The 131,385-nt window shown below is 40.9% G+C and overlaps 12 protein-coding genes and 1 long non-coding RNA gene across 14 annotated transcripts; 6 read left to right on the top strand and 7 right to left on the bottom strand.

Annotated features, from left to right (window-relative positions):
- Nucleotides 1–158: 158 nt before the first annotated feature.
- LOC311001923 (uncharacterized protein) lies at nucleotides 159–5,802 on the top strand (the record flags this gene model as incomplete). Its single annotated transcript, XM_083993101.1, has 3 exons — nucleotides 159–234; nucleotides 2,039–5,415; nucleotides 5,545–5,802. 3 exons carry the CDS (start codon nucleotides 159–161, stop codon nucleotides 5,800–5,802), a joined length of 3,711 nt encoding a protein of 1,236 aa, XP_083849227.1.
- A 5,397-nt stretch (nucleotides 5,803–11,199) lies between these two features.
- Nucleotides 11,200–21,577, top strand: slc7a7 (solute carrier family 7 member 7). Its single transcript, XM_083992315.1, has 9 exons — nucleotides 11,200–11,818; nucleotides 16,118–16,243; nucleotides 16,386–16,530; nucleotides 18,742–18,865; nucleotides 19,517–19,620; nucleotides 19,716–19,812; nucleotides 19,932–20,081; nucleotides 20,195–20,378; nucleotides 21,055–21,577. Exons 1-9 carry the CDS (start codon nucleotides 11,326–11,328, stop codon nucleotides 21,129–21,131), a joined length of 1,500 nt encoding a protein of 499 aa, XP_083848441.1. The 5' UTR covers nucleotides 11,200–11,325; the 3' UTR covers nucleotides 21,132–21,577.
- Nucleotides 21,578–21,867: 290 nt separating this feature from the next.
- Nucleotides 21,868–27,652, bottom strand: oxa1l (OXA1L mitochondrial inner membrane protein). The gene is made up of 11 exons (XM_083992313.1): nucleotides 27,527–27,652; nucleotides 26,422–26,559; nucleotides 25,864–25,956; nucleotides 25,476–25,773; nucleotides 24,455–24,598; nucleotides 24,279–24,364; nucleotides 23,550–23,714; nucleotides 23,294–23,398; nucleotides 23,015–23,177; nucleotides 22,831–22,911; nucleotides 21,868–22,179 (listed from the first exon to the last, which is right to left on the bottom strand). Exons 1-11 carry the CDS (start codon nucleotides 27,635–27,637, stop codon nucleotides 22,058–22,060), a joined length of 1,506 nt encoding a protein of 501 aa, XP_083848439.1. The 5' UTR covers nucleotides 27,638–27,652; the 3' UTR covers nucleotides 21,868–22,057.
- Nucleotides 27,653–29,785: 2,133 nt separating this feature from the next.
- Nucleotides 29,786–39,909, bottom strand: LOC311001922 (uncharacterized protein; the record flags this gene model as incomplete). The annotated part of the gene is made up of 20 exons (XM_083993100.1): nucleotides 39,744–39,909; nucleotides 39,551–39,656; nucleotides 39,345–39,466; nucleotides 38,878–38,948; nucleotides 38,663–38,788; nucleotides 38,407–38,502; nucleotides 38,187–38,318; nucleotides 37,978–38,106; nucleotides 37,832–37,869; nucleotides 37,280–37,317; nucleotides 36,500–37,177; nucleotides 34,215–34,320; nucleotides 33,975–34,090; nucleotides 33,097–33,167; nucleotides 32,883–33,008; nucleotides 32,320–32,328; nucleotides 32,103–32,231; nucleotides 31,974–32,011; nucleotides 31,711–31,751; nucleotides 29,786–29,859 (listed from the first exon to the last, which is right to left on the bottom strand). The coding sequence occupies exons 1-20, from the start codon at nucleotides 39,820–39,822 to the stop codon at nucleotides 29,786–29,788; spliced, it is 2,325 nt and encodes a 774-aa protein (XP_083849226.1). The 5' UTR covers nucleotides 39,823–39,909.
- A 1,986-nt stretch (nucleotides 39,910–41,895) lies between these two features.
- Nucleotides 41,896–45,225, bottom strand: LOC311001921 (ubiquitin carboxyl-terminal hydrolase 48; the record flags this gene model as incomplete). The annotated part of the gene is made up of 9 exons (XM_083993099.1): nucleotides 45,127–45,225; nucleotides 44,935–45,043; nucleotides 44,715–44,836; nucleotides 44,310–44,380; nucleotides 44,096–44,221; nucleotides 43,150–43,245; nucleotides 42,921–43,052; nucleotides 42,702–42,830; nucleotides 41,896–41,976 (listed from the first exon to the last, which is right to left on the bottom strand). Exons 1-9 carry the CDS (start codon nucleotides 45,179–45,181, stop codon nucleotides 41,896–41,898), a joined length of 921 nt encoding a protein of 306 aa, XP_083849225.1. The 5' UTR covers nucleotides 45,182–45,225.
- A 901-nt stretch (nucleotides 45,226–46,126) lies between these two features.
- On the bottom strand, nucleotides 46,127–46,847 carry LOC311001284 (ubiquitin-ribosomal protein eL40 fusion protein). Its single transcript, XM_083992330.1, has 2 exons — nucleotides 46,671–46,847; nucleotides 46,127–46,299 (listed from the first exon to the last, which is right to left on the bottom strand). Exons 1-2 carry the CDS (start codon nucleotides 46,813–46,815, stop codon nucleotides 46,166–46,168), a joined length of 279 nt encoding a protein of 92 aa, XP_083848456.1. The 5' UTR covers nucleotides 46,816–46,847; the 3' UTR covers nucleotides 46,127–46,165.
- Nucleotides 46,848–47,538: 691 nt separating this feature from the next.
- On the top strand, nucleotides 47,539–49,929 carry LOC311001275 (E3 ubiquitin-protein ligase RNF19B-like). Its single transcript, XM_083992321.1, has 4 exons — nucleotides 47,539–47,719; nucleotides 47,918–48,018; nucleotides 48,576–48,749; nucleotides 49,231–49,929. Exons 1-4 carry the CDS (start codon nucleotides 47,629–47,631, stop codon nucleotides 49,684–49,686), a joined length of 822 nt encoding a protein of 273 aa, XP_083848447.1. The 5' UTR covers nucleotides 47,539–47,628; the 3' UTR covers nucleotides 49,687–49,929.
- A 4,521-nt stretch (nucleotides 49,930–54,450) lies between these two features.
- On the top strand, nucleotides 54,451–56,417 carry LOC311001273 (uncharacterized protein; the record flags this gene model as incomplete). The annotated part of the gene is made up of 4 exons (XM_083992318.1): nucleotides 54,451–54,652; nucleotides 54,746–54,846; nucleotides 55,653–55,802; nucleotides 55,885–56,417. 4 exons carry the CDS (start codon nucleotides 54,451–54,453, stop codon nucleotides 56,350–56,352), a joined length of 921 nt encoding a protein of 306 aa, XP_083848444.1. The 3' UTR covers nucleotides 56,353–56,417.
- Nucleotides 56,418–59,510: 3,093 nt separating this feature from the next.
- Nucleotides 59,511–61,535, top strand: LOC311001272 (uncharacterized protein). Its single transcript, XM_083992317.1, has 4 exons — nucleotides 59,511–59,853; nucleotides 59,949–60,049; nucleotides 60,736–60,891; nucleotides 60,974–61,535. The coding sequence occupies exons 1-4, from the start codon at nucleotides 59,649–59,651 to the stop codon at nucleotides 61,421–61,423; spliced, it is 912 nt and encodes a 303-aa protein (XP_083848443.1). The 5' UTR covers nucleotides 59,511–59,648; the 3' UTR covers nucleotides 61,424–61,535.
- Nucleotides 61,536–65,286: 3,751 nt separating this feature from the next.
- On the bottom strand, nucleotides 65,287–67,662 carry LOC311001285. Its single transcript, XR_014596153.1, has 3 exons — nucleotides 67,450–67,662; nucleotides 66,910–67,276; nucleotides 65,287–65,323 (listed from the first exon to the last, which is right to left on the bottom strand). It is a non-coding gene; the product is annotated as an uncharacterized lncRNA (long non-coding RNA).
- Nucleotides 67,663–90,744: 23,082 nt separating this feature from the next.
- LOC311001920 (uncharacterized protein) lies at nucleotides 90,745–98,707 on the bottom strand. Its single transcript, XM_083993098.1, has 12 exons — nucleotides 98,553–98,707; nucleotides 98,236–98,369; nucleotides 98,055–98,151; nucleotides 97,717–97,832; nucleotides 97,551–97,621; nucleotides 97,324–97,449; nucleotides 97,126–97,221; nucleotides 96,901–97,029; nucleotides 96,687–96,815; nucleotides 96,545–96,582; nucleotides 95,701–95,735; nucleotides 90,745–91,469 (listed from the first exon to the last, which is right to left on the bottom strand). Exons 2-12 carry the CDS (start codon nucleotides 98,291–98,293, stop codon nucleotides 90,832–90,834), a joined length of 1,533 nt encoding a protein of 510 aa, XP_083849224.1. The 5' UTR covers nucleotides 98,294–98,369; nucleotides 98,553–98,707; the 3' UTR covers nucleotides 90,745–90,831.
- A 217-nt stretch (nucleotides 98,708–98,924) lies between these two features.
- Nucleotides 98,925–102,296, top strand: LOC311001274 (E3 ubiquitin-protein ligase RNF19A-like). 2 transcript variants are annotated; one of them, XM_083992319.1, is made up of 5 exons: nucleotides 98,925–99,035; nucleotides 100,767–100,891; nucleotides 101,077–101,177; nucleotides 101,387–101,557; nucleotides 101,639–102,296. In XM_083992319.1, the coding sequence occupies exons 2-5, from the start codon at nucleotides 100,795–100,797 to the stop codon at nucleotides 102,092–102,094; spliced, it is 825 nt and encodes a 274-aa protein (XP_083848445.1). In that variant the 5' UTR covers nucleotides 98,925–99,035; nucleotides 100,767–100,794; the 3' UTR covers nucleotides 102,095–102,296. The 2 variants fall into 2 exon arrangements, with proteins under 2 accessions (XP_083848445.1, XP_083848446.1); XM_083992320.1 differs by having other exon boundaries at nucleotides 99,019–99,035; nucleotides 100,772–100,891.
- Nucleotides 102,297–105,710: 3,414 nt separating this feature from the next.
- LOC311001919 (uncharacterized protein) lies at nucleotides 105,711–106,975 on the bottom strand (the record flags this gene model as incomplete). The annotated part of the gene is made up of 4 exons (XM_083993097.1): nucleotides 105,711–106,166; nucleotides 106,284–106,439; nucleotides 106,559–106,659; nucleotides 106,849–106,975. 4 exons carry the CDS (start codon nucleotides 106,973–106,975, stop codon nucleotides 105,711–105,713), a joined length of 840 nt encoding a protein of 279 aa, XP_083849223.1.
- Between the last annotated feature and the right edge of the window lie 24,410 nt (nucleotides 106,976–131,385).

Genomic DNA, 131,385 nt, shown 5'->3' with positions numbered 1-131,385 from the left:
TTTTCTTTTTTAAAAATCCTAACACTTTTTCGGAAGCTGCGCGACTTTTGAACTTTGGATGCTTGGATGCTTTCTGGAGCGCGTCAAAGTGCGCAAAAACGTGCCTAGCGCCATTCAACCGACGGATGCCCCCCTCTCTGTCTGAGTCGCCGTGAATCATGTCACGCCGGAAGCAGAAGCGACCCCAGCATCTCGTTAACTCGGATCCGGGTGGCCCAAAGCTGCTATCTCACGGTAAGGAAACATCTTTTACGAGCGTGCATGTGTGTTTTATTCTTTGTCTTGTCTTTTTTCTGTAGAGAAACACTGGATGTCCTACACATACGCACAACCTACTTGTGCTCATCACTGCATGTGTAATTCTCTTTCAAACTAAAAAAAAAACTTATAAAAGTAAATGTTTTGGTGTAGATTTGCATGTTTTCGCCGTGGCTTTCCCTTTCTTTAACTATAAATTTAGCCTTTGTATGCATGGCCACATTCCAGCAAATACACCTGATTGAACAGATTTAAAAGTTTAAGATCTCTTAAGTTTGTCAACTGCAGACACCCCTCCTGCTTCTTCATTCACTGTAATGGGCCCCACTAAATGGAGGCCTCAGGCACTTTGGTCGGGGCCAATAAACTTGTCCCTGTGAAGTGAATAGAGGAGGATTAACTAACATACATCTGTGGCCATTTTCATGTGCTGGGCGTCCTCTAGGAAGCCAACAGGCTGCTCAGCGCTGACTGCTGGAGGTCTTTGATTAGTATAGAGCACTCTCTTATTTGTTAGCAATAAGGTGCATGGGTGTGAAGGGGGTGGGGGGTAGGGGGGGAGGAGGAGGAGGGGGGAGGGAAGCCACTGTTTTTGGTAAAGATTAATCTTCCACCCTTCTATTCTCTTCTTCTTCTGCTCTTCGTCCATGCTTTTCTTCCTTATGCACACCCTCTCCCCCCCCCACTACCATTTTCCACCTTCTCAATACTACCCTCCCCTTTTCTTTCTCCCTCTTTCTCCCCAGCCCTATTGACTGTATACTCCTACACAGTTGGGGGGGAGGTGGGATGGGGTGTTGGGGTTCAGATGGATGAGAAAGGAAAAAAAAAAAAATTCAGAGGGGATAGAGAGATTGTTCTCGCACTTGTACTGTGTGGCATTGGGACATAAAGCTTCTTAATGTGTGTGCATCTGCAGGTAAACTTCCACAAATGAAAGTCGAGTTGTTGTTCTGTTTTTTAAATTAGTTTATTTATAAGTTTTCCCCCGCAGGTTCAGGTTTATTTATAAGTCAGATGGGAGGAATTTCACAGAGATACAGTCTTTCATTCCATCACTATATCTCTCCAGGAGGGAATAGTTAGTTTGTCTCTCCATTGTTGTTACCCTCCCCCCTTCTTTTTCTCTTTACTCTTTCTCACTCTGTGCTCAAGATCCTGAAAGAATTTGACCCCCGAGCGGCAGAGGTCAGATTAGTTGACCAATCAGAGTGTCTGGACAGTGCCCAGAACCCTTAGCATGGCCTGACCCTTGACCTCCACTGTGACGTAAGGGGGGAAGGGTGAATAGGGAGATGAAAGACGTAACTGCTGCGGGGAGGGGGTGGGTTAAGAGGGGTTATGGGTTGTCTTGGTGATGCCCATTGTCCTCTAAAATGTGTTGCCATAGCAGCAAGGTGGTCTGTGAGCTTTTTTGTGTGCGCAAGATGTTTGAGAAGTTCTGCCGCGGAGAGCACAGATTGAGACAAGACATCACAAAGACTCATAGACTGCCGAGTTTTCCTCCACTTGTTTATTTGCTTGTTCAAGGCCATTTCCTCACAGGCATTTCTTTTGAAGACGAAACTCGATCTTTTTGGGGGCTGCACACAAATTTGAAAACTAAATTTGTAAGCAGTAAACCGTAAACAGGGAAATAAACAAACTCTGTAAGTCGAGCAGAAAGTTTTAATGGATTTACATACCTGGGATATTGGTGATGTTGCATAATTGCGCCACAGGTTGTGAAGTTTTTCTTTTTTTTTTTTAATGTTGTTATTGTTTTTCTGTGGATCCTCAGATGATCACCTGGGAATGAAGTCACCGTCCACGTCTCTCGGCTCTGAAGTGACGTCATCGGGGTCCTCGTCCTCGTCCCCCACCTCTCTCCAAGACTGCCAGCCGCCTCTGGCCCCTCGCCCATCCCCCGGTGGGCTCCACGCGCCCTCCTTACCCAGCGAGAGCTCGCCTCCTCCCCACTGGCCCAGCCACATCGCCCCCTTCACCACCTCCCTCCCCAACACCCACTCCTCCCTCTCCCCGGACTTCCCTCACCCGTCGCTGTCTTCCCAAACCCACTCGCCCCCCCCTCTGGGTCAGACCTCCGGCTCCCACAGCCTGTCCCACCAAGGGAACTCGCACTCCACCATGACCTCCCCGCCGATGGGGAGCTCGGCCACCACCACTACCTCCACCTCCTCCTCTTCCTCCTCCATGTCTTCTCAGTGCGTGCCGCCGCACCGGGACAGCTCCAGCCCGGGGCAGCAGCAGTCCTCCAGCTCCCCGGGGGTGGGGCAGCAGGGGCAGATCCAGGTGCCTCCGACCCTGGCGGTTCTCCTGGAGGAGCTGAGGGTTTTGCAGCAGAGGCAAATCCACCAGATGCAGATAACGGAGGAGATCTGCAGGCACGTGCTCAGGCTCGGGGGCGCTGTTTTTGGCCAAGATAACGATGCACAGGCCAACGGCGGAGACGGGAACCAGAAGTCGTCGTCGAGAGCTGCATCTTCATCCCCGACGCACCCCTCTACCGCCACTCCGGTGACCACGGCTTCGTCGCTTTTGGCCGGACTTCCGTCTTCCCTCTTCCCCCAACCAGCCGTCTCCAAATCAAGCTCTTCACACGTTAATGGCAACAGAGCTTCATCCTCCTCTACCTCCTCCTCATTATCTTCATCTTCCCCCTCCATCTCATCCACCCTCAGCTCCTCTGTCGCCTCCCTTCACCCTCTGTCTCTGTCGCTGGGCCTCCCTCCGCGCTACCTCCACGAGAAATCCTCCAACACCTCCTCCTTCGGCCACAGCAACGGCGTCAGCTTCGCCGCTCCTCCCCTCCCCGCCATCAGCCACTCCAACCAGGACCTCCAGGCCGGCTCCTCCCTCGCCTCCACCTCCTCGTCGGGACGCCCTCAGCACGTTTGCCGTTTTTGCGGGAAGGTGTTGAGCAGCGATTCGTCGCTCCAGATCCACCTGAGGTCGCACACGGGCGAAAGGCCCTACCAGTGTCCGGTCTGCCTGAGCCGCTTCACCACCAGAGGGAACCTCAAAGCTCATTTCCTGCGACACAGGGAGCAAAACCCGGAGCTGTCCCTGTCCCTGCTGCCCCCGGCGCTGTCCGAGCAAATGCCCGCCCCCGGCCCCATCCAGAGAAGGCGAAAGCGGCGGGCCGACGACGATGAGCCGTTCAACGCAGTAAAAGGAAGCATCCCTGGAATGACCGAGAACATGGCTTTAGGGTTCCTGTCCGGCGCGTCCGGTCGGCCCTCGCCTTCCTCTCTACCTCTGCCGCCTTCCGTTGACATGGCGCTGCTGTCCACGGCCCACTCGCTGCTGCAGCTGAACAGAGCCTCCGCCGCGGCCGCCGCCAGCGCGTCGGGCACCACGCTGCCTTCTTCTTCGTCGTCCTCGTCTTCCTCCGCTTCCATGGGAAGCCAGTTCAAGGGAGCGAAGCAGCAGCGCTTTGATGAAAACACGCCTCCCCACTCCGCCCTCCACTCCACCTCGCCGTACTCCCAGCTGGCCCACCTCCCCAAGATCCTCTTCCCCGGAGGAACCTCCCCTCACCACCTTGCACTTCTGCGGCCCCCGGGCCACCCATCCACCTCCCACCTCACTTCCCCTCACCAGCTGCCCTTCCCGTTCCCGCCTTTCCCTAAACCGTCAACCTCCTCTCCCTCCTCGTCCTCCTCCGCCACCCCCACCCAGACCTCGGACACCTCCAAGTTGCAGCGGCTGGTTCAGAAGCTTGAAAAACACGGCGGTTCCTCCTCCTCCTCTTCTGGCTCATCCTCGCAAACATCTGCTGAAGTCAACGGGGACTTGCACGGCCACGACCTGACCACCACCTCCAGTGCCTATCGCAGGGAAATGCTGGCCGCGCTCGGCCTGAGCCCGAGCACCAACGCCGCAGGACTGTTAACCAGCCAGGGAGTCTCAGGTTCGGGCACCACGACCACCACGACCGCCTCTTCCCTGCCCGCTGGCCAGGCTGCTAACCAGTGCGGCGTCTGCTTCCGTGTGCTCAGCTGCCCCCGGGCGTTGCGTTTGCACCAGGCCACGCATCTGGGGGAGCGTCCGTTCCCCTGTAAGCTGTGCGGCCGTTCTTTCTCCACAAAGGGAAGCCTCAGGGCTCACCTGGCCACTCACCGCGCAAGACCGCCAAACGCCCGTGCCTTGAACTCCTGCCCGCTGTGCCCGCGCAAGTTCACCAACGCCTTGGTTCTCCAGCACCACATCCGCCTGCACCTCGGAGGACAAATCCCACCCGATGAAGACATGCCACCTGAAGAAACAGAGAGCGCCGTCTTCGATGACGGCGAGAATGACTCCCCGTCTAAAGCCCAGCAGGTCCTCCCCTTGGCCTTAACAATAGGCTCAAAGTCTCCAAATTACGTGCTCAACTCAGGGTCCACGGCGAAGCAATCTGCAGCTTCTGATGTCGCCTCTGTCAAGACGGAGGAATCTGAAGGTTCAGCACCCAGTGTCAGCCCACCCCTGACCCATAATCCCCCCTCAGCAGGAGCCGCGGACCCCCTGCGTCTGGGAGACAACGCCCAAGCCGACGGCAGCCCCGTGAACAGCTCCATGTACTCTGAGGAGGAGACCCAGGCTGACCCGGGCAGCACCAGCCCATTCAAAGCACCTATAGCCGGCTCTCATTCAGCCGCGGTGAATGGAGACGCGGAGGCAGATGACACCCCTCTCTCCCTCTGCGTCTCAAAGCCCGCGGCGGAAAACGACACGCCGCACAAAGAGGTTAATAACGAAGAAACCTGCTCCACAGATGAGCCCGCGACAAGCCCCGATTCTAACCCAAAACCCCCGAATGAAAACCCCTCACCTGCGCTCACCCCTCCCGCCAGCCCCAAAGCGAACCCAGCAGCAGCAGCAGAGGAGGAGAAGGAGGAGGAAGCGGCCTGTGGCAGCGCGTCGCAACAGGGGCCGCAGGAGACAGATGATGCCCAAAGTAACGGGAAGGGCGAGACCACCACGCCCAGAGAGCCTTTGCCAGCGTCGGACCCGGAGCTGGACAAAGACAGTCCAAAGGAGGACAAACCTTCAGAGGACACAGAGCTCTCCGTCCCAGCTCCACCACCACCACAGAGCCAGCTTCCCCGCCCCGACAAGCCCTACAGCTGCTCCCACTGTGGGAAGGCGTACGCCAGCCGTAGTGGACTTAAGGTGAGAGTTAACACTGAGTCATGAGTCGATGGTTTTGATATCGTAACGTGTGTTTTATCACATGCATGTTGAGGTTTTGTACTTTTTAGACTGCAGTAAATAACAGTGTGTTGTGTTTCTCATCAACAGGGACATATGAAAACTCACCCCGGAGCACTGACCAGCCCCTCCTCCTCCTCCTCCTCCTCCTCCTCCTCTTCCTCCTCCAAGGCTCAGACCAATGACAGTGACATTGCGCAGGAGGATCGCGGTTCACATTCAGCCAATAAGACCCCGGCACAGCAGGACGAGAAGCCGGCTGAGAAAGGTGACGACACAGATCCTCCACCGGTCGGTGTTGGTTCTGAGGCGGCGGCGGCGGCCGAGCCTATGGACACTACTGTGTAGAGAGTTAGTACTGTTGAACGGCTGCATTCAGTTTTTTTTAAAGGGTCCTGACAAGGGAATGTATTTTTTTTTTTTAATAGGATAAGATTTGTTTTTAGAGTTATTAATTCAAATTCATGTTTACCTTTTCTATTAAGCAGCTAGCTCTAGTTTATATCGTAGTACCAATACGAGAGACTTTTGAATGTAGTACTTTAGCTATGTATTTTTGTATTTCAAAGACCACAGTGAGGCCTTATCTTACACACTTCACAGCATTGTCATGATGAGAATTAATTGTTTTGCTGACACCTACTTCAGCACATACTGCATAATATCAAACCAGTATAAGCTGATTTAAAAAAGAAAAAAGAAGAAAGAAAGAAAAGAAATGGAGGATCCAGAATTTTACAAAGTGAACTCCATACCAAAATAGGCCAAATTAGTAATGGCCAGCGTTTGTAAATATGAGCTGCGGTTATGTTTTATGCCTTTTTATTGTAACTTTCTTCTGTCCTGTTTTTTTTTTTGTTTGTTTAATGCGATGCTGCTGAATGCATGTTTCTGATGTGCTGAGTTGCACTGTGAGTTGCACTGTGTCCTGTGTCTCTGCCAAAACATCAACTGGAGCAAACACGTGCTAGCAATGATTATAACCACAATAATGATGATGATGATGATGATGATGATGATGATGATGATGATGGCGATGATTGTGTTAGATTATCAGTACTTTTGTGAACAGTCCCGTACTTATAGCTGTAAAACTTTGCTAGCAGCAGAACGACTTTATCCATACTGATGATTGTAAATGGTTTTATTCTTGTTGTTGATCTGCGGTGTCAAACTGACAACAAGGATGAGCCCCGTCCGTTAAAACCTCCCCCACCCCTTCTTATTTGCCCCCCCTTCTCCTCCTCCTTCTCCCTCTCTCAAAGCACTTGAGAGTTTTCTGCTCCTGCAGAAATTGTCTGCACTCACTGCATTCCTGCTCACCCCCAGTTTAGTATTTGTATGCTTTGCTTTACCCTTTGTAAACCCCCCCTCCCCTCCCTTTTTTTTGTAGCAATGACAAAATACGTTCCCATGCTTCCCATGTGATGTACAAAAGATAAATAAAACAATGGCGATGTGAAGAGGAAACCTGCTTGTTGATCATCTTTTTTCTTTTTCTTTTTTTAGGGATAGAGAGGTTTTTTGTTTTGTTTTTTTTTGTCTGGGTTTGGTTTAAGCCCGTGTCTCCTGTGAATTCATTTATCTGTTTAAGTATTCTGTTTGCATGACTCCGACTCTGTGTGCGCCTGCATGTACGCTCAGTTTTCTCCTGTTTGTTCCAGCTCTCGGTGTGTCTGGATCGGGCCGTCCTTTGTCTGGGGCTGCTGGGCTCTAGCTGCTGTCTCTTAATTCTGCTCTTTCTTTTTTTTTTTTTTTTTTTTTTTGTGCCCCTCAGTGTCTTTTAATATGTTTCAGTTCAGTGTGTGTGTGTCTGTGTGTGAGTGTGTGTGTGTGAAAAGGATAATCAGAGCCTGTATGAGTGTGATTGAGGGTGCAGCTGTAGAGGCCGCCACCTCCCTCCCTCCCTCTCCCCCCTCTCTCTCTCTCTCTCTGCCTCCCCCCCTCCCCTCCCCTCTCTGTGTCATACTCTCTTTCATACGCACTCTCTTTCATTTTCTCTTTCATTTCTCTCCCTCACTCTTTCTACTCACCCCCTCACCCCTGTACCCACCCCACCTACCCCCCCTCCTCCCCCTCCTCCTCCCACCCCATGTAATGAGCTGACACACAGGAAGCTCTAATCCTCACACAATGCCACCCCTCTTCCCCCCAGAGTGACTGGGAGCGGGACAGGGGGCAACAAGGACCAACCTGGCCCAGCTGTCCCCAAAATGGCCGCCTTTAATCCCTCCAGTTTTTTAGCCTACGGGGGCTCCCGAAACCATGACAACCGGTAACCAAGGACAAGAATGGCCAGGGTTAGAAAGCGGGACAAAAGGAGTGAAAGGAGCCATGTGTGAGAAGTTTGTCCACATGCGTTCGTGAGCGACAAGAGACGTGTCTCAATCAAAAAAAACAACAACAAGAAGGACAAAAAAAAAAAAAAAAAAGTCAATTTCATAGTTTTCAATTCAGGGAAGAAGAAAAGTTGGAGACAAAAGTCCACAGGTGTGATGGTGATGGTGGTGGACTTTGATCACATGCAACACATTTGCCACTCATCAATAAGCATTAATCATCACTTTGTCAACATCTTCAATAGGAAGGACAAAAGTGTCTTTAGGTGTTAAAGGTCCTTTGTCTTTTCCATTTGGGAGACAAGGAAGTTGTTTATCATCCATCAGCCATTAATTATTGTGACTAAAGGTGATCACCGACCATTTAGGCAAACAAGGGTTGTGTACATTTAGCCTATATATTAAAGCAAAATCTGACAAACAGAAACAGTTAACAAACCCAAAACACTCAAATCCTCCTTTTAACCCTTTAACATTTAGAAGCACTATGTAATCAATCGTATAATACACAATATTGCAGTTGCAAACATATTAACAAGTAGTAAAAGTAATTTATCTTCCAGGGGGAAACTGATGGTGAGTCATCCTTTCTTCCTCCCTCTCTTCTTTCCTTCCCTTACTTCATTCGGGGTAAGTTTAAATGTAAATTTCTACATTCTGATATAAAAAAAAAACACACATCTGTGATTGTTTTAATGAGTTACTGAAACTGTCTTGTCATAAATCTGATCCCAAGTCACTCCCTTTCAAAATAGACCTATACCTCAGTTAGGCTTCCTGTTGATATTAAGTTTAAGTGAACTAAAACCAAAACTATAGCCTATCTTGTAAAAAAAAAAAAAAAAAACTCTCTACATCAGATTATATCTTTGAAATGTATATTTTCAAGAAAGCATAATAAGATCACTGTAAAAAAAGAAGAAAAAAAATCTAGTATAAAAGTTATAGACAAAGTCCTTGTCCTTCAGTGTTTCTAGTATCCACAAGAGGGAGCTGTGGTCCAGAGATTCGCTCTCCAATAATCAAGCACAAATATTTGACATCATGTATTTAACTTAAGAATGGACTTAGGCAAAAGATGTCATCTCCTCCTAATCGACATGTGAGTCCATTGACTAAAACAGGTTGTGTTTGCATGTTGATTTCTCTAAAACACCTGAGTTTTACTTTCCTTATCACAGTCCCACCGCTGTTCCTCTCTCGGGGGATTGATAACAGCTGTTTGATGTGCGCGATAATTTAATTAAAGCCCATAATTTCACTCAGAAACTCACTCACTAGACACAATGCGAGCCAATAAACACCCCCCCCCTCCCTCCCTATCTATCTCCCTCCTTCACCTCCTCCCTCCCTCCCTCCCTCTGACTCGTTTCCTTGGTAGTAAAGGCACAAGTACATAAAGCCACAAGTGCATCAGCTGAGGAGGAACAGAGCGCGCGGCCAAAACAAGAGGAAGCAGCAGCCGCGTAAAGACGCACGCGGGAGGGGGACTCGAACACGAAGATATTATTAGAGAGCGATGAGAGGGTGAACGCATCATTTCATATCACACTTTTATTTTTCTTCTGTGATCACTGAAGACGGGTTGGACACCAGAGAGGAGGACCCACGCGGAGCTGGAGGAGCAGGTGAGCCCATGCACATCTGTCCAACAGCTGCTGGTAGCTACTTTACTGCCTGGAGATGAGCCAATCGAGCTCCAGCCTGTGTATCATTTATTAACTTATAATGTCATATATCTTCTTATCAGAGTGTCTCCTAGCATTATAAACTACACCATTCAGATAAAATCTATTGTGACACAGCAGAGTGGTTTTATATAGAGGGTCACACATCATATGCACCCAGGTGAGTCCTGCTCTCCCAGTGTCATCTGTCAGGTTTAATCCAGTAACACAAAGAATATGATTTATTATTAGTGTCATTGATTGATGAGAGTGTTATTAATCCCTGGAGAGGAGTATCCAGGTCCAGAATGTAACCTTGAGTAAGTACTTTATCAGCAGCTTTCTGGACCTTGCACTCTCTTTCCAGTGGGAGCCTCGCCTCTCTCTGTCTCCGGCACGCGTTTAATCACATGCGTGGATACTCAATCTACTGTCCTTCACTTCACAGCCACTTCCTTCATGAACCCACGTGCTGCTTGCTGATCTGTTGCCGCTGCCGCTGCCTCAAGGTATTTGAACCTTTCCTTCACCCTGTCTCGCCAGCCTCCGGTCTGAATCCTCACATCTACAGTGAAGTATTATTCCTGTGTAGGTTATCTCTCCCACTTTGAGGATCCCCTCTGTTATTATGTGTTGATTTGGTGTCATCTGTTTACTATCCTGTCCTGCATGGGGTTATTTTTTTTTTTGGAATATCTGAACACCACCATTGTTTGTGTCTTATCTAAATCTGACTTCTCCTGCGCGTTGCTGCATGTGTTTATAGACTCAAGAGTTTGTACAATCTTAAACCACTGTTCTTAGTTGTTTGATCACTCTCATGTCTGACATGAGGAGCTCATAGGACAATCTGGATAATTGTCAGGTGAAAAGTCACCAGAGATTATAGTATTTTTTTTAATGCTGATGGAGGAAAACCCAAAGCAACACTTATATTTAAATTCTTACTTTTTTTTAATCTACATTTATTCTTGTTCCTTTGATGTAAATCATCCTAAAAGTTTGTATTTTTGAGGTGGACATACATTTCTATTGCCATATTTACAGTATTTGTTGAAAACCCTTTGACCCATCACTTAAAGGGATAGTTCAACATTTTGGCAAATTAGTCCAAAGCTTCCGACATCAGATTGGAGCCGGTCATGCAGAGAGGTGACTGGGTTAACTGCCTATCGTGTGTCTGTCGCATCATCAGTCTCCGTACATGCTGAGGATGATGAACTTTGGACCAGCCACACTGCTGACACTCTCAAACTCTGCATGTGTGTGTGTGTGTGTGTCTGTGTGTGTGTGTTGGTGGATCAGTGGGTAACTCTGAGTCAAAGCTTTTGTGTGTCTCTGTCAGTAATTCTTCCTCAGTTTACGGTTACTAATGAAGAACGGCCGGTTTTTTAGGCATGCGGCGCGTTTGCTCCGCTCCCCTTCTCTCTGTCAATACACTCAACCTTAAAAGGCCATTTGCCGTGCGCTCTAATGGCTCCGACCCACAAAACTGCTCTCAAATCCAACAGTGTCCACCACACTAGTGTCGTATTATCTTTGTTTTTGTTTTTTATGCACATTTGTTCCTACATAAGCACCTTATGTATGTAAATATGTTGGTTTTTTCTGACTGCATTTGGACGGAAGTGAAATAACACAAGTATTTGTTGCACATGCTTGCTGTGACAAGTCGGTGTCCATGGTTACAGCATCACTGATATGACTCTGTGTGTTGCCTCCACAGATGGCAGGATATGATCACAGATAACTGAGGGAAAACGCTGCGTTTGTGAGTGAAACCTTGCACAGAAAACACTCCCAGACTCTTTTTCTTTTTTTCTTTTTAACCTCATAAATAAACTCAAACATCCAAAGCACGAACAATGGCTTCCTACAACCCGGCCCCAACGCAAGAGGCGACCAACGGGGGCCCGCCATCCGTAAAGTCTGAGGCCTCCGGGGAGTCCATGAAGCTGAAGAAGGAGATCTCCCTCCTGAACGGGGTCTGCCTCATCGTGGGCAACATGATCGGCTCGGGCATCTTCGTCTCGCCCAAGGGCGTCCTCATCCACAGCGCCTCCTACGGCCTCTCCCTGGTGGTGTGGACCGTCGGCGGGATCTTCTCCATCTTCGGGGCCCTGTGCTACGCCGAGCTGGGGACCACCATCACCAAGTCGGGGGCCTCCTACGCCTACATCCTGGAGGCCTTCGGGGGTTTCATGGCCTTCATCCGCCTGTGGACGTCGCTGCTGATCATCGAACCCACCAGCCAGGCCGTCATAGCCATCACCTTCTCCAACTACATGGTGCAGCCCATCTTCCCCACCTGCATAGCGCCGTACCTGGCCAACCGGCTGCTGGCGGCTGCTTGTATATGTGAGTACGCATCAGATCTGTCCAGGGCCGTGGTATAGGGGAGAAAGGTGATGATAATAGAGAGCCTAAGCGGAAGCAGGAAGTAACGTCGCCATGGGACCTCAACTCGGAAAAAAGTCTCCATGTAAGTGAACGGGAGCCAAAGTTTTATTTCGTGATCCGATTGAATTGTGCCATGAGAAAAAAATATGACCTACTTGTTTAAAACATCACGTTTCATGCCGTGAAATCAGCAGTTTGTTGTAAAACGGCAACGGAAGAATGTATTTTGTGTGAAGACGCTCTACGGACTACAGATCTGGTGTCCCACAAAAAAATACGTCACCAACTGACACGGGAAAGGGCGGCATTTGGTGTGTGACGTCACCTACGCGACTTGTAGTCTTTCTGGTTACGGCTTCTTCTGAATTTTATTTTACAATAGTTTTACAACAAACTGCTGATTTCTCGGCATAAAACGAGATGTTTTAAACAGGTAGAGGACATATTTTTTTCTCATGGCACAATTCAATCGGATCACGAAATAAAACATTGACTCCCGTTCACTTACATGGAGACTTTTTCCGAGTTGAGGTCCCACGGCGACCGTTACTTCCTGCTTCCACTTAGGCTCTCTATTCTAGGGGCCCAGCGCCCAGTAGGGCCCACAAAAAAGCCCCCAGTAGTCTAATCTTTGTATGACTGAATTATTCTGCTGACTAATACTCATAGTAATGCTGCATTAGCATCAAAACAAAGTAGGCTAAATTATAATACATATGTAGTGTAAGAAAAAAAAGTGGAAAAGTCAGGGGCCCACTTTAGTATTTTTTCAGGGGCCCCAGAATTCCTAGCAACGGCCCTGGATCTGTCTCTACTGTTGTAGGCTACATGTGTGAGTGACTGAGTGACGAGTGGCTGTCACAGTCACCGGTGGTTTCACATCTTAGACGGAGCATGTGAGCTCCAGAGACTAGAGAAGTGAAAAATGGTGACACAAAAGCTTAGGTCAGCAGCTCTGCAGCTCTGACATCAGACTAAGGAGGAACTGAGCAAACCCCCCTCAAAAAAGGCAGGAAGAGTAAGGGAAAAAGTCTTTTTTACTCAATCTCTGAGTGATGACTTAGAAATCCCAGCTGTGTGTCCTTCACGTGTGGACTTTAGTCACGGCGGCAAGAAAGCGCCTCATAAATGTAGAAGTGACCTTTCTCAGTGGATGTGGCCCAAATCGCTGAGGTTACTACAACACAATGGCACACAGAGACAGAGATAGGTTGACAAACTGAATTAATCAAACCATAGTGAAATTTACACGACCGCTCGTCACCGAGGCAACTGAACACAACTTTATAGGCAGAGAAATACCAACACTAAGGCAACCAGACGCTGAGACGACAGGTCAAAGACACACACAGAGCTTATTAAGGCGGTGCGTCAAAGATAAACTCTGGTCTCTCCAAAGATAAAAAATATACAATTTGTTCACGTTTGCAATAAATATTAGTCATTCATCCACCCACGCACCTGAAAGGCAGCCGTGTGGAGCGTACACACTGAAAGACAAGCACACACACACACACACACACACACACACACACATAAAGGCCATGCTCCGATAAGCAGTGCTCAGAGGAGTGCTGATAGCTGTGAGGTAAAGTCCTCGCTGCGCTGAGACTCTGACCTGAGAGGCAGGAGGCAACGGCCAACTGACAGCTCAGCAGGAGTTAAGACAGAGTGAACGACTTCCTGTCAGAGAAGGTGTCTTCACTGGCCACTGGGAAACTGTAGCTTCGCTGTACCCCAACTTTATATGAAGATGATAGATTATAATTAGCTTTAGGTCATGCTGTTATTGTTAAAAATTAATTTTTATAGGCCTACGTCACATTTTTCTTATTTAAAGGTAACATGTCATATGCAACTATGTCAGCTTCAACAGAGGTTGGTCCTGTTTATATGGAAGCCCATTTATGCTGAGCAAAATTAAAAACATAGAAATATTTAATTAATAAAAAAAATGTTCTTAAATCATAAAATGGCAAATCATAATTATCATAGGTTTGACTTGAAATATCTCAATTAAAGCTTCTGTAAAATAACCAGATCCAATATAAAGTATTATACTTATATTATAATATACATATGAACTCAATGATGCAGTAAGTTAAAGTTTCAACATTATTTATTTATCTATTCTTATCTATATCTATATCTCACTTAGTAGCTAATTTATAATGATTTAATAATTTGGACCTAATAAGTCACACGTTTTATTTAGTATCTCCAAGATTACCATAAAAATGACAAATTAAGTTCAAATTCTCATAAAGCACTTAAAAAAATAAATACAAGTTAAAACTAAGCTGTCTCATTATTTTTGACTTAATAAGAAAAAATGTCAAAACGATAGGACGTAAGTAAATTGTTATAATGTCTTTTCTTGGTGGAAAAAGGGTGTGTGAACAACGACACATGCACAAAGCATGTTTTTCCATTTCACTTGTTTACTTCCCCGATTTGAAACTCATGAGACAGAACGAAAACCTTTAACTTTCACTAAAAGTAAAAAAAAAAAAAAAAATCAAAATGTGTATCCAACAGCAGTAAGAAAAACACAACGGTTACACAGAACTAAGCACATCACATATTTTATCTCATTTAATTATGTGTACATTAGATGTTTTATATCTTCTGACATCCAGAGTGGTTGATTTGCATTCTCACATGAGTTCACAGTTTGTGAGCGAAGTGAATGAGTTTTTAAAGATCTCCATTTCACCTCAACATCTGGACTGTATTTGTCTTGTGCTACCAGTCGTCCAGCCTCCTGAACCCAACCTCACACCTCCCACCCTTCTAGCCTTTCACTGTCAACACACCACACCTCCTCCTTCTGTGTGGCGCTGTCTCCCTCTCCATCGCTCATCTCCGTCCGAACCGTGGAGGTGTGTTGTGTTTGACCGGGCGTCCTGTTGGGAGCCGACTTGTTATGATCCCCTATCTGTCAATGGTCGGTGGAAGATGATAGTGTTGTGATCCGCCCTCCCTTTGGTCAATGCGGAGGAGGGAATTGGCGCGGTGATGCAATCCTGTTTTGGTCTGTGTGCGGCCTGTGAGTTTCACTGGAGATAAAATGTGTCCACTCAGCTGGTTTTCAGGTGAATTTGTTTAATCTGTGACTCAGGACAGACTCAAGACTCGGGAGGAAGAAAAAGGAGTTTTGTTTACTAAAAAAAAGAAGAGATAAACCACAATGATTAAAAGAAGTGGACTGTGTGGAATGACCAGACATCATGTGTCTAGTTGTTTCCACATCTATGAACGAGGAGGGGTCATGTGCTGATAAGACGCCCGGAGAAGAAGCACAAAACATTTCCCGTTTCCAAAGAACATCAAAGCAGCTCAAAGAGAAGGAGGCCGACAAATAAAGAGGAGGCTTCTCCTATCAGCTGTTGGTGAACTCCTGTTAAAGGGATAGTTCAACATTTCAGCAAATTGGCCCATTGCCATAATCCCTATAGTTTTAGGAGTAGGTTTTTAACGGCGGAGCAGAGCCGTGAGCTGCTCAGAGCTACGCTACGGAGGCTCATGGGATTTCTTGGTTTCCCTCATCAAATACACAATCCAACAACTCCGAAACGCTCTCGTGGACAAGTTGTGACCTACACATTCACCACGCTATGAGATAATAACAGAACGTTACGAGACAGAGTTGTTTTCGAGGCAAATGCAGAGAAAAAACTGCCCCCGACGGGAACGCACATCAGCGGCTTTGCATGAATTGACCTAGAAAACAACTCCTCTATTTGATGAGTTTGATGAAATCCCATTAGCCTCCGTAGCGTAGCTCTGAGCAGCTTGCGGCTCTGCTCCGCCGTTCTAAAAATAGCTTGCACCGACAATTAAAGGTAACAAACCTACTGCTATGACTATAGGGATTATGGCAATGGGCAAATTTGCAAAAATGTTGAACTATCCCTTTAAAGTCAGCCTTGTTTCCATGACTGTACCTGCCGGTGTGTGTGGCCTTATGTGTGTGTGTGTGTGTGTGTGTGTGTGTGTGTGTGTGTGTGTGTGTGTGTGTGTGTGTGTGTGTGTGTGTGTGTGAGGTTGTATGTGCTGCACTCAGCTGTTTCCTCATCTGAAAAACAACAGGCCGGTCCGCTTGAGTCAGCAGCAGCGTTTCCTTAAATCGGCCGCTCTCTCACTCGGAAACATGCTGGCACACGCCCAGTTTACAGAGCAGTGGGTCGTTTCTGTGTGTGTGTGGTTATGAGTGAGTAACACATGTGTATCTGTGTTTATGTTCCTCTCCCTCAGGTTTGCTGACCTTTGTGAACTGCGCCTATGTGAAGTGGGGCACCAGGGTCCAGGACTTCTTCACCTACGCCAAAGTCATCGCCCTTATCGCTGTCATCATCACGGGCCTGGTGAAGATCGGACAAGGTGTTTAAATGAGAACAATATTAAGAGTTAGCTGACACCTGCTGTCACTTTAAGGCTATTTATATGAGTTAAACGTACTGTAACTGAGACTTTAAGTCATTTCACCATAATTAAATAACTGTTGTTGGTGTTTGTTTTTCAGGTCACACCCAGAACTTCGATGATCTCTTCGATGGCTCGTCTCAGGACCCCGGGGACATCGCTCTGGCCCTGTACTCGGCCCTGTTCTCCTACTCTGGATGGGACACCCTCAACTTTGTCACAGAGGAGATCAAAAACCCAGAGAGGTGAGCAGGCCAGATGTTGATGCCGATACATACAGTACAGTGATGATGAATCACTTTGATGTAACATTTCTGACCTGTGCACCAGCTGAGTAGACTTAAATTGTCATTATTATAAAAAACAAAACAAAACCTGAAAGGCAGATTAGCGACTACTCATGGCAAGTAAAAACATAAGACATCCATCAATTAGGCTACTAAGATCAAAGGGATTTCAGAAATAACGCAGTGTCATAAAGTGCTGATGGGGAAACCAGGGATGGTAAACAGCATCACTTTCAGGGATTTAGAGTTATGTGATCAATATCATGTGTACCCACTCACTCCCTGACATTGCATGTGAATTTCCATGGCTGTATGAAGAGGTTTGTAGGTTTTACAGCCCCAAAAAAATGTTTTAGGTAAGAAACAAATCTTTTGAACCAAGTCCAAATTTTGATGAGTATCGATACCGTTGACGTTTGAATTAGGTAACCTGTATAAGATGAAAGAGCAGGTTCTTAGGTGAAATGTGAGTAATTTTGTCAATGTTTATTTGTTGTTTGTGTCAACCGCATCTTTCCTGGAATTTGACAGTGATTATTAGCTGCTTCTGACCTCCTGAAGGTTTCCATTCATACACTCCCTTCATTGGTATTATCAAAATATGTTCTTTAAGACAGCTTTCTAATGTTAGGATCCACACCACTGTCACTGTTCTTCATTTAGCCGTCAGTGATGAGTTCGTTCTCTTCATACTGAATCATAGGAAGATGCTTTAGTGTTGGAACATGCACAATAAACTTACATAGATGCATGTTTTGTGGTGTGGTTAAAATTTATCCCAGGTTGTGTTACAACATACCCCGGTAGTGGGGCAGATTCTAACAGTGGCACTCCTTGCATTTGACATCAACTAGTGAATTCTGTGATTTAATTTAAGAAGTTTAAGGCATTGCTATTTCTAGAGGACAAATGAGGGGACTCTGTGTCAAAATTTGAGAGCCCTACCATGAACACTCTGCAAGTTATAGGAGCTGAGACAAAAAGTGTTACAACCATCCTCGGTCTCCCCTAACTCTGAATGGGTGTGAATCAATAATCATTCAAATGATCTAAAAGTCAAGCTAAATGCTAACATCAGCATGTTAACAAGTCCACTATGACAGTGTCAGTACTCTGATATTTAGCTCATCTGACGTCAACTGTGTTCACTATCTTAGTTTAGCGCGGTGGCGTGCTAACGTCTGCTCGTTAGCACTAAAAACAAACAAACACCTTGAAGCTCCCTGTGAATCACATTAGTTTTGTATCAGGTAAGAAACTGAATCACTGGCTAATTTAAAAATAAGAACTAATGATGCTGCAACAGATCATTTCCATCTAATAGTTGTACAAATATTTTTTACTCTGGGCCAACACACTGCCACACCTTTGCAGGCGAAGCGCGGCTTCAACCACAGAGACATCCTGAAGGGTGGCACTAAACATTCTCCTGCTGGGTTTCCCAGATTCATTACTTGTCTACTCAAAGTGCTGCAGTGTCAAGTCAAAGGTTGATTGAATGAAAAAATGAATGAATGAAACTTGTGGTTAGCTCAATCATTTCTGATTCCACCACTGGAGTATTACTTTGTGTCAACATCACACACCAGCTTTTACAGATGACTTTAATCATTATATTCATCAATAAACCTCACCCCAGTTGGTGTTAAACACTTATTACAGCAGATCTCATGACCATCTCTGCAGTGTTAAGTTGCAGGATAAAGGTCGACACATTTGATCATCAGAAATCAGTCAATAAGAAAAAAAAACCCTGAGTGGTAAACAACAACGCACAGAGATGAAGAACAAACAGGGAAAATTGCTAAAGAGTTTGTTGTGACGTCTCTTTATCAAACCATGTTGCAACTTTGTGTGTAGGTGTGTGTCTGTGTCTGTGTGGGGGTGTTTGAGCCTTTTACACAACTGAGCAAATGAACAAAGACAACACATGTGATTGGATCACAAGCTCCTTTCAGGAGTTCCCAGGCAGATTAAGTGACAAACACCCCCCCACCACCTCATCCCAATCCCCATCCTGCCCTCGACCACGGGGCCGATCAGCTCTTGTCCAGCAGCAGCAGACTCCTGATGAACCACCACCACCACCACCATCGCTTCACTCCTCTGGTCTCTCACCCTCTCTCTCTCTCTCTGCTTCCCCCTGCTGCTCCTCTGTGTGAATCACAGGAACCTGCCGCTGGCCATCGCCATCTCCATGCCCATAGTGACGGTGATCTACATCCTGACCAACGTGGCGTACTACACCGTCCTCCCCATGAACACGATCCTAGACAGTGATGCCGTCGCTGTGGTAAGTGTCTAGTCTATGATCACTGATCAAACACCAGTTCAAACCAGCTCAAGAAAATGTACAAAAATATGTTGTTTAGCGGGTACAATGGATAATGAATAATGAATAATTGGTGATTATTATTCATTACATATGTGTATGTATATATGTGTATATATGCATGACATGTGTATATATATGTATATATATACAGTGGGGAAAATAAGTATTTGATCCCCTGCTGATTTTTGTCCTCATTTTACTTGATCAAATGGAAAATAATTTGTCGCATTTATTAATTCTGGTCTTTTTTTTCCTTTTCATTTTGATATTCTGTCTCTCTCCGTGTTAAAATTAATTTACCATAAAAACTATAGACCGCCCATTTCTTTATGGGGGACAAACTTTTTAAAAAATCTGCAAATTTACCCCACTGTATATATTATTATTATTATTATTTAGATAAAATGATGAGAGCTAACAAGCTGCTTCTTCTCACTCATTTTTGAATATGTCATTTATTTTATTTTTTCTGTGTTTTATTATTTTGCTTCCTCAATTTTCATTTCTATATTATGTTTTGCAAAGAATTTGTTTAGTAGCAATCTGGGAGTGTTGTACTATTTGCATAATCGGCAGGTTTTCTTCACCATTTCTGTCTTTCCTCCCCAGACCTTTGCTGACCAGGTGTTCGGTGTGATGAACTGGACCATCCCCCTCGCCGTGGCTCTGTCCTGCTTCGGAGGACTCAACGCCTCCATCCTGGCCTCCTCCAGGTGAGCCATTCGGCCTTTTCAGGATCACGTTTGAGTCACTCCATCGCTGTGTTGTCAGATCACCCTCCAACTCATTGTCCCTTGTGTCCATTAAGGCTGTTCTTCGTGGGCTCCAGAGAGGGCCACCTGCCAGACTCCCTGTGCATGCTCCATGTCCACCGCTACACCCCCATCCCCGCCCTGCTCTTCAACGTTAGTCATCCTTTTTATTTTCTTATTTGTTTTCTTAATGTCCGATTTATCAGCCAATCAGCCAATCTTTCTATTCATTCCCACTTCTCCTAGTCTGACTTTCCCGTTTGTCTCTGCAGGGCATCATGGCTCTGATATACCTGTGTGTAGAGGACGTCTTCAGACTGATTAACTACTACAGCTTCAGCTACTGGTTCTTTGTGGGTCTGTCCATCTTGGGGCAGCTGTATCTGCGCTGGAAGCAGCCGGACAGGAAGAGGCCGCTGAAGGTTAAAAACCACTTTATTACTTCACTGCAGTCACTGGTTCTGGTTTCTCAAAAGTGATTCAGCATAATCTGACATTTTCCCTCTCTCCTCTCTCGTCTCTCCTCCTCCAACAGCTCAGTCTCATCTACCCCATCATTTTCTGTCTCCTCACCGTCTTCCTGGTGGTTGTGCCGCTCTACAGCGACACCATCAACTCTCTGATCGGCATTGCCATCGCCCTGTCGGGAGTGCCCGTTTACTTCCTCTGCTGCTACACTCCGGCCAGTAAGAGGCCGCTGTGGGTACGGAAATCGATCGGTAAGAGACCTGCACCATTTTTTTTTTACATTTTTTATTCTATTAATGCCAATTGCTCCACTGCTGTTACATCACCTAAGGAAAATCCATCATCCTGCTTTAATTCTTATTCTAAGTAGCTATTTTACTCCATATAATTATTGCACATTATTTGGTATTTAAATGGTTTTCACACAGGGCCGTTGTATAGGGGAGAAGGGTGATGATAATTCTAGGGGCCCAACGCCTAGTAGGGCCCACAAAAAAACCCAGTAGTCTAATCTTTGTATGACTGAATTATTCTGCATAAGACCCTGACTAATACTCATAGTAATGCTGCATTAGCATCAAAACAAAGTAGGCTAAATAAAAAATGATAATACATACGTAGTCTACGAAAAAAATGTGCAAAATTCAGGGGGTAGGGGCCCACTTTAGTATTCTTTCAGGGGGCCCAGAATTCCTAGCAACAGCCCTGTTTTCACATAACTTGTTTTTAGGGATCTATGGGATGTGTTTTTGGGATTAGGAAATCAAATCATAAGGATAGCTAAACCTGCCTATGTACATCTAATTAGAGGCAAAGGAATCACTGTAATTACGTCTCAAATGAAATTCCAGCTGTTGCTGATAACAGCTGGATCCAGGCTGATGCATGAGTTTCCCTAACCTCTTCTCCTGTCTCCACCTCTTTCAGCTAAATCGGGTTTGTTCATTCAGAAGGTGTGCTACTCCGTCCTGACTGAAATGGATACCGACGACAAGGCAGAGTAGAGACGTTTGATTTTAACACCCTGCCGGAGACTGACGACACACACACACACACGCACACACACACACGGAGGCTCAACCTGAACTCGTCTCGGCCGGTCGCCACCTCGACGGAGGAGCATTTGAGCTTGAGCTGGACCCAGCTCTCTGACCTGTCAGTCATCATCGCCCCGGTGATAGTGTTAACGTATGATGGTGCCCGGGCGCTTGACGGCAAGATTTCACTCTTATCTGACTGTGACTTCAGAGGGGAACATTTGAATGCACTCCTGAAGAAATCTGCTCCTGTTTTTATTACAGAACAGTAGCAAATTATTTAATTAATACATGAAGACAAGCTTTGTTTGTGTGTGAAATTACATTATGTTATGTATTTCTGATCATACTGGAAAGTGGCAAATTGATGTGGTTCATTTAAGTGGAGAGGAAAACATCCTTGACACTGAAAGCACTGCTGACCATAGAAATATTACTTTTAATATTATTTGCAAAAAAGGAAAAACAAGCAGCAAAAGAGATTAGAAACTGATACTCCACATTCACTGTGGAGGGAGAAGTTCAAATAAAGTTTTATACTGTCATCTGTCAGGTGTAGTGAGGTAAAGGGCTATTTTTACACAGAGTAACTCGTGTTTTTTTCTGAAGTGTCTGATTCAAACACAATGTAACTTTGAGACAGTTGAGTTGCAAATGTATTTATAATAAAATTACTTATGGACAACGTAAAATCGCTTTTTTTCATTCTTCATGTATCGTGGTCTTAAATATAAAAACAACGTAGACACCAAAGTGGTTGTTTGGAGGCAGATTTTACATTTTTAATTAGAATAATACATACACTGTCACATCCCCTCCCCCAACCTGTCCACTCTTCCATCCATAAATATGTACATATATCATCAAACCATCAACCTATCACCCTCTAAGACTTATACAACAGTGTCCTTCCAAGGCTTTGCTTTGCCCTGAGCTGGCTTGTCCTTCGTCGATGCTGCAGCAATGGGCGGGTTCTGCTGCAGAGGATTGTGGGTAAAAGTCTGTCTCAGTGGACCTGTAAAGGAAAGTGGACAGGAACAATTAACAGAAGGAAATACACGTTTTAAATGTTTATATTTGAAATACTAGACATTTATTTTTGATGCTTTTACTAAAACATTACTTTACAGTTAATATGGGAATTGACTAATTTACCAATAACTACAATAATAATAAAATGTATGTGTTTATATAAAACTTTTACTTTTTCATGAAGTCAAATTAACATTGACAAAAAACTTTCTTTTATGTTGGGCAGCTTTACGTTGTTGTTTGGTAAGAGACATGTCTTTTCAGAGGCAGCTATTTGACCACTACATTTAATTTCCTATTTATAAGCTCACAGTCCACTGCAATACAACAGAGATTTCATCATTACCCGGTTTCTCCAAGTGTTTTTACATGACTGGCTTCGTCCACAAGGGGGAGCACCAGTTACACACTTGTACATACAGTCATCACAATGGTTGTGTTACTCTTTGTGATTTTAAACAGCAGATTTGAACATGTATTTTTCAGGGAGTCTACTTTAGAAGAGACCCATTGTTTTTTGTTTTGTTTGTTTTTAGAAATTCTTATCAAAAATCTTTTCTTCCATATTTTTCCAAAAGAAAAAAAAAAAACCTATAGCGGGATTTAAAGTTGCTGAAGTAGTGGTGGGACTGACCTTTAGCAGCGAGGTCCAGATGATTTTTGATCCTCCTCTCTCTCTCTTCCAGCTGCTGGGCCAGCTGAGCGTTCTTCCAGCCTGGAAACACACACAGAGTTACAACACGTGCAAACACCAACTGAACAACTGATCAACTGAACTAACCATCCCGATGCGTCAGGTTTATCGTAACAACACCAACCTTTCTTCATGCTTGCGATGAGGCCGTCGTTATTTGGCAGAGCGCTGTCCGGGTGTTTGATCCTCTCTGGGATATTCAGCCTGTCTCTGACATACGGGTGTCTGAGCAGAGCCACTTGTGCCAGGGAGTAGCAGTTGGAGGTCAGCCAGTAGGTGAACACGGCCTGAAGGCAGATGGAGAGGAAAAGTGTTTTTAAGATGTGTTTTCTGCTACTTTTAGTGTGGTTTCAGTGCAACGTGAGTTCAACCTGTAGAAGAAAAACAAAAACAACAGACTGACCGTGGGGAAGTTGATTGTGAGGGGGAGGATGACGAGGGGCATGATCCTGAACACAGTCTTCATGGCTCTCAGATTGGGGTTGTCAACACCAGACTCTGCGCCCAGCTGTAGGAGATGAAACAGGTTATTATTATAATTTATAACAGCAGCTAATGCAAACTCTGCCAGTCTCATCATTTAAGGCTCATGCTGACTCTTGGCATCTGATAAACGTAAACTTTGCAGACTTTTCATGCCGTTACAGTGTCCGTCTCACCTCCAGGATGAAGAACATGGTTCCAGTGACGGCGATGGGCAGAATATAAAACGGATCTGCTGCCGTCAGGTCTGGAAACCAGAACAGACCTCCCGTCTGCATGCTGGGCACCGGCAGGTACGCCATCTTCCTCAGGGCGATGAAGAAGGACACGAAGATTGGCGCCTGAAGGAACAGACAGAGAAGTGATTTGTCTTGGCGTGATCAGTAAAAGATATTAAATCTCTTTTTCCTGCAGATTTAACCCCATGAAAGGATAAAAATATAAAGACAGGTGTAGAAATTAATCTTACTTTGTTCAGTAAGAATATACTGTGCTTTAAAATGACCAGAAAACTAAACTAACTTTTAAATCACTGTAATTCTGTTTTTCAACCTTGGGGTCGGGACCCAACGTGGGGTGAAATGTCTAGTAATTGATAAAAAAATTACTGATGAAAATATTTTTTTTAACTAATTATTATTTTTTAAATTATTATTAAAAATACCACACACAATCTTAAACAACTGCATCTACACTTTCACTTTCTTGAATATAAAGAGTTCAAATAAAATGCAGCATATACAAATATCTGAGCTGGCGCATCTTGATTGACGGATTGCGGGGTCGCCAGAAATGTGTTTTGTCAAAATGGGGTCACGGGCCAAAAAAGGTTGGGAACCACTGCTGTAAATCTTACAATAGTTCAGTAAAATGTACAGGTGGATCATTAAAGGAGCTGAACTGACCTGCACCAAAGGAACCAGGAAGCCGCGGAGAGGATTCACGTCGTGCTTCTTCTGGAACAGGTTCAGGTCAGAGTAGGCTTTGGCAACTGCAACACGAAACAAACTGCACTGAAATCTTCTGTATTGTGATTGTGAAAAGGCAAATTCAGCGGTAAGAGAGAGAGATGAAAACTTACAGTCGAATTTGTTTCCGCTCTGTTTGGCCTCGTTCATCCTGTTGGTGAGCTTGGTCATCTCCGGCAGCACGTTGTTCAGCTTGGCTGCTTCTCTCTGGCCCTTCACGATGACTGGGAACACGAGCGTACGGGCCACAACCGTTCCTGTGGGAGACACAGAGTCATGGGAACAGGAAACTCAACAGACAAGCTCAAGCTTAATATCACAGTGAGATCTTTATGCCGTCCCCCCAGACTGGTGGATTTCTGACACGTAGACATGTTGACGTGTAAAAGTATGGCATTCACAAAGCAAGGAATTGAAAAGCTGTACAAGTATGTCTCAGTTTAAGAAAATGTTTAAAAAAGAAAAGATAAGCATCTACAAAAAAGAAGAAGGAGAAAGAGAAAAAGAAGGGAAAAAAGAAAAGATAGATAGACGAGTGGTGTCTACCGTTATTTTGTTTGTTTTCTTGTCATTATGTTTCATCATTAACTCATTGAGTGCCATTGACGTATATATACGTCAAATGCAGTTTTCTGCGGCTGGTAAATGGGGACACTGTTGCGCACACTGTGAGTAATTTTGGGACTTCTGGGATGTGTAGAACGAAGAAGACTGTAGATCAGAGCAAGAAGTGAAGAGGAAGGAGAAGACGAGTGCGATCGGTACAGAGGAGGCAGGAAAGGTAAACTGATCTAGATGATCAGCACCAAAATGCCAAAGCGAAAGCGGATCGCGGAGTCAGTTTCACCAGCTGCTGTAAACCGACGTGACGACGAACCGAGAGATCAACGCTGGCACATGGCACTGACCATTTTATAAAAGGGCTGGCACTCAAAGAGTTAATATTTTGAAACAGAGTATAATATTGGTGTTGAAGTAAGCCAATGTAATTGTAACAATAGAGAGGGGCAGGTACTATAGGTTTTCTTAATCCTGCTCCTTTTCATTCATGGTGAAAATGTGTACATTATGTAAATATGTGCAACCATGTGAGAATTTATACCATGAATAAAATAAATGAAATTAAATGTTTACCTATAACGATTGCCCCCCACCAGGGCAGACCCAGGTCCAGGTGCATGAACTCCAGCAGGTTCTGGATCAGTCCCACAGGCGTGTTTCCGGCCAGTCCCAGCTCCGCCAGCGTTAACTCTGTGGTGGCGGCTTGCAGGACGTCCCCCGCCATTGGTGCAACATCGGCAACCTGCTCCATGACCGGGTGCGCTAAAACAGAGGCGGGGTCGACGGGTACGAGCTCAGGGGAGGAAAGAGGAGGAGGAGGAGGAGCGGTCTCTGCTACAGATGCTACCATGGAAATGGCTTCAACTGGGATCTGAGAAGGAAAAAAATCGATTGATGAAAATTGAGGAACATGTTTGAATCTGTAGATGAGTAATTTAATATCAGACGCCCTCTCACCGACCTGTTCAGGGATCGCTTGTGTGATGATGGGGGTGGGGTCAGCAGGCAGGGAGGTGGGGGACAAGTCCAGGACCAGAGGAGCGTCAGGTGGGATCTGGAAATACCAAGATACATCAGCTACAATCAGCACATGATCAATAGCTGTCAATAAAGTGAACAATTTGACTGTTTTTGACAAAGATTCGGTGCATCAGGAAATCATGTTAAAATACTCACAAGGTTAAATGGAAAAGGTTTTAATAAAGAGACTTAACACTTAATTAAGAGACTTAACACTTAATTAATATTATTAATATTTTCTGATATGGTGTAAAATGTGTTTACCCCAATGATAACTGTATATGTTGTCATATTCAATTCACATCTAACTGTTTTAGAAATGTACAAAAAAATTAATTTCCCTCCACTTTAAAACCAGTCTTGATGTTTGAACACCCTCCCCCCAACAGGAAACAACATATCAGCTCTACAAAGAGTAAATGTGAGCCTGTTTAACACCTCAAGGTGTGAGGATGAGCTGACTGTGATGCGTCAGAGCTGCCGGTGTCAGACTAATCACCTGTGAGCTGTTGTGTCTGACCGCCACGGCGTTCACCCAGAGGAACTTGGAGCCATGGTGCCTGCGGCCCAGCAGGGTCCTGGTGGCCGAGCTGCGACACTCAAACACTGTGTGGAGGTGAGACCTCTGGACGAGCCGCTGTTTGGAAAGAGGAGGGTCAGAACATCAGTGGGTTCACGTTAACACAATAAACAACAACCTGATAACAAACACTGGGGCTGCTGGCTGTTTCTCAGTTTAATCTGATTAATGCAGAGATGTCTTTTCAATCAACAGATAATTAATCAATACACATTTTGATGATCAAATGGGAAAAAAAAAATCTGTATTCTGGCTTCAGTATAAAGACTTTTTCTGTTTAATCTCGTTGTAAATCTGAGTTTAGAAGTGCTCTCATGTTTGCTTACTTTTCTCTGCAACTACATGATTGTGTATTATTAGGTAACTTCTGTTTTTCTTCCAAAAATATCATACCACAATTCCCCTGTAATAAAAAGTACTGTTTAAAAACATATCACACCATCAATAAATGCAGATGCAGCTTCTGGACATGAAAGTTTCAATGAAGTCCAGTTTGACAAACAGTGGCCAGATGTGCACCAGATGTGAGTTAACCCTGGGATGCAGTGACCTCTAGTGGCCTTGGGAGATTTCTGCAGGACTCAGCAGCTGGGTGAAGGTTTTCACCTCTGGTTTTAACAAAAACACTGGATAATTCAGTTAGTTCAGGTTGAAAACTACAGAGGCCCTTAAACCACAGCTGAGCCCCTGCTTGCAGTGTCTTCACCGATGAGACACAAATCTGGCAACACTTCAATAATGACATTATTCAAGTCCTTGCTATTGTTAGCATTTATTTCAGAGCCTCTGGTTAAACTGTGCGTTATTCTGCTTTAAACCCTGGTGGTTTGGTTTTAATGTTACACCTCTGTCTCTTCCACAGAGGCTGTCACTGTCAAAGTCACGCAGAAGACCTGCACCATGCACCGTAACTACGCAGCGAGGATGCTAGCCGGCTAGCGACTCGACCGCAGAGTCGCTGCTCGTGTCTGTGATTAGGACGCGGGAACAACGCGGGGGACGTGGGGCAGGAAAGGTGACCTACGTGGCTCCACATGTCTGAAAGAGGAAGGCTGCCCCGGCTCGGTTTCCCAGTCTGTCGGAGGAAACATCTTGCTAGGCAGCCCGGAGTCACCCCGCTCCTGATGGCAGCCATGTTGACAGAGAAGATGATGACGTGCTACGGAAAGAGCGAGGAGTCACATCTTTTCGACTTCGCCTGTGGTGAGTGTTTGTTTTTGTTTTTTTCTTTTGAGCGGGTCAGTTTAATTTTGTTCAGCTCTAACATAATGTCTCTTTGTATTTTTCCATTCAATTCTTCAATTCTTAGATAGATACACTAAATAGCTTGCTTTAACTTTCTGTCTTTGAACAAAAACAAAACTGAAATCATTTTATTTGGTCAACAAAATTTGCTTGATGGATGTGACAGTGCTATTGGTCCTTTTGCAAGGAACATTGGTGTTATTTTAGAGAGTGACTTTAGGTTTGACAAGCAGATATCCTCCATAGTCAAGACAAGCTTCTTCCAACTAAGGCTGTGTTGGCAAAAGCAAAGGTTTATCTCCCAAGAAATGTATTTGAGAGATTTATCCACACCTTTATTACATCACGTTTAGATTATTGCAATTCATTGTTTGTTGGCCTTGACCAGAAAGCACTGCGCCGCTTGCAGGTCGTTCAAAACGCAGCTGCCCGCTTGCTGACTGGAAAGAAAAAACGTGAGCACATTACTCCAGTCCTTGCATCTTTGCACTGGCTGCCTATTAGCCTAATTTTAGGATTCAGTTTAAAATTTTATCAATTGCTTTTAAATGTATGAATGGTCTAGCACCACCTTATTTATCGGAGCTTTTACAGTTGCACACCACTGCTAGGGCACTTAGGTATTCTAACCAGCTGCTCCTGGCAGTACCCAGGTCCAGACTCTCCACTCGTGGAGACAGAGCCTTCTCAGTCGCGGCTCCTAAGCTGTGGAACAGCCTACCTCTCCATGTCTGTTGAACATTTTAAAACACTCTTAAAAACACTCCCAGCTAAGCAAGCAATCTTGGCTCTCTCCCTCTCTCTCTCTTTTATTCTTTCTTTTTAATCTAGATTTGTTTTAAAGTGACTACTATCCCTTGTGTTGTTTTTAATTATTTGTTGTTTGTTGTAGTGTTTGTGATGAACTGTGTTGTGCTTTTGCAATTGTAGCTACAGCACTTTGGTCAACTGAGGTTGTTTTAAATGTGCTTTATAAATAAACTGTGACTTGACTTGACTTGACTTGACTTGACTTGACTTGACTTTATAGCTTGCTAATTTGCTTTATCGGCCAAGTAGGCCTATTTCTGTGTTTACTAGCAGGAATAGTTTTAAGTTTTAATGTAGGCCTACATTGTCTGTCTTGTCTACATCAATATGTTGCCATGACAAAAGATAGCAAAGCAAACCAGCTAAATAACATATGTTATGTTAAGTGTCAACACCACTGAAAATCTAATGGGAGATACACAAACTAAAAAAAATATGTCATGAATCTCATCTCACACAGACAGTTATCATGGGGTTTCCCATAAGGGGCGTGGCAAAAGGCAACTCAACACTAAATAAAAAATACCAGCAAGCCACATGGATTTTCGTACAGATAATCTTGGCCTCTCTAAGACTCATGGGAACTGAGGTAGCCCTATTTTCATTTCAAACACAGTAAAGTATAGGTCTTTCAAAGTCTTCATTCTATGGTATGTCCTTTTTATTGTTTATTGTTACAGGCACGTTGTTGCACTACAGTTAACTAATAGGCTAGTGAATTTGCACCTAAGTGAAAAAAAAGAAAAGAAAATATGTATCACAATTTAAAAAACAGTAAAATGTCAATTTACAATTTATAAGACATGTGGGGGGAAAAAAAACATGAATATCATACACTGCATAAAAGTTCTTCATGCCCATCAGTATAAATGCATTATAATAAACAGTAGCTATAATAAACAATTTAGCCTATGCAAAGTACAGTAAGAAGTAATTAATTAATTAATTAATTATAGGGCGGTGTTTAGCTCTGTTGGTAGATCACCCGCCCCATGTGTTGAGGCTATAGTCTTCACTGAACCGGCGATCCCGGTTCGAATCCCGCACCAAGCGGTCCTATCCTGCGTGTGACCCCCCCGAAAAAATATATAGCCTATAAAAAAAAGAATAATTAATTATTATTAGTTTCAATGGCCTAGCTGGTCTGTCACTTCTTTTATTGTCTTTATTAGACTCTTTATGAATAAACCTGAGGCTAGTGCTAACTTTAAGGATGATGATCTACAGATTAGCTCTCGGGGTCCCAGGGCTTTGCGTCTTTAGACTTCTCAATAACATTGAAGCCAATGACGGGTCTCACTGCTGCACACGAATCATCGGCCACAAGTGTGGGGACAGTAACAGTTTCTGTTTCATCCCCCCCTTTGTAGAGTTTGAGTTCTATGTTAAACCATCCAGTTATGCTGACAGGTGTACCAGTGGCACTTACAAGGTTAATCTCCCCTGTGTTAGACAGGTCTTTAAGGGGTCTCAGAACAGTATGAGGTAGATATTTAGTTCTCCAGGTGTCATTAATGACGGTGTATTGTGCTCCAGTGTCCCACAGGGCTTCCACTGCTACGCCATCCAATGTGCACTTCACCAAGCACTTCTTCCCTCGAGGATCAATATATCTTGTCTTGCATGCTGATGTCTTACAACTGCTGTTAAGATTAGGTGTAGCCACTGAGGAGTCTTTACTGGCAGGCTGTTCTTGTTTGCGTTTGGTTTTGTCCACACGTGTCTCCATCTCAGGTGTCTTTCTGCCTTTTATTAAAATCAGAAATGCATTTAACTGAATGAACACAATAAAATAATTACCCAACACTACAACTATTATTATGAATATTTTAAACAGTAACACATGACCAAAAATTATGAAAATATATGTCACTTACTTTTCTTTTTCCGGTTAAAGAGCTGCAGCGATTTAAACAAATGTAGCAGGGATTTTGGTGTAAATTTTCCTTTTCTTTGGGCAGGATCATCATCAGTAAAGCTACTCTGCTCACCATCTTCTTGAACATCTACCCCCTCCTCTCTCTGTAGTTTATGTAGACAACATGACAACATGTCACTGCCTCCCTGTCTGTTCTTTTCATGAGCACATCTCTTTTTCTTTGCATGTTTCATTCCAGCATCAGACACATCTTTTGTTTCTCTGGTACTTGAATGACTTGTAAAGTCTGTCTCATTCTCCTCTTCTGCATTCTTGTCTCTGTGAGTCTGTTGCTCTGGTCGAGGTGAATCATTCAGCTGTGAACAGTCACTACTCCCTCCATCACCTGCCTGACTTCTCACTTTTGATGTTTCCACAGTCACAAACGCTATGGTTTTTGTCTCATTGCATCTTCGAAGACCATTAGGAGTGTCTTTAAATTTTTCCTCAATTATCTTCCCATATATTCTCCGCCCATCTTTACCCTCCAATGCAACTTCTTTCAATTCAGCTGATTCTTGTGACTGAGGATTTGTAAATGCTCCTTTTCTTTGTGCAGGATCATCGTCTGCTTTACTCTGCTCATCGTCTCCCTTCACATCCCTACTCTCCTCTCTCTGTTGTTCACAACCTTTATACAACATGTTGCTGCCTCCCTGTTTAAACCCACCATCACCCTCTGGCATGTTGTGTTTGTGATCAGCAGCACTTCCACTGCTCTGAAACCCTTCAAGGAAGAGGTCATATTTGGACCAGAGCTTTGTTGTTGCTGGTGTTTGTTGATCTGCTCCAGTCGGCTCTCGTTTATTAGTGTGAGCATCTTGATTGTTCAACTCCCTGCTTTCCTCATTCCTCCCCTGATCACTGTGCTGTCCTCTCTGCCCGACTCCATCACCATTGTCCTGATGCTCTACTGGACAGATGTGTTTAGGTGACACCTGCTGTGCTCTAGACTCAACACTGATCATGTCTTTAATTGCCGTTTTCCCATTTCTATCAATAGAAAGCATCCCTGCAGTGTCTTCACCAACTTCTACTTTCCCCTCCTCCTCCTCTCTCTCTCCTCTTGTTTCAGCATATTGCCTCTGGTTGTCATCTCTGTCACCAAGCTGGAAACCACCATTGTCATGAGCACAAGCATCTGCAGTGTGGGCTACAAAGTAGGATTCAAATTACATCAAACAAAATACAAAATACATTGATGCAACAATTCACACTACACATGTTTAACTTACTTTTCTTCTTCCTATAGAAGAGAAGATATGCACTGAAGGATCTGGTGGGAGACAAGTGAAAAGATACTTAAGTCTGGTGAACACAGTGGTGAAGTAAGTGGGAGTGTTTTTGACATAAAGATTTGCAGTTAAAGATACAGCATAGGAGTTATACAGTCTTTGAACATGCTTCTGTTATTCATCTACCCGAGGCTGGACTGAGGTTAAAACTTGATAAAGTGTTAAACTGTCTATAGTGAAGGGTGAAAAGGGCTAAAACTTACCTCTCAGTGTCTCTTCCCTGGAACGGCTGCTTTTCAAGCTGTTAATGAAAAGAATAACATAGTGACATCATATATAACTATACATCAAAGTGGCTTTGGAGCCAACAACACTGGGGTTCATGTTCTTACCAATGTGACTGTGGTATCATTGAAGTTATACCATCTCCCATCATCCTGGGACTTTACTGTTGCAGTGTAGTGTCCACCTCTCAGATCACCCCAGTGGTCCACTACTGCGTACAGCTCATACATGTGACTCTGATCAAAGAAATAATGATAGGAATCAGGGCCAGGGATGAAAATTTGAGGTGGTATGATCAAACAGCAAAATATAACGTATTTATACCTTGGGGATCTGTAAGGAGCAGGGGACATCCACGACACAGTTGTTTTTGTTTTTGATCCTGTAATAGTAGTTCATCTCAAACCTCTTCAGCAGCAGTGTCAAAACCTCTGGAGGATCTTTTAGTGCAGATTTCTGAATGAATGATGTTATGATTCTCTTCATTAAGTCGAAGTTCTGTTGTTACATTGATTTGTACATTTGTTGTGTTTTCTCTCTACTCACAGTTGCAGCATCAAATTTGCCTCCACACTCAACACAGTACATCCGGTTTTTTCCACTGAAATGTAACTCTCTGAAATACTCCTCAATGCCATCCACCTAAACAAACACACTCTGTTCAGTTGTCAGAAACAGCTTCCTCCCCTGACTTTTCTAGACCTGTGAAACTGGATTTTTGTCATCTTGAACACAAACAGTAGAGGGCAGAGCAGTAATGTTTCTGCACCACAGCAGGACAAGAAACAACTTAGTAGGATCTAATGTGGATCTATATAAATGATTTCTCTGACCTGTGCTATGAAGAAGAAAGCAGTTGTAAAGTTTGCAGGTGTTCAGGCTCTTACCACACGATAGGTCTCGCTGTTGGACTTCACCAGTTCAAGGGGAAGATGCCAAAATTTCCAATCCGTTCTTTTCTCTGTGCGACAAGTCAAGCATTTTGTCTTGTGTGTCAGCTCTCCGTGGAAGATCTGAAAACACAAAAATACAGACACTGTATAATTGTTGTTTCACATCATGTAACGTACAAATTCCCTTCAACACTGGTGACGTCTTTACCTGTGAAGCCTCATCACTGGTCAGAGCTAAAATCTTCTCAAAGTACTCAACAGCATCTTGTTGTTTATACACTAAAAAGAGCAGAAATTAGTGTTTTGTCAGAACAGTGAATACATATTCTTTTTTAATTTAAATCAAATAAAGAATAAATTGCTATACTGACTTTTGGGGTTAGGGTTAAACCTTTTTTCTCCCACAAGTTTTGTTCAATTGTCACCCAATTTGCTACCCTGCATCTTCAGACTGTACATACATTTTCAATCTTCCTAAAAAAAATGACAGTATTTTGGAGTCGTGGTTGATGAAGTTTGGCAAATATCAGAATTTTATCTCAAAAACTGAACTTTTGAAAACATTTTGAATTCCGCTCTCATGGAAACAACTACAGTCAATGTAAGAGTGCCATTTTTGAAAGAAAAAAAGAAACAGCCCGCACAACCTCGTTGTGCTCCAAATATTTTTACTGAGTGGCATTTTTAAACATCAGATTTTCTATTATGAAGCAAAACAACGTATTGTTAAAAACAAGTTACCAACATTTCTATGCTGTCAAGATGCATTATTTTTGTGTTGATAACTGAATTTTTGACATTTTGACAATTTTTTTAATCTGCCTTGACAACTGCTGCCTGGCTGGTGACTCCCTGAGTCCATTTGTGAGGCCTTCAAGTCTCAGCAAAAGTAGAATGGACATTGCAATGCCTGTGTTCTTGTTTTCTTCCTATTTTGTCCAAAATTGGCCCCGACCACTGTGCTGTGTTATAATCTGTGTTAATTTCGTGTTAGATTTGAGAATTAAAATTTGCCAACGAAAGTTGATTAATTCTTTACTGAATCTATAAATAATTGCACGCTGTTTTATGTGCAAACCTCTGTACCTCTGTCAATGTCCAGTTTCTTAGTGATCTTATAGGTGTAGGCTGTGTAATTCTGTAAGTCATCAAACAGGTCTTTCAGTTGACGGTCAATGCGTTCAGGGTCGCCACTCATGGACCTTAACAGAATTCAAACAGATGAGTCCATGAATGATGTTACCGTAAGACAAATGAATAACAAATATAATAATTATATTAAAAATAACAACATTATATGGAATAAGGTTGGACTTTGTCACTAACTTTTTCACAGCCTTTCTGAAGTCTTTGGTCATGAACAGCACCTGCAGCACACTGTTCAAGTAAGATGTTGCTCCTTGGTTCATCAAGCCATGATAGTTTATAGGAGCTACATGGATGAGAAAAGATATGTCAACTACAGAAATGTTTTAACAGCGTTAGTGGGACAGTAGGTGCGTCTTACCTGTACGGGTTAATAAAGCACTGATATACTGTCGACGGCTTTGCAAGAAATCCATCTTGATTCTGTTTTGAGGATTTTATCAGTCCACTTCCTCGCTGCAGTCAGCTGCACTGAGATTTGCAAAAAATTCAGAATAAAGCAAATGAAACCAAGAAAAATAGATAAAAGACTGGAGCCTTCCTTCACCTGTAAGAGTCACACCTTTAGTTGTCACACTAACATCTTTTGTGTTTATTGGTGACTCAGACGGAAAGTATCTTGTCACCTATTTGGGTACTTTCTTTCTCTCTCGTCCCACATTGGCTGAGATGCTGCATTCGGGGACACATGACTTACAGTAAAACTAAATATCTTTGTACAAATAGGGATTTTCGGATCTGGCTGCCAAGAAACTTCTCCAATGAGGTTTCTTTAAGACAAACTGTGACGTCCTCTCTTTGAACAGATAAACAAACAAAACAGACAACAAAGGCTTTGTTGTTATTTTAGAAATAGTTTTCACTCCTCGTTCGCGTATATGCGTTAGAGCCAGAGATATTTTTATTCCTAAGAAATGTTTCCTGGTACAAGGTGTTCTTACAAAGTCTACATGATAAGATCTGCATTAACAGGCCAAAGAGCCACAATGAGTTTGATCATAAAGTGGTGATATTGTTCATCTGTTTGTTCAAAGGTCAATTACACAACAGTTTGGTTTGATTTTAAGTAAAACACAAAATCTAAAACGTTTATTACACAAGTTAGGGGCAGTAAAGGTTTACACCTATAACCTACATGGTGAAAAAAAAACAAAAAAACACAGAGATACATGAATGCTTTTACACAATTTAAACCCATACAGTGTTAATGCAAATATTTACATTAAAAAGTAGTTTCCTCATTCAGACTGTTATCTGAAATTACACGTTACATTCAGTGACATCCATTCATTAATTAAATATCAAATTTTAGTAAAAACAAAATGAAACATTTCTTTAAAAACCATATGAAGAAACTGTAAAAGCTGATCAATCAAAGTATTTGAATACAGGTTATTTGTAAATGCAAAGAACATTATAAAGTGATCTTGTCTACTTGTGTTAACCATTTGCGGACTTTACACACATGATGGTAAAACAGTGATCTTATTCTGACTTTGAATCCTGGTTCCCCTTCTCTACGTTTTTCTTTTTTCTCCCAAAAGAAAGAAAAGACCAGGTACTTTTTTTCTTAGTCTGTGAAATATCATCTGAATCCCTTTTCTTTTTCCGGAAAAAAGAACACCCAATAGATTTCTTCTTTTTTTTCTTGTCTTCTGAATGTTCTGTCTTTCTGCTCCTGTGCTCCTGTGCTGGAGGTGACAGGCTGATATTGTCAAAACCCTCTGGCAAAGCGACTGCTCCCTCTGCTCTTGCACCAGATTTCCTTTCATTAACCCCTCCAGTGTTTCCCTGCTTCTTCGTACCGGCCTCTGACATTTTCTCCACAGTTTTTATCTCAGTGGTTCTTTCTCTTTCCTCAACTCCTCCCACTGTGCCATCCTCAGCTCTAGCTTTAGACTGAAAATCCTCTGCTCTCGTCCTCTCACCACTGTCATCTCCCTGATTCTCTGTCAGTCTTCCACTTCCTCCTGATCTCACTTGCCTAAAAGATGTGTCTGGTTTGACTTGAACATGATGTGTAGTATCTCCTGTACTGTTCTCCTCTTTGACTTGTTTCTCCAAACTGAGACTTTTATTCCTCATAACACTGACGTTCTGCTCTGATCTGTTCGATCTGACATCAGCTACATTTTTCTGATCAGAGTGTTGTCGTCCACTTTCTGACTTACTTCTCTTTAGTAGAGGCTGATCATTTCCTACCTTTCTTTCCATTTGACCCTTATCACTCTTCCTCCTCCTCCCCTCCTCTTCCTGTGATTCATGTGTTTTGTGTGACCTGCTACTGCTGCTTCTCTGTTTACATCCCTGACCATCTTTTGATGCACTGTGTTCTCCATGGTTTTCAAACTCCTGATGGTAGTGGTCAGATCTCATCATGGACTCTCCTCTTCCTGATGTTGGTCTATCAGCCCCAGTCTTTCCTCTTTTGTCATCTCTTTTATTTATTTCCATCTCCTCCTCACCTCTCTTTTTGTCCACACTAACATATGGAGAGACATGCTCTTCTCTGACTTCCTGTTTATCATCCTTGATATCGACTCCTTCATTGAACTCATCCTTTTCATCCCTCTTGGGATGTTTCGTCAAGGTTTTTCTCTCTTCGTCTGTCTGTTCACGTTCACTCTTTCCACTCTTGTCTTTATCTTCCTGCGTTACCTTTCTTTCCTCGTCTCTCTGCATGTTCACATTAATTTGTGGAAGATCTGCCTTTCCAACCTGCATGCTGACGACTTCCTGTTCAGCCCTCTGTTCATTATCTGATGCCTTGTGAGTGGCTTCTGCCTCTAGACCTTCCTGTGGTTTGTTCAGTCTAACTCTGTCTTCTCCTGGATGTCGACTGTCCTGATCCTCTCTGCTCTCAGCAGGCTGAGTTTCTGTAAATGCTCCTCTCTTTCCTGCCTGTTCAACAGCTCCTGTATCTCCTTCTTCCTCATCATCATCAGTTATTTTCCTCTCATCTATCTCACGTTTTTTAGCACGAACACCTTGATCATCCAAATCACTCATGTTCTCATGATGCTCTGTACCCATTTCAACGGTTATCTTTCTCTTTCTACTAATTTCAACATCTCGACTTTGGTCAACAACACTGTTACCAGCAGCAGGCAGCGAATCTCCCCTGATGTCTTCAGTGGAGGTATCTGCAGCGGGGGCAAGAAAGTGATACATACAATGAAACAATTAACAGAGAAATCTGAAGCTGTAATGCATGTGTAAGAAATATGGAAATACACGTCTCTTACCTTTAATCCTGTAAAAAATTAGATAAGCGCTGCAGGATCTAATGGGAGAAACGTGAAAACAAATTTATATTAATTTATATTTCAAAGGGAGGGGGGGGGGTTAAATCAGTGGTTCTCAAACCTTTTTACATCAACGACCCCTAAACTGACACAATTAAGGCCAAGGACGCCCCCTTTGGACAAAACTGTGAAACAAACACCAGAAATACATAAATATTTGTTCTGAGACTGAATAACGTTAGTCAATGTACGTTCAAATTAGGGCCAATGGTGTGAATTTTTGGAAAGATTTAGAGAAATTTCTGGAAAAAAATGCTATATTTCCTGATAAAAGTTGTTAGGGACCGCCTTGAACCCTCTCAAGGACCCCTGGGGGTCCCCAGACCCCACTTTGAGAACCACTGGTTTAAATACCCTGCCCTGTTGGATGAGGAGAGCATGTGACTGATCAGCTGATCAGGATGGACGCAGCTTTAGTTGTATGCCTGAACTAGCTTTGCAGGCTTTGCATTTATTTAGCAGAATGTACGATGAGAAAAGATGGACACTTACTTGTTAGGGTTATCTGCCTGGAACGGCTCGTGATTAGACTGTTTATAAAAATAATAACCAAACAATCACAATCACATTAGAAATAAATCATCAGATAAAGTGCAAACTAATACAACACACACATACACACAAGTTTAAGTTCTTACCAATGTGACTGTGGTATCATTGAAGTCGTACCATCTCTCATCATCCTGAGACTTTACTGTTGCAGTGTAATGTCCACTTCTCAGATCACCCCAGTGGTCCACTACTGCGTACAGCTCATACATATGACTCTGATCAAAGAAACAACAACAGGAATCAGAGATGAACTTTAAATATGATAGAAAATAGTAAAAATATGAAGTATTTATACCTCAGGGATCTGTAGGGCGAAGGGAACATCCACAACACAGTTGTTTTTGATGTAGCTCATGTAACTGTAGTCAAACTCAAACCTCTTCAGCAGCAGCGTCAAAACCTCTGGAGGATCCTTTAGTTCACATTTCTGAATGAAACACATGTTATGATTCACTTCATGAAGAGTCAATATTGTCCACAAGAAATCTGAGTGCATGTGTTTTCTCTCTACTCACAGTTGTAGCATCAGATTTGTCATCACACTCATCACAGTACATCTGGTTTTCTCCACTGAAAGATAACTCTCTGAAATACTCCTTGATGCCATCCACCTGAACAAGACAAACCCATCACTTGTATCTGACAGTTATAATTGCATCATGATCTGCATAAAACATTGAGGTACTGAGTGAGGAGAGTAGTGTTATGTATGTAGTATAATATAAATACTAATGTATCAGGAATAGACCAATGTGGTAAGCAGGTTCTTACCACATGATAGGTCTCGTTGTTGGACTTCACCAGTTCAAGAGGAAGATGCCAAAATTTCCCATCTGAGCTTATCTCTGTCTCACATGTAGAACATTTTCTCTTGTGTGTCAGCTCTCCGTGGAAGATCTGAAAACACAAACATGCAGACACTGTATAATATATTATTTTACATGTAACATACACATTCCCTTTAACACTGATGATGACGTCTTTACCTGTGAAGCCTCTTCACTGGTCAGAGCTAAAATCTTCTCAAAGTACTCAACAGCATCTCGCTGTTCATTCACTGCAAAGAGCAGAAATCAGTTGAAGAACATAAACATCAACTTTTGGTCAATTTATCTATCATGACAAACAAACAAAAAAAACATGTGAGGAAGAAAAAATTTTCTTCTTCACATCACCTTCACACACCTTTTAATAATGAACACAATCTGTGAATTATTAAAAGCTTCACCTTTTTGTCTACTTCATATGAACAGGTTAAGTGTCCAAAACATAGATTAAATCACAATAAGTTACTGTAAGATAATGATCTGCATTATTTTCACAAAAAGAGATGAATCTCTTTTTCTTTTGAGAGTTAGTTTGGTTCTTCAACATGAAGCCTCCTAAAAAGTAAACAGCAATCTTAAAAAACCAATCAAACAAACTTCAGTGTTCTATGTGCAAACCTCTGTACCTTTGTCAATGCCCAGCTTCCTGGTGATCTTATAGGTGTAGGTTTGTCGTTCCTTCAAGTCATCAAACAGGTCTTTCAGTTGACAGTCAATATGCTCAGGATCAGGGTCTCCACTCATCGGCCTTAACAGAATTAAGACAGATGGGTCCATGAGAGATGATAATGAATATTATACTAGTGGAATGAGGTTGTACTTTGTCACAAACCTCTCCACAGCCTCTCTGAAGTCTCTGGTCATGAACAGCACCTGCAGCACACTGTTCAGGTAACACGTTGCTCCTTGGTTCATCAAGCCATGATAGTTCACAGGAGCTGCAGAGAGGAGGTTTATATAAATGCATGAAAACATTAGAAACGTTTGAACACAGGTAAAGTGGCCTGACAGCAGGTGTGTCTTACCTGGAGGGGCGTCTGTCTTGCTGAAATACGGCCGACTGCTTTGCGAGTCCTTCTTAATTTCTTTCTTTTTTTGAGGCATTACTGATCCACGGAGATTTGCAGTTTGACGACAGATTAAAGAGAACAAACGAAACCAAAAGGAAACAAATTAGAAGCAGAAGAAAAACGCGACCCCACCTCACCCGTTTAGATTCACATCATCAAGACGTTCCCGCAGATCAGAGACAAACAACTTTTGCCTGTCAGATCATTGTCGAGTCACGCGAAGCGTATCGAGCCACCTTTTACAATAATAAAACTCTCTGAATACTTTCTATTTCACTCTCCTGCTGCATGGGCTGGTATGCTGCGTTCAGGGTCATATGATTAATAGGAAAAGTGAGTATCATAGGGTGCCGTGTGGTAGTCTACGGTGGGTTGAGCGGGCGCCTCATGTGCAGAGGCTGCTGTCCCGGTTCAAATCCCGAATCTGGCGGCCTTTTGCTGCATGTCGTCCCCCCTCTCTCTGCTTCCCCATTTCCTGTCTCTCTCAACAATCCAATCAATTATTAGGCAAAAAAAAGGCCCCAAAATATAGGCTACTTGAGAAGTGACTGTCATTGCGCAAATATAAGGCTTTACTTCCAGAAAGCAATGATAGATAGATAGATAGATAGATAGATAGATAGATAGATAGATAGATAGATAGATAGATAGATATAGATAAAGTTCCGTTTAGTTTCAAAGACGGCAAAAACATCATAAACAGTTTTGTTTTGCCATCATGACCTATGACCTTACACAGAAAAAGCAAGTAAGACTTCACTGATATCAGTTTATCTTATCCATATTTTGTGTATTTAAATCACCATCAGGCTCTGTGAGACAAAGGTAAATTACAGCAAAACAATTTGGTTCCATTCATAATAAAAATAAAACATCTATAGTGTTAGACATTAGACAGTAAAGGTTTACACATGTAGGGATGAACTTGTAAACAACACAGAGACTTATGGGCCTTTAATAAGAGTTACAGGACCAACAAATTGAGACAACACACACATTTTTTTTTTTTTTTTACATAAAATGAAATATCTCTACAAATGTTTACATTTGAGCTTCTAGCATTTTTTTTTTTTTTTTTTTTTTGCCTCAAACCATATCACAGGTTACAGTCATTGTCATCTTATCATGTATCACAGTGTGGACACCATGCTGATATGCAGTCTTTATCAGACTTTTAAGTCTAGTTTGTTTTTTCTGGCTTTAATAAAAAAAACTGTTTCCTTATTCTGTTTATTTAATCTTTTTCTGTCTTTGCAATATGGCATATAACGGCATTTTCTTCTCCTCTCATGTGCACGTCTATTTTTCATTGCATTTTTTGTTCCAGCAACTTGCATTTGTGCATAAGACACTTCTTGTGCTTCTTTGGTACATGAATGAATTGTGAATGAATTCTCCCCTTTTGCATTGACAGAGACTGTTGTGTCTCTGTGAGTCTGCTGCTCTGGTTGAGGTGAAACATTCAGCTGTGAACAGTCAGTGCTCCCTCCATCACCTGCCTGACTCCTGATGCTCACTTTTGATGTTTCCACAGTTACAATTGCTATGGTTTTTGTCTTATTGCATCTTCGACGACCATTACGTGTTTCTTTAAATTCTTCCTCATATATCTTACAACATATTCCTCTCTTGCCTTTATCCTCCACTACAACTTCCTTCAATTCAGCTGATTCTTGTGACTGAGGATTCCCCAGTTTCATCTTTTCTACACGCTCAGTCAGTTTGTTTCTTTTTTCTGAGTCCTCTCTGTTTTGAATTTGTTCATCCACTTTATTTTCCTGCTCTTTGGCTTGTTCTGTATATGAGACACTGACTTTCGGACAATTGTAATACCATAAACCCTCACTGACGCTGAGGTTTTGTGTAAATGTTGTATTTCTTTGTGCAGGATCATCATCATCTGCTTTACTCTGCGTATTATCTCCCTTCACATCCCTCATCTCCTCTCTCTGTTGTCCATGACCTTCATATATCATGTCACTTCCCTTTTTACACCCACCATCATCTACTGGCATGTTGTGTTTGTGACTTCCACTGCTCTGAAACCCTTCAGGGGAGTAGTTACATATGGACTGCTCTAGTTTTTTAAAGTGAGCATCTTGATTGTTCAATTCACCACTTTCCTCATTCCTCCTCTGATAACCATGTAGTCTGCTCTGCCCGACTCCATCTCCATCGTCCTGATGCTCTACTAAAGGACAGATGTGTTCAGGAGACAGCTGCTGTTCTCTAGACCCAACACTGATCATGTCGCTAATTTCTGTTTTTCCATTTCTATCAATAGAAACAACCCCTGCAGCGTCTTTACCACCTTCTGTTTTCTCCTCCTCTCTCTCTCCTCCTGTTTCAGCATCTTGACTCTGCTCGCCATCTCTTGCATCAGGCAGGAAACCACCGGTGTCACGAGCACAAGTATCTGCTGCATTGGCTAGAAAGTAGGATTCAAATGAGTTCAAGTTGAATACAAAACACTATGATGCAATCATTCACACTACATGTGAGAAAGAATTATCAAAATATACTGTCACTTACTTTTCTTCTTCTTGTAAAACAGAAGATAAGCGCTGTGGGATCTGGTGTGAGACGTGTGAAAAGATACTTAGTGGAGTGGTGAAGTAAGTGTTTTTGACAGAAAAATGGTTGTTGTGGATACACGTATACATTCTTTGAACATGAATCTGTCATTCATCTGAGGCTGGAATCTCAACCGTGAACTAAACTGTTTAAAGCGAAGGTGAAAAGGACAAAAACTTACTCCTCGGTGTCTCTCATCTGGAATAGCCCAGGCTCAAGCTGTTAATGAATGAATGAAAAGTAATTAAACATAAGTTGATGTGTCTGTTTTTCTCACTGTCATGTAACTATACATCAAAGTGGCTTTGTAGCCAACAACACTGGAGTTCATCTTCTTACCAATATGACCGTGGTATCATTGAAGTCGTACCATCTCTCGTCATCCTGGCACTTTATTGTTGCAGTGTAATGTCCACTTCTCAGATCACCAAAGTGATCCACTACTGCGTACAGTTCATACGTGTGACTCTGATCAACATAGATATAATCACAGGAATCAGGGTTAGAGATGAACTTTAAATATGATAGAAAATAGTAAAAAATATAAAGTATTTATACCTCAGGGATGTGCAAGGTGAAGGGAACATCCACAGCACAGTTGTTTTTGATGTACATCATGTAATAGTGGTCGAACTCAAACCTCTTCAGCAGCAGCGCCAAAACCTCTGGTGGATCCTTTAGTGCATATTTCTGAATGAAACACAGGTTGTTGTAATTCATTTCATTAAGTCTCAGTTCTGTTGTTCAGAAATGTGTTGATTTGTGCATGTGTTTTCTCTCTACTCACAGTTGTAGCATCAGATTTGCCATCACACTCATCACAGTACATCTGGTTCTCTCCACTGAAATATAACTCCTTGAAATACTCCTCAATGCCATCCACCTAAACAAACACACACCCATCACTTGTATCTGACAGTTATAATTGTATCATCTGCATAAAAATTGACCGTGAGGTACTGAATAAGAAGAATAATGTTGTATAATGTAAATAGTAATGTACCAAGAATATACTCATGTGGCACCACATTACTGATGCTGAGAAAAAAAAGATTGCCTGTTAGATCCAGACAGCTGGTCACATGGACTTAAAGCAGATATCAGCTTCACGGCCGTTTCGGCTAATGCTGCGTTCAAGGCAGGCTTTTGAAACCGTAAGTTACAGCTTCAAGTCACAACTACGACTTGGTAGCGTTCCAGGTAACCCGTAGCTCGTGTTTTTACCATCCTGTTGTCTGTGAAAGTTCCCTATAACGGCCACTCGTAACTTCCGACCCGTGAACTCGTACCAGATCGAACTGGTATGACTTCACAGGAAGGAAAAACACAAAGTACGAGTTTCTTTGAACGCACCATGAGTTAGCAGCCCCCGCCCTTGTCAGGCATCAATTGGTCCTCGTGCTACGTCACCACATTCACGCGCATCCCTTGGCTGCACACACAGCCCTTCATGCCGTTCTCTCTCCTCATTGGATAACACTTGTATCCCACAAGGAAAATTTTCTCCTCGGGTTACAGCAGAGCAGAGTGACGGAGAGACTCGTGTTTAGGCTGAAATACTTCATGTAAGTGATTGCTGACGGAAAATAGGACTATTTAGGACTTATATTAACAAAAACATTCCACTGATATCTGCTTTAATGCATATTGGTGATTCACTCTGATGATACCTCTGTCACATTTAGTCTAGTCTACATTTCTGCCGTCAAGTTTGCAGGTTGTCAGGTTCTTACCACACGATAGGTCTCGCTGTTGGACTTGACGAGTTGGAGAGGAAGATGCCAAAATTTCCCGTCGGTGCTTTTCTCTGTGTGACAAGTCAAACATTTTCTCTTGTGTGTCAGCTCTCCGTGGAAGGTCTGAAAACACAAAAGTACAGACACTGTATCAATGTTATTTCACAACGTGAAATGTACAAATTCCCTTCAACACTGATGACGTCTTTACCTGTGAAGCCTCATCACTGGTCAGAGCTAAAATCTTCTCAAAGTACTCAACAGCATCTCGCTGTTCATACACTGACAAGAGCAGAAATCAGTGTTTAGAAAATTCAATAATCATAATAATAATAATAAAACATAATTAAATAATAAAATTGCCACACTTTTGGTCAATTTAAACATAATCTGTAGCTATTAACTTTCTGTAAGATGCTAACATTTTTAAAATTTAAGAAAAGAAAAATGCCACATTAACCTCCTCTGCTCAATAATCTATTATTTATAGGTAATATAAGTCTTAATTATCTGAATAATATTAACACAGCTAGTGCCCAGCAGATCTGAATCACAAGATGTTGATGTGTGTAAACTCTATGTAAAAAAAAAACTGCAGGTTGCTCCACGTGCAAACCTTTGTCAATGCCCAGCTTCTGACTGATGTTGTAGGTGGATGCTGCTTGTTCCTTTAACTTGGCAAACAAAGCCCTCAGATCACAGTCAATGCAGTCAGGGTCAGCATCGCCACTCATGGACCTACACAGAATTCAGATGATAAGTGCATGAGTGATACAATGCCTGCCTAATTTATAATAAAGACATTATATAGCATGAGGTTGGACTTGGTGACCAACCTTTCCACTGCCTCTCTGAAGTCTTTGGTCATGAACAGCACCTGCAGCACACTGTTCAGGTAACACGTTGCTCCTCGCTTAAGTAAACCATAATACTTTACAGGAGCTGCTGGGAGAAGAGTTGCGTCAAATGCATAAACAACACAATTGCTCAAACATCGTTGAACCGACCTGACAACAGGTGTATTTTACCTGGAGTGCGGACAATCCTGTAGAAAAACTGTAGACCCCTGTTCCAGGAATCCATCTTGATTCTGTTACGAGGGTTTTATCAGCCCACTTCCTCCCTGCTGCAGCTGCACGGACTTTTACAGTTTGAAGATCGATTGTTGACACACACAAAAACAAGAAACAAAAAAACCCATCGCCACACTGCTGCAAACGGAAACAATAAAAACAGAAAACTTAAGAAAAAAAGAACCCTACCCTAGGCTGTTAAGTTACATACCTTCAAGTCTTCCCTGCAGATCATTGCAAAACAAAAATAATTGTTGACTCAGAAAAGAAATACTTTCTGTTTCATTTATTGCGGCCAGCTGTATTTGCTGGAATGCTGCGTTCAGGGCGTGTCGGAAATAAGGAGATTATTGGCATGACAAACAATAAAACCATAAAATAGATCACAAGTTTCTTTAAAGGTAGCCATATGTTGCAGTTCAACAACTGAAATGAGATGTGTTGTGGTCGATAACAGATACGTATATGTGGGACCTGAATGCAGCATGTGCAGAAATTGGGGGAAAGTCATGTTTGTGGACAGGGAGGCTAAACACAATCCATATTAAAACCCACACAATGTAACCTAGGTAATAGATTTGCTTTAAATGCCTTCAATAAGTAAGATCTATATCCTGTTGTTGATATAGTTTGTTGTTCAGCTTTTATCTGATTTATGTAGCCTACTGGATTGTGTCTGGTCCTCATTTTGTTGAGCTTTGACCTCATTTGCTGCCCTGTTAAAGTGTCTGATAGGCTTTATTGTGTAATTGCGTTAACTTCTGCACATTAACCAGAGATGAGATATTAGAGAGAGAACATGAATTTATTTATAACAATTTTAACAATACAACAACTGATTTTTAAAACATTTTTCAAGACAGCGTGAAAATATTGAAGGATTAATGCAATAAAATACAGCAGTATAAAGCTTTAACGTTTGTAAACAGTTTCAGGGGTCATCATGGAGCAGCAGTGACTGTGGTGGCGGTGGAGGAGGAGGAGATGGTGTCCATCAGGCCGTCAGTCCCCCAGGAACCTTTATAACCACATGGAGCACGGACATGTGCTGGATCCCAAATTCAGACAGCTTCTTGGTGTTTTCGTCCAGTTGCTTGTCTGTGAAGATCAGCCGCAAAGCCTCCTCTCCTACACACACAGACACACACACTTTTTAACAGGGCTCGGGGAAATGGCTCATCATAACACAATACTTTCACTTTTGAAAGTTTTTTTTTTTTTCGTTAACCCTATGCTTAATTAGCCTAGGAGTAGTACTAAACAGTATGAGTAGGCCTAATTTCCTTCCCCTGCAGATTATCCAATTATTCAAAACAAACTTTTTCAAGGTCAATTTTGTTGTATAGAAATTACTCTTGTTGGTCTGTTCTGCTCATGTTCAAAGAAAAACAAAATGTAAAGACTCCTTCGTGGGCTTCATATAATATAAAAACATCCTGTCACTTCTTGAAGCACTGCACAAGACTTCGTGAGTTAATTAAGCTGTTTGCTGAGTTTACCTGCGCTCTCTGGCATCCTCTGAGCTATCTTCTCCTTCAGCTGCAGCACCGTCATGCTCTGGAACTGCTCATCGGTGTTGCACAGGTCGATGATCATCTTCTCTCCTCTCACTCCGTGAACCTGGACTTGGTAGGTTTTGCCCATTTTTGAGCTGTTTCTGCGTGTGTGTGTCGCGCTGTCGCTGCTCGTGTCGGTGCTGCTGCTGCCTCGGTGAGTCTCTGCCGCTGCTTCCAGTTCAGGGCGTGTGTTGTGTTTAGACTCAGCGCCGCGCGCTTACGTATGGGGTTATTGATGCTTTCAGTTTCCACTTTAAAGTTGTTGTTATTCTCTATCGCGCTTCTTATTTTTTAGCTGAATAATTCAATGTTTCATGACTTGCGATGTTGTTTTTGTGACTTGCACGTGTAGGTGTTATTGTCCTTCGTTTCCTATTTGGTGCCTTCATTCAGTCTGACCAGAGCATTGGACACTAATTGGTGAAACTGTAGTTTCCATGATTGTACATGAAGGCATCAGCCTGCAGCAAAGTTTGGTCATCACTTGTCTAACCTGTTACCCTGTCAAAATATTTATAAGATCATGTCAAAGTAGATATGTTTATTTGTTTGTTTGTATAAGTTGTAGCTATTTTCAAATTCAAAACAATGCATAACAGGAATTCAGCAGAAGTTTCTTTTCTCCATAAATGAGTCCAAAGTCAAAAGAATAGCCTAATAATAAAAAGTTATTTACTTATTGTTAAAGTAATGATGTATTTTCTTAATGTTAATATGTGAATACACTGAATTAAATTGACATAATCCCACGTGACTTCTCGTAAGTGATGGTGAAACTGAAAGTTTGAAAAAACAAATCCGGGTGTAGTCAGTGAAGGTAGCACAGTGCAGCTCAGCCTCTAGTCTTTACTGATTGTTTCTTGTCTGCAGCCAGAGAAGAAGTTTGAGGAGCTCGGTGAAAATGTCCACTCAGGGTCAGGAGGAGAAACGCTACGACCCCAGAGACACGACTCTGAAGTTTGTCAACAGACCCGATGACCTGGACCCGCTGCGTAAGAAAATGATTTATAAACGTCTCATAGGGTCGTTTTGTGTCGTTTCGCTTAATTTCGTGTTTCTTTATCCTGCTCAGGTGATGCGTTTAGTACTGTCTCTCTTTGCTCTGACTGTGAGATTTTCAGTTTTTTTTTCAGCAGTTTGCAGTTTTTTATGGTGTGTTCAATGTCTGCTTTTACTGTCGTTCTCCGCAGCACCGGAGGAAGGAGACCTGTGTCTCCGGGCGGAGATGTCGTGCGGTCACGCCGTCACCCCGGAGTCTCTGACCGGCTGGTGTCGCAGTTTGCTGGATCAGGTAGGCCAGGCTATAATAAACCATCTCACTCTCACAACATACAGGTTTGTCTGGTTCAATATATTTCCAGTCATGAGTTCCTTCTCGGAATATGAAGGTATTCACTTCACATACTGAATGTTTACTAATCATCAATAATAAACTAATTATGTAAATGAATGCAAATAAATTCATTTTAGTAATTAAAATGTTATTCATCTTTTTTTTCATTACATTACATTACTTACTTACTTTTATGTATTTACCTTTACATAAGGTTCACACATTGGCCGACACAGTTTGTGTGTAGCAGGTGAATATTGTGGGAACAGCAGCAGCTGGATGAGACCAAAACTGGACATAAAAGAGAGTGAACATTGCATCAGCTAAATACAAACATAATCTAACCTTTTTATTTTCTATTTCATTTTTTGAATAACAGGATGTTATTGCTCCACAGCTGTGGTGACCAAGATAAAGTTGACATGTAGGGGATCAGCTTCCTGTTGTACTAGAAAAGCCTATTCCTCATGTCTTTGACTGCCAATATGTAACATGATCTGTGCTTTAAATTTCAGGGCCGGTACAAATTCAAGTGTCCCGCGCTAAAGAAGGGCACCTTGCAGAAATGTGATGAAGAGTGGTCTTACCAAGAGGTGCGCAGGCTGGCAGTGCTGACGCCTGAGGAGATGCAGTACTTTGAGGAGAGCATCGCCCGCCTGGCTGCCGTAGAGTACTGTGAATTCAAAACAGTGAGTTTCCAAAACTTAAAGACTGATTTCTGTGTGACTACTTCAGCAGACATACTGTAGTTTGTTGATTATGCAGGTTGAGTAAACCACTCACATCTGTCTGCACAGTACAGATGTGTCTGGAGCCTCCAGCTGTTAGTTTAGCTTAGCACAAGGACAACAATTGGAGAAACAGCTAGTCTGACTTTCATACATTAGTCATAAGTGTCAAAAAACAAAGCATAAAATTGGCAAGTATCCATTTTTAAAGGGTTATGTGTTGAGCTGCTTCTAGTTGTACATTTACAGATCTCGAGCAAAGGTCTGCAGACATGAATAACTTATCAACTTGATTGTTCAATATTAGGCAATGTGGGTGTACTAGATGTTTCACATCATAAAGTTACTTCCAAATAAGAGTCTGTTATCAATCCTCATCTTTCTCTTGACAGAAAGTGAGTGAGGATGTTCCTTTAATTCTCAAGTTATTCTTTTCCAACAGTGCCCTGGGTGTAAAACCTACGTGGAGCGAGAGGACCTGACCAACCTCTGCGTGCAGTGCACAATCTGTGCAGCCGACAAGAAGGAGACGCTCCAGTTCTGCTGGCAGTGTCTGAAGCCGTGGAAAGGCAAAGCGCCGCGCTCCGACCGCTGCGACAACAGCGGCTGCGTCAACCACGACCTCGAGCTTCTCAAAAACTGCAAGGACACGGCTCTCCCCCAGGTGCAGGGCGTGGACAAGTGTCCCTCCATCCGGGCCTGTCCCACCTGTGGTCAGCGGGTGGAGCACGACAAAACGGGCTGCAAGAACATCATCTGTCCTCGCTGCCAGATCGAGTTCTGCTTTGTGTGTCTGAAGCTCACTCCCGAGTGCCTGAAGACCAGCTCCTACTTCATCCCCTGCAGCGATGGAGTGGCCCCCAGACAAACCTCCATCCCCGTGTGGCGCAGAAACTAAGAGCCAGTAACTAACACACATACAGCCTTCTTCTGTCAGAGTTTTCCTGTTTACTGTTTCACTGTTGGTTCATATTGAAACTGAGGCTGGACGTGTTGCCTGTTGGGCCTGTTTGTTCTCATACAGTAGGCTACGTTAAAAATATCTCATGTTCTCCCTTCATAATGTTGTTTAATAATCATAGTTACTTACTGTATCACTTAATAAACTTTACTAAATTTTAATAAAGGTTGATAAATGAATACATAAAGTTGTACTGTTTGATGTGTGACCCACAAACAGGTTTATGCATGTCGATACATTTTCTGATGTTTGACAGGATAAATGACAGAAAAATAGTAACAAACACAGAGACCTAGCATTTAATATTTATTTAATATCAATATATTATATATTATCTATACATATTTTTTTTTACATATGATGACATTTTTCCACTTATTCAAACTGACCTGATGTAAAAAGCTGTTTAAATCAGAGCTTTTATCAGCCTCTAGGTTTATAGCAAAGATCAAATGAGATCTAATTTTCTATAACAACTGTCTATTTAAAGTTGGGGCATCACATGACATAATGTCCATGTCTCAGACAAAATCTCTCTGATCAGAACTGATCCAAAATAAATAAAGTGCCTGGACTTTGAAAAGAGGAGACTCATAAAAAGACACTTGTTAAATCATCTTGAAGTTTATTGAAAGTTAGTGTTAAACTGCAGAGACAGGCTTGGTGTTCAAGGCATCGTCATTGTCCAGTGTTTTGCCATTGAAGGTTGGCTACACATCACCTGCACAGAGAGAGAGGGAATTACGTTACATGTGCACAAAAGGTAAAAATATTATATATAAACCGACTATGACCATGCAACATAAAAATATTGTTGCTGCATAGTGAAAGATTTTGTCCTTCATTGGCTGATCATATGCACCTCCTAAACATGCTGCTCCACATGACATTATTGTATTTTACATGCATCTCCTTCATAAGACATCTGGTTAAGTGTGTGAGATGGCTACATGCGGCACTGCCCAGTATTTCTACAAAAAAACTACAACTAAGGAACAGATAACAACCTTTAAAAAACAGACAGGACTTCCAGACTTTGGTTTTTGCCGGCCTTGCTTCCCATGATGCATTTGTGTCGGATTCCATAATGACACAGCAGGCGAGTGAACACCAACCGCCACTCCGGTCCTGTTCAAAAAAGAAAAAATCCACAGTTTTCAATTTCTTCTCCCTTCTCCTTGCAATGTAACTGGTGTTGGAGCCATAATGTAGTTTTTATGTTTGACCAATCGGTGGGGCATTGTGATACCAAGACATACGTAGGTGAAGAGCTGCATGTATGCCGAGAGTTGGAGAATGCCAGGGGAAGCAAAACGTTTTTGAATGTGGCGGTGTTTTTGTAAGACATTCAGTGGAAACTCACCTGAAAAGAACACTAATTTTCCTGTGCTAAGCTTAGAATAAAGAAAAATAAAGAAAATAAAATAAATGGGTGGCCGCACTGAAATCAAAGTATTGGACATTGGTTTTATTGCTTTTTGGGGAGGATTTTCTTTTCTTTTCTTCTCTTCTCTCTCTCTCTCTCTTTTTTGCATATGGTGTTTTCTCCATTAAGTTGGGTTGTTAACTATTTATCCAACCCTCAACCTGGAGACGTGGATTGCACTTTCTACTTGTACAAATTGGCTGACCCACCTGAAGATTAAGCTCCTGCTGGAGGTCTACAGCTCCTAGGGTGACTAGGGCAATCCTTCAGAGGGATAAATGAAAAATGTAATATACTTTATCCAGATTTTAACCTTTAACAGTGTTGGAGGTGCTTCACTCCAAAAGGGCACTGGGAGATGAGTAAGCTGTTCCCCAGTTATAGCCTATCATGTGAAGTTTATAGGCACAGCAGTCGAAACTGTCAGGTAGGCAAACAAACAGTAACCTAGAGAAGAACAAATAGCCTTTACAATCCTGTTTTTATTCTTTTAATCAGATGTTAAGTTGTGCTCTCTCCTGCACACTGTACACAACATTATTGTTTTTTTTTAATGCAAACATATTTTATACAGATATTGTAAAAAATATTTGGTAAAGTAGTCTAAGTGTGTGAAATGGTTACATGTAGCACTGTAGTTTTACTTATGCGTATTCAGTGAGGGAGGAATGTCATTGTTCTTCTGGAGTGGCCTGTGTCTGAGTATCTGACTTTTTGTTTTATGTTTATTGTGTATGTGCTGATTTTACATGGCTGCTACCTTGGCCAGGCCTCCTTTGCAAAAGAGATTCCTGATCTAAATGGGAATTCCTGGTTAAATAAAGGTAAATAATAATAATAGTAATAATAATTCAGTGTGTTACCTTTAATTGTCCTTGCTGTTTTCTCCTTCAGATCCCTGACCGTGTCGACGTTGATCTGGGACCTGTTCCTCTCACCTCTAGGCCAGTGCATCAAGTACAGAGCGACACTGAGTATACCATCATGCTCGCCGACTTACTGAGAAAGAGGCATAAGATTGTTCTGCTTGTGATTTTAACATTTTCATGGTCAATCATTATCCATGGCTCATCCTCCTGCAGTATTTTACACCAGTATCATAGATGTCAGAGGGAGGGCCTAACAAAAAATACTTTCATTTTCACCCAACGCAGCAGCACTGACTCTTACCATAACAAAGACTCTTACATGCTTTGGACACTTAGGATATTTTCCTGTAATCTGCATCACCAACACTAGGCCAGGGTTACCTGTAATATACCTGTAGTACTGTATATTCCACTGCCGTGTGCCTGGAGACCAGCTCCTACTTCATCCCCTGCAGCGATGGAGTGCCCCCCAGACAAACCTCCATCCCTGTGTGGCACAGAAACTAATAACTAACGCAGGACATGCTTCTTCTCTCACACAAGAGTTTTCCTGTTAACTGTTTCACTGTTGGTTCATGTTTAAACTGAGGCTGGACGTGTTGCCTGTTGGGCCTGTTTGTTCTAATAGGTTAAAAATATCTAATGTAGTCCCTTTTTAATGTTGTTTAATAATCATAGTTAGTAAATACTTAATAAAAATGTTAATAAATGTCAATAAAAGTTGATAAATGTCTGTTTGATGTGTGACCCACAAACAGGTTTATGCATGTTGATACATTTCTGTTGTTTAGTAACATAAACACAGAGACCTAACATTTAACATTTATTTAATATCAATGTATTATATTATTATTATACATATTTTACTTATACTGAAATCTTTCCAGTTATTTAAACTAATCTGATGTGAAAACAAGTTCTAATCAACAAGAAGGAGCTTTTATTAGCCTCAAAGTTTATAGCAGTTGCTGTGATGATTGTTTACAGAACAACAGTCTTAATCTTTGTCCATTGGTTTCTATTTATAGCTAATGCCTGATCATGTGAACCTCACAAAGTGTTGTGGTCAACAAAATGAAAACTACAAAAGACTAAATGACATTTCATTTTAAACTTAAGTATAATGTCAGTTTCTCAGACAAAATCTCTCCGATAAGAACTGACCCAAAATAAATAAAGTGCCTGGACTCTGAAAAGAGGAGACTCACACAAAGATATTCTATCATCCTGGAGTTTATTGACAAATTAGTTTTTTGAAAGGTTTGTTGAATTGCAGAGATGGGATGATGACGATGATGATGATGATGATGATAGTGGTGGTCGCGTCTCCTCGGCCTAGCCGCCGTTAACCCTCAGCACCAGGTGGATGACAGACTTGGGGTTGATGCCATATTTAGTCAGCAAGGCGTTGTCGTCGTCCAGTGACTTGCCATTGAAGGTGGGGCGCACCTCACCTGAACAGAGAGACAAAGAGACTCAAGTTGAGGGACACGTTATACATTATACACAAAAAGTAAAAATGTAACCTGAACCACACTGAATGTATTATTGTTGCTGGATACTGAAAGAAGAAAGTGAAAGAAGACCCTCCGCGGGCTGACCATATTGTACTTTAAACATTCAAATATATTTTTCAGAGCTATTATAAGACATTGGGGTAAAGTACATACATATATAGTTTAGTTTAGTTTAGTTTAGTTACATGTAGTGCTGTAGTTTTCCTAAAGAATATCCAGTGTATTACCTTTAAACATCTGTTCTGCTTTCTCCTTCAGATCCTTCACTGTTGACGTGTTGATGTTGAACTGGAACTCTCTCCTCTCACTTTGAGGCCCCAGGATGAAGATGGGTGCACGAGTGACCTCGCACATCTTGTTTGCTGTTCTGTATTCTGCTGCTTCAGTCAGATTCACCGTCTTTTGGAAAATGATGCTTCAGATCACTCTGCTTGTGTTTTTAAAACAAGAAACACTTTCGTTCTCGCAGTTACAACCCTCCTCCTCCTCCTCCTCCTCCTCCTCCTCCTCCTCCTCCTCCTCCTCCTCTTATCGCAGCCTTGCATGGGAAATTACCTGACGTGTGTCTGTAACAGAGCTAATACAGATCTGCATAACTCTATGAGGGGAAATTCCTTTTGTGAGGCTAAAGCAGCATAAAACATGCCATAATAAACATGAATAAAACACAAGGTCAAAGCTGTGTGAGGGGTCAGGAGGCAGAATAAACCACATCTAGTTCTTCTTTGGAAAGCTGATACAGCTATACACACAGTGATGACAAATGCATTCATGTTAATTTAGATAGTTTTGAACCAGGGCATCAGAAGTCTGACTGCATTTATATGAAATCACATGACTTGCAACCTCACACGTGCACACGCGGGGGCGCGCACATGCAGACTCAGAAATGGCGCACGGACGGAGACTTCATGGAGCTCTGGCTGAGTTCGTAGATGCTCAGATGTTCAGTGCTGGGGCTTACAGACACCTGCTCTGGTCCAGGTCCGTGGTGGGCTGTGATGTGTCCGCTGAGCCGGAGGAGACTGACAAGTGTTACGACCCTCTGGATCCCACACTTCACTTCACGGACAGAGAGGACGAGTTTGACTGTGAGTGTCCCCGGTCCAGCGTCCAAATAGGTGTATGTATGTGTGTGTTGTTTACCCTCGCGTTTTGTTTGTGTTTGTTTGTGTTTTCTTTAGTTTTGTGTGAAGGTTTCCCGTCTCGCAGAGCACTGATGTCCTGTGGGCACGCGGTCACACCCACCTCACTGACCAACTGGTGTCGCAGGTTACTGGACCAGGTAGACTGTTACTTTTGTGTGTGTGTGTGTGTGTGTGTGTGTGTGTGTGTGTGTGTGTGTGTGTGCGTGCGCCATATTTTGATTCTTTATCTTGTTTTTTAATCTACATTTTGTTGTTATTGAACATACCATTCTTGTTACATAGCTACCATTAGGCCTACTCTTTTTGTGTTGTACTCTACCCCAAAGTCATAGGCTATTTCTGTTAGTTAAAATGACTTGGCAATTTGTATTAAAATGTAAAAAGTACAAGGTTTCCAATTTAAGAACATATCGTATACATACATGTATGTAAAAAAAATTGGAAGCTCTTGGAAGAAATACTGTAGACATATAGTATGTATATGTATACTGGATTTACCAGTGCTATTTCATATCAAGTTATTTTCTCATATATTTAGTGAATCTATCTAATGTGAAACTTAAGATACAGTGTGATAATAATATGTCATGTTTTACGGTAATATTATTTATTTATTTGTTTATGGGTTATATTTTGTTAGCATGGTTAGTTGCAAAATATATACAAAATACCTAAGTCCAAATATCCAGAGGCCTGCATATCTATATCTGGTATTATGTCATGTAGTTCTATGGCATATCACTCTTGATAAACAGTACACAATATGATCTTTATAGTTTTAATAAACAAAGTTTGACTCAGCAGATTTGTAATGTTGGCTGGTGGCGGTCCTCTAAAACATCTGTCTCTGCTTCTTAATAAGTCTGAGGAGTTTACAATGTTTAGGGGCTCACATCCAATCTGTATTAATTTGATTAACGTGCTATCCCATTTCTCAATAAAGGGTGAGAGCAGGTTCACATGTGGACAGGTTGGTTGTAGTGTGGAGTGGCCGTTCTCAGAGGTTTGTCAAATGGCTCTTCTGACACCTGAGGAAATGGAGTACTTTGAAACAACCTTGGCTTTCAACTCAAACAGGGACTTCACCCAATCAGTAAGTGTCTCTCTGAGTGAATCAGGCTGTATTTAGAAAGCTGAACTGCTGCATACTAACTTCACCACCTTTCATCTAACAGTGTCCTAGATGTGGATCTTCAGTGGAGAGACAGGATCCATCTAATCTGAAGGTCCTCTGCAGAGTGTGCACACCGAAGAGAGGGCGGACCTTTGCGTTCTGCTGGCAGTGCTACAGGGAGTGGAAGGGTCCGGCTCCACGGTCAGACCGCTGTGGGAACGACGGCTGCTGCAACGAGTCACTGGTAACACTGAAAAACTGTCCAGAGATCGTCTTCGCGGCCGTGGAGGGGGTCACCGGCTGCCCCGCCATCCGGGCCTGTCCCACCTGCGGCTCCCTGGTGGAACACAGCAAGATGGAGTGTAAAAACGTCGTCTGTCCCCGATGTAAGATCGAGTTTTGTTTTGTGTGTCTGAAGCTGACAGAGGATTGTTTGGACACAAGCGAGCATTTCTCACCATGCTCCGATGGAGTCGCCCCCAGACAGACCTCCATACCTGTGTGGGAGAAGCCAGTGTGCAGGTACTAACCCCTACCTAACCCCTTATAGAACAAATGCACTAATGCTGTCTGGTTGGGAAGAGCTGAAACTTTCTTTCCACACTGAAACATCTGGAAAAAAGAGTTTGTTGATGAGAAAGTCAGTCAGATGTTATAGTTATATAAATACTATTATATTGTTGAAAGTTGTGGCGTATAATATTATAAATGTGAAGCATATAATGAATATATTTCCAAGTTGTTTTCATTTTATAGTGTATTTCCTGAGCAGCCAATATTCTCCTATAATAAAACCTTACTAATTTTTTTTTATGTTTAAACACGGTTTGAGTGAATTATTTGAAATTGTTGTTTGAAATTCTGATCTAACACTAGAAAAAAATGCTATAGATTATTAGCTCCATCACTTGTTGAGAACTGATGAAAAGATACATCCACACACCACACTACATTCTTTGCTTTACTTGAATCAGGGTCAACGGGGAGGAGCTGACACATTACTTTCAGTTTCACCAAACAGCAGCACTGATAATACCACAACAAAAGCACTGACATACTTTGGACACTTTTGGTGTTTTCCTGTAATCTGCATCATCATTACCAGGACAAGGCTCCAGTATATTCCCCTAGAATAACAAGTGTGTGGTGCATTTCCTTGTTAAACTTCACGTGATGTTGTTATTGTCTGGCTGTATTTGTCTGGTGTCATAACTGGAAAGTACCAAAAATATTTCTGCACCAGTGTTCTGGCATGAGATCATGGCTGTGGTTATACAACAGGTTATCAACCTAACTGAAAAAGAAACCAACCACATTTATTGACATTTATAGTGGTATTTTATACAATATAATTTCATGCAAAGATAATTGAGATAATGCAGAAACAAACTGTAGACTAGGAGAGAAAGTACAAGAGAAGACATAACGTTCTCTTATTATAATGTTATAGTGAACATAGTTAATTATCATGCATTATCATACATCACTTAATAAAGTGAGCAGAAAACATGAACACAGGATGTCTTCTTGATGTCTGGACATGTTTATTTAAGTGAATAGAACAGATAAGGACAAGAAAAAATTAAAAATACCTACATCCTAAAATTTTAACTGTTATTTTTTATAAGACCAGGCATGCAATGAAGATAGAATTTAGTCCCTTTTTTGTATAGAAATGCAAAAAATCTCACAGACAATATTATATTACATCAAGTCAATTCTAATCAAAGGCCCATAATTAGTTGTAACACCTATAACCTTTATATGCCAATCCCAAAAACAACAAAACAAGGACAGTGATTGTGACAGTGGTTTATTATCCCATGAAGACCAGAAATTTTAACAGAAGTTAGATGTTGAACATGATGTGATGCATGAATGAATTTTAAAGATACTTTTTCCTACACCATATTTTTTGTTTTAGTCTCTGTAAAAAATCCAACAATACAAAACAAACAAAAAAACAAAGAAAGGCATAAGGCCTTTTGAAATTAGATGCATTTCAGCAGCATAAATTAGTGCACGGGCAGCTGTGTAGAACGGACATGTTTACAGGAAAGAGTGGGGACTGTAAGCAGACATAGACGTCAGCATGTCAGCACGGTGGTCTGTGTGAGCAGTTCACTCCCTCCCTCCTCTGCTCAGTCCAACAGCCTGAGGTTTTATACCCACACCAAACATTGGACACTTGCAGTTCATTTCTTAAGCGTCATCTACAGCAGAGGTGTTGTCTTCATCAGGCCGTTTATCCTCCATGAACCTTGGGCACAGCCAGGATGATGTCCTCGTGTTTAATGCCATGTTGAGACAGTGTGGAGGAGTCGGCAGCCAGCGTGTGACCTTTGAATAGGAGCTGGATGTCTGTCTTTCCTGTGCAGCAGAGAAACACACAGAATTTAAAATATGGTCTTAGATTAATCATTGTAATGTGAGTTGAATCACAATACGGCCAAGTGCAATATCCAAATCTATATCCACATTTTTTTTAAAGATAAAATGTCTTTTGAGACCCATAAATGAAGCACTGAGACACAGAGAGCTAAGAAATCATATTAAAGGAACATCCTTGTTTGGTTTAAGACGTAACAAAAATGACATTCTTATTTCAATTTTTTCAACAATTCTTATTTCTATATGACAACAGAATGCAGAAATTACTTTTCTGACTGAAATCATGATTCCAAATTAATTTGCGATATTGCAGATTTTTTTGTTCTTACCTCTGATCCCAGGAACCTCTGACATCACTCTCTCCTTCAGCTGCTGCGTTGTGAGATTCAGCATCTGCTCCTTGGTGTTGGTCAGAGGGACTGAGGTGAACGCTCCTCTCAGCCCATCCTGAACTGTTACTGTTCCACGGCACATGTTTGTTGTTTTGTTGCTGTCTGTTAATCTGAGTAATGATGGTGAGTGCCGTTTTAAAGACAGAAGTCAGAAGATCCGCCTCCTCTCATCACGTGTCACCGAAATCACCTTCCTGGAAACTACCTGAATTTTATCTGTGTTTCAAATGCTATCACATTCATTATGTCTCACTGAAGCTCATTAAGGTCTATGCAGTTTTATAGTACATGCAGCAGAACATCATTCTTACATTGTTGGGGTTTTGGAAGCAAATTCAAAACAATGCATGAACTAATATTTAATAGTAAACCATAAATAAGACAATAAACCCAAGTGGTCATCTGCACATTACTGCATAATGCATTTTATGTTTTTATTTACAAGTAATAAAGTGAATTTGTTTTTTTTTATTGAGGGGAAAATCCAACTGCCCTGGCTGCATCCATGTGATTTCTTGTAAATGCAAAGGAGAAACTGGAAGCAACTTCAATTAAATCAAACAAACAAAAATATCTTGTGGCCAAACAGCTGATTCATGTTGATAAAACAACTCAGCAGTGAGGGTTTCTGTTCATCACCTGCAACAACTGACACATTTCTGTTTACTGCACTTATGATAAACTGGATGTTTAAAACAAGAGTATTACATTAAGTGATTTTATCATGTTTGTTTAGACAGAACAGACTTGTGTGAGGGCTGATATGTTGTTGTGGTGGTTTCACTCAGGCTGTGACCTGACCTGAACTTGAGTGGTTTCAGTTTTACAATAATGTTTATTTAGGAGCTCTCCTCCTTTACAGTTGCATATCTCTCCTTCTTTCCAAAACTACATCAGTGTACGTTTTAGTCTAAGAGACAGGTTGTTGTTTTATATTATGCACAACATTAGGCTCACGTGATTTCTGGTAAATTCTCATTAGAAGTAACGCACGTGCACACACACACACGCGCGCGCGCTCGCTCGCTCACACAGTACCACAATGGCGCGGAGTAGCAGCCACCACGAAACAGTCCGTCGGCTCCTAGAGAGACACGGACAGCTGCTGTTGCCCACCATCTCTATGCCCACCATGGGCTCCACCGTGTCAGCTGCTCCACCGCCGCCGGAGGAGAAGAAGACCGAGAAATGTTACGACCCCCAGGACGCGACCCTTCGCTTCGTGGACAGAGAGGACGAGTTTGACTGTGAGTGTCCAAAGTGTGTGTGATGGTGTCGCGTTTACTTTTGGTGTGCGTTTTGTTTGTGTGTGTGTTTGACGGTTTGTTTGTGTTTTACTCAGTTTTGTGTGAAGGTTTCCCGTCTCGCAGAGCGCTGATGTCCTGTGGGCACGCGGTCACTCCCACGTCACTGACCAACTGGTGTCGCAGGTTACTGGACCAGGTAGTTACTGAAATTACGTGTTTAATGGACGTTTTGACATGATCCCATATGCAATTAAGAGTGTAGAGCAGTAGCCTAACACATAGTCTGAAGTTTATGTGTTTATGGCCAAGAGAAATTTTAGGCTACTGTATCTGTAAAAATAAAATATATGAAACTTATCACAAATCAGAACAGTTTTATTGACATAGGCTCATTCAAATAGGCTAGAGATAAAATATAGCCTACCTAAAGTCTCTGTTTGTTATACAGTATACATGAAAATACGTGCATGTTTAAGAAAACATAACATAATAATTTCATGTGTGTTGTTTTAATATACATGCATTCATATTTAAATATCAATGCATATTGTTGATATATATACTGTATAGTTGCAGTTGCATTGCAATGTTAGAAATATTGATATAATTGATCTATTGACTTGTATATCCAGAGACTTTATCCAATATGAGACATTAGATACAGCATCATATATATTATATATATTTTACATCTACTGTGAAAATTCATCATTCATCACTTCAATTCAGCAATAAAAATGATCATACACAGTTTTTAAATCATTCAGAATGAACATTACAGGTTTGACACAAGCTAATGAAATATTTGTAGAATGATTCATTCTACAAATATTTCAACCTGTAATGTTTTTTATTTATATACTTTTTTATATTTTAATAAAGGGTGAAAGCAGGTTCACATGTGGACAGTTTGGTTGTGCAGTGGAGTGGCCGTTCACAGAGGTTCGTAAAATGGCTCTTCTGACACCTAAGGAAACGCGGTACTTTGAAAAAACCTTGGCTTTCAACGTTAACAGGGAAAACATAAACATCAAATCAGTAAGTGTCTCATCCAAACTATGATGTTTAACCTGATAGCATTTGATTTGTTGCTTAAAACTCTCAATTTATCACATCACAGTGTCCTGGATGTGGATCTTCAGTGGAGAGACAGGACGCCTCTGATCTGAAGGTCTCCTGCAGCGTGTGCACAGCGAAGAGAGGACGAGACTACGCGTTCTGCTGGCAGTGCTACAGGGAGTGGAAGGGTCCGGCTCCACGGTCAGACCGCTGTGGGAACGACGGCTGCTGCAACGAGTCGCTGGTGACACTGAAAAACTGTCCAGAGATCGTCTTTGAGGCTGTAAAGGACATCACTGGCTGTCCCGCCATCCGGGCCTGTCCCACCTGTGGCTCCTTGGTGGAGCACAGCAAAAAACATTGTAAAACCATCATCTGTCCGCGATGTAAGGTGAAGTTTTGTTTTGTGTGTCTGAAGAGTGCATCAAAATGTGGAGTACCTTACTCAAAATGCCCCAGTGGAGTCGCCCCCAGACAGACGTCTATACCTGTGTGGAAGAAGAAGCCATAATGTAAACACCTTTATATACCGTATGCATTTCAGTTTCTTCTTTTTCTCTGATGTTGAAGATTTTAAATATCATTTCTACACAGAAAACATCTGGAAATCAGAATATTTTCTATTTGGTATTAGTGAGAAAGTTCTAAGGTATATCATTTTTTTTATGTTATCAGTTCTCTCCTATGCATCCACCACATGTTGTTATTCACTTCGCTGTGTTCTGCTGTAGCCTCCTCTGTGTCCTGTGTTATCACCACTTCACTGCTCCTTTGTGTTCACTGACACGTCGGGCAATAAAACTATGCAGTTTGTTCAGGTTATAAATTATTTTATCCAAACTTTCTTTATTGATTTGTGCACAGAACAAACAAGATCACGGGCACTAATGCCCAGTGCTCATAACAGACAATAGTTCCATGACAGGTTGTTAACTCCCATCCTCCTTACCCATCCCATCCCAGGCCCACCCACCCAGGTTAAATGTTATTTGAGTGAATAATTTCTACCTCACATTGAAATAATAATTTAGCGCTGAATTTAAAAAAACAAAAAAACTACTAAAACAAAACTTCAAATGCTACAGGCTCTCACTTCCATCATTAAATATGTCCGTATTATATTACTGTCTTTATTAACACCATGACTTTGTCCCGCTCCAGTTCCTCTGACTATGTCCTGTTGGTTTGGAAGTTGCTAGAGCTGTTTAACCAGATCACGGTTGACAAGGAAAGGGCAAATACTTTCACAGCAGCACTGAACCTTATCACAACAAAATCTCTTTAGACCTTGTCCAGTAATTTACATCTTATACCTGTGGACATTAACCGGAAAGTACCGAATAGTCCAGGTCCAGTGTTTTGGCGTAAGACCAGAGCAGTGGACAAACTTCACTATCTGTTTATTATTATACTGAAGGCCGCTGTAAAACAATTTATGAATCCAACTGAGACAGAAACCAAACACATTTATTGACATGACTGCAACATTTTAAAGGAAATAATTTCATGCATATTTTAAATAATGCAATAACAATGATTCAATAATTGGTCATTATGACACAAACAGATCCAGGTCGCACAGTGAAACGGAACATGAGTGTTTATAGGAGGCGTCCTGTCTGTCTGATTGGCTCTTTGTGTTTTCTTCTGACCAATTAGAAGTCATCGTTGTAGAGGGATGTGTTGTTTGGTTGGTACAGAGTGTGTGGGATTTAAATGAAGTATGGACAATTCAGCTTTCTTGTTAACTTAGCAGAAGTATCAGATGCCAAGTTTGTCGATTGCATTGTAAGTTTGTTTTAGTGTAAATAGTTCAAATACTGGTTGTTTATTATATTAGAGATCAAACTTTTTAGAAGTTGGTCAGTATGAATAAACATGTTAGCTATAATAGTGCTGATATGATTTGTCACAGGTTTGTAGCCATGTCAGATTGTTAGAAATCACTTTCACAACAAAAATCAGAGAAATCTTCCCTGCTATGGTTTTGTCCGTCCTTGTCTCCCATTCCACCACTTTGACTGTCAGGAAGCTACTCTTCACCAGGCACCTTTACAATCCTATGAATGACTGACATGTGCTGGACTCCATATTCACACAGCATTCATTTCATAAAGTTAACGGGGTAACTCACCTACTCACATGGATTAGTGTTACGTAATGTTAACTGTGTTGTTGAGGCCTGTACTGTCAGTGTCAGCAGTGGCTCTTTACTTCAGTCGGTGTGTTTACCTGCGTCGTCTTGCAGCCTCTGACATATCTTCTCCTTCAGCTGCAGCACAGTCATGCTCTTAAACTGCTCCTTTGTGTCACACAGGTCCACCTCCATCTTCTCCCCTCTCACACCGTGCACAATAACTTTGCATCTTGTTTGAGTGTTTGAGTCGCTGCTGCTCCTTTCCCCTCTGCTGCAGAGTGTCTGCAATGGGCGTTGTTCAGGTAAAGCAGCGTGAACCGTTGATACTTTTACTTTAACCAGTAAAAAATTATCACTTTGTTTCCTCTTCATGTGCGGTCACTGTCCAAAACTATTTAAAACAGGCCTGTTAGGTCAGTGTGATTCTTTGTGTGACTGGTTTAACTCCTGTTTAACTGCTATATGTATTATGGTTTGTGAAGCTCATAGTTTTATATCATGTTGCATGAAATGTGCTTTATCCATTAAATTTTATTCCATTTTCCAATTACTGTTTTTCATTTTTGGCATTAAAGACTGTGCATAAATGACAGGCCCCAGTATTACATTTTCTATGCACATAGAAAATATCTTTATTATTGGCTCAGAGACTCCACACACTTTATAGATACAAACACAACATGTATTTTATCTGCTGTATTCAGTCTTCCTCCAGATGTTCCTGTTTACATCACACAGTTTCACACATGCACATGATGTTAAGTTTTTTCTACTTATAATATTTCTTCCCTGCAGCTGACCTCTGTCCTGTGAGTTAATCATTACTAACAATATTTCTAAATAAAGTTTCATTTCCCATGAACACACAGAGTCTATTTGATGTCTGACTCAAACAAGTGAACACATGTGGAAACTGTTCCTGAATGTTGAGACAGGATCACTAAGACTAAAATATTAAATATGAAACCACCTCTCCATGTATCTGTCTCACAGAAGTAAACCTGAGTCAAGGAGCTGCAGCGCCCTCTATAGGTCAAACACAATACAACACTGAACAATGAAGGCAGACTTGTTTTACGTAAAAAAGTGGGTAAGAGGTTCCGTTTAATATCCAACAAATGGACAAAAATGACACATTGCCCCCCAAGATTTTAGGATTTAAACAATAAACACTGTTTAGTTATTATTACACATGACACATGTTAAACATTTCTTTCATTATTTAACACAGGTGATATTCTGAGTAAATGCAGTAAAAACTTTAGTGTAACAGGTTTGTAAAGTGTATATGTAAAGCCAAGGATATTAATCAGTAACTGGTAGTAGGCTACAGGTTGTTATGTGCTCAAATACAATGTGCCAACAACTGAGTTTTTGACTACAGTTTTTCTAAAAGGCTCCACAGAGTAGAGTATTATGATTTGGACACAAACTGAGAGATCAAACTTGTTGGTCAGTATAAATATAGCAGGCTACATGGTATGTACAGTCTTTTTACCAATAAAGCCGTGTACGTTTAAGTTCCTGTGTGTGTGGGTGTGGAACTCTTCCGGACGCGTGTCCACAAACCAATGTCCATTCACGTGAGGTCGTTTGCATAATAATAATTATTTATTTACACATAAAGTCCAGGTAAGCACAGGATTGCTGCTCTCAGGTAAGTGTAATTCACACTGTTCAACACTCAATCACGGTAACTCACTCTGCGTGTCCTATACACGGTTTTACACGTCTTTCCCAGCTTAACACGGTCTTGACACGGGCTTGACACCAAGGGGGTGGATCTGACTACACGCAGGCGTAGCTCACAGTCGGCCATATGAGGACGGACAACTTGCTCTGACTCTGGCTGCAGTTACAGTGCAGTAGATATGTGATCCAGTCATCTGCACTAAAAAAACGATTCATAACTCTGTGTAAAATAAATCAATATGTAGCTATTACTTTAACTATTTGCATAATGTCACTAAAATGTTACTTTTACAAAAAAATATATATTATTAAAATGATCCGTGATTCTAAATATGCTGCATCATAACTGCATAAACGTTCATAAAAATCAAACCGTTTTGAAATCGGACAAAAACTGAGTAAGTTGTGGTCATTATAGCAGAATATGCACCATAGGCTTAATGCTCTGAGGGAGAGAGTTGCCCGTTCCAAGATGGCCGCCGTACTGGCTACGCCGTGTCTTTGGGAAACAGCTGGGGGTGAGTCATCTAGTTCTTATATATATCTATGCTTGACACGGTCAGAAAACTTTGTGCTCTCCTCCTCACACATAGCCTAGAAATCTAGACGCACCCTAGCGGCAGCAAAAATATTTGCTCCGTAGGTGGGTCTAGTACGGAAGCCGAGAACGGCCACGTCCATAATATTTTTTTTATTATCGTTTTCTCGTGATAACGACTTATTATTTCGTTATCTCGAGATAACAAAGTCCGTTTTCTCGTGATAACGAATTAATTTATTTCGTTATCTCGAGATAACAAAGACCGTTTTCTCGTGATAACGAAATAATCATAGAATGTGTGGTTGACATGGTTGCCTAACAACATGTTTCCCCGGTGCAATCGCTTCTGCTTACGGGGAAGTAGCAGCTGGTTAGCCGCTGTATGTTCGTAGCAGGAGGCTACTAAAGCGAGTCTGTTGGAAACATACACATCTACAGATCTAACGTAACAGAAGAGATGTTTTTCGTGGGATAATTGCCCAGAACCATGTGTAGAACTCAAATCAGTGAGCTGATTAATGTGATCACATCATCCTGATTTCAGCCTTCAAGAGCTGCCACTAACGTTAGTCTGCTCTGAGGAGCTGTCAACAATGAAGTACCGGTAAGTTACACTTAACGTTAGTTTGTTTACTGAGCTGGGTTTATTTAAGGGGCTACAGGTTAGCATAAACACATGAGAGTTGACTACGTTATGGCAGCTTCAGCTAAGGTAATGTTAGCTAGTTGCTGCTCAGATAAAGCTCATGAACACTGCTGTCTTGCCAAATGAACATTAGCCTACATGTCGGTGGTCGCAGGCAACAGGTGTCTGATGGTTCGAGATAAGGTTGTGATTTCTGACAGCAGCCAGTAGCTAACGTTAGCTTAGCTGAAACAGGATAGATGGGACCACCGGCCGGTAGCCCCTTAAATAAACCCAGCACAGTGACGTTATTCAAACTAACGTTAAGTGTAACTTACTGGTAAGTTATTGTTGACAGCTGGTGTGGACAATAATCACACCAGTGAGTAGAGTAGACTGAAGCAGAGCGATAGATAGATGTTATACCTATCGCTCTGGACTGAAGTTAACTGCCCCATGCTCGAGCTGAACAGTAGCCTCCTGTTGCTAGGCAACCACGTCAACGACACATTCTATGATTATTTCGTTATCACGAGAAAACGGTCTTTGTTATCTCGAGATAACGAAATAAATTAATTCGTTATCACGAGAAAACGGACTTTGTTATCTCGAGATAACGAAATAATAAGTCGTTATCACGAGAAAACGATAATAAAAAAAATATTATGGACGTGGCCGTTCTCGGCTTCCGTAGTCTAGAAACGAGCCATAGGAACTTTTTGAGTCTCGAACACCGATTGTGTTCACCAATCACAGCGCTCTATCTGTTTAGAGAGTCGTTGGGCGGCTTAACGTGATGACGACATACATTTTAATTGGCTTGTCAGGCTAACGTCGTCCTGCTCTTTGCTCTGATTGGTCGTAGCGCTAGCTAGCGCTACCCTATTGCGTGCAGAGGCAGTTTGAAAGACAGCCTTCATCCCGCCCCCTGGATTGAGCCGAGGTCTACCGGTCGTTTCCAGACTATACATTTTAGTGATATAGTCTGGCTCGTCAGGCTACCTCACACACACACCGGAGGCCAATTACACCCTCACCTATATCACCTTCACCCAACACAATACCCCCCCTGGTGGTCAAACAGAGAACAGGCAAAATGGCTCCTACATGATAGGCTAATAGTGTTTGCAGACATGTCAGTTTGTCACAAATCAGTTTATAATACAACTGTCAAAATTAGAGAGTCTTTCCATGCTTCCGTTTCGACCGTCCTTGTCTCCCATACCACCAACCCAGTCTGGATGCCCCGGTCCTCCACCACCGAGCTTTTCAACCACATGAATAGTTGACTCCGGCCTGATTCCATAATCACGCAGCAGGTGGCCATCTTCCAGTTGCCTGCCAGCGAAGACCAACCTGAATTGATCCACTTGTAAATCAAAAATAGATCAATGTAAGTAATTTTAATTTCAACTTCTTCACCTTTCATAATTTCTTCGAAAACTCATCAACATGAATGAATTATAGTGTTTTAAGGACAATAAATCATTATCAAGGTTTGAATGTGTCGGTGTCAGCAGTGGCTCTTCTGTGTTTTACCACCTGGGATGCCTTCCAGGGAGTGTAATTTCTCCTTCAGCTCCAGCACCGTCACGCGATCAAACTCCTCCTCGGTGTCACACAGGTCCGCGATAATATTCTTTCCATAAAGAGTACACAGGACAACTTTGATTCGGCTCATTTCCCTCAATTTGTGTTGTTTCGTGTTCGAGTTGCTGCTGCTCTTCCCCCTCTGCTTCCGTGTCTTCGATGCGCGTTGTTCAGATCTCGCCGCGATATCAGACGTTGACTTTCACCATTACATTGGTTTGTGAGGCTCACTGGATACATCATGTTTTATGAAATGTGCTTTGTCGATAAAACTCTATTCCTAAAAGCTTAACTATTATGATTATTATTATGATTATTATTATTATTATTTTATTTTATTTTTTTACATATTCAGCATCAAAAACACAAGATGAAAGTTTCAACTGAGACATAACTGTGAACAATGAATACATTTTACCCATTTGAACAGCAGAACAGGTCTAACATTGGTGGTATGGTAACAAGGCTTTGTACACCTTTTCAATATCACACAGGATAGGCTATATACAGAAATAGCCTATAATCCCTGCTCACAGACAGACTGACCAATTAATCAAAAAAATTAACCAGTTGTCAGTGTGATTCTTTGTGTGACTGGTTAAAGTCTTGTTTGTCTTGTGTTTACATGTTTTTTGAACAAATTATTTCTTTTGAGTGTTTTCTCTTCTAAGACTGTGAGCAGCATCGAGTCTGACTGTAAATGTGGACACACACTGGAAGTTAGTTGATAACACTGTACAAAGCAAACAGCCAGATGTGTTCAATGAGCACGGAGAAAAAAGCTTTAGTTTGATACCATCTTGTGATTCTCTGTTATTCCTGTGTTCATATATTATGGTTTGTGGGGCTCATTGTTTACATCATGTTGTATGAAATGTGCTTTATCAATACAACTTTATTCTTATTATCCCTACCCAGTCACTAAATTACTATTCCAGTGTTTGTTTATTTTATTTTCTACATATTCAGCATCAAAAATGTAAGATGAAAGTAATAAGCAGATTTCTACATGCAGATGATAAAGGCCCTGAGACTCCACACACTGTACAGATACAAACACCACATGCATTTTCTCTAAAAACGGATATTTTTAATAATAATCACTGCAGATGCTGCTGTTTCTGCAGCACACTTTATTTAGTCTAATAAATGTTAATAACTGCATGACTTTTTCTGTTAAAACAAATTGATGTTTTACTATTTTGTATTTAGATGAGCAACTGTGTGCTTCAACTGAGACATTAACTGTGGACACTGAATGCATTTTAACCATTTTCTCAGCTGTATTCAGTCTTCCTCCAGATATTCCTGTTTACATCCCAAATAAAACCTACAGGATACGTTCAGTAGGCTACTCATTGCACATGATGTTAAGTTTAAAAAAGAAAGTTCTTCTACTTACTTCTAATATTTCTTCCCTGGAGGCTGCTGAACAGTGCCCCCCTCCTCTCTCTCCCCCCCTCACATGGACAGTAACCACACCCCACCTTACAATAACTGTGAACTGGTCTTTACATTGCTGCAACACACACTATACACACACTATACTACCTCTGACCATGTTCTCTGATGCCCCTGTTTCTGTTTTTGTCTTTCCTTGTTTACACTCCATGTCCCCCCCCCCTCCCCCATATGGACAGTAACCACACTCCACCTTACAATAACTGTGAACTGGCCTTTGCATTGCTGCAACATACACTATAGTACTACCTCTGACCATGTCCTCTGGCGCCCCTGTGTTTTCTTGTCCTCTTTTTCATGTACATAATATGCCCATGGGATTCTGCACCATTGCACATTTTGCACTATGCACTTTTCACTATGTAAGGTTGTATGCTCCAACGTAATTTCATTGTTATTTATGGCAGTGACAAATAAATGATTGATTGATTGATTGATTGATTGATTGATTGATTGATTGATTGATTGATTGATTGATTGATTGATTGATTGATTGATTGATTGATTGATTGACCTCTGTCCTGTGAGTTAATCATTAATATTTCTAAATAAAGTTTCCTTTCCCATGAACACACAAAGTGTATTTGATGTCTGACTCAAACAAAAGTCAAGGCAGGATCTGTAAGACTAATATGAATCCACTTCTCCATGTATCTGTCACACAGAACTAAACCCAAGGTCCAAAACTGTAGTGCCCTCTATAGGTCAGTCACAACTGAACACACATACAATAAAGACACTTGACTTTAAGTTTGAAACAATACACACTATGATATAAATACACAATGACACATGTTTAACATTTCTTTCAGTCTGTAGTGTAATACAAAGGTTTGTCAAGTCTGTATGTGCATGTAAAGCAAAGGGTATTAAACAGTTGTAGAGCTAGTACATGTTGTCTTCTGCTCAGTGTGAATAGCCTACAATACAATAGGCTACAAACTACAGTTTTTCTAAAAGGCTCCACAGAGTGTTTAATATGATTTGAACACAAACAGAGAGATGAAACAACTTTTTAAAAGGTTGGTCAGTCTGAATATACATGGTATAATAGCGCTCATATGATCTGTCACTGGTTTGCAGCCGTGTCAGTTTGCCACTTATCATCAATACAACTGTTAAGATTAGAGAGCCTTTCCATACTGTCGCTTCGACCATCCTTGTCTCCCATTCCATCAACCCAGTCCAGATGCTGCGGCACCCCCGGCCCTCCACCACCAGGTATTACTAAAGACACATGAATAGTTGACATGTGCCTGATTCCATATTCACACAGCCAGGGAGTCTTCGTCCAGATGCCGGTCACTGAGGACCAACCTGATATCTTAATAAAATAAAATCATGTAGGTAAATTTAATTTCTCCTTCTTCACCTTGTTAAGATTCTTTGAAAACTCATCTACATGAATGAATAACTATATTAAGGACAATGAATCATTATCAAGGCCTGGAAGTGTAGGAATCTGTGTTTACCATAGTTCGGTTGCAGCTCCTGTATTATCTTCTCCTTCAGCTGCAGCACCGTCCGTCACACTCTTAAACTGCTCCTCTGTCTCACACAGGTCGATCACCTCCTCTCCTCTAAACCAGACCACCTTGAGTTTGATCATTTTTTCCATCTTGTGCTGTTGAGTCGTGGTCAAGTCGCTGCTGCTCCTTTCCCCCTCTGCCTCTGAGTGCCTCCAATGGGCGTTGTTCAGGTGAAGCAGCGTGAACAGCCATCGATGTGCAGTCACCATCCAACTATTTGAAATATGCCTATTGTTAGTGTGATTCTTTGTGTGTCTGGTTTAACTACTGTTTGTCTTGTTGTGTTTTCACGTCTTTTGAACACATCATTTCTTTTATTACTGTGTTTTCTCTTAACAGCATCCAGTCTGACTGTAAATGTGGACACTAGTTTGTAGTTGATCTATAACAAACTGTATAAAGCAAACAGACACATGTATTCAAGTCTATTTGATGTCTGACTCAAACAAGTGAACACATGGACACAGTTCTTGATAGTTAAGGCAGGATCAATGAGACTAAAATATTAAATATGAATTCACTTCTCCATTTATCTGTCACAAAGAACTAAACCTGAGTCAACCCCAGGTCCAGAAGGAGCTGTCGCGCCCTCTGTAGGCCAATCTCAGTATAACACAGAACAAGAAAGACTGACTTGTTTTAGAAAGTGGGTAATTGGTTTAATATGAATAACAAATTAACAAAAACATCACATTCCTCCAAACAAATTAAAGATAAAAACAATGAACAATGTGATAAAAAATACACAATGACAATGTTTCTTTCAGTCTTTAGGGTTTGGGTACAATATGTCAAACAAATTAGTTTTTAACTGCAGCTTTTCCAAAAAGGTCCACAAAGTGTTTAATATATTTTGAACATAAACTGGGAGGTAAAACAAATTTGGTTTAAAAATTTGGTCAGTATGAATATACATGGTATAACTGTGCTTATGTGAGCTGTCACTGCTTTGCAGCCATGTCAGTTTGTCACAAATCTCATAGCTTTATTAAACATTAAAAGTAACAAATAGGCAGACAAAAAATCCCCACTGTTAGACATTCAGACCTCTGGAGTTCAGCTCTGGCCACTCTCTCTGGTGTGATATTAGATGTAACGTGTATCTCACAATAGAACAAATACAACCATTACATTTTACATTACATTAGAGCACATTCTAAAGGACCAGGGGGCTCTTCCGTACTTAGGCTTTGGCCATCCTTGTCTCCCATACCACCACCACCACCACCGGGCACCACCACATGAATAGTTGACATGTGCTTGATTCCATTTTCACGCAGCAGGGAGTCTTCTTCCAGAGTCTTGGCACCGAACATCATCCTGAAATCTTTCGCATTAAATCAAAATGAAAATCATTTCTCCTTATTCCCCTTGTAAAGTTTCTACGAAAACTCATCTACTTTAATGAATGAATGAATGAGTTTTAAGGACAATAAATCATTATCAAGGTCTGAAAGTGTGGTATTTACCTGTGCTCAGTTGCTGCGTCTGTATTATCTTCTCCTTCAGCTGCAGCACCGTCATGTCCTTAAACTGCTCCTCGGTGTCACACAGGTCCACGATCCCCTCTCCTATGGGCCCACGCACACTGACTTGGACCATTTCGCCCCCAATGTGTGTTGTTTAGTCTCCGAGTTGCTGCCTCTGCTGCTGCTGCTTCTTTTCCCTCTGCCTCTGAGCGCCTTCAATGGGCGTTGTTCAGATCGCGCCGCGAGATCAGGCGTTTCACCGTTACGCGTTATCATCGCCATACGGCTACATCAACGTGCCATTAACAACTATTAAAAATATTAAGTCAGTGTGATTCTTTGTGGTTGAAGTCCTGTTTGTCTGGTTGTGTTGACTTTTGAACACATTTATCTCCTCTCTAAGACAACATCGAGTCTGACTGTAAATGTGGACACTCACTGGGAGTTTGTAGTTCATTTCATTTTTGATTTATTTCATTCATGGTATGTACATTCTCACATAGTTGTACATATACATAGTGTAGGGGAGAGTGGGGTAAGTTGAGCCACTTTTTGTAATCAGGATTGTGGTATATTGATGTGTTGATGAAGAGAAGGGAACCGCCGACACGTCTTTTCTTGCATTCAAAAAGAGTTTATTACAAGAAGAAGAACAGTGTACAAAAATGCCTAATCGTGGAGCATCTCTGGTGCCAAGAATTGAGAAGACTCTCCCTTAGCCTGAAATCTCAAACCTTATATACGTTTTCTAAAACTCCACCTTCTCCCACAGAAGGATATAACTGACCAGGATGGTCAGACAAAGACAGGATCTAAAAACAGAATTTATCCTTAGCTTTCTGACATTTAACCTCTTGACCAAGCTAACTTAAGAATAGATAGTGTCCAGTATCCCCAGAAACTATGACCCACCAAAGATGGGTAATAGACAAGAAACACATATCTCAAAATACATGACAAGACAGATTCTTCCTGGGCTAAATATAGAACCTGTGAAGCAGGGCATTAGTCTTACACATTTCTTTACTCTAGACAATACACAAAGAAGAACATAAGATAATACAAGACAATAAAGAAAATAGTTTAGGTGGATAATATACTACATATTTCCCCCCTTCGAGGCACGTAGAGTCTCGAAAAAATAAAAGATAGTATAAACCTTAGCAACTATCATAATAAAATTAACAAAAATTAATACATCAAATCTATGGAGTGTGAGAGCGAAAACCTGTCAGACAGCCAATCTTTCTTAAATTTCCATCAAACAATCAAGACAGGAAATTCTCTCACGGTCCCTCTGCCTTAGGCAACCACATTGTAGTACTCCAAATCAAAAAAAGAATTACTAAGATTTTTACATAAAATAACCTAATCAGATACATATGGATACCTCAGAGAAATAAAATCAAAACAATGTCCAACTTCAGGCTGGTCATCCCTTCGGACCTTCCATCGGACCTTTCCCTTCCTAACATTACTTACCCTAAACGCCATAAAAAGAAAATATCTGAGGTGTCAATATATCTGCATACTAACATTGACAATGACAACTTTAATACATAAAAACATAAATCACATTATCAAGACACTGCAGCTCCTTCGCAGCATCCGGTTCCCACTGTAGACTTCATTAGTTCACGTTCAGTCCCTTCTTCATTGTCCACAATCAGATACATCTTTTCAGGATCTCAGAGTCCCTGAAGAATCATTCTTATGGTTGTCTTCCTCCAATATCATCCTAAGAGGACAAATGAAAAAACACAGCAGTATCTTTTTCGACAAACAACAGTTACTCATTAAAACATCCAACGCATATAAACACATTAGACTTATATCTCTATTGTTACAAAATCAATTTTTTTTTTTTTTCTTTTTGCAATTTTATTCTATCTTATTTTTTGCAATTTTATTCACAAACTCTCATCCATTGTCTAAGAATATTCGATCAGGAAGTCCCCACCTGCTTATGACCTTTCTGCACAGAAACTTAGCAAAAACCTTGCAAAAATTTGACAAAACTTAGTGAACTTAGCAAGTGATTGAGCATCCTTTCGCTTGGTTGGACAGGCTTCTGGCCATCTACAAAATCTGTCCACAACTACCAGCATATATCTTTTACCTTCAACTGGTTTTATCATATCAACAAAATCCATTACCAGCTCTCGCATTGGACCCCTTGGCGTTGGAATGTAACCTGGTGGAACTGTAACACCTCTTCGAACATTATTTTTCAAACAAATAGTGCATCTGCCTATAATGTGATCAATTTGTTCTAATAAGTATGGTGCCCAAAATCCATATATTTTTTTTTTGATGATCTTTCTTCTCACCTCCCCCCTTGCAACATGGGCCAACCCATGTGCCTCTTGGATCATCAATCCCAACAGGTCAGGCGGTGCTATTATTAGACCTTCATGATTTCTCCAAAGACCTGTGGAATCTTGTGTGGCACCTCTGTCAATCCATAATTGTTTGTCTAATGCAGAAACTGCTTCCTGCATCATGTTTACATCAGTAAGTGTTATTTTATCTTCTAAATCTACTTCGTGTGTGACTAAAAGAATTTTGCCTATTTTATCCGCTCCTGTTACTGCTTTGGCAGCTTCATCAGCAGCTTTGTTACCTTGGGTAACTCTTGACGTGTCATGTTTGTGTGCTGCACATTTTGCTATTGCTATTTCTTTTGGTTTCATCATAGCATGCAAAAGTTTCATGATCTGAGCATGATGCTGGATTGGGGAACCATCAGTTTTCTTGAAACCTCGATTTTTCCACACTGATCCAAACAAATGACACACATTATGAGCATAGGCAGAATCAGTGTAAATTGTTACACGCTTACCTTCTGCCAACAAACATGCTTCAGTTAATCCTACAAGTTCAGCAAGCTGTGCTGATGCAGGTTGAGGCACCACTTCAGCCTTCTCTATCACAAACTCTGTTCCCTGGGCTTTGACCACTGCATAACCAGCGCTCAATTTATCTCCCACCCGGTAACATGATCCATCAGTCCAGTACTCCAAGTCTGCCTCACTTAGTGGGAGGGCTTGCAAGTCTGATCTTAACCTGGAATATCTCTCTGCTTCCTTGACACAGTCATGCGATTCACCATCTTCTGCAGTTGGGAGATTTTCAGCCGGATTCACTGTGACACACCTCACTAATGTAACATCCTCCTGCTCTAAAAGCCTATGGTAGTCTCTAAGCCTAGGCATTGTTAATGTATATTTACCATAATTCAAAAGATTTCTCAAACTATGATGAGTGAGAATCGTCACAGGATATCCCATTGTTACAGCAGATGCTTTTTCATACATCAGAGAAACTCCTACCATTGCTCTATAACATAATGGCAATCCCAACTCTACTTCTGAGTAGGCAGTGGAATAATAGGAAATGGGTTGAGGATTTTTACCTGTGCCTGTTGGCTGACAAAGAACTGCACACACATATTTACCCCCAACTGAGGTAGACACATACAACAGAAAATTCCTTGAATAGTCTGGAAGTGTCAAGGCTGGAGCCTCCTGTAGCCTCTGTTTGACTGTTTCAAATGCCAAAAGGCCATCCTGTGTCCAAGAAAGATTACAATGTAATTGAACACTTCCGGCATCTTTAATCATGGCTCTCAAAGGCCCTGTTAAACTAGCATAATCTTCTATCCATGCAGAAGAATATCCAGCAATACCCAGAAATGTCATCATTTCTCTTACTGTTCTGGGTTTAGGAGCCTCTCGAATGGCTTGTAAATGATTGTCAGAAATGCTTCTGTGTCCGGGTGTTATTGTTTGACCCAAATAGATGACTTTCTCCTGACAATACTGCAATTTTTTCTGAGAAACCTTGTGACCATTTTCTGCCAAAATCTGCAACAGTTTAATTGAATCTTCATGGCATGTTACTTTATCAGGTGAACAAATTATTATGTCATCCACATATTGTACCACAGTACTTTTTAATTTATGATCCAGTCCAATTAGATCATCTTTCAATACTTTATTGAAAATGTGAGGACTATGTTTGAATCCTTGTGGCAATCTTTTGTACTCATAAAACTGTCCCTTATATGTAAACCCAAACAGACCTTGACTTTCTATGGAAAGCGGAACACTAAAAAATGCACCACATAAATCCAACACTGTAAAGTATGTAGCCGTTGAAGGAATTTGAGCTAATAAAGTATGAGGATCAGGCACTTCTGCTGGAAAGTCAGCTACGACTTCATTTACAAATCTTAAATCATGTACCATACGATAAGATTTGTCAGGCTTTTTTACAGGTAATAAAGGTGTATTACTCTGGGGATTTTGAGTTATCCTTAAAACATCTGCTTTCAAAAGTCCCTCAATTTGCGGCTCAATTCCTTCAACTGCTTCTTCTTTCAGTGGATATTGATTCTTCCAGGGAGGGCGTGTCCCCGGTCTAAGTTCCACTTTCACAGGTTGAGCTGATTTCACAAGACCTATATCAGTGCTGTGTCGAGACCACAAACATTCAGGCACTTGCTGTAACATCTCCTCTTTCATACCATTTGTGTCCACTTTCACACTGCAAATTGCTTCATGAGTCATTTGGACAGTCTGTGGTTGTCCATGACCTTGAGCTGAGATCATAATTTTAAGAAAGCGATGATCTTCACTTCTCCAAATAGAAAGATTATTTTCTATTGGTGCAAAAACAGCTTTCCCTGCCTCAAACATCATGTCTTCTATATGTTTTTGTTCATAGTCCTCAGACACCATCAAAGTCACATGCGGCACACTCTTTTCAATGTCAAATTCTTCACTCACATAATCATTCATATCAATCATCATAGCTGCTCCTTGTGGGCCCATAATAATACAACATGAAATGAGTTCAACTTGCTTTGGTTGATGATTCAACCAATTTTCAGAATTTGACTGAGAGGCATCTTTAAAATACTTCAATGTGCAATGCAATGGATACTCTGGAAGCTTTGCATCAGGCATATTTGCTGCAATAAACTTCTCCCAGATTTTAACAGGCTCCAAAAGTCCTGCACTGAGATCACCAATCCAAAAGACAGAAGAAGCTTCAACATCTGTTTTCATTGACAACTGATGAACAGCATCATTTGGCATTTCCACCAGACAGCCGTCTGGAGTGCATTTTATTATGCAATTCAATCTACACAAAGCATCTCTTCCCAAAAGTGCAATTGGTGTGTGTTGTGATACCAGTATAGGTATTGTAACTTTTTGATTTTTGTAGCAGAGCTCAATTGGTTTTGTAAGAGGTATCAGCTGTTTGACTCCCTCAAACCCCATTGTCCGTATCAACTGACCAGACATAGGGAGATGTGTAGCATCTTCAGGCCGAATGCAGCAACTGAATCTGATTAATTTTTCTAAGAGTCTCCTGATCTTGCTCCTTCTGTTCATGCTCTTTCTTTCTATGGAGCTCTGTCAGGTGTGCAAAGTGATCTGTATAAACACTCTTAACCATGCTTCCTAGACCTACCACTTCTGCTAACTTGCTCCTAACTGGCTGGGGCAATCCCATCTGAATCTTGGTTCGCAACATTATTTGCTCCAGCGGAGCGCCATCCGGATCATTTCCCATAACACTTCTCCACTTCTGATACGCTCTTGACACATAAGCACGAGGATTTTCATCACGTCCCAATGGTTCGATCAAAATGTTATCAGGATGCATAGTTGTGGGGAATGTGGCTTTCAAAGATCTCCACACTTTAGCTCTATTTGCAGAAAATAGCTCTGAATCATTTACAGAGGTACCCACATAGCGATCAAGTCCCGCTTGCTGGAAGATTTCTTCCATGGCTGGAACCCCTAGAAGGTTAGCTAGCAGTTTTTTAATGTCACCTACAGCAGATTGTGTTCCCACCATGATTTCTTCTAATTTAGATATCCAAGGATGGGCTCCATCTTGAAGGGTAGGTAATTTTTCCAATATGTCCGACATATCAGTGCTTTGCCAGGGTTTGTATTCCAAATTCTGTCCCGAATTAGCACTGGACCCATGAAACTAGCACTGTTACTTTTCCTTGGACGGAAATTATATCCTGTGTTTGACTTTCTAGCACTTTGGGTTTCCAAATCACTCTTTTGAGCCTGTAATTGTCCTAGTTTATCCTCGAAAAACTCTTTTACTTTAGGTGTGGAGGTTATGGTTAGGCGTGAAATACAGCTATTCATTTCCTCATTGATTAATTTTAAACACTCCTGTCTATCTTCTTCTTCCTTTCTCTCAAGGTATTTTTTCTCTAGATACTCCATATAAGATGGACTCTCTCCTCCTAACTCCTCCTCGCTATCTTCTCCTTCACTCTCACTGTCATCTGCGGGACACATTTTCCTTCCTGACTTAGCTCCTCTCCTCTCTGCACTGGCTAAAATCTTTTTAACCACAGGATCGTATCCCCCGACGGCTCCTTCTAGGTCACTTTGATCATCATCTCCAAAATCAATTTTCCTAATTCTAATTTTATCTTTAGGTTTAAAATGCACAGTTTTACTTTTTCTTTTGGAGCCGGGATACATTTTTAGAGTTGTTTCTGCCTTCCCTATCTCCACTATTTTATCATTATCATCTGTAATATGATAATCTCCTTCCTGAGTGATAACTGGGAGCTGAGGGTAAAGTTCTCTGAGCTCAACCTCCTTCTCATAAGGTGGGGGTCTCTGTACTGGGACCAAATGTGAGAAGGGTACATTACTCTCTACCATTAGCTTTTCTACACTCCTTGCATGCTTTTCTATCTCTCCTTGAACCCTATCTTTCTCCTCTTTTCTAGCCCTTGACCATTGCTGTCCCTCAATCTCAAACAGCCGGAGCATCTCAAGTTCCATCTGTTTCTTCTGTTTACGCTTCTCTCCCTTTTTCCCTGCTTTCTCACCTGTTTTATATACAGACACAAGCACCTTCATTGTTTTAATTACATCTGGATTAAAAGTCCCTACGACTAGCCACGGTTGATCAATATCAGACCAACGCTTATGCCACTTCTCTGACATTTCTACAATACCTCTAATTAAAGGATTATTCTTTTGGACAACTTCAATGGGAGTGATTACTTTTAGATTTTCTATTTTTGACATTTTGATATTCTTCTCTAATTTTAATTTTAACCAGATTAATTTTATTCTATTTTATTGAGATTTTTATTAAATCTAATGAATTATTATTAATTATATTTTAATTAGCCTACTTTATGCTCTTTTGATTGTCACAGCTAATAAAAAACAGATGAAAAAGATTTTTCAACTACAGAAATCAAAAGAAAGTTCTACAGGTAAAAACGCCAGGTCCACACGCGAAGCTCTTCAACTACAGAATCGATAATCTTTACCCAGTAATAACCAAATCAAATCATAAGTCAACAACAAAATCTTCACCTAAACCAAGCACCAGTATCCCTATAATAAAATGATCAGTCCGTTGCCAAGCTTTCTTCTAATTAACTACAACATATGTATGATGCATGTAGGACTACAGGTGTGTGCACTAAATGTAATTGAAAGTACTATTCAACAATCAAATCACATCGACAGTATGAACTGTAAATGTGTGCACAGAGGTATAAATCACATCGACAGTATGAACTGTAAATGTGTGCACAGAGGTATAAATGCAGGTAAATTTATCAGTAAGAGTTTGTGGATAAAATCGCACTGGCCTTTATCACTGGATCCAGATGCATGCGCTGTTGTCCGCAAGCCTCAGTCCTTGTGATGCCAACCAGCTGTCCTTTCACCTCCTCTTTGAACTCTCGCACCATGAAAGGAAGACAGACAAATAGTTCAATGCCTCATCAGTGTAAACACTTAAATCTTTTTACTCTCATTTTCATTATCCTATTAATCAAACTTTTAACCTTTTATCACAGTATTATTATTTATTATTTACAAAAAGTTCATCATTGTTAACACTTTAAAATATATATATATATTATCACTAAATCAAACTTTTTATTTATCTTTATAACTTATTTAACATAATCGATTACATTAGCCATATATACAACAAAAAGCAACAAACACAAAACATAACACACAACAAACACAAAACATTAATGTGATCACCTATATCTTAAACTTTCCTTACTTCTTATCCCCCTATCTAAATTTCCCTCTATAAAAATGTTCTAATCCACCTTTTAATCAATACGTCACCCCCGTCCCACTATTAAATATTTAGATAATCCACCTTTTAATCAATACGTCACCCCCATCTCTAACTTTCCCTCTTCTTACTCAAAAAATCCCACTATAAAATGTTTTCCCAACCACCTTCTAACCAATACGTCACCCCTCCCCCTTTTTTGCGTTGCTAATAACGCAAACAAAATCCTAAAACCAAAAACTAAACAACAACAAAAAGACCAAGACAAACAAAGGCCTAAGGCACCCTTAATTTAAAGTAAAAAAATTTAAAACGGTAATCTACTTCAAATCATCAAAGCAACAAATTCCCACACAAAGATTCTTTAACGGTGAGACCCAACAGCAAACAGACAGCAGCTCCTTCGAGCAAACTAGCGCACTCTAATGTGACAAACTCACCCTTAATAAAAAAAAAAGCCCGGGCTGTTGCGGGAGTCGGCCCAGTGGAGCTGCCAGCCAACGCTGAGAGGCCTCAAACACGCCCAAGTTCGTGACGCCAAAAATGTGGTATATTGATGTGTTGATGAAGAGAAGGGAACCGCCGACACGTCTTTTCTTGCATTCAAAAAGAGTTTATTACAAGAAGAAGAACAGTGTACAAAAATGCCTAATCGTGGAGCATCTCTGGTGCCAAGAATTGAGAAGACTCTCCCTTAGCCTGAAATCTCAAACCTTATATACGTTTTCTAAAACTCCACCTTCTCCCACAGAAGGATATAACTGACCAGGATGGTCAGACAAAGACAGGATCTAAAAACAGAATTTATCCTTAGCTTTCTGACATTTAACCTCTTGACCAAGCTAACTTAAGAATAGATAGTGTCCAGTATCCCCAGAAACTATGACCCACCAAAGATGGGTAATAGACAAGAAACACATATCTCAAAATACATGACAAGACAGATTCTTCCTGGGCTAAATATAGAACCTGTGAAGCAGGGCATTAGTCTTACACATTTCTTTACTCTAGACAATACACAAAGAAGAACATAAGATAATACAAGACAATAAAGAAAATAGTTTAGGTGGATAATATACTACAGGATCAAAGTACATTTTTTGTTCATTATTTTAAGATACATGACCAGGACCTGGTTTGAGAGGAAACATAGTTAGCTACAACATCAAAAACATTGTGTGATGCACATAAACTTCAGCTGTGTCAATGAGGACTGTGGGTTTTATTTTGCCCACATTTAACTGTTTTTACGGTTGAAAAAATGTAGGCTACGGTATTTATAATTTGTGGAAATAAGCCTCTTTGGACCCAGTTTAACTGAGAATGATGGAAATGTCATCAGACATTAAACTGTGACCAGATGAAGGTGTTAGATGGAAATAGACAGTTCTTTTAAATTATTACTTACTATTAACCTACTTACTTAGCCTACTATGTACCATGTTAGCTCTTAAACTTTGCATCTTGTGTGTTGTTTGAGTGTTTGAGTCGCTGCTGCTCTTTTCCCCTCTACTGCAGAGTGTCTTCAGTGGACGTTAAAGAGCATGAACAACTGTCGACACTTTCACTTTAACCTGTAAAAAAATCATATCTTTGTTTCCTCTGTGTAGTCACCATCCAAAACTATTTGAAACAAGCTGTTAGGTCAGTGTGACTCTTTGTGTGACTGGTTTAACTCCTGTCTTGTCTTGTTGTGTTCATATATTATGGTTTGTGAGGCTCATAGTTTTACATCATGTTATTCTTATTACCATGTATGTCTTCTTTTCTCATGTGGCTCAGAGACTCCACACATTTTACAGATACAAACATGTGGATTTTCTCTGCTGTTCAATCTTCCTCCAGATGTTCCTGTTTATATCCTCAATAAAACTGCAGGATCTGTTCTGTATACACTGCTAATGATGTTGTTAAGTAAAATGAAAAAAAAAGAGTCCTTCTAATATTTCTTCCCTGCAGCTGACCTCTGTCCTGTGAGTTAATCATTAACAATATTTCTAAATAAAGTAACACACAGAGTGTATTTGATGTCAGACTCAAACAAGTGAACACATGTGGAAACAGTTCCTGAATGTTGAGACAGGATCACTAAGTCTAAAATATTATCCACCTCTCCATTTACTGCATCTGTCTCACAGAACTAAACCTGAGTCAACCCAGAAGGAGCTGCACCGCCCTCTATAGGTCAATCGCAATACAACACTGAACAGTATTGACTTGTTTAGAAAGTGGTTTAATATCCAACAAATGGACAAAAATGACATATTCCCCCCAAGATTTTAGGAACAATAAACAAACACAAACAATAAACACTGTTAAGTTATTATTACACAATGACACACGTTAAATATTTCTTTCATTCTTTAACACAGGTGATATTCTTAATAAATACAGTAAAAACTTAAATACACAGGTTTTTAAAGTGAATATGTGCATGTAAAACAAAGGATATTAATCAGTAGTATAACTGTTACAGGTTGCCATGTACTCAGTGTGAATACAATGTGTCAAACAACTGAGTTTTTAACTGCAGTTTTTCTAAAAAAAAAAAAAAAAAAAAAGCGCCACAGTGTTAAATTTGGTTTTTGGACACAAAGGCATTTATGGCGCAGCGCGGCAACAGTGTCCAAGACAAATTTCCCTGAACGGGACAATAAAGTTTATCGTATCGTAAACAGACTTTTAAATTGTTGGTCAGTATGAACATGCTACATGGTATAGAGGCTAAGAGTGTTTGCAGACATGTCTGTTTGTCACAAATCAGTCAACACAACTATCAAAATTAGAGAGCTTTTCCAAACTTCTGTTTCGACCGTCCTTGTCTCCCACACCACCAACCCCGTCTGGAGGCTCCGGTCCTCCACCACTGGGCAACAGTAGAACCACATGAATAGTTGACATGTGCTTGATTCCATATGCACACAGCAGGCTGCCATCCTCCAGAGTCTCGACACCGAAGATCAACCTGAACCTGAAATCTTCCGCACCAAATCAAAAATAGATCAATGTGAGTAAATTTAATTAAAATTCTTCACCTTCCATAATTTCTTCGAAAACTGACCTACATGAATTAATCAGTGTTTTAAGGACAATAAATCATTATCACGGTCTGAAAGTGTCAGGAGTGGCTCTTTACGTCAGTCTGTGTGCTTACCACAGTCCAGTTGCAGCTCCTGTATTATCTTCTCCCTCAGCTGCCGCACCGTCATGCGATTAAGCTGCTCCTCGTTGTCACACAGGTCCATGAGACCCTCCTCTCCAGTAGGCTTCCAAACATTGAGTTGGATCATTTTCCTCCCAATTTGTGTGTTTCGTGTTCGAGTTGCTGCTGCTCTTTCCCTTCTGCTACCGTGTCTTCTATGGGCGTTGTTGTTCAGATCAGATCTCGCCGCAATATCAGACGTTGATACTTTCACTTTCACCACTAGGCTACATATTCATTAGCCTACTTCCTCCTTATGTGCCAAAATAAAATATTATGTCAGTGTGATTCTTTGTGTGAAGTCTTAAGTCTTGTTTGTCTTGTCCCAGCAAACATTTTGACGTCTATTTCACGTCTAATTAACGTCGGTCAGGCAGGTTGATTCGACGTCGATCTGAGGTGCTCAAATGAAAGTTTTTCTGACGTCGGTGTTATGACCGACGTCATTTCGACGGCTAATAGACGGCATCATTTTACGTTGTTTCAACGTCGTTTAGACGACTTATCAACGTCTCACAGAGCAGGCTACTTCATGACGTCTATCTCACGTCTAATTAACGTCGATCTAACAGGTTGATTCTACGTCTATTTGAGGTGCTTAAATGAAAGTTTTCCTGACGTCGGTGCCATGACCGACGTCATTTCGACGGCTATTAGACGGCATAATTTTTACATCAACATTTCAACTTTTGTCGTTTCGAATTGCAATATAGCTTACATTTCAGCCTTTTTGTCTACACATGTAATGTATTGCATTTCAAAAGGTGTCTATAACTGGCATTATCATATCTAGAAATTCTATGAAAAGCACAGATCTTGTGCTGCATATCCTATGTGTAATTCTCAATGCTCTAATCTACACATACTTGAACAAACTTCTCAATTTTAGCAAAAGAAAAAATCTCAAGCTGCATTGACTTCAAAAAGTCAAAGACATCAAATCACATCAGCATTTTTGGAAAAGTGAACCTGACGGAAACTTTGATAGCAAATAAACCTGAAGGTTTAAAATATCCTTGTGATGTTCACCTAGGCTATACTGTAAAATACAAGTGGTGCATGGACTAATAGGTAGAATAATAAAAGGAAAGCATTCAGGACAAGATCTATTCAACTGGTTGTATTGAAAACATATAAACAAGTAAAACAAATATATTTATTAGAGAACAAATTTTTTTTTGTAAAGTCAGGTCATAGCCAAGGAGGCTTAACAGTCAGCGACGAGGATCTGCTCCTTCCCCCCGCTTCTGGCTGGCGCATGCTTTAGATGATTCATCATTGCATTCTCTATTTCCACATCTGTGGCCTTAATGCTCCATCTTTTCACAGCAGCTGGAGAGAGGACACAAGAAAAAAAAAATTATAGAGCACCTATTCAGATGTAAAATGCACTTTATAAATTACAGTAAGACTTTGTCCTGGGATTTGAAAGAGTAATGACATAACCACTTCTTAGACCCACACAGTAGCCTGAATCTTCTGATGGTTCCTTATAAAGCCTATAGGCATTAGTTACAAGTCATTGATTTAACCAGCATTAGGACTCTGGAGCTAAGGGACACATGGAGCAGGTTTGAGGATGGAATCCTTAAGAGTTCCTCTTTAACCATCCTAAGTCTAAAATATTATCCACCTCTCCATTTACTGCATCTGTCTCACAGAACTAAACCTGAGTCAACCCAGAAGGAGCTGCACCGCCCTCTATAGGTCAATCGCAATACAACACTGAACAGTATTGACTTGTTTAGAAAGTGGTTTAATATCCAACAAATGGACAAAAATGACATATTCCCCCCAAGATTTTAGGAACAATAAACAAACACAAACAATAAACACTGTTAAGTTATTATTACACAATGACACACGTTAAATATTTCTTTCATTCTTTAACACAGGTGATATTCTTAATAAATACAGTAAAAACTTAAATACACAGGTTTTTAAAGTGAATATGTGCATGTAAAACAAAGGATATTAATCAGTAGTATAACTGTTACAGGTTGCCATGTACTCAGTGTGAATACAATGTGTCAAACAACTGAGTTTTTAACTGCAGTTTTTCTAAAAAAAAAAAAAAAAAAAAAGCGCCACAGTGTTAAATTTGGTTTTTGGACACAAAGGCATTTATGGCGCAGCGCGGCAACAGTGTCCAAGACAAATTTCCCTGAACGGGACAATAAAGTTTATCGTATCGTAAACAGACTTTTAAATTGTTGGTCAGTATGAACATGCTACATGGTATAGAGGCTAAGAGTGTTTGCAGACATGTCTGTTTGTCACAAATCAGTCAACACAACTATCAAAATTAGAGAGCTTTTCCAAACTTCTGTTTCGACCGTCCTTGTCTCCCACACCACCAACCCCGTCTGGAGGCTCCGGTCCTCCACCACTGGGCAACAGTAGAACCACATGAATAGTTGACATGTGCTTGATTCCATATGCACACAGCAGGCTGCCATCCTCCAGAGTCTCGACACCGAAGATCAACCTGAACCTGAAATCTTCCGCACCAAATCAAAAATAGATCAATGTGAGTAAATTTAATTAAAATTCTTCACCTTCCATAATTTCTTCGAAAACTGACCTACATGAATTAATCAGTGTTTTAAGGACAATAAATCATTATCACGGTCTGAAAGTGTCAGGAGTGGCTCTTTACGTCAGTCTGTGTGCTTACCACAGTCCAGTTGCAGCTCCTGTATTATCTTCTCCCTCAGCTGCCGCACCGTCATGCGATTAAGCTGCTCCTCGTTGTCACACAGGTCCATGAGACCCTCCTCTCCAGTAGGCTTCCAAACATTGAGTTGGATCATTTTCCTCCCAATTTGTGTGTTTCGTGTTCGAGTTGCTGCTGCTCTTTCCCTTCTGCTACCGTGTCTTCTATGGGCGTTGTTGTTCAGATCAGATCTCGCCGCAATATCAGACGTTGATACTTTCACTTTCACCACTAGGCTACATATTCATTAGCCTACTTCCTCCTTATGTGCCAAAATAAAATATTATGTCAGTGTGATTCTTTGTGTGAAGTCTTAAGTCTTGTTTGTCTTGTCCCAGCAAACATTTTGACGTCTATTTCACGTCTAATTAACGTCGGTCAGGCAGGTTGATTCGACGTCGATCTGAGGTGCTCAAATGAAAGTTTTTCTGACGTCGGTGTTATGACCGACGTCATTTCGACGGCTAATAGACGGCATCATTTTACGTTGTTTCAACGTCGTTTAGACGACTTATCAACGTCTCACAGAGCAGGCTACTTCATGACGTCTATCTCACGTCTAATTAACGTCGATCTAACAGGTTGATTCTACGTCTATTTGAGGTGCTTAAATGAAAGTTTTCCTGACGTCGGTGCCATGACCGACGTCATTTCGACGGCTATTAGACGGCATAATTTTTACATCAACATTTCAACTTTTGTCGTTTCGAATTGCAATATAGCTTACATTTCAGCCTTTTTGTCTACACATGTAATGTATTGCATTTCAAAAGGTGTCTATAACTGGCATTATCATATCTAGAAATTCTATGAAAAGCACAGATCTTGTGCTGCATATCCTATGTGTAATTCTCAATGCTCTAATCTACACATACTTGAACAAACTTCTCAATTTTAGCAAAAGAAAAAATCTCAAGCTGCATTGACTTCAAAAAGTCAAAGACATCAAATCACATCAGCATTTTTGGAAAAGTGAACCTGACGGAAACTTTGATAGCAAATAAACCTGAAGGTTTAAAATATCCTTGTGATGTTCACCTAGGCTATACTGTAAAATACAAGTGGTGCATGGACTAATAGGTAGAATAATAAAAGGAAAGCATTCAGGACAAGATCTATTCAACTGGTTGTATTGAAAACATATAAACAAGTAAAACAAATATATTTATTAGAGAACAAATTTTTTTTTGTAAAGTCAGGTCATAGCCAAGGAGGCTTAACAGTCAGCGACGAGGATCTGCTCCTTCCCCCCGCTTCTGGCTGGCGCATGCTTTAGATGATTCATCATTGCATTCTCTATTTCCACATCTGTGGCCTTAATGCTCCATCTTTTCACAGCAGCTGGAGAGAGGACACAAGAAAAAAAAAATTATAGAGCACCTATTCAGATGTAAAATGCACTTTATAAATTACAGTAAGACTTTGTCCTGGGATTTGAAAGAGTAATGACATAACCACTTCTTAGACCCACACAGTAGCCTGAATCTTCTGATGGTTCCTTATAAAGCCTATAGGCATTAGTTACAAGTCATTGATTTAACCAGCATTAGGACTCTGGAGCTAAGGGACACATGGAGCAGGTTTGAGGATGGAATCCTTAAGAGTTCCTCTTTAACCATCCTGTTGTCCACCTGGGTCAAGGAAGGAAGTACAAAGGGAAAATGTAGATCATTCATGATGATCCCTGTTGTGCCCAGTAGGGGTCGCGCCGCCTGTGTGTATTTGTGGATGTTTGGGTTCAGTTGTTTATGCCTGCTAGGCTAAAAGTAAGTCTGCCACTCCATGCTCTCGGAGCTACAATAAAAATACACTCTTTGGAGATGATGTATGATCATTGAACTCACACACATACATGCGGAAGCATCTACAGGAAAGAAGGAATGACGAAGGGAAAGAAGGATGAAAGATAAAGGGAAAGATGGGAGGAAAGAAGGGAAGGAAGGAAGGAAGGGAGAGAGGGAGGGAAGAAAAATGGAGGGTCAATTGGATCAATAGAGGAGGAAGAAGAAGGAAGGAAATAGGGAAGGAAGGAAGGGAAAAAGATTGTGGAAAGAAGGAAGGATGGAGGAAGTGGACAGATTGGTTCAATTTGACCCAGAAGGCCGACAGGAGAGTTAAGACCAAACCCAGATAAGTTTTTATTTAGAGCTGCACATTAAAAGTTCATAGACCTTTTCAAACTGCTGTACTGTCTTTGGGAACTGAATTTGCTTTGAGATTCACAACGATTACATTGTGATCCAATATTTGACAGGAGGTATTACTAGCCTTCATTTCTGAATAAAACAGTGGCCAGCGCATAGGCCTGTTATCATTTCACATCACAAATCAAATCAAATGATGATTATGACCAGAGGTGCTTTAAGTGCTGCCTCTGGCGGTCAGTGGACATTCAGATGACATCAGAATGACTTTTGGCGATGAGAATTTGTGAGGGTCATACCCTGTATTTCAGTGAATGGGTGGAGTTACAGCAAAACATGGACACTCCCATGAGAAAGAGGGGGGCCACTCCAGCGGCTGGGATTTGAAGGGAAAACATAGGGAAAACCTAGGCCATTCAGCTGACTTTCAGCCTGGAGGGGAACTTTTGAACCGCTACTACTGTAGGCCCTGTGTATAACAAGAGCAATGATGGTAAAATCTTCACAATCATTCAAGCCCCCATCACCCTTAGTGTGTGTATCTTACCTGGTATGCGTCTCTTTATCACAGCAATACACCTGTAAAGTGAGATATTGAAAAGATAGTTATCAATACAGGCCTATGGGAGAGACAGAGACACAAAAATATAGGCTAGTCCTGTTTCAGGTAGAGATAGCTAAATATGACATCATCAAGCTCAGTAACGTTAGTGTGTCATGATCTTAAAATGTTTGTCATACTGTTAGGTCATAGCCATGCATGTTGCTTATGATAAAAAAAATAATGCAGTGATACAGTTTTCACAGCAGCAAACTTTTCTTTTTCTAAGAGGTTACTCTGTTTCCTTGGTATGAATTTGAATTTAAAATGTACATTTTGTGAACATATACTCGGTGTAACATCGATGCTACACTCGATGTATCAGGGTAGGCCTTGCTATTTCGCCTGCTAGCTTACTGTTAGCCGCCGCTCGGTTACGAATAACATGCAGCAGATATCTGTAACATTACACGATGCAGCAACAAAATCAGAACTTTAACATGTAACTCATGAACGTATAATGTCTTACCAAGCACATTTTCATTTTAAATTACACTATTTTTCGAAGCTCACCTTTCACACGCGTCTGTGTCTTCTCCTCGCTGACTCAAAACTTCTTCTGCCGCCGCCGCCGCACCGCAGCTGAAACCAGGTGCGTTCACTACGCGAGGAAAATAGTTCCTTGATGGATGCTAGAATAACAAACATTTAAGCCCACCCCGCCAATACACTTGATGGTACTACATTGTTTTCTCCCATTCACAAACATATTTCCATCATTTTGAATAGTTTTTAACAACGTAAACCGATGCCGTCTAAACGCCGTTGAAATGACGTCGTCATCCGCCGGTCATCTCACCCCTCAGATAGACGTCATATCAACCCGCCTGCCCAACGTTAATCAGAGGTGGAATCTACGTCCTGACATGACTGGACGTTGACTGGATGTCTTCATCTCCACACAGCACTAGACAGCAGTAGATAGAGGAAATCATTCTTGGCAGTGTTTTTTTAGTTAAATATGTGTTATGTGAGATCGTATCCCCCCTAATGTTATCATGTCGAAAAAAAGTCTAAATAAAGTCACTTCGTGACGCAACGTCTGATGGATGTCGTCATCTGGACGCGGATTGAGAAAATGTTTGCTGGCAGTATTTAACCAATTAATCCGATCTAAAATGACTCATTATGTATGTCATATTTACTCAGATGTTATTTTATCATGTTGAAAAACTGTCGAATTAAGGTCACGACGTGACGCGACGTAGATTGGACGTCTCCATCTCGACCCAGGTCGAGGAAATGTTTGCTGGGGTGTTTACGCGTTTTTGGAACAAATTATTTCTTTAATTAGGCTACTTGAGTGTTTTCTCTTCTTTAAGACAGTGAACAGCGTCGAGTCTGACTGTAAATGTGGACACTCACTGTGTTAGTTGATAACACTGTATAAAGCAAACAGCCAGATGTGTTCAATGAGCACGGAGAAAAAAGCTTTCGTGTGATTCTCTGTTATTCCTGTGTTCATTATGGTTTGTGAGGCTCATTGTTTTATGTTGTATGAAATGTGCTTTATCAATACAACTTTATTCTTATTATCGCTATCCAGTCACTAAATTACTCTTAAAAGTCTATTTATTTATTTATGTATTATATTTACATATTCAGCGTCAAAAACGTAAGATGAAAGTAATAAGCAGGTTTCTGTACATGCAGATGATAAAGGCTGTGTGCATTAATGATAGGTTTTTGGATTACTCCACACACTGTACAGATACAAACATGCATTTTCTCTAAAAACTATGTGATATTTTTAATAATCATTGCAGATGTTGCTGTTTCTGAAGCACACTTTATAATTTATTTTGTCTAATTAAAGTTAATAACTGCATCACGTTTCCTATTAAAACAAATGCACAGTGCATGCACATTTGTGACAGAATTTTTTTTTTACTGTTTTTGTATTTAGATGAGCAACTGAGCTTCAACTGAAACATAACTGTGAACACTGAATGTATTTTAAACAAAACAGCAGAACATGGTATGGTAACAAAGCTTTGACCAGTAATATCACACAGGATAGAACAATAACCCCTGCTCACAGACAGACTGACAGATTGGTTAAAAACAATTTAACCAGTTCTGACTAGAAAATAAAGATATCATCGTTCATCTTGAATCACCTCCATGGCTCTCGTTTGACCGTCTCCTCTCTGCTTTTGGAGTTGTCGCCTTCCAGCTGCTTGAATCTCTGCAGAAGCTGCTTTCAGTGACTCTACAGCTCCGATGTGAATGGTTTGTTAAGTGATGAAGTGAAGAAGGAGAGCAGTGAAATGAATTAACAACAGAATCAGCTGCATTCACACTGACATCAGTCTCTGTTCTGTGTTTAATGCTCCTCGCTCTGTCTTCCTCTGCTACTGCCTCTCTTTCAGCTCTCACACCGTTTGCTTCTGCAGGTTTGACTCCGTCTCTTGTTGGGCTTCTGTCCCGTCCCGTCCCGTCCCAGTCTGTTTCTGGCTGGAGTCTTTTCTTTAGGGAGTTTGTATTAAGCTGCTTTCTGTTTGGCTGTTTGGTGTTTAGCTGCTGCACCGCCTCCGTAGAAGAGTCCGTCAGTTTCATCCATAGCATTTCATCACTGCTCTTAAAGGCATCGCCATTCAAGAGTTTTGAGTTTTCACCTCCAGTGCAACTGTCATCCTTCAGCTGATGAAGATGAGGAGGAAGAGTCTCTCCTCTCTCTGCCTTGTCACATCTTCCTTTAGCCTCCGGGTTGACTTCATGGCTTTTCTCAGAGTGTGTGCTCCCTGGGAAGAGAGAGAAGAGAAGTTATTGCTGATCAGTGCAGAGCTGGTGACAACAACCTGCATTTCTAGTGAGAAACAACAAAGAAATGTGCATTTGCATTTGCTTACCCTTCCTGTACATGACCAGGTATGCGGTGCGGGACCTGGTTTGAGAGGAAACATAGTTACAACATCAAAAACATCACATCCTATTGAGTGAGGCACATAAACTCCAGCTGTGTCAATGAGGACTGTGGGTTTTATTTTGTAAAAAATGTATTAAGGTATGGTATTTATAATTTGTGGAAATAAGCCTCTTGTGTTTTATACACAAAACACAGTTTAGACCCATAACTGAGAATGATGGAAATGTCATCAGTTTTGCAGGTGTGTAGCATAACACAGGACATGAGACACATTTAAAACTGTGGCCAAATGAAGGTGTTAGATGGAAATTGACAGTTCTTTTAAATTATTACTTACTATTAACCTACTTACTTACTTACTATGTACCATGTTAGCTCACTGCTCCTCTGTGTCACACAGGTCCACCTCCATCTTCTCCCCTCTCACACCGTGCACAATAACTTTGCATCTTGTGTGTTGTTTGAGTGTTTGAGTCGTTGCTGTTTTGTTCTCCTCTACTGCAGAGTGTCTTCAATGGGTGTTAAACAGCATGAACAACTGTGGACACTTTCACTTTAACCTGTGAAAAAAATCATATCTTTGTTTCCTCTTCATGTGCAGTCACCATCCAAAACTATTTGAAACAAGCTGTTAGGTCAATGTGACTCTTTGTGTGACTGGTTTAACTCCTGTCTGCCTTGTTGTGTTCATATATTATGGTTTGAGAGGCTCATAGTTTTACATCATGTTATTCTTATTACCATGTATGTCTTATTTTCTCATGTGGCTCGGAGACTCCACACACAAACACTGCATGTATTTGTGTTCAGTCGTCCTCCAGATGTTCCTGTTTACATCCTCAATAAAACTGCAGGATCTGTTCTGTATTCACTGCACATAATGTTGTTAAGTTAAAAAAAAAAGAGTCTTTCTAATATTTCTTCCCTGCAGCTGACCTCTGTCCTGAGTTAATCATTAACAATATTTCTAAATAAAGTTTCCTTTCCCATGAACACACAGAGTGTATTTGATGTCAGACTCAAACAAGTGAACACATGTGAAAACAGTTCCTGAATGTTGAGACAGGATCACTAAGACTAAAATATTAAATATGAATCCACCTCTCCATTTATCTGTCTCACAGAACTAAACCTGAGTTAACCCCAAGGTCCAGAAGGAGCTGCAGCGCCCTCTATAGGTCAAACACAATACAACACTGAACAGTAGAGACACTTTGACTTGTTTTAGAAAGTGGTTTAATATCCAACAAATGGACAAAAATGACATATTCCCCCCCAAGATTTTAGGAACAATAAACAAACACAAACAATAAACACTGTTAAGTTATTATTACACAATGACACATGTTAAATATTTCTTTCATTCTTTAACACAGGTGATATTCTTAATAAATACAGTAAAAACTTAAATACACAGGTTTGTAAAGTGAATATGTGCATGTAAAGCAAAGGATATTAATTAGTAGTATAACTGTTACAGGTTGCCATGTGCGCAGTGTGAATACAATGTGTCAAACAACTTTTTAACTGCAGTTTTTCTTAAAAAAAAAAAAAAAAGCGCCACAGTGTGTTAAATATGATTTTTGGACACAAACTGAGAGATCAAACTTTTTAAATTGTTGGTCAGTATGAACATGCTACATGGTAGGCTACATATAGGCTAAGAGTGTTTGCAGACATGTCAGTTTGTGACAAATCAGTTTATAATACAACTGTCAAAATTAGAGAGCCTTTCCAAACTTTCGTTTCGACCGTCCTTGTCTCCCATACCACCGACCCCGTCTGGAGGCTCCGGTCCACCACTGGGCAACAGTACAACCACATGAATAGTATGCATGTGCCTGATTCCATAGTCACACAGCAGGCTGCCATCTTCCAGAGTCTCGGTACCGAAGATCAACCTGAACCTGAAATCTTCCGCACCAAATCAAAAATAGATCAATGTGAGTAAATTTAATTTAAAATTCTTCACCTTCCATAATTTATTCGAAAACTGATCTACATGAATTAATCAGTGTTTTAAGGACAATAAATCATTATCACGGTCTGAAAGTGTCAGTGTTAGGAGTGGCTCTTTTGAGTCTGTGTGCTTACCACAGTCCAGTTGCAGCTCCTGCTTTATCTTCTCCTTCAGCTGCCGCACCGTCATGCGATTAAACTGCTCCTCGGTGTCACACAGGTCCATGAGACCCTCCTCTCCAGTAGGCTTACAAACATTGAGTTGGATCATTTTCCCACAATTTGTGTGTTTCGTGTTCGAGTTGCTGCTGCTCTTTCCCCTCTGCTACCGTGTCTTCTATGGGCGTTGTTGTTCAGATCAGATCTTGCCGCAATATCAGACGTTGATACTTTCACTTTCACCACTACATATTCATTAGCCTACTTCCTCCTTATGTGCCAAAATAAAATATTATGTCAGTGTGATTCTTTAATCTTGTTTGTCTTGTGTTTACGCGTTTTTTGAACAAATTATTTCTTTAATTAGCCTAGTACTTGAGTGTTTTCTCTTCTTTAAGACAGTGAACACCGTCGAGTCTGACTGTAAATGTGGACACACACTGGGAGTTAGTTGATAACACACTGTAACTATAAAGCAAACAGCCAGATGTGTTCAATGAGCACGGAGAAAAAAGCTTTAGTTTGATACTATCGTGTGATTCTGTTATTCCTGTGTTCATGTATTATGGTTTGTGAGGCTCATGTTGTATGAAATGTGCTTTATCAATAAAACTTTATTCTTATTATCGCTATCCAGTCACTAAATTACTCTTCAAATGTTTATTTATTTATTTATTTATTATATTTATATATTACATAACAACCTCCGAACTATACATTATCCCTTACATATTCAGCATCAAAAACGTAAGATGAAAGTAATAAGCAGGTTTCTGCAGATGATAAAGGCTGTGTGCATAAATTATAGGTTTTTGGATTACTCCACACACTGTACAGATACAAACATGCATTTTCTCTAAAAACTGTGATATTTTTAATAATCACTGCAGATGTTGCTGTTTCTGAAGCACACTTTAGAATTTATTTTGTCTAATTAAAGTTAATAACTGCATCACGTTTCCTATTAAAACAAATGCACAGTCCATGCACATTTGTGACAGAATTTTTTTTTTTACTGTTTTTGTATTTAGATGAGCAACTGAGCTTCAACTGAGACATAACTGTGAACACTGAGTGTATTTTAACCAAAACAGCAGGACCTGGTATGGTAACAAGGCTTTGACCAGTAATATCACACAGGATAGAACAATAATCCCTGATCACAGACAGACTGACCGATCGGTTAAAAACAATTTAACCAGTTCTGACTAGAAAATAAAGATATCATCGTTCATCTTGAATCACCTTCATGGCTCTCGTTTGACCGTCTCCTCTCTGCTTTTGGAGTTGTCGCCTTCCAGCTGCTTGAATCTCTGCAGAAGCTGCGTTCAGTGACTCTACAGCTCCTGTGTGAATGGTTTGTTAAGTAATCAATTGAAGAAGGAGAGCAGTGAAATAAAGTAACAACAGAATCAGCTGCATTCACACTGACATCAGTCTCTGTTCTGTGTTTAATACTCCTTCCTCTGTCTTCCTCTGCTACTGCCTCTCTTTCACTTCTCACACCGTTTACTTCTGCAGGTTTGACTCTGTCTCTTGTTGGGCTTCTGTCCCGTCCCGTCCCGTCCCGTCCCAGTCTGTTTCTGGCTGGAGTCTTTTCTTTAGGGAGTTTGTATTAAGCTGCTTTCTGTTTGGTTGTTTGGTGTTTAGCTGCTTCACCGCCTCCGTAGAAGAGTCCGCCAGTTTCATCCATAACATTTCATCACTGCTCTTAAAGGCATCGCCATTCAAGAGCTTTGAGTTTTCACCTCCAGTGCAACTGTCATCCTTCAGCTGATGAAGATGAGGAGGAAGAGTCTCTCCTCTCTCTGCCTTGTCATGTCTTCCTTCAGCATCCGGGTTGACTTCATGGCTTTTCTCAGAATGTGAGTGTGTGCTCCCTGGGAAGAGAGAGAAGAGAAGTTATTGCTGATCAGTGCAGAGCTGGTGACAACAACCTGCGTTTCTAGTGAGAAACAACAAAGTAATGTGCATTTGCATTTGCTTACCCTTCCTGTACATGACCAGGTACGCGGTGCGGGACCTGGTTTGAGAGGAAACAGTTACAACATCAAAAACATCACATCCTATCGAGTGAGGCACATAAACTCCAGCTGTGTCACTGAGGACTGTGGGTTTTATTTTGCCCACATTTAACTGTTTTTACGGTTGAAAAAAATGTAGTAAAGTACAGTATTTGTAATTTGTGGAAATAAGCCTCTTGTGTTTCATGTGTGTGCACAAAACACAGTTTGGACCCAGTTTAACTGAGAATGAAACTGATTGCTGCTATTTTATAACATGTTTTTGTTTTTATTTATTGTATTTGTACTAGGGAACATCTAAGTATGGGACAACGGATGGAAATTAGCCTGCGGCTTAAATCCGGCTTGTTTACGATTCTATATGTTTCTGTTCATGAACTTGCACTGTCCCACCCAAATAAATTGAATTGAATTGATGGAAATGTCATCAATTTTGCAGGTGCGTAGCATAACACAAGATATGAGACAAATCTAAAACTGTGACCAGATGAAGATGTTAGATGGAAATAGACTTAGTTCTTTTAAATAATGACTTACTATTAATCTATTACTATTAACTATATTGAGGGGAATGTGTATAAACAAGTTGTTGAGATATTTCTCTTAAGAATTGTAAACTACACTGTGGTGCTAGATTAAAAGTAAGGGAGTCATTAAGTCAATATAATTCCTCCTCTGTAGATCATGAATGTTTGTACATAGTGAATCTGGAAAGATTGAAGAGGTTCAGAAGCCAACAAATACAAATAGTACACACGACATCATGAGCACTCAAGACATCTCTGGTGCAAGTGAAGGCAACATTTACCTGACAGAGTTTCCAGACCCAAACAGAGGCCGCCTGACCTGCAGAAAAGGAGAAAAGTGCAAAAGCTTAAATACTAAATTGTTGTGAAGCTTAAAGCTTAACTGCATTTTGAACTGAGTTATTCAGAAATAACCGTCCTCACCCTCTGAACCGATTCATCATTGAAGCAGTACCACTCCCCCGTTTCAAAAGATCTGATCTGTGAGGTGTAGTGACCTCCTGAGAGGTTTCCATAGTGGTTGACTAAGGCGTAGAGGTCGTATTTGCAATTCTGAAGACGGGGAATTAAAACAAAATCAATTTCAGAGCTATTAAATAGAAGTTATGTGAATGCAACATACAGTATGTGTATTTACCCCTATGTGTAAAGTTTGCGGCACGTCCACTTCACAGTGCAGCTTGACGTAGCTCCTCTGCTCGTGGTCAAAGGTGAACCTCTTCAGCAGCAGCGTCAGAATCACCGGAGTTTGTGCCAACTCACACTCCTGAATCCCACAGAGAAAACATCTGCATTAACATCAGACAGATCACATACTTTCTTATTCTTATGTCCTAATTAATAAATCAGATTTATTACTCACAATGAAGGCATCTTGTTTTTCGTTGCACTGGTCACAGAACATCCTGTCATCGCCATAGACGTGGTCTTTCTTGAAGAACGCCTTCAGCCCCGTCTCCTGTGAACACAGTTTATCTACTTTATTTATCCTGAATGTTCACTTCTCTCTCAGTGTGAAAGATATAGAAACATCGTTCTTGATAAAAGAAAAGCATTCTACCACGCTGTAGGTGTGGCGAGGTGAGTTCTTCATCGCTAGAGGCAAAATCCAAAAAAAGGCAGAGGAGTCGTTTGTCTTTTTACACCTGACACATGTGGTTTTATGATTCAGCTTCCCCTTGAATATCTGCACACAGCGGATGTTTAGTTTGAGCTCTGAAGCCTGATGAATGATGGTTTTCTTCATTTTAATTTACTTTAATTTTTATGTACAACTACTGTCCCCACCTTGGACGCCTCCAGACTGGTGAGACAAAGGATCTTCTCAAAATACTCAGCAGCATCACGTTGTTTGTACACTGTAGAGGACAGATAATTCATTTTCATTATTGATATATAATCTTTCTCTGTCTGCGTTTGTAGCTGTGGTGGAACATCTTAAATCTAAATTTACCATCTGTGATCCCCAGATTTATGATGAACCTGTGTGTTTCAGCCAAACCCCTCTCTAAGTCTTTAAACAGTTTTCCCAGGAGTGTGTCGATGGTGGTTGAACCATTACTGCAGCATCTGTGGCACAGTGAGAAGAACATGTCACTTTGACCAATAAACAACATCACATTATCTTACAGGACTATGTCAATGTGACAGTCAATATCTGTGTATTATTTCTTTCATATCAGAGTCATGTGAGTTTTGTCCCAGGCTTTATAGACTGGGACCGGTAACTTCCTCCACACACAGTCTGTTTAAAAATATTAAGAAATCACATAGAGGGATGAATTTACAAACCTTTTTATTGATCCTCGGAAGTCTTCAGTCATAAAAAGCACCTGAAGCACGCTGTTCAGGTAGCATGTCAGCCCTGGACTGTTCAGACCATAGTAATCTAAACACACAACATCTCCACATTATCATTAATCTTACATGATATGAACAGTATTATTCAGTGGTTTATCTTAATATCACTCACCTGAGATGGTGAGGTTGTCTAGTTTCTCTGTAAACAGTTTTACAAGGTCATGATTCATAGTGAAGTCCTCTGGATGGGAGTGTTGACATTTTCAGATTATTATAGGCTATTGCAGATGTGTGGATCAATTCAGCCTGTTGAGGCACAACAGATACAGAGGTGATGGTTAATAAGAAGAATGACTGAAGGCCTCAATACTTACTAATACGAAGCGAAAATTGTTTATATTTGCGCTATTTTCTCTCATCAGAGCAGGATGTGATTTTTACAGGAACCCCTGAAAGCAGCTGTTGTGTTCGGGTGTTATGGAAACTTACGCAGCCTCCAAATCCTCCATTTCCCCGCGCCTCGAAACGAAACTCAAAAAAACGACACAAACTAGCTACAATAACAAACAATATACTAAATACAATATAAAGTCGCACGTGTCGGCTATAACTCGGTCAGATAGGTTCGCGCCTTCTTGTTTGTGTATGCAGTAAAATGGGAGGGTAAAACAGAGAGAGAGAGACAGGAATAGTCACCGTGCAGGTCGCAGATCCGGCGGCGTGTTCATGAATCTTTCACTTTCGATACCAGCGAGCGAGAGGGCGAAGGAGGAAGAGACGAAGGCAGAGCAGACAGGGTTTCACCACCGGAGCTGAACAAACTTCAAATAGTTATAGTTCAGGTAAAAGTTACATCTGGGCGAAATAATCCTCCAGACTTTGTGTAGCCTAGTTACAGTCGGGGTCACTTCCTGTTTAAAATAAAGGGGGAAGTCCTTAAAGAAACTACACACCACATTCACATCCATCCAGGTAAGACAAAATCATATAAATTCTTCAATTTTCTTATATTAATGTTGTTTTAATGTGACAACGAGTTGTAGCGGTTTATCTAAGTTTCATCTCTCGTCAGGTGTCATGTCTCCTTCAAAATAAAATCCTCAAAATGATAAGTGAGAGTTGGGGATCAACAGATTTATCAAGCTTATTTTACATAGTCTATAAATAAGTTTGTAAAATTAGCCTTACAATAGCATTAACGTCAACTTAACTGCTTATTTGTGTCCTTGTTATGTTTAAAACACCAGTGATAACTGAATCAGCTGGTTGGAAATCCCCATAGGACCTGCAGCAGGTCAGTAAGTCAGGTGTGGTGTTATTAGTTTAGTCATGTGATGAACTATGTCGTTTGTTTTGTCAGTATGACAGTAGTCTTGCTCGTCAGACCCTCATCCAGAGAAGAAGGTATTATTAGTGTGACAATAGATCAAGTGCTTTTCAAGGAGCTAACCTTTTAACTAAGTCAAATCTGAACACACAGATGTGATAGGCCTATGTGTAATTGTGACCTACTTTGATGTGCATCAAGTGTTGACAAAACCACATAGAAATCATAAACATAATGCTCAATTTACCACCAGAACCTGCCTGGAAATAGTATTTCTCATTGTTAGTATTATTGTCAGTAAACCTGGTTACTAGGGGTTGCACAGACTAGTCGACTAATCGACTAGTCGACTTTACTGCTCCACAATGACGTTTTCAGCTTGACGTCGACTAGTCGCTGATCATGTGACAATACGAGAGAGTAGCGGCTTGAAACAACAGCTGAGTGCGCTGAATGAAAAAAATACGAGCGCCGTCAAGCTGGATAGAACGAGCGCGTACCAGACAGGAAGTCGGGCACAGAAAAGGCGAGAGAATCCGGTCAATTTTCAAAATAAAATAAATGATGATTAAGTTTGTCCGTCTATAAATATTTGTCAGTTGCGTCTGCACACAAGACACACATCCATACAGCGCTAGAGACAGACCTGTGTGTGTGGAAAACCGAGCAGCTATAGACTGGTCGATGTTTGACCAGAGCGGAGAGAGCAGGAGAAGCTGCTGCCTGCGAGACGCCCGTGAGGACGCGCACAGCGCTTCCGCGGCCAGTGTGTCCGGGCTGCCGGCAATTAAAAAAAAACAAAAAACTCCGCTCATATCGACAGCTTTACGTCGCGCACAACAACAACAACCAACAACAGCAACAACCAACCAGGAAAAACAAAAACCGTGAGTGAAACTGTGACTGAGCAGGACTGTGATGGTGACGAGGCCTGTAGTCATTTTCCTCCCTAATTGTTTAACGGACAGTAGCTACAGTATTTTCTTTTGCACTTATAGGAGTGTATGTTACAAAAAAACTGATTTACAGCTTGTTGTTTATAAAGCTGCTGTTCTGTGGACTCATTTCTGTGCATGAGCGTCTGTCAGTGAAAAGCTACAGATTGTTGCAAAGCATTTCCCTCCTCCTGTGATTTATGATGGGAAAAATATGAATGACGTCATCAGCGACTAGTCGACGTCGACTCGACTTTCATAACATTAAAGTCGACTTTAAAAAATCTGAAGTCGTGCAACCCCTACTGGTTACATTGCCAACAGGAACTGCTATCTGCCAATTCAGCATATTTATTATAACTGTGGCAAATTGACAAAATGTTACGTAATGAATGTTAGCCCAATCAGATTGTTCTCACAATAAATCTGTGATCTTTTCAGTGCAGATCTTCCACTTAGAAGAATCAAAATGAATTCTCTGAGGCAGCAACTGGTGGAGAAGAAGTACGACCCTCTAGACGCCACCCTCCTGTTTGTCGACAGGAGAGACGACTTGGATCCAGTGTGTAAGACTAGTTTCCTTCCTCCTTGAGCACACGCACAATACTTACTTACTTACTTACTGTCCCTTTGAAAGGGTCATTGCAGGAGCTGTTGAAGTTCATGAATCCAGTGCCACCCTTTATTCCAAGTGTGTCAGTAGCATCTCTTTATGTACAGTGGTTAATATTCTTACTGTTGTGCTCTTCAGCTTCAGAGGACGGTGACGGCAGCCTCAGAGCAGAGATGTCCTGTGGCCACGCTGTCACCCCGGAGTCTCTAACACTGTGGTGTCGCAGCCAGCTGGACGAGGTAGACCATGTTCTGAAACTCTTTTTTTTGTTTGCATCCTGATTACATTTGGTAATGAGAAAAGAAAATAGATTTTCCTATTTTATAGTTGGAAGCATTGTGTATCTGACATGGTAAAAGGTTCATTGTTTTACTTTAGTTTTAGTAGGCTAGTAGGTGGTTGTTGGATTTTTTGTAATCCTAAACTGGGTCTTCTGTGTTTTTTGAAGGGGAAGTTTAAATTCAGGTGCCCTGCAGTGGTGGAGGGAACCAAACAGTGCAACAAGCTGTGGTCGTACCAAGAAGTGCGCAGGCTGGCTGATTTGTCCGTTGAGGAAATGCAGCACTTTGAAGAGACCATGGCTCGTCTGGCTGCTGCACAGTACTGTGAGGTTCAGCCGGTAAGTGGTCGCGTGGTATAAATAGTCACTCCTTTATCGATTCATACATTTAAAATGAAATCATGTCGGTCTCCTTTTCAGTGTCCACAGTGCAAAACACAAGTGGAGAGGAAGGATCTGTCCAACCTGTGTGTGGTGTGCACCATATGTACAGCTGATCAGAAGAAGAGCTACCAGTTCTGCTGGCAGTGTCAGAGGGAGTGGAAAGGCCCCGGCCCTCGGTCCGACCGCTGCGACAACGACGGCTGCACCAACAAGGACCGGGAGCTTCTGCAGACATGTAAGACCATCAGTCTGCCCGAGGTGGAGGGCGCCACCGACTGCCCCTCGGTCCGGGCCTGCCCCACTTGTGGCATGAAGGTGGAGCATAACCAGCAACATTGCAAAAATATAAACTGCCCCCGCTGCCACGTGGAGTTTTGTTTTGTTTGCCTGAAACTAAAGAGTGAATGCTGCAAGACCAGTTCACCATATAAAATCTGTCCCAGTGGTGTGGCTCCTAGACAGACCTCTATCCCTGTCTGGAAGAGAAAATGAGAACAATAAAATGATCTGTGGTCTTAAATGGGCAAATAAGCAATACTGGATATTTAAGAGAAACTCTGGACCAGTGATTGTTGTGGGCTGTCTTCCCCTGGTGGGTGCTGTTGGTACTGCAGATGAGATTCAGTTATTTACAATAAGCACATAAAAGTTTTTATAGTCACATATTAACATTATAATGTGACAAAAACAGATAAACTTTATATAGTAAATATATAGTGTGCCATTTATTAACCAGGCACAAAAGCACAGAATTTGCCACAAAAAATGTTATGTAGCCTACCTACAGATACAGTTACATTTTCATGCAGAGGATTGTCAGTTTTACCTCCACATAAAGCCCTCAGACTCAAGTTTGCTGACATGGAAACTGGATGTCAATGAATTTTCTTCAACTTAACTCCAATAAAACTGAAGTCCTCATTATTGTTCTGCAGCAGGTCACTGAACTTAGACTCCTCACAATTTATTAAGCCCATTGCAAGAAATCTTGGCGTTTTGTTGTGACAGCAACTTGTTTTTTGAGAGTATTATCTCCAAACTTGTGCAATTGTGTTTATACCACCTTATATTTTATCACCAAATATCACTGACATTATTTGAATTTTGATGACCCCGAATCCTACTTTTATTTCCTCACACCTTATAAACAAAAACTAATTGTATGAAAACTTAATCAGGACTAAGCTGCTCTTTTATGATAATTTGCTTTTAATTTTTCTGTGATTTTATTGTTCGATTTTTAAAATACTCACTTGTAAAGCACTTAACTGTAAATGTGTTCAAAACTGTGACTTTGGGAATGGTTATTCTTGACAATGACAAATCATTAACAACAAAAATGTTTCTGTTTAATATCCCGTTAAGTTAACCTGTAAAATTCCCAGTAAAGCTTGTGACAGAGACATGGACTGTGCCAGCAAACTTGGAAGATCATTTTAACTTGTGATCCTACTTTGCCTCCTTCTGGTCAGATTTCTAATTGCACATGTAAAAGAAAAGTTAATAACGATACAGTATTTTATGTTTGTCTGATATTTGCTGGGCTTACAGTGTTATGCACACCACTGTAGTAGCATGCAAACTGGGCCATGTTTTAATTTCATTCATTATCAGCATGTGTCAAACACATAAAACTAATTAATTGATAGGCACAAAGTAAATAATATATACCACTGTTTACTACTAAAAAAAAATAAAAAATAAAATAAAGTTATTATTACTGTTTCAAATAATAATTTAGTCTTGAAATCAATAATAAATGGGGGAAGCCATGTTGCTGTTCATTCAAATTGATGCTAGTGTGTCTTTATTTTTTATTTATTTATTTTTATTATTCAATTCTGCTACATTAGTAAAATTCCTGTAAACAAAATTCAGAAGAAGGAGCATTAACGTTGGTTATTGGTATTATGTGGCTAATACCTCAGATGGCATGGTCTTCTAACAGCACAACTGATTTACAGCAAACTATAGTTACATACTGGGTCATGTTACCTGAGTGGCGCCTCCTGCTGGACAGTCCACCCACTCAGAACCAGACACCTGGACCTGGAACCTGTTTGGTCCAGTGCACCTGTGTCTGTAGCAGCGACCCTCCACTGAGCCGTTCACTGCAGGAACCGGACTCTGCAGAGACGAGAGGAAATAAAGTTAGACAGAGGAAAGACTCTGGAAAACACAGGTGACATTCACAGACACGTACAGACCTGTCTGTTCAGACTGGAGAGGAAGCAGGCCCCACATCTCCCCACTGAGGTCGTCTTCAGCCAGCTGCCTGGTGTTTTCCTCCCTCCAACTAGAGAAAAATTTGGGAGATTGTGTTTTAGAGAAGAAATAAAACAATCCCTCCAAGTATAAATCAGTCTGGCACTCCACCTTGTGGAGATGGAGAAAGTAAGAGTAAACTGTATTCCACTTAAATAATTTATATAAGAAAATAAAAATTGTGGAGCTGAAGTAAACGTAGCTCCTTCACCTGCAGAAGTCAGACAGTTTTATAGGCTAAAACTGTTGCTACTGTAATGTCTCATATTCTCTTTCTATTTTTTGTGGCACTAAGTTATAATGCATTATGATCATGATATAACCGATTTTCCATACGTTTGCAATTGCAGTTGATAGGCCCTCACCATCTTGCCAGAAAAGACCCTAGTGAAGTCACTAGTCACTAACTTACTTTCTTTTGTGACTCTTTTTGTAGTGCAATGTGGCTGAATGTACCTCAGCTCTCTGAAATACAAAGATATAAAATGTAAAAATCAAAAAAAAAAAGTTGTTTTAGAAAATAAGAAAATAATACAGAGTGTATCAAATGTTGGTATGCAATTCAGATTCATAGGGTAACTGATATGGATGAAATGAATAAAACCCTATTACATTTGATCATAATTACCCTCATTACCAATTCATTTGCTGGAAAGAGTCAATTGATTGTTTGGCGTCAAATCATATCACAACTTAATAGTGATTTGATTTGATATTTTCATTTTCACTTTAATATTGAAAAATCATACAAACATTTACTGACAAATAATCACATAATCACACAATAATCAATAATGAAGAGGTTATTTTCTTAATTACTCTGGTACCACACTTTCCATACTCATGATGTCCCCCACATAGCACACCTCCTCTTTTCCTTGCAGTACAGTACGCCCCTGCAGCTACTGCCCTCTGGGAGGCGCTACAGGACAATTGCCACCAAAACTGAGACATAACTGTGAACACTGAATGCATTTTAACCATTTGAACAGAAGGACAAGTCTAACATTGGCTTTGACCAGTAATATCACACAGGATATACAGAACAATAATCCCTGCTCACAGACAGACTGACAGATTGGCTCTCGTTTTACCGTCTCCTCTCTGCTTTTGGAGTTTGTTGTCGTCCTCCAGCTTGAATCTCTGCAGAAGCTGCGTTCAGTGATTCTACTTCCATGTGGATGGTTTGTCAAGTGATGAGGTGAAGAGACAAAGACCCTTGGTTGACTTACGCACCAGTGTCACACACATTCTAATGAATGTCACACATTTAGAAGAGTGTTAGAATATTACAAGATATGTGGCAACAGATCATTTCTTTAGTCAGCAATGTCTGCAGTGTTAATTTCTTATTTTCAAATATGTGACTCTGGGTTTGCTCTAATGATTTCACTACAGTGTCACATTTATTAATCCTGACTTCCTGTGTATAGACTGACAGTTCACTAACACTGTGAATTTCCCCCTCCGGGGATCAATAAAGTTCTATTCTATAATGTGAGGCCCCTCCCAAATATCTGGGCCTATCATTTCTTTAGTGGCTGTATCTGTCGTTGCCCCAATCCTGATCTCTTTTCATTCACCACTCAGAAAACCTGCAGTAAGAACTGAGACTGAGACTTATTAACAGCTATGTGCATAGTCAAGACAGAAGGAGACACCTATGTTTTCCCCCCGATATTTATTACTCAATAACCAGATCGTGGTTACCATCTACAATGATAACAAATACTAGTACAGTTTTTAAATGGGAATTACAATCAGCAACATCACAAGTCAAACACAGGGCATAGCAATGACAGTTATTTGAGAAAAATGCATCAAAAGAAACTTGCTATTTACATTAAGGCTTCTTCCACACAGGAATTGAGGTCTGTCTGGGGGCAACTCCACTGGAACATGGTATGAAAAAACTACTTGTTTTCAAACACGCTTTTTTCAGCTTCAGACAAACAAAACAAAACTCCTCCTTACATCGGGGACAGACAACGTTTTTACATTTTTTTGTATCATGTTCCACCAGGGAGCCACAGATGGGACAGGCACGGATGGAGGGGCAGCCAGTGACCCCCTTCACAGACTCAAAGACGATCTCTGGGCAGATTCTCAGTGTTGTTAGTGGTTTGCTGGAGCAGCCGTCGTTCCCACAGCGGTCTGACCGTGGAGCCGGACCCTTCCACTTCCTGAAACACTGCCAGCAGAACGCAAAGGTCCGCCCTTTCTTTGCTGTGCACACGCTGCAGGAGACCTTCAGATTAGAGGCGTCCTGTCTCTCCACTGAAGATCCACATCTAGGACACTGTGATGAGGAAGGTGGTGGGAGAGGTTTTTTTGTTTTTTTTACTATCTCATCAGCATTCAGGGGGAAACAAACAGTTTTCATGTACAGCCATCATAGTTTCAATGAGACACTTACTGAATTGGTGTCCATGCCATTCTTGGTAGTATTGGAAGCCAAGGTTTTTTCAAAGTACCGTGTTTCCTCAGGTGTCAGAAGAGCCATTTTCCGAACCTCTGTGTATGGCCACTCAACATTACAACCAAATTGGCCACACACAAATTTGCTTTTACCCTTTATTGAGATATAGAAACAAAACACTTGTTAGCCTACTGACATGACAAGACAAAATCATGAATGTGCTCTCTTAAATTGGCTGAATTATTATCCTTAAAAAAGTCAGGAGGTCGAACCTCGTCCAGTAACCTGTGACACCAGTTGGTCAGTGACGTAGGAGTGACCGCGTGCCCACAGGACATCAGCGCTCTGCGAGACGGGAAACCTTCACACAAAACTGAGGGGAAAAACATTAAAACACACAACAGGCTACCTTACATGGCATGAAAGATGTATTTATTTAGCCTATTTGCTGTTGAAGGGGTCACAGACAGTGGTGATTCTTTTGCCTATATAACAATTCGTGTCAGCTCTTTGGACATTTAGAAATTGACGAGCCGAGGACACACTCGGTTAGGCTACTTACAGTCAAACTCGTCCTCTCTGTCCACAAAATGAAGCGTCCTGTCTTGCGAGCTGTAACACTTCTCAGACTTCGAGGCTCGCGGAGACTTCCTTGACGACTCCGCCTCAGTTGACTGCTCGGAGCCCATCTTAACGAAGCTGACTTGCCCTAAAAAAAATAAAAAATAAAACATATCCAGAATATGCCTGAGCGCGTCTGTTTGACCTATACATTAATTTGGACTATATTTCGATAAAAACTAAGAAATACAAATATTGTTTTAAAATGAAAATCAATAGAGAGCAGAGCAAACGACGTTACTTAACCTTTTCGGGAAAATCGCTATTTCAGAGTGGCACTAAAATCCCTCTTGAAAAAAATCAGTCATTACAAATGCACACAAGGAGACTATCTGCCGTGTCATGAGACTGTCGGGATATTTTCACCTGTGGCCACACCTAACGGAGGAGTGGTATGCTATTCGATGCTATTGGAAATCAGCCTATCAGCAGTTTGAGCAGAGCTGACGAGAGGATTAGGGTTAAATACTGTGGATTTTCAAGAAACATTGTTTATCAGACCTCTAGATTACCGGTGCCCTCGGAATATGGCAACAGGACCTTCAAGCACTTGACATGTTCAGGATGTTTTAGATTGGGCTATGGGACGTAATAATTAGAGAGAATGGCATGCAGCAGGCCCACCTGGAGAATCGAACCAGTCGGCTGCAGTGAGGACTATTAAGTCTAGTCTCTAAGCACCTATAGGATGCCCCTTGTTCAGTCTGATTGTCTACTACAACATGACAATTGATCATTTTGATGACATATATGAGCAATTTATTTCGATTGTCTGTAATTGGGGAATAAAAAAACTTAAGAGACTGGAGACCTTGCTAACATGCTGCAGTCAGTATATATACTGACTGCAGCATGTTAGCAAGGTTACTCTTGTTCAAAAATATCACTGTTATTAGTGTACACTCAGTTGGTTAAGTATTAGAAACAGCCCTGCAACAAGCCATCCCTCATGAATCCAGTTTATAGAGGTGTAATCAATTTCTTTAATTCACCCTTCAGGTTGGACAGAATAAAAGAAACTTCGGAGCCAAAGCCACCATCTTGTGGCAGTAATTTTCTGTCACGATATCAGTTCAAAATATGGTGTTCTTTGATAAATAATAATCAGAATCAGCCCTAAAATAAAAAAATAAAAAAATCTGTCTATCCTGACACAGCTATTTTGTCCTTGTTTAATTAATGTTTTACTCTGTTACTAACTGACTGAATACTCTTTGTTATGTCCAACAGTATTTTAGACAGCAAAGGACCCACAGCAGTGCTCTACCCGTGAGATCATCATGCTGGAGAGCCAGAATAGAGCAAAAGATGATGGGGCACAGACTTCAACATACGAACAGGTAGGCAAACAGACCAAGAACTATGGCAAATGCATTTTGGTTCTTAAATTGTTTCATAAAACCTAGTTCAGATTAATTTCAGTTCAAGATTTTTTTTTACATGTATAGCACCATCCCATACAGAAGTAATTGAAACTGCAACAGGAGTCAGGACTGATGCTGATTGACTGGATGATAGAGTTGAGGGAAATTGTTAACTATTCAGCTACATCTGCTTTATCTGCTGCATCACTACTGATATAGAATCATTGACCTCTGTGGTATGTTTTATTTTACACGTTATTAGGCCTACATTGCATAGTGGGTTTTCTGACATAAAAAACAATTTAATGTTTGACTGGACATATTGTCAGAACTACATATTGTGGTAAACAAGATAAAACTGAATTAAGAAATATACAAGTTAAAAACACAAGAGGCCACATCCCCGTCAGCTCCACAGCACACCACTTTCAGAGCTGACCCTAACCTTAATGTAGTTAGAGTGTCTGCCTCTTTGACCCATGGAGAGAGCTGGTTCCACAGTAAAGGAGCCCGGTAACTGAAGGCTCTACCTCCCAGTCTGTTTTTAGAGATACTGGGAGTCACTAACAGACCTGCGTTCTGGGAGCGGAGTGCTCTGGTAGGACAGTAAGGAATGATTAGTTCTTTCAGATAGGATGGAGCTTTATCATTAGAAGCTTTATAAGTCAGCAGAAGGATTTTGAAGTCTATTCTAAATCCTACAGGAAGCCAGTGGAGAGAAGTGGGAGAGATGTGCTCTCTCTTCCTAACTCCTGTCAAAACCCTTGCTGCAGCGTTCTGGACCAGCTGGAGACTCTTTATGTGAAATGGTTGAAAAACAGCATAATATGGGACCTTTAAATCACCCTGGGGAGGCTCTAAAGAACTGTTGGTAAACAATTTTAAGGTGAATATATTAAATAAAATTGACACAAAGGCAATAATGTTGTGTATTTTGTAATTAAAGCAGATATCAGCTTCACGGCCGTTTCGGCTAATGCTGCGTTCAAGGCAGGCTTTTGAAACCGTAAGTTACAGCTTCAAGTCACAACTACGACTTGGTAGCGTTCCAGGTAACCCGTAGCTCGTGTTTTTACCATCCTGTTGTCTGTGAAAGTTCCCTATAACGGCCACTCGTAACTTCCGACCCGTGAACTCGTACCAGATCGAACTGGTATGACTTCACAGGAAGGAAAAACACAAAGTACGAGTTTCTTTGAACGCACCATGAGTTAGCAGCCCCCGCCCTTGTCAGGCATCAATTGGTCCTCGTGCTACGTCACCACATTCACGCGCATCCCTTGGCTGCACACACAGCCCTTCATGCCGTTCTCTCTCCTCATTGGATAACACTTGTATCCCACAAGGAAAATTTTCTCCTCGGGTTACAGCAGAGCAGAGTGACGGAGAGACTCGTGTTTAGGCTGAAATACTTCATGTAAGTGATTGCTGACGGAAAATAGGACTATTTAGGACTTATATTAACAAAAACATTCCACTGATATCTGCTTTAAGTTCTAAAAAAATAGCTTGCACCAACAAATAAAGAACCTATAGTGATTATGGCAATTGGCCAATTTGCCAAAATGTTGAACTATCCCTTTAAAGTATTTAGCAATGAATGTATTTGAGTTTGAAATGATTTCAATATGATATTGTAGTTTCACTATGTAATCATAAAAATAGAAGAAAAATCCATAAAATAGCAGTTTTTCTCTGCAGAAACCTGAGTATAATCAAGTGTTCGGTCATAAGAATTTGAAAAAAAAAATCAGTAAAATTAATAGTTTTCTGCTGCAGGAACTTGAGAAAAATCACTTTATCTAAAGTGTTTGACCATAAAATCTCAGGAAAAAAACACAAGTAGATTCCTAAAGAGTTTGCTCATACTAAATCAGTAAACAATATGTTAAATAACGTTTTTTGTTCCTGTAGAAACACAAGTTGAAACACATTTTTGAAAGTGTTTGTTATTACTTTATAGAAAATCTCTAAAAAAAAAAAAAAAAAAAAAAAAAAAAATTCCTGTAGGAACTTGAGTAGACACATCGTTTTGAAGGTGATAAATAATTTGGGTGGAAAATATAAACTAAAGGGTTTTCCCTGTAGAAATAAAAACTTCTGTAAATTTATTACATTTACACTTCATTTGAATTAGGATATTTTACATTAATTTTAAGGTTTTTGTTTGGAAGTCGCTGCTGCCAGTCATTCTAAGTTTTTTGTTTTTGTTTTGTTTTTATATGGTAGCCTATTTAAGGACCCACGTTTATTCATAAATTAAATGCTATATGTGCATAATTCGTCAATAACTGTGCAGTTTTGGATTCTGTTTGGAAGCAGACAGAAGATGATTTAATTTATGTGATTTATTTTTCCAGCATGTGTGGAGGTTACAATAAGTCTTTGGAGATATGATACAGAGATACACGAAAGGGAAATGATGATTCATGTCTCAAGCAGCCAGTCCCCCGTGAACCTTGATCACCAGGAAGATAACAGATTTGTGCTGTATTCCATAACGACACAATGGTGCAGAGTCATCATCCAGCGTGATGTTTGTGAAGATCATCCTCAGATTATGCTCATCCTGCCCTCCTGAGAGAGAGAGAGAGAGAGAGAGAGAGAGAGAGAGAGAGAGAGAGAGAGAGAGAGAGAGAGAGAGAGAGAGAAATTTTTTTTTTTAAATGGTCCATTCAAGAAAAATGTTGGTGGACAGACGGAAACAACACAAAAACACTGCTAGTCAGATGCCTAAATCCCTTTATGAACTCATAACAACTGCTTGCATCATTAAATTTAACTAAATGAATGCACATGCTTTGTTGTCATTTCAGTTGCCGTCTCTGTCTGACCACTTCATCTCTTTTATTTTACCTGGGATTTTCGCCGCAATTTTCTTTCTCAGCAGCCTCACAGTCATTTTCTGCATTTGGTCCTTGTTGTTACACAGGTCGATTGGAATTTCCTCTCCTTTAATCCCCTGCACCAACACCTGGTAAATCATTTCATTTGTTAGAGGATCCTTCCAGTGTCTCTCTCTCAGATGTAATGGCAATTGAGGTTCTTGTTTCTTGTATGTGAACGGGACCCAACGTCATAAAGGCTGTCTCTTTCGTTTTAGATAAGTGTCCAGCCTAGCTAATGATTCTCAGCAAACCACGTCACCTATTTTACTTAATCACATTTCTGCAATTTTATGGTGATTTTACAACAGTAGGGGAGAGTGGGGTAAAGTGAGACACTTTTTACATTTGCTCCCCTCTAAGCAAGCTAAAATGATTTATCAGTACAATTTACACATTTCCCATTAATTCAGGATGTTTCCTAGCAATGGAAATTATCAGAATGTATTTAGGATGAAGGACAGTGAAAATATGATTGTTTTAAAAAAAGTGGTCTTGTGTCTCACTTTACCCCAGCTCAGGGGTAAACTGAGACAAACCAGAGAAATCAAGGGGGTAAACTGATCCACTTACTTTTTCCACTCTGAAACTACCGTAACAACACATGTTGTAACAGTTAGAGTCCTGACAGCAGCTTGACAACCACACATCCCAAAACTAATGTCGGACTAGTAACAGAATCATGGGGATTGGTCAATTAAGCACTTTTTTTCCTAAACACAAAGTGACTCAAGAACAAAATCAAATACAACACAAAATGTTTTAATTAACATTCAAATGACAGATAGAACCAGTTAGATAGTCTGGGGGTCAGATTGTAGGACCCGACAATCGTGACCATTTTGATCAAAAGTCCTCTTGTTTGGGGGGGGGGGGGGGGGGCAAAGTGGAATGTGACTAAAATTGAATGTAAACAATATTAAGCGAGCTGACTGAAGAGCACATCATAACAAAGCAGTGTGGCTACAGATCATGTTTGATCACGCGAGATTTCTGGCTTGGGGGACGAGATTCTAGTGTAAATCTTTGTGTGTGGTGTGCTCACAGTCTCACTCATGGATTTATTATAATACATCCATGGTCTCACTTTACCCCGCAGCATTTGTCTCACTTTACCCCAACACCCCCATTTTAGAAAAAACGACCTCTCTTAGAAATTCAGGCTAATTTTCAGCCAGCATCATCACATGGTTTTATGTGTTGGTAGTTCATCATCATGTATCATATAAGATTTTTTACGTGAATCAGTTTGCTTTGGCACAACAGTTGATTAAGTTGACAGCAAGGAAATTTACTTTTACCTGCAAAAATCATATTTTTGTGGAAAAAAACATGCTTTCCACAGCATCATGAGGTCCTCTCCTTCATGGCCATTGGGAAATGGAAGGGGCTTAAAAACATAATGGTCAGATGACCATAAATGTGTTCTGTTTTCTAGATATAGGGGGTGTCTCACATTACCCGGTGTCTCACATTACCCCACTCTCCCCTACCTTAATGTATTTTTAAAAATTGTAAAATGTTGTTAAATATTCATCCATACCATGTAGCCTAAATGTTACTGTTAAAACAGTAAGGCCTATAGCCTACTGTCATTTAACAGCAGAAACAGATGGATTACTGTAAATTTACAATGTTATAGCAGTATATGACTGTGTTTTTAATGTAAAATATTGTTAAATATTCATCCCACCTGTAAATTAACAAGCTCAGTTAACAATAACAAAATGCAATCCAACAGCACAACACATTTTGCGTCAAGCGGCACAAGTGAAGTTAATATCCACCAGCATCTTTGGCAGTCCATGGGTAGTTCAAGAGGTAGGGTTATTTTTATCCTCCAAAATCAACAGTGTTGTCTGCATGATTTTGACTGTTAACATTATAGAAAATATTTCATAAGGCCAGTTTCATCGGGACTGTCTGTAACAGCGACCCTCCACAGAGCCGTTCACTACAGGAACCTGACTCTGCAGAGACGAAAGGACATAAAGTTAGACAGAGGAAAGACTCTGGGAAACACACATTCACACACACGTACACACACGTACACACACACACACACACACACACACACACACACACACACACACACACACACACACACACACACACACACAAACTGCATCTGTCTGTGATGTAGCAGATACATGAATAGCTACTACATTTCTCACTTTGTTTCAGTGCGTCTGTCTCTGTCTCTCAGTGACACAGACATAAACACTGCTCTCTCTACCTGTGGTTGGATGATGAGAGTAGCACGCTGTGTCGTGCAGCCAGCGTAGCTGTAACAGGCCAAACGTCTCATCTGCTTTTTCTGATAAATAAGTGACGATCAGACGGAATGGAAAACATATGCACAAAATTGAAATGTACCCAGTGTCCTTCTGCAATTCCTGTTTCCGCGAGCTTCATCAACAGAAACTATATTTTTGACACGCCCTGAATGCAACATTCCAGCAACAGAGAGCAGTTAGAGGGTTGGAGGCTGCTGAGGCAGACAGAGGTGTGAGCTGTTGGACTGAGGAACTCAGCGTCTATTTCTAGACTTGGTGTCTGTTTCCTTTGTTCGGCCGTTCCGTCGGTTAGTTAGTTCGTTCGTTTTATTATCTCTCTTAGGCGAATTTTGTTTTGGACACAAGAGAATATTCACATAGGCTATAGCAAATCCCTTGCAACTAATCGAAAGAAGAGGTGGACTGGTGTTATTCTGAAATCCAAAATGAATTTCTCCAAGTCTCAAGGTAAGACGCATTCGTGTAAATTATTTTTTTACCCAGCAATGCTGCTATGGTGACAATTTTTTTTTTTTTTTTTTAACTCTCCTCTTAGCGGTTCCTAAATATAGTGGCTTGTTGAATCGAGGAGCAACATGTTACCTGAACAGTGTGCTGCAGGTGTTGTTCATGACCAAAGACTTCAGAGAGGCTGTGGAGAGGTTTGTAGAATTAAGTCCAATTTCATGTCATATGATGCATTTCGTATTACGGCATTGTGACAGCAGTGCACGCTGATTTCCATTCATGTTTTTGTTTTTGTTTTGTTTTTTTACTTTAGGAACTCCAGTAGAGATAATATTGAATGCCATCTCAGAAAACTTTTTCGCGATTTAAAAAGTCGTAAGCGAACAGCATACACCGATAACATCATAAAGAAGCTGGGCATCGTCAGAGGTAGGAGTTGGTATTGACTGTTTCTAAAAACAGAAGTTATGTCTTGTGTCCCAGACAAGTGCTGAAGGGGGACAGTGACGAAGTATATTTGAGTAGGCTACTGGCTAACCCATACATTTTTTTAAACCTTATTTAACCAGATAAAAGACCCACTGAGATCAAGACCTCTTTCACAAGGGTGACCTGGCCAAGAAAGGCAGCAGCACACGTCATAGTGAACAAGACAGATAGACGACAATAACAAAACAAACATTGATTGAAATATACAGTGCAGGAGTTATTGTTACAGTAACAGTTTAAGAACAAGAGCAGATAGAGCAGAGGGCTTCCAGTGAAACATTTCGGTTCAGTTTGGAGGGCATTCCAAGCAGAGAAACTAAATGCTTTTTCCCCCCTGTTTCAGTTAGAACACGAGGAGCAGAGACAAAATGTAATACGATTGTAGGCATAATGGCTTCCAGCGAAAACAAGTGCATAAATAAGTAGGGACTAGGCCAATAAGAGCCTTATAAACCAAATAAATAGGCCTACAGCCTACTTAGCTGCCCACCTTTTAAGTATCTATAGGTTGGGTTGAGTTTTTAATTTGGACTCTATAAGGTGTCTGAGTGCAAAACTAATCACATCCAACACTTATCATTAAAGTCCTTCTTGCTGTAATTTTAAATTTCGGGAGGGGGGGGGTCATCTTAAATATACTGTGTTCACCATGACTTAGGATACTGCCTGCAAAAATTAACTGTAAAGTTTCAGAATGCATATAAAGGCAATGTAGTGGGAAATAAACAACTTCTAACCAGACAGCCTGTAGTAGCCTACTGTAGTTGGTTTTTAAAGGTACAATACTTTAAACAGTATCTTAACATGAGTTAATAAATGTTTCACCTTCACCCTCCACCCCCAAAGAGAGACAGGATGATGCTGCTGAGTACTTCGAGAAGATTTTAGCTCGGACCAGTGATGATACTTCACAGGTAAAGACATCAACAATATCAAGGGAATTTTCTCTGGTATGTAAAATAACACTGTTTTTTGCTTGTTTTTGACAGATTTTGTTATACTATATTTTCAGATTTTCCATGGAAAGTTGACACACAAGATCATATGTTCTAAATGTCAGAAGAGCTCTGACACAACTGGACCATTTTGGCATCTTCCACTTGCACTTAAGGATTGCAAGGTCTTTATTTCAGGTTTATTCAGGTCAACCAGATTTGGGTCTGAAATAAATCTAATAAAATAAGCAACATAAATTGGAAATTATTGCTTTGGTTGACGTTCATTCGTGTTGACAATAGCACAGCTATTTAAAATATGTAATTACAGTCAGTTTCAGAACAGTTTTAACACAGAGCTAATATCTGATGTGACTTGTGCATTTTTCAGCGTGATGGCATTGAGGGGTTTTTCAGTGAGTCAAAGATCAGTGGAGAAAACCAGCTGTACTGTGAAGTGTGTGATGACAAGGCTGATGCTACTCTTGTAAGTATATATGACCAAATACATTTCTGTTTTATGAACATGAACAGTTTTCTTAGCAACAGCTTTGAGACTTCATGAAGTGAATTCTATGATGTGTTTCATTCAGAAACGTGAACTAAAGGATCCTCCAGAGGTTTTGACGCTGCTGCTGAAGAGGTTTGAGTTTGACTACAATTACATGAGGTACATCAAAAACAACTGTGATGTGGATGTTCCCTTCACCCTACAGATCCCTGAGGTATGCATTCAATATTTTTTCTATTTTATCACAGTTTTATTACATTACACATTATATGTTTAAATTTCATCCCTGGCCCCAGAGTGCGAATTATACAATGACAATTGGGGGGGGTCAACATTTTACACAGCAGCGCAGGCGCATGCTTGAGTTAACAGAAGTCTTCCAGTATCTTGCTTGTACAATGAAATGTCTACAGTCTGTAGATGATGATAAACCAAATTTTACACAATTTTACAGTTCATGTGGCACATAATGTACCACACAAACAACTTTTGCAGTCACCAACAAAATATTAGATCTAAACTGCCAGCAAGTGAGACCCCCCCACACACACACCCTAATTTCTGCTCAAACACAGATCAACACAATGCTGAACCAGAACCGAACACATTATAGATAGCAAAGATGATGGCAGATGTGTTACATGCTCTAGTCTAGACAGATTCACATCCTGTACTGGTCCCAATATTGGAACTAATGGATAAGATAGGACTCTATAGTCTATAGGCCCAACAGCCTGAGCTAGGGTTGACTCTTGTCTTTACCATTAATTCAGAAGTGAGAAACATATCAGACTATTTTAAGAAAACAGCTCACAAAGTTTGATTTTGAGGTCACCAATGTTTTCAGTATTAAAAAGATAAAAGCCCACTCACCACTCAAAGACTATTAAAATGGGGGCAACTGTCAAACCTGGCAACGCAGCATGCAGCTTTGTTTACAACCTGACGGTAGTGCAAGCTTGCAGGTTAGGATAGCTCCACTAATGAGAGTGACGTGCACAGGGCACAAAATGGATCGATTTCTAATAAGAAAAATCAAATGGACAGACAGGCGGCGTGGTAAGGAATAGTGACATTAAAGAGTCAGAGGAAGCAGCGAAAATCAACATGAAGACACCAGAGAGGGACGAGCAGGCAAGGGCCAGTGTTCCCAGCAAAAAAACAAAAGGTAGGAGGCATATAAGATGAGCTGTAGACACCTGAAATAGGGATGCAAATTATCGAGTAATTCATTAATCGATAGTTGATAGACCTTATCGATCGATGATCGATTAATTGATAAGCGGCGATTTTCCTGAGAACCTAAATTTAACGGGAAAATTTAAGATCAACATTCCTTATGGACTTTACACTAGTATTTGTTAATTTATTTTAAGAGCACAGCACAATGAAAATGTTTAAGTAGCATGTTATTTGGGACATAGAGCTCTGAGGTTGAAGTCCTATCATAATGAGATGAGATGAGAGACACTGCTGCGTTTCCATTACAGATTTTCGCAAAATAAAAGCGATATTTCTGAAACTTCGAAAAAGTGCAATTGCCATTTGCGGGTGTTTCCATTGAAAGGTATTTTGCGAATGAGCCATAATGCGTCTTGCGTTTCTATGGTGACGGCACAGCGATCTCAGCTGCCGACAGCTGTTGCTGTTATTGTTATTAACATTGACAAAAACAGCGCTTGATTGCTGAAAGGCAAAGCCCGTGTGGCGCTGGCAGCGGCCACAGATAAGGACGCACTCACACGGGCCAGTTGTTCTGTACCGCGCTGAAGCCCGAATGCCCCCCCCCTCTCTCCCCCGCTGTCCCGCACTCACACCACCTCCAACCCAAGCTGCTCAAACACGGTTTCCTCCGTTGATACAGAGGGATTATTTGTTTACCAACACGGCGGATGTGCGCTTTAACCTGACTGCAGAAAGAACGGAGCCTTTTAACACCAGCGGTGATGAGGCGCTGACAACAATATAGGTGGTTGTGTCCACACACCCGTACAGGTTTATGTGACTTAAGGTGACATTTCGGCGCAGGAGGGAGTGGGAGTGTGGATGCGAGCCAATCTCCTTCAACCAAGCACGGAAAAGGGGAATGATAGGAAAGGTTTTTCTAATTTACTGAGAAACAATGCCCAGGTCAGCAATGCATGACAATAAACATGTGGTTCATTTGTCCCCTCAAGTTACATAAACCAACACAGCTTGGACACAAGCGCTGTTCTCCGCGGCACCGCAACGAGCGCTTTTTTTCTCTTTTCTTTTTTTTAATTAAGCTCCGGTACCTACCGGCTAAACTACGGAAGGATACTGTAAACCAGCGCGGGTCCGGTGTGTTTACCAAAGCCTGGTCTCCGTGCTGAGGCACCGGGTCGGTTTGAGCTGCGTTCAGGCTACATTACAACTCCTCAGGCAGCTCCGTGTCGGCGGCTTTTTGACTCGTTACTCACTGGTTGTCTGTGTGTTAGCGATGGTACAGCCTGAGTCCCGTATGGCTACAACAGGTAACAGTGTTGTCTCTTTTCACCTCCTCTCCCTCTCTCCCTTGTGTGCTGCAGTGCGCTGCACACGTTTACACAGAGATCCGCTACATGTCGGCTTTGCTTGTTTACATTTCACAGTAAAACTCCCATTGAAAAGGAACGATTAATTGCAAGTAATTTAATTTAATCGATTAAATTCTTATCGACAATTAATCGATAGTCGATTAATTGTTTGCATCCCTAACCTGAAACATATAATTATGAAACTCTGAAAGTTAGTAAGTAGGTAAGTGTATTAAATAGCTTGGTAGCTACTTACATTAATTTACAGCACTCCATGAGACGGCGTGACACGCGCAGATTCAGGCAATGAAATGGTATAGTCCACTAGGGGTGTCTGACATTTTACTACAAGCATCTTCCTGGCATGACTATGGAATACTGTATATTGTGGTATTTATGATTACTAATAAGAAAGATAAATGTTTCAACCCCCCCTATCTGTTATTTGTACCTCTTTTAGGGGGGTCGTAGTCGTAATTGGGGGGGTCAAACCCCCCTGTAATTCACACTATGCCTGGCCCTGATTCCTGTCATTGTTTCTTTGATCAGAGTTGCATGTATGAACTGTACGCAGTAGTGGATCACTCTGGTGATCTAAGAAGTGGACATTACACTGCAACAGTAAAGTCCCAGGATGATGACAGATGGTACAACTTCAATGATAGCAGAGTTAGATTGGTAAGAACTTAAACTGTATGTATGTGTGTGTTGTAGTAGTTTACACTTTATCTGATGATTTATTTCTAATGTGATGTTTGATCATTATTCAGCATCAAGAGCCATACCAGGCAGACAAACCTAATACGTAAGTGACCGTCTTTTTCTCATGGTGTGTTTTGCTGAATATGAAAATTATGTTTCTTTCTTTTCACATTTCTCCCACTAGATCTTGCAGTGCTTATCTTCTTTTTTACAGGAAGAAAAGTAAGAGACATGTGTATTTTTATTTTTATTTTTATTTTATTTTTTACATTTCTTGCACATGTATCACAGCATAAAATTCCTCTGTTGGTTGTTTTATTATTTGTCCCACTTTCTAGCCCCCACTGCAGATACTTCCACTCAAGACATCAGTGGAGATTTCCTGCGTGGTAACAACAATGACCAATGTCAACATGCTGGAGGGAAAAGAATGAGAGAGAATGATGAGGAGCCTGTTAAAGTGGGTAAAGGGCGTCGTAAGGACAGGAGAGATGTGGGTGCAATGAGCATGAATGATGGACAATCTTTTAATGTGAAAATGAAGAAACACAAGGAAGGAAGGGTAAGACAGGAAGATAAAGACAAGACTGGAAAGAGTGAAAGTGATGGACAGACAGACAAAGAGAGAAAAACCTTGACAAAACACCCCAACAGGAAGACAAAGGATGAGTTCAATGACGGATTGAATGCTAAACAGGAAGTCAGAGAAGAGTGTGGCTCTCCATATGTTAGTGTAAACAAAAAGGGAGGTGAGGAGGAGATGGGGATAAATGAAATAGATGACAAAAGAGTAAAGAAGAAAAGAGATGCACATCATGGTCAAATCAGACCGGACACATCTTCAAGATCAGTAGGAAGTGGCAGTGTAGAGAGACAGGAGGACATTAAAGTGGGAGGAATTAATAAAGCAGAAAGAAGCAGTGAGGACAGTACAGAGAGGCAGGTAAATGCTGGAGTGGGTAATGAAAGGAAACCTGGTCCAAGAGAAGGAGTATCCACTTTTCCAGGGAGTTTTGCCAATCTCAGTGTGAATGATTCACCTGCAGAACATGAAAAGAAAAATAATAAGTTAAAAAGGGCTTTTACCTTTTCTGGTAAAATAGAGAAAAATGCATCAATGAGTTCAGATGATACTTCAGAGAATAAGAAGAAAAGTAACTGGTTACGTTCTTTGTTTGGGAGAAACAAAACTAAATATGAACTGAACCAGGCTTCAGAGTGAGACTAAAACAAAAAAGGAAAATGCAAACCAGGATTCAAAATCAGAATTAAGATCACTTGCTGTTTTAACTCAGTAATGTTTCTGTGTAAAGACCAACAAATAGTTAACACAAGTAAATAAGATCATTTTAATGTTATTTTAATTTGCATATAGACTGTATTCAATGATATTAATTGGTCAGCCTTCTTCAGAAATGTTTTTTAATGTAAATCTTTGCATTACGAAATATTTGTATGGGTTTCAATTATGCTGTATTTTCTTTTCTTTTTTTTATAATCTCAGTGTTGTAACAGTACAGTACATGTAGATTATGGGTGTGTAAACCTTTACTGTTCCTAACCTCTGTGATAAATGTTTTAGATTTTATGTTTCATTTAAACCAAACTACTGTGTAACTGACCTTTGTCTGACATGAAGGACTTGTATAAATTTAAACCCTTAAACCTGGTCCAAGAGAAGGTGGAGAATCCACTTTTCGAGAGTGTTTTGACAATATCATTCTGAATGATTCACCTACAGAACATTTAGATGAAATGAATGAAAAATGCATTAATAAGTTCAGATGATACTTCAGAGAATAAGAAGAAAAGTAACTGGTTACGTTCTTTGTTTGGGAGAAACAAAACTAAATATGTACTGAACCAGGCTTCAGAGTGAGAATAAAACAAAAAAGAAAAATGCAAACCAGGATTCAAAATCAGAATTAAGATCACTTGCTGTTCTACCTCAGTAATGTTTCTGTGTAAAGACAGGCAAATGGTTAACACAAGTAAATAAGATCATTTTAATGTTATTTTCATTTGCATATAGTCTGTATTCAATGGTATTAATTGGTCAGCCTTCTTCAGAAATGTAAATCTTTGCATTACAAAATACTTGTATGGGTTTAAATTATGCTGTATTTTTTTTTCTTTTTCTTTTTTTTAATCTCAGTGTTGTAACAGTACATGTAGATTATGGGTGTGTAAACCTTTACTGTCCCTAACCTCTGTGATAAATGTTTTAGATTTTATGTTTCATTAAAACCAAACTGTTGTGTAATTGACCTTTGTCTGACATGAAGGACTTGTATGGTGATTTAAATAAATATAAATGTGAGAACAAAAATAACAAAGCTTTGAGCTTCTTATTTTTGTGGAAGGTCATTGGTTTGCTTTGTTTGACACAGGGGATGAACATTTGTTTTTTGTTGATCTCTTCAGTACCAGGTTCTCCAGTGGTCCGATCAGGATATATTGACACAGGTGGTCCTTCAGGGCTGAGATGACAGATGGGTGTAGATCCTCATCTGGCCCGATCCGTCAGAGTGGATCAATTTTCCCTGTGGGAAACACTCAACACCACCTGCAAATCCTGTACAAATCAGACAAAAACACAATTTTCTGACCATTTTAAAGTAAAATCCTATAATATTATACCGCAGAACAGAAGGAAAATAATGGTGTAGATTATCAGATGTATGCAATGTGTGCATAGATTTTGTTCTCAGAACAAATCCTAAATAAGAAAACATTTGTGAATGCCACCACAGTTCGTGAATGAGGCCCAATGAGAGCAGCCAGCAGTGGAGCTGAGAGCTGTGGCTACAGTAATCAGTGAATTAGGCATAGTTTAACATTTTGGCAAATTCGCCTATTGCGATAATCCCTATATAGGAGTAGGTTTATTACCTTTAATTGCCAGTGCAAGCTGTTTTGGCGGGGCATAGATGCAAGCTCTGCATGGCGCAGTACTTCCGCCTTCTCTCATCAAACTCTTCAAATACACAATCCACTAAATCCAAAACACTCTCGTGGACACGTTGTGACCTGCATATTCACCACGCTATGAAATAATAATGTAACCTTGTAGTTTATTAAGTGCTTATTAATTTTAATTATGGATTTTATGTTGTTACCAATAGAAGTATTTTTTTATTATATTACATGATGTTATTTGTTTTATTTTGTGCTTCAGTTAAGCTATTGTTTATTTTATTAATTATTTAATTTAGTCTATAATATTTTATTATCACTGTCAGTGTTTTGTTTTTATAGATGTTTTGACCAGCTTCTCTGTGCTGGGTGATTTTGGTTCTGCCTGCTTTGTGTTAGTGGGAACCGGAAAAGGAGAGATACGGGGTGGTCCTGCTGCTCTTGAGCGCATTGCCTCGACGTTGTTGTTGAACCCGACCTGTAACTAAAAAGCTGACATTGCTCCAGGTGCAGTAATCATGTTTTCTATCCTTCATCTCAACCTTTAAGGTTCAGACCATAAAGTTTCAATCACACAAATATAAACCTTCATGTGTTATAATAAATGTTTAAAAAGCACAAACTCCTTTATGAGGTCACACTGAAAAATGTTGTTAGTAATTGACCCATCCTAGATCATACACAAACTCATCCTGGCTACATTTCAGAAACACACATCACACCAGTTCAGGTTAAGTGAAAGAGAAGGTTTTCCAACTTTTATCTTTCCTATTACCATCTGCAATAAGCTCATTTACAGTGTTAAAGGAAACTTTGTACCCCAACTTATCTTATCTGTCCTGGAAACATGTCTCCATCAGTGCCCTAAATGAAAGATCACAGTTCACACTGAGATCTGATGGTCACTTCTGATCAGTAGGCCTACCACACATTTACCATAACTCACATGACTGTATTTGGGTGTGGTTTTCTCCATTGAACTGAACCTGTTTTAATTTCATGTTTCTGAAGTCAGGTTTGAATTAGGTGGCTCAAATTTACCTTTTGTATTTTGTTTTGTTTTTGAAGTTTGGACTTTCAATTTATTTGGCAACTTTGTTCCATATTTTGCATGAAGTCAGAAAATGTCTGATATGTTAAATGTACAAAATCTCATAATATTGCCATTAACATGTTCCTGATCAGGGACAATAAAAATCTCATGATACTAATCCTCCTAGACTTTACAGCAGCATTTGATACAGTTGATCATTCCATTCTCATCTCCCGTCTGTCCAACCACGTGGGCATTCAGGGTCCAGTTCTGAAATGTTTCTCCTCATACCTCAGAAACAGGTCCTTCTCTGTTATGATCAGGGACCAAGGGGGCAGTTATGGGTCTGAGAAGTGAAGCTCACTTCCGCGTTCAAAAAACTGCAATCCCCTCGGCTTCCTCTGGGGGCTGGTGTCAGAAGGGAGCATTCCCCATAGACCCCCATGTTAAAATCGCCGACTTTACATCCTCAGTAAACATGTTTTTTAAAAGCCTGGTGTCAGAACGTTTTTTTGTCTCAATCGATAGTTTCTACCCCCGCACACACTCTGAGGGGGGTGAATTTTTTTTTTTAACTCTACCGTTTTACTGTTATTAGGTTAAAACTCTGGCCAATTAGGGCACGGAAACGTTGAGTGACAGGTCCGAGCAGCTCCGTGGACAGCTGCTTCGAGGCCAGTGGGCGGGTTCTCGGCCGGCCAATCCAACATGGCGCTGTTCAGGCTGCCATATTTGAGTCACAAAAACGACTCCCCAAAACCAATGGGTGACGTCACGGACGCTACGTCCATTCTTTTTACAGTCTATGATCAGGGACCTCTCATCGTCCCGCGCCCCCTTCTCATGTGGGGTCCCACAGGGTTCCATTCTCGGCCCTCTTCTTTTTACCCTCTATCTGCTGCCTCTTGGAAAGAGCATCTCCACACATAATCTATACTTTCATTGTTATGCAGATGACATTCAGATTTACCTTCCAATTATCCCTAATGCTCCAGCTGCACTAAATTCCCTCTCTAAGTGCTTAGAGGACATTGACCAGTGGTTGTTACAAGATTTTCTGCACTTGAACCAGTCTAAAATTGAATTTATTGTTTTTGGTACCCCTGATGTATGCAACAATGTAATTAGAAACTGTGATTCTTCTTCCTTGGCCCCCTCTTTTTGAACCTGCTATCCACGGTCTTGCTCCAGTGTATCTGTCTGATTGCATAAAGTTTAGACGACACTGTAGAGCTCTCCGGTCCTCAGAACAGCCCCTGTTGGAGGTTCCCTTCTCAAATTTTAAACAGTGGGGGGATCGTGACTTTTCGATAGCGGCCCTGAAATTGTGGAACTCCCTACCCCCTAAATTACATTTTATTAATGACCTGGCACTCTTCAAATCGAACCTTAAAACTCACTTATTTAGACAGGCTTTTATATTCATTGATATTTGCTATTTGTTATGTATTTTATCGTTTCTGTGTTCTCTTTCTTTTGTATGTTATGTTATCCTGTGACATTTGTCACTTGTCATGTACTTTCTTTCTGTAAAGCACTTTGATCATCTTTCCGATGTTGTAAGGTGCTATATAAAACTAAATAAATAAAACTTTATTATGAAGGAAACTTTGTACCCCAACTTATCTTATCTGTCCTGGAAACATGTCTCCATCGGTGCCCTAAATTTATTTATTATTTTATTTAATCGTTTATTTAACAGGGACAGCGCACGGCTCTCAGCCGTACCAGAATTAGCTGCCAGCTAAATTTCATCTGTATGAAATGAAAGATCACAGTTCACACTGAGATCTAATGGTCACTTCTGATCAGTACCACACATTTACCTTAACTTATTTGGCAACTTTGTTCCATATTTTGCATGAAGTCAGAAAATGTCTGATTTGTTAAATGTACAAAATCTCATAATATTGCCATTAACATGTTCCTGATCAGGGACAATAAAAATCTCATGATACTAATCCTCCTAGACTTTACAGCAGCATTTGATACAGTTGATCATTCCATTCTCATCTCCCGTCTGTCCAACCACGTGGGCATTCAGGGTCCAGTTCTGAAATGTTTCTCCTCATACCTCAGAAACAGGTCCTTCTCTGTTATGATCAGGGACCTCTCATCGTCCCGCGCCCCCTTCTCATGTGGGGTCCCACAGGGTTCCATTCTCGGCCCTCTTCTTTTTACCCTCTATCTGCTGCCTCTTGGAAAGAGCATCTCCACACATAATCTATACTTTCATTGTTATGCAGATGACATTCAGATTTACCTTCCAATTATCCCTAATGCTCCAGCTGCACTAAATTCCCTCTCTAAGTGCTTAGAGGACATTGACCAGTGGTTGTTACAAGATTTTCTGCACTTGAACCAGTCTAAAGTTGAATTTATTGTTTTTGGTACCCCTGATGTATGCAACAATGTAATTAGAAACTGTGATTCTTCTTCCTTGGCCCCCTCTTTTTAAACCTGCTATCCACGGTCTTGCTCCAGTGTATCTGTCTGATTGCATAAAGTTTAGACGACACTGTAGAGCTCTCCGGTCCTCAGAACAGCCCCTGTTGGAGGTTCCCTTCTCAAATTTTAAACAGTGGGGGGATCGTGACTTTTCGATAGCGGCCCTGAAATTGTGGAACTCCCTACCCCCTAAATTACATTTTATTAATGACCTGGCACTCTTCAAATCGAACCTTAAAACTCACTTATTTAGACAGGCTTTTATATTCATTGATATTTGCTATTTGTTATGTATTTTATCGTTTCTGTGTTCTCTTTCTTTTGTATGTTATGTTATCCTGTGACATTTGTCACTTGTCATGTACTTTCTTTCTGTAAAGCACTTTGATCATCTTTCCGATGTTGTAAGGTGCTATATAAAACTAAATAAATAAAACTTTATTATGAAGGAAACTTTGTACCCCAACTTATCTTATCTGTCCTGGAAACATGTCTCCATCGGTGCCCTAAATTTATTTATTATTTTATTTAATCGTTTATTTAACAGGGACAGCGCACGGCTCTCAGCCGTACCAGAATTAGCTGCCAGCTAAATTTCATCTGTATGAAATGAAAGATCACAGTTCACACTGAGATCTAATGGTCACTTCTGATCAGTACCACACATTTACCTTAACTTATTTGGCAACTTTGTTCCATATTTTGCATGAAGTCAGAAAATGTCTGATTTGTTAAATGTACAAAATCTCATAATATTGCCATTAACATGTTCCTGATCAGGGACAATAAAAATCTCATGATACTAATCCTCCTAGACTTTACAGCAGCATTTGATACAGTTGATCATTCCATTCTCATCTCCCGTCTGTCCAACCACGTGGGCATTCAGGGTCCAGTTCTGAAATGTTTCTCCTCATACCTCAGAAACAGGTCCTTCTCTGTTATGATCAGGGACCTCTCATCGTCCCGCGCCCCCTTCTCATGTGGGGTCCCACAGGGTTCCATTCTCGGCCCTCTTCTTTTTACCCTCTATCTGCTGCCTCTTGGAAAGAGCATCTCCACACATAATCTATACTTTCATTGTTATGCAGATGACATTCAGATTTACCTTCCAATTATCCCTAATGCTCCAGCTGCACTAAATTCCCTCTCTAAGTGCTTAGAGGACATTGACCAGTGGTTGTTACAAGATTTTCTGCACTTGAACCAGTCTAAAGTTGAATTTATTGTTTTTGGTACCCCTGATGTATGCAACAATGTAATTAGAAACTGTGATTCTTCTTCCTTGGCCCCCTCTTTTTAAACCTGCTATCCACGGTCTTGCTCCAGTGTATCTGTCTGATTGCATAAAGCTTAGACGACACTGTAGAGCTCTCCGGTCCTCAGAACAGCCCCTGTTGGAGGTTCCCTTCTCAAATTTTAAACAGTGGGGGGATCGTGACTTTTCGATAGCGGCCCTGAAATTGTGGAACTCCCTACCCCCTAAATTACATTTTATTAATGACCTGGCACTCTTCAAATCGAACCTTAAAACTCACTTATTTAGACAGGCTTTTATATTCATTGATATTTGCTATATATGTATTTTATCGTTTCTGTGTTCTCTTTCTTTTGTATGTTATGTTATCCTGTGACATTTGTCACTTGTCATGTATTTTCTTTCTGTAAAGCACTTTGATCATCTTTCCAATGTTGTAAGGTGCTATATAAAACTAAATAAATGAATAAATAAATAAATAAAACTTTATTATGAAGGAAACTTTGTACCCCAACTTATCTTATCTGTCCTGGAAACATGTCTCCATCAGTGCCCTAAATGAAAGATCACAGTTCACACTGAGATCTAATGGTCACGTCTGATCAGTACCACACATTTACCATAACTCACATGACTGTATTGGGGTGTGGTTTTCTCCATTGAACTGAACCAGGTTTGAATTTCATGTTTCTGAAGTCAGGTTTGAATTAGGTGGCTCAAATGTAGATTTTGTATTTTGTTTTGTTTTGTTTTTGAAGTTTGGATATTCAATTTATTTGCCAACTTTGTTCCATATTTTGCAATTAGCTACCAAAAACGATCACATAGTCATGAAGTCAGAAAATGGTGCATGTCTGATTTGTCAAATGTGCAAAATCTCATAATATTGCCATTAACATGTTCCTGATCAGGTACTGTGGGTGTTAGGAATATTATGAGTGGCCAACTTTTACATGTTAAAGGGGACCTATTATGCTTTTCCAGCTTTTCAGACTTTTCTACATGTTTAAAATGTTGGATAATGGTTCTAGAGGCCGTGGAAGTGTCATATCATGAGGTTAATGCATTTGGAGGTAAACCCTGCTAGATGATTGGGATTTCTCTTGGATTTCTCTGCACACCTGTTACACTCGGTTGCGCTGACTTTTTTTTGACATGAGCTCGCGTCTACGTCATGGCGTGCCGGACTCCCCTACATGGTCATGCCGAGGTCTCTGCTCCAGCCGGCCCCGCCTCCCCCCATGCTGCTCTGTTGTGCCTGGTGTCACAGCGGAGAGCGGAGCAGACTACTTCCTGCTTTTTCCCTGCATGTTTTAGCGCTGTAGCGTCACTTTACTAAGTTTTATTTAGAAGTTTTATTTAGAAGTTTACGCCGACGTTTCATGTAAGTGAAGCTGTACCTGTGTGAGAAGCGACGTACCGCCGGGGCGACGTTGTTCGTCGGACCGACGTAACGCTGGACCGACGGAGCACCGGAGCTCTGAAGCTGCAGCGGTTCCTCACACAGGCAGAGCCCGTCTGCAGGCCTCCTTGGCCGGGCGGGCGTCCGTGCTCATCGCGGTAGAGAAAACCATCGCTAATAAACATACCCGCAGGTTTTTTAGACGTTTACCACCGTGTGGTTATTCTTTTAAGGAGATAAATGTTGATCTCATTGATGAAATCTTACAATTGTGGCAGTTGAATTAGTTTGAATGAAAAGTGAAGCTGTGAGAAGGAGGAGGGAGAGGAGGCACAGTGCTGCGGAGCTCTGTAGTCAATGTGCACAAATCACCACATTTACATCAATAAATAACTGTTTTACAATGAACTGACCAGTCTGCATATATTTTAAATGTATTTTATTAAGTTATATTACATGTTACATGGTTACAGTAGCCTACATGGCAAAGACTACTCTAAACCATCTTTGGTTAGGGTGAGACTAGGTCATGGGCACATTTCATTACACAATGTAGACTGGTCAGATGCATACTGGAGATCTGGCAATTTGCCTACTGCAGATTTAGCTTTTGTTTGCATACTACATTTTGGCCAAATCAGTATCTACTAGTAGTAGACATCGTCATGGTAACACAATGCTGAGGGAGTGGTTCATTTGCATTTAAAGGGAGGGGCCACTGAAACAGACCGTTTTGCACAGCCCTGTTTTTGAGAATGCTGTGATGTTTGATCTTTGGGGTATTTTGACCGAAGCACGTCACAGACATGTCTTTAAGACACCCAGGAACTATTTTAGTTTGTGCAAAAAGGAGCATAATAGGTCCCCTTTAACACACTACTTTGGCCTAATTCAGAAAGTGTCCTCAAAAACAGCTTGGTTAAGAAAAGATTTGATATTAGATGTATAGGCTAAATGAAAAAGTACAATGAACAATAATACTTCTATAACATTTATGAAGAATGAATGTGTTGTGAATTCACTTAAACCAACACCAAGGAACTTTTCAACCTTCATATAATATTTTCTTAACTTTTGTGATGGTACATCGACTTAAAACAGGTTGAATGACAGCTCTGTCATGGCCTGAGGGGGTCTGTATCGCCTTCACTGGCACTAAGCAACTTTGAGGAGCATGGTAGGAACCTGGCTCTCACTTAAGTTTCACTTTCACTTTCGCGAGTCACGACGAGGAGGGAGCAGGCAATGCAGCACCTTTCCGTCGGATTGTGTATGTGTGCTTACTGTGAAATTATCCGCTGGTAACAGAAACTTAGTTTGGATGTCTTCTGTTAATTTCCATGCACCGGGAGATCAGGATGTATCCGGCGCTACGCACTGGTGCTCATGGGAAATGGAGTCTTCCTTCAGGCAAAACACTACCGCTTTGGGCCACTGGCGCCGCCAAACTCAACCAAAACTGAAAGTTCTTAAGGCCGCGTTCAGACTGCCAGCCAAAATCCGATTTTTAGTCCATCCAGATTGGAACCGGATAGCTCTTTTTAAGTCTGAACAGTCCCAAATCACATGAAATCCGATTTTTGCAAAACGGATCGAAACCACCTCCGGGAGGTGGTTTTAGATCGCATTTGGACAGATGCATCTCAGTCTGAACAGCTCCAAACACTCAGATCGGTTTTGACTGTCTGTGACGTCACTCTCCGCGGCGCTGTCACTGTGTTACAGGCAGTGTTGGTAATAACGGCGTTAGAGTATAATGGCGTTACTAACGGCGTTATATTTTTCAGTAACGAGTCTAATTGATTACTTTTCCCATCGTTACAACGCCGTTGCCGTTACTGAGAATGTGAAGTGGCGCGTTACTACAGTTCGGTTGAATGAAACGCAAGGTGGTTTCGGCCACACATCAGCTGCCTCAGGTCAGGGCATGACGGCGAGCTAAGGTAACGTAGCTAACGCAGCATCCCAGACCCATCAGCTGTGTGCCAGTGCAGCCCCTGGGACACAGCTCGAGGGTCACAGCGAGACACACAAGCACCCACTCCACCCGAGCAGCAGCAGCGGTATGAATCCGACAGACGGACGGACTCCAATTATGACGCCTGAAACGCTAAACACAGAGCAATCGCTCTGGGTAAACACAGCTGATCGATCGAGAAAAAAAAAAGACAGCTGGAGTGAATTTATACTTTCCGTCACTGAAAACAGGTTCTTGAATGTAACTCGGTCAAGATGCAGCATGATGATCATGATGATGGTAAAATTTACAGATAAAAATACGCGTTTTTTCATCAGCATCAGTCTACAGAAATGACGGTTAGAGGGGAAAAGGCTTTATGCACAGCTCCACAGCTCCACAGCTCCACTGCTCCTGATTCCAGGTGTCTGACCATTGTTGTGACTACTGAGGTCAGAGTCACAGACACACCTGGATTAATCAGTTTGTCCAATAATGCAAGACAGGAAATAAAGGAGCTGGTTTAAGTTTAGGAAGTAGGGGAGCTGTGCATAAAGCCTATTCAATCAACCTTTATTTAGTGGGAGCATTGGAAAAAAAAACACCTAAAAAAAAACGTTTTAAAGTAACGAAAAAGTTACTTTCTCAGTAACGCATTACTTTTTGGTTTATGTAACTCAGTTATTAACTGAGTTACTTTTTAAATGAAGTAACTGTAACTAGTTACTATTTTTCATTAACTTACACAACACTGGTTACAGGTCCCGTATGGTCCAGTTAAATATCAATTTCCTTCTTGTTACTTTTCTTTTATGCAAACTACCGTGTTGTCGGCGACAGGAGTGACGGCGACGTCGCGCTCCCAGCTCTGGGGTGCTCGAGTTTCCCGTCTCTGTGGCTGCACACACACACACACACACCCATGCACACCAGTCTCTGGTACACGTACACACATCCACACACACACACCAGGCGGGCTGAGGTTGAAACTAGTGGGGTAGTGCGGCTGCAGCACTGGGCAGATCACCGTGCTGCAGCGAGAGAAGCCGCCGCGTCCGGGAGGCATCGCCTGTCACATACGCCGAGCCTCCGCTCCGATGTTGCTACGCAGGGGTGCTCATTACGTCGATCGCGATCGACCGACAGTGTGGGTCGATCGCATGATGAAGAACAAAAAAAAACAAAAAAAAAAAGTATATTTAAAAAAACACAGTTGTCTGGACAGTAGGCATTTTTCTCACAACCGACCTCAAAAGCGAGGGCAGGTCCACCGAAGCATCATTCCGGGTGAATCACG

Source organism: Trachurus trachurus (assembly GCF_905171665.1).
Source record: "Trachurus trachurus genome assembly, chromosome: 18".
NCBI lineage: Eukaryota > Metazoa > Chordata > Actinopteri > Carangiformes > Carangidae > Trachurus > Trachurus trachurus.
Note: the sequence above shows the minus strand (reverse complement) of the source record. Positions and strands in the feature narration are given on the sequence as shown.

Coding starts and splice junctions, on each gene's coding strand:
- slc7a7 (XM_083992315.1), top strand. CDS start 11,326: ATGGCTTCCTACAACCCGGCCCCAACGCAAGAGGCGACCAACGGGGGC. Junction 19,813..19,931: donor TCCCCGCCCTGCTCTTCAAC/GTTAGTCATCCT, acceptor TTGTCTCTGCAG/GGCATCATGGCTCTGATATA. Junction 20,082..20,194: donor ACAGGAAGAGGCCGCTGAAG/GTTAAAAACCAC, acceptor CTCCTCCAACAG/CTCAGTCTCATCTACCCCAT.
- oxa1l (XM_083992313.1), bottom strand. CDS start 27,637: ATGGCTGCCATCAGGAGCGGGGTGACTCCGGGCTGCCTAGCAAGATGT. Junction 25,774..25,863: donor CACAAGCGATCCCTGAACAG/GTCGGTGAGAGG, acceptor TTTCCTTCTCAG/ATCCCAGTTGAAGCCATTTC. Junction 24,365..24,454: donor GAGCGGAAACAAATTCGACT/GTAAGTTTTCAT, acceptor TTCGTGTTGCAG/TTGCCAAAGCCTACTCTGAC.
- LOC311001284 (XM_083992330.1), bottom strand. CDS start 46,815: ATGGGCAAAACCTACCAAGTCCAGGTTCACGGAGTGAGAGGAGAGAAG. Junction 46,300..46,670: donor GAGGATGCCAGAGAGCGCAG/GTAAACTCAGCA, acceptor CTGTGTGTGTAG/GAGAGGAGGCTTTGCGGCTG.
- LOC311001275 (XM_083992321.1), top strand. CDS start 47,629: ATGTCCACTCAGGGTCAGGAGGAGAAACGCTACGACCCCAGAGACACG. Junction 48,019..48,575: donor GTCGCAGTTTGCTGGATCAG/GTAGGCCAGGCT, acceptor TTTAAATTTCAG/GGCCGGTACAAATTCAAGTG. Junction 48,750..49,230: donor AGTACTGTGAATTCAAAACA/GTGAGTTTCCAA, acceptor CTTTTCCAACAG/TGCCCTGGGTGTAAAACCTA.
- LOC311001272 (XM_083992317.1), top strand. CDS start 59,649: ATGGCGCGGAGTAGCAGCCACCACGAAACAGTCCGTCGGCTCCTAGAG. Junction 59,854..59,948: donor CAGAGAGGACGAGTTTGACT/GTGAGTGTCCAA, acceptor TGTTTTACTCAG/TTTTGTGTGAAGGTTTCCCG. Junction 60,050..60,735: donor GTCGCAGGTTACTGGACCAG/GTAGTTACTGAA, acceptor ATTTTAATAAAG/GGTGAAAGCAGGTTCACATG.
- LOC311001920 (XM_083993098.1), bottom strand. CDS start 98,293: ATGAATCATGACCTTGTAAAACTGTTTACAGAGAAACTAGACAACCTC. Junction 97,222..97,323: donor CTCGCCACACCTACAGCGTG/GTAGAATGCTTT, acceptor CTGTGTTCACAG/GAGACGGGGCTGAAGGCGTT. Junction 96,583..96,686: donor ATGATGAATCGGTTCAGAGG/GTGAGGACGGTT, acceptor CCTTTTCTGCAG/GTCAGGCGGCCTCTGTTTGG.
- LOC311001274 (XM_083992319.1), top strand. CDS start 100,795: ATGAATTCTCTGAGGCAGCAACTGGTGGAGAAGAAGTACGACCCTCTA. Junction 100,892..101,076: donor AGACGACTTGGATCCAGTGT/GTAAGACTAGTT, acceptor TGTGCTCTTCAG/CTTCAGAGGACGGTGACGGC. Junction 101,178..101,386: donor GTCGCAGCCAGCTGGACGAG/GTAGACCATGTT, acceptor TGTTTTTTGAAG/GGGAAGTTTAAATTCAGGTG.